This window comes from Hordeum vulgare, chromosome 4H, assembly GCF_904849725.1.
Source record: "Hordeum vulgare subsp. vulgare chromosome 4H, MorexV3_pseudomolecules_assembly, whole genome shotgun sequence".
NCBI classification, from domain to species: domain Eukaryota; kingdom Viridiplantae; phylum Streptophyta; class Magnoliopsida; order Poales; family Poaceae; genus Hordeum; species Hordeum vulgare.
Genome location: NC_058521.1, coordinates 98,781,084 through 98,925,262, shown reverse-complemented (window position 1 = coordinate 98,925,262; position 144,179 = coordinate 98,781,084).

Genomic DNA, 144,179 nt, shown 5'->3' with positions numbered 1-144,179 from the left:
CTGATGATGCTATGCTTGATACTATGCCTGATGATGCTATGCCTGATACTGCTTTCCCACTTGGTGCATTCCTTGATGCACATATTGCTAGAGTTGCTGCTAGATGTGATGATACTTTTGAAACTGCTGATACTATTGAAGTAGAACCTGCTACTATGCCTGTTATGCCCGATACATGCTATGTAATGGAGGGAGAGATAGCTGAGGACTTTCTTGCGTGTAAGGATAGTTATGATGTTGAGAAACTTATGCGCAAGTGGAAAGAAAAATCTCTGAACGCTAGGATGAAATATGACCCGAAGTTTGCCACTTCACGTATCTTTGTGACCGATAAGGACTATGAATTCTCTGTCGACCCTAAGTTAATCACTCTGGTCGAATGTGATCCTTTTCACGGTTATGAGTTTGAAACGGTTGTATCCCATCTTACCAATCTGCACGATATAGCCACCCTATTCACTAGTGAGGAAAAGATCCGCCACTACTATATGCTCAAGCTGTTTCCTTTCTCGCTAAAGGATGATGCTAAGACCTGGTTCACTTCTCTTGCTCCTGGTTGTGTGCGTAGCCCCCAGGATATGGTCTACTACTTCTCGGAAAAATATTTCCCAGCCCATAAGAAGCAAGCTGCCTTGCAGGAAATATACAACTTTGCTCAAGTTGAAGAAGAGAGTCTCCCACAAGCTTGGGGGAGGCTCATCCAGCTACTGAATGCTTTGCCGGATCACCCTCTTGAGAAGAATGAAATACTTGATATCTTCTATAATGGACTTATCGATGCTTCCAAAGACCACTTAGATAGTTGTGCCGGTAGTGTTTTTAGGGAATGAACCGTAGAACAAGTTGAGATTCTGTTGAACAACATCTTGTGCAATGAGAATGCTTGGACTATTCCCGAACCACCTCCTAAGCCAACTCCGAAGAAAAGAGGTATTCTATTCCTCAGTCCTGAAGATATGCAAGAAGCCAAGAAATCTATCCGAGAGAAAGGCATTAAATCTGAAGATGTCAAAAATCTACCACCTATCGAAGAGATCCATGGTCTCGATAACCCAATACAGGTAGTAGAAGTAAATTCTCTGCGTAGATTTGATGAGAGTGATATTCCTTTTGATAAACCGCTAGCTTATGCCTGGATGAATTTGATAACTTCGTTGCCAAACAACAGAGTTTCAATGATTATGTTAGCAGACAATTGGAAAAGAATGCTCGTACGCTTAGTCATTAAAGTGGTTGTGTGGACTGAAATGTCAATGATCTTAAGCTTCTGAGTAAACATGCCTCTATGGTTACTACTCAGGTAGAACAAGTACTTAAAGCTCAGAATGACTTGCTCAATGAGTTGAATGACAATTCCGCCAGAGTTATTACAAGAGGCGGTAGAATGACCCAGGAACCTCTGTATCCTAAGGGTCATTCGAAGATAATTGAACAAGATTATTAAGGAGTTAGCACTGATGCACCTAGTCATCCTAGAAAGAAGAAGAAAGATGATAGGAACCTGCACGCTAGCAACCCTGTTGCTGCTACCCCTGAGAGTCTTAACGACGTCTCTGTCTCTGATGCTGAAACACAATCTGGTGATGAACATGAGCCTAATGATAATATCAATAGTGATGTTCATGAAGATGCTCAACCTAGCAATGAAAAGGATGTGGAGATTGAACCTAGTGTTGATCTTGATAACTCACAACCTAAGAATAAGAGATACGATAAGAATGACTTTGATGCTAGGAAGCACGATAAAGAAAGGGAGCCATGGGTTCAGAAACCTATGCCCTTTCCTCCCAAACCATCCAAGAAAAAGGATGATGAGGATCTTGAGCGCTGCGTTGAAATGATCAGACCCGTCTTTCTGTAGATGCTTTTGACATATATGCTCAAGATCTCCCTGTATGCTAAGTACATGAAAGATATTGTGACTAATAAGAGGAAGATACGTGAGATTGAGATTTCCACCATGCTCGCCAATTACACTTTCAAGGGTGGAACTCCGAAGAAACTAGGTGATCCCGGTGTGCCCACTATACCTTGCTCCATTAAAGGCAACTATGTTAGAACTGCATTATGCGACCTTGGAGCTGGTGTTAGTGTTATGCCTCTCTCTCTTTATCGTAGACTTGAACTGGATAAGTTGACACCCACTGAAATCTCTCTGGAAATGGCCGAAAAATCAACTGCTTTCCCTATCGGCATTTGCGAGGATGTGCCTGTTGTAGTTGCTAACACCACTATCTTAACAGACTTTGTTATCTTGGATATTCCCGAGGACGATGCCATGGCTGTCATCCTCGGAAGACCCTTTTTGAACACTGCAGGGGCTGTTATAGATTGCAATAAAGGCAATGTCACTTTCCATGTCAACAGTAATGAGCATACGGTGCACTTTCTGAAGAAATAATATCGAGTACATTGCATCAATGCTATTGAAAAAACTTCATCGATTCTTATTGGGAGCTTTGAATGCCCTATTCCTCGTGTCAAGATGAAGTATGATTTTATTGTTGGGGAGATACACATCCCCATTGAGGTGACCTAGTGACTATTCGAAAATTCTCCGTCTTCTTTTGCGATTCGAAAAGTTTTGTCGAGGGGATTTGATCAACCCCATTGACGGATTTCTTTCGATGACCATGAGATGGATGAATCAAGGAGTCACAAACCTCTGTTCCAAGCTTTCACTTTAGGTTGCTTAGAAGAAAAATGATAGATTTAGTTTAGTTTTCCCTGTTTTCTGTTTTAGCGTCCGGTAGAAATGTACCCTAGAGCTGGTTATTTCCCTCCTTGCGAGTAGACTAACTTAGGCCAAAAGCCTAAGCTTGGGGGAGTACGTGTTCTCACCGACTTTACATTCTTGCTTATACTTTCACTTTGTTAGCCGGTGTTCACACTTTGCCACTGTATCATCCATGCTAGTTTTATTTTCTTTTTCTCATTTTGTTTTCGTGTGTATGTCTAGTTTGAAAAAACCCAAAAAGATTTTCTTTTCTTCTTTTGCTTGTTGGGAGCTTTCCCGTGTAGATAGTTTTCTTTTTCTTTGGGTCAAGGTAGAAGATATTGGTTACAATGTTTAGTGGCTTTTGCATGCATACCTGTTTAGCTTTCAAAGAGCCATATTACTTTGTCTTCTCCTTTGTGTTTGCCTGCAGATTCCAGCTTTAGTCCAATGCACGAGCACTCTTATTATTGTTCACATCGTTCGGTCGTGCAAGTGAAAGGCAATAATGACGATATATGATGAAGTGACTGAGCCTGGAAAAGCTGGTATGAACTCGATCTATTTTGTTTTTGTAAATATGACTAGCTCATCATGCCTGATTCAACTTTATTGTGAGAGAAACATGTTTGCAATGACAACTTAGAGATCATAGTTGCGTATGCCATGCTTATTTAACTAGGAGCTTATAATGGTTTGTCTTGGTTGTCCACATGAATGTTGAGATGACTATGATGTAGTATGATAGGATGGTATCCTCCTTTGAATGTTTCAAGTGGCTTGACTTGGCGCATGTTCACGCATGTAGTTGAAACAAAATCAACATAGCCTCTATGATGTTCATGTTCATGGTGATTTGTGTCCTACTCATGCTTGCACTCAATGTTAGTTACTCTCAATGCATTTTGATGACTGTTGTCGCTCTCTAGTTGGTCGCTTCCCAGTCTTTTGCTAGCCATCACTTGTACTAAGCGAGAATATTGCTTGTGCATCCACTTCCATAAACCAAGAGTTGTGCCATATGAGTCCACCATACCTACCTATGTGCGGTATCTACCTGCCGTTCCAAGTAAATTTGCATGTGCCACTCTCTAAATCTTCAAGAAATAATCTGTTCTGCATGCCTGAACAGTTCATGTGGTGACAGGGGGCTATTGGTATCTTCCATGCTAGGCGTGTTATCCTCGATATGTGTTTATTCACTATCATTCACGAGAAAGGGGCCGGTAATTGGAATTCCCAGTTCCATGTTCAAATCGAAAAGATAACTGCAAACAAAACTCCCCCAGGATTGTTGTTGGTATGGACGGTACCCGAGGATTCGGCTAGCCGTGGAGTGTGATTGATTGGTGGTGGGGGAGTCAAAACTTTACTTTTCTATTTGGGAACCACCTATAGCATGTGTAGCGTGGAAGATGTTGAGAACTCCTAGTCATTGCGTTGACAATGAAAGCATGCCACCCAAAATTATTATCTCTGTTTTCAAAGCTTGAGCCCTGACACCTCTGCAAATCAATGCTTCCCTCTGCGAAGGGCCTGTCTATTTATGTTCCTATTGAGTCAACCTCTTCTTACACAAGCACCAATTAGAGAGCACCTCTGTCATTTTTATGCTTTGCTTTTAACTGTGTTGAGTATGACTATGACTGAATCTTCTTTGCCATGAATTACAATGTTTAGTCAGCCCTTGGTCTTTGAAGGTGCTCTGCATTTATGTTTTGCGGTCTCAGAAAGAGCTAGCGAGATACCATCTATTCGTACTGCTTAATGTTGTTTTGATTGAAGTGTTGACACTTGAGGCTTATTATTATTTGCTCGCTAGTTGATTATGCCATTGATATGAGTTTACCGTGAGACCTAGATGTCATTTGCTTTTGTGGTTTGCTTGTGATCTTGCTGAAATTCTGGTTGTGAGTTAGACATAGTTGCAACAACAAGATCAAACAGAGTTCGTCAAAGTTTTTCTTTTGTCTCTCTCAGTTTGTCAACTGAGTTTCTTGAGGACAAGCAAGGCTTTAAGCTTGGGGGAGTTGATACGTCTCCGTCGTATCTACTTTTCCGAACTCTTTTGCCCTTGTATTGGACTCTAATTTGCATGATTTGAATGGAACTAACCCGGACAGACGCCGTTTTCAGCAGAATTGCCATGGTGTTATTTTTGTGCAGAAATAAAAGTTCTCGGAACGTCCTGAAAATTTATGGAGATTTTTTCTGGAATAAAAGAAAAATACCTGCGCAAAGATCCACGTGAGGGGGCGTGCCAGTGGGCCACAAGCCCACAGGCCGCGGCCACCCCCTACGGCTGCGCCGTGCAGGCTTGTGGGGCCCACGTGGCACCACCGCCCCCAATATCAGTTCTATATCTTTCGTTTCGCCTGGAAAAAAAATCAGAGAGAAGGTTTCATCGCGTTTTGCGATATGAAGGCGCCGCCACATCCTGTTCTTCATCTGGAGGGCAGATCTGGAGTCCGTTTCGGGCTCCGGAGAGGGGAAATCGTCGCCATCGTCATCATCAACCTTTCTCCATCGACAATTCCATGATGCTCTTCATCGTTCGTGAGTAATCTCATCGTAGGCTTGCTATACGGTCATGAGTTGGATGAGATCTATCATCTAATCGAGTTAGTTCTTGACGGGGATTAATTCCTAGTATCCACTATGTTCTAGATTGATGTTGGTACTACTTGGCTATGCTTAATGCTTATCACTAGGGCCCGAGTGCCATGATTTCAGATCTGAACCTATTATGTTGTCGCCAATATATGTGTGTTTTAGATCCTATCTTGCAAGTTGTAGTCGCCTAGTATGTGTTATGACCCGGCAACCCCGGAGTGAGAATAGCCGGAACCACTCCCGGAGTTGACCATAGTATGAGGAGTTCATGTATTCACCGCGTGTTAATGCGTTGGTCCAGTTCTTTATTAAAAGGAGAACCTTAATATCCCGTAGTTTCCATTAGGACCCCGCTGCCACGAGAGGGATGGACAATAGATGTCATGCAAGTTCTTTTCCCTAAGCACGTATGACTACATACGAAATACATGCCTACATTAGATTGCTGAATGGGAGCTAGCCACTTATCTCTCCGTGTTATAGCTGTTACATGATGAATCACATCCGTCACACTCATCCATCACCGATCCACTGCCTACGAATCTTTTACTACTGGTCCTCACTATGTTACTTTGCCTAGGCTTGTCCCTTGCTACAAGAGGGATTGGGCCACTTTGCTGCTGCTGTCACTTTGCTACTGGTGCTACTGCTGTTACTTGTTACTTTGTTGCTGTTGCTACTACTGTTTCTTGCTACTCCGCTGTTACTTGTTGCAAGACTTTGTTGGCGCTAACATCCCGTCAACAAGGCTTTTTCTAGCGCCGTCGCCGGGGATTGCCAACGCTTTTTCTGGTGCCGTTGCTATCATACCACCTTGCTACTCATACTTTGCTTGCAGACACTAATCTTTCAGGTGTGGTTGAATTTACAACTCAGCTGCTAATACTTGAGAATATTATTTAGCTTCCCCTTGTGAGAGAATCAATAAAGTTGGGTTGAATACTCTACCCTCGAAAATTGCTGCGATCCCATACGCTTGTGGGACATCACCGGCTGGGTGAGAAGGCACTGCCACTCTACCAGCAGATGAAGAAGACCACCAAATTCGAGTGGAACGATCAAGTGGATGAAGCATTTCGCAAACTCAAGCACGTCATCTCCGGCACGCCCGTCTTGGTCGCGCCGGCTGAGAGGGAACCCATACTTATCTACATCATGACAACCATGCACGTGGTCAGTGTCGTCTTGGTGGTGGAGTGAAAGGAGGAGGGCAGGGTGCTGCCGGTTCAGCGCCATGTCTTCTATCTGAGCGAAGTCTTGTCCGCCTCCAAGCAAAACTACTGCCACTACCAGAAGATGTGCTATGGTGCGTACTTTGCCATAAGAAGTTGAAGGAATACTTCCAGGAGCACACCATTACGGTGGTGAGCACGACTCCACTTTCAGAAATCATGGGCAACCGTAATTCCACTGGCCGGATCACCGAGTGGTCCATCATCATGGCCAACCATGACATCCGCTACGAGCCGCGCACCACCATCAAGTCTCAGGTAGTGGCCGATTTCCTCGTCGACTGGGCCGGGAACCAGTTCCTGCGGCTGCCTCCTAACTCCATGCACTGTTGGATGCACTTCGAGAGTTCCAAGATGCGGACCGGTTTGGGAGCCGACATCATCCTGTCTTCCCCAAAAGGGGACCAGCTCGAATATGCTTTCCAAATCAACTTCACCACCACCAACAACGTTGCCGAGTACGAGGCGCTCGCACACGGCCTCCAGCTTGCCAGAGAGATCGGCATCTGGCAGATTCTTTGCTTCGGCGACTCCGACCTCATGGTGCAGCGCATCTCGGGCGAATGGGACGCGCGGGACGCCAACATGGCAGCTACCGCTTCCTCATCCAGCAACTCAGTGGCCCTTTTGAGGGTTGCAAATTCCATCATCTCCCCAAGCGTACAACGAGGCAGCGGATACGCTGGCAAAAATCGGCTCCACCAGACAAGCAATCCCAGCCGGTGTTTCCCTCGAGCAGTTGCACAAGCCTTCCATCCAGCCGTCCCCGGATTCGTCATCGCTCTTCGTGCCTGTGAACCCATCTGACCCGACAACTTTGGGTCCGGGGGCCCCACCGGCTTCATCAACTCCTCCGGCTCCGCCCGCTTTGCCGGCTCCTGCCGCCTTCCCGGCTCCGCCCACGCCGCCGGATACGACGAACCTCGAACCCAGTCGGCCCAACTTCGAGCCGGTGGCCGTCATCGAGGTTGATGGCATGGCGGCTGCCGCATCGATATCAAGGACTACAACGACAAAACCAGGGGCTACGGCTGCCCTGGTCCTCAGGCCTTGCCGGTGCCGGCTCGTGTGTCGGCTCCCACATGGGCCCAGCCCATCCTAGCTTTCCTCCTTCATGGCGAGCTCCCACCCGTCGAGGCAGAAGCGATGCAGATTCAACGCCGATCTCCCGCCTATGCCATCATCGACTGCGAGCTGGTTCGATGCAGTGCCACTGACGTATTTCAACGCTGCGTCGAATCATGGAAAGGGCAAGAAATTCACATGGACATACATCAGGGCGTGTGCGGGCATCATGCCGCCTCCCGAACCCTAGTGGCCAAGGCGTTCCGCCATGGATCCTACTAGCACACAGCCTTGGAGGAGGTCACAACCCTGGTCAACAAGTGTGAAGGATGCCAACACTTTAGCATGCAAAGCCACTTGACGGCTACGGCTCTCAAGACCATCTCCCTCTCATGGCCCTTTGTCGTCTGGGGGCTCGACATGGTGGGACCATTCAAGACTGCCCGAGGCGGCATGATGCATCTCCTGGTAGCCGTTGATAAGTTCACAAAATGGATCAAGGCCAGGCCTATCAAGAAGCTTGATGGCCCCATAGCGGCTAGGTTCATCAAGGACATCACCGTCTGCTATGACGTCCCACATAGCATCATCACCGACAACGTCACCAACTTAGCCAAAGGTACAATGGCGCTCTTTGGCGGCAAGGAGAGCATCCGACTTGACCCGGACTCGGTCGCGCACCCAGAGTCAAACGGCCAGACGGAAAGGGAAAACGTCCCGATCTTGGCCGGCATCAAGACAAGAGTCATGGCGCCACTCATCAGGTCAGCCGGCTGCTGGATCGAAGTGTTGCCGGCTGTGCTGTGGAGCCTTCCCACCATGCCAAACCGGTCAACCGGGTTCACGCCATTCTTTGTCGTCTACGGGTCCGAGGCGGTCATCCCCACGGATATCGAGTTCGACTCGCCTCGCGTCACCCTGTACACGGAGGTGGATGCAAGAGAGGCAAGAGAAGACGATGTCGATCTACTCGAGGAGGCACGGGAGCTGGCCCTGAACCGATCGGCTATCTACCACCAGAAGCTAAGGCACTACCACAGAAAAAGGATCAGGACCCTCTCTTTTCGCGAGGGGGGCTGTTACTTAGGAGAATCCAACAAATGGTCGGCCAACACAAGCTCTCTTCCCCATGGGAGGGCTCCTTCATCATCAGGAAGGCGTTGCACAACAACGCGTACTATCTAATAGACACCCAGAAGCTGCAGAAGCACAAGAGAGATGCATTCGGCGAAGAAACGGAGCGTCCTTGGAACGCGGCACTGCTTCGCCCGTTCTAATGCTAGAACAAGAGAGAAAAATGTGTATGTATGTATCCTTTACCCTTTTGGTATTAAATGAATGTAGCGGGTGCCTCAAGCCAACACTTGGGGCATCCCTTTTTGATTTCCTAAAGAGTTGTCACTCTAAGAGTAAGCTCCTCGATCCGACTCCTTGGACTCGGGGACTCGCTAGCCGGCCCGAACTAACCTCCTATTTGTAGTCGGACACATGGTGCGTGTCGAGCCAAAACCCTTACCACCCCACGCAAGCTACAGACCGGCCCTCGGCTGTCCGGCTAGCGGGTCTTTGGGACGGGAAGCCAGCTACCCACAAAGTTCGACTACGAAGGGGTTGCCGGCTCGGGCTGGTCTGATCGTTTCCGATCCCCTTTTTTTTAGCCCGCCTCTGCCGACTCGTTCCAAGTCCAAGTATCCTCGCGGCCTCGAGAAATCCAAGGCTGATACCTCAGAAGGCAGAAGCCCTGTCCCAGTCAGAGACCGGCTCCCGGCTATCGGACTGGCGGGGCAGAAGCTGGAAGGGGTAGGCTTTCGGGAAGATGGAAGCCAAGGGGAACAAAAGACAGAAAAGCGAGTCGGCAAGCACAACCTTCGCAGGCACAATTAAGACAAACAAGCATATATTACACAAAATATGCAAAGGCCCATGGTCAAGGTTCATTACATTACACCCCGAGTGGGTGGAACTGCAGAATTAACAAGAAATGCAGGAAGTAGGAAACGATTCAGCCAGTGGTGGCTCCACCCTTGGCTCCGCCATCGCTCGCGACCGTTGAGGTAGACGCTCCGTTGTTCGCTTAGGCACCTTCGGTATCGGTCTTCGCGGCCGAGCTACCACCCACGACAGAGTCGGCATAGGCTTCATCACTGGAGTCGGCGTCCTCTAAAGCCGTCTCGCCAGAGCTACCATCGGGATCGCTAAGGGCTAGCCTGTACCGATCTTCCGAGGTTGGACCTTCGTCGGCCCTCCGTTCCACGTGGCGAACGACACAATGTCACTATCTCGCACCTGCAGCTCGTCATCGACGGTGGCCAACTACGTGTCCATGCCGACGCGCTGTGTCGTGAGCACGCCCAAGTCAAGGTTGTAGTACCATGACTTGGAGAGCTAAAGCGCCATATACTCTCCGGCTCGTGCCGCTCACGCGCGCTAGGCGTACAGCTGGGCGCTCCCCGCTTTGATCCATCGAGACAGCCAGCTCATCGATGTCGGCTCCACCGCGTTTGGCCAGAGGGCGTTGACCATTGCTAGTCCAGCGTCGTGGAGCCACGCCAGGGATCATGCCAACTCCTGCACACGAGCCTTGGCGGCGATCACCACCTCGTCCACGATCCAGCCGGCGTCGGCCCTCACTTCGACGCCTGCGGCTCGTCGTTCCTCATGATGAGCCTCCACGGCTGGATCTGCCGCCGCCCTCATACCTGGAAAGAGGTCTGGGGAGCAATGGCGGGTGCACGGTGTGAGGAAAATGAAAGAGGATATAGAGTCAACAACAGAAAGACAAACTAAGCCAGGGATGACTTACTGGTGAGAAGGATGTCGACCTCGCCCGCTTCTTCTTCAAGCTCACGGTCCCGGGCCGTGTACTCCTGGGCCCGGCGGGCAAGATCGTCCCGCGCGGCCTGTGCCGCCTTGAGCTCCTTCACCAGTTGGGCGTCCTTGTCCTTCTGGGATGCGTCCTGCTGCACCTTCTCGTCGCGGCACAACTTCTCCAACCGCTCCAGTTCGGCGGTATTGGACATCTCCTTCTGCGATAGGGCATCGCGGTGGGATGCCCTCATCTGCTCCAGGGCATCGCGATGGGCGGCGTGCAACTTCTCCAACTACGCCTGATGGGCCGCCTTGCGGTCCTTCTTCTCCGCCTGGAGAAGCTCTATCTCCTGGTGCAGCTGGGCGCCTTCATCGTGCAAGACGTCACGCTCTCGTCCGGCTCGGTCCAGCCGGCCGTGCAGGTTGGTCAGTTATTGATACGTCTCCAACGTATCTATAATTTTTGATTGTTCCATGCTACTATATTATCAACTTGGGATGTTTTATATGCATTTATATGCTATTTTATATCATTTTTGGGACTAACCTATTAACTCAGTGCCCAGTGCCAGTTTCTATTTTTTCCGTGTTTTTGACCTTTTTCAGATAAGAATATTAAACGGAGTCCAAACGGAATAAAACCTTCGGGATGATTTTTTCCATAACAGAAGGGATCCAAAAGACTTGAGAACCAAGGCAGAGGGCAACGGAGGAGGCCACGAGCCCCTAGGCGCGCTCCAGGGGGGCGCCTAGCAGGCTTGTGGGCCCCCCGTGCATCCTTTGCCTTACCTCTTTCGCCTATAAATTCCCTAAAATCCCCAAGCCAACAAAGAGAGCCACGAAAATACTTTTCCGCCGCCGCAAGCTTCTGTTTCCATGAGATCCCATTAGGGAACCGTTCTGGTGCCCTACCGGAGGGGGATTCTGACACGAAGGGCTTCTTCATCAACACCATTGCCTCTTCTTCATCAACACCACCGCAAGTTTTGTGTTGTGAAGTTTTCAAGTATTGGGTGATGTTCTTATGGACAATGGAATAAAGAGTGGAAAGAGCCTAAGCTTGGGGATGCCCAAGTTATCCCAAGCCAAATTCAAGGACACCAAAAAGCCTAAGCTTGGGGATGCCACGGGAAGGCATCCCCTCTTTCGTCTTCAATCCATCGGTAACGTTACTTGGAGCTATATTTTTATTTACCACATGATATGTGTTTTGCTTGGAGCGTCGTGTATTATAGGAGTCTTTTCTTTTTTTTATCACAATCATCCTTGCTACACACCTTTTGAGAGGGACATGCACTCATCGTGAATTTGTTAGAATACTCAATGAGCTTCACTTATATCTTTTGAGTTAGGCAATTTACTCGCATGTGCTTCACTTATATCTTTTGAGCTAGATGATTTTGCTCCCATGAGCTTCACTTATATCTTTTGAGCTAGATAATTTTGCTCGAGTGCTTCACTTAAATCTTTGTAGAGCACGGCGGTGTCATATTTTGTAGAAATAAAAACTCTCGATCTTCACTTATATCATTTTGAGAGCGCTCTCTCTAAGTAACTTGGTAATTGGCGTGTGTTATGAAATTAGTCCTAAATATGATAGGCATCCAAAGAGGATATAATAAAAACTTTCATATTCAAGTGCATTGGTTAGTAAGAGAAGTTTGATTCCTCACAATTAGTTTTGAGATATGGATATGGTAATATTAGAGTCATGTTAGTAGGGTGTTGTGAATCTAGAAATACTTGTGTTGAGGTTAGTGATTACCGTAGCATGCACAGATGGTGAACCGCTATGTTAGGAAGTCGGGGCATAATTGATTTATTAATTGTCATCCTTTGTGTGGTGGTCAGGATCGCACGCTGGTTAACTCCTACAAACCCTTCCCCTAGGAGTATGCGTTTAGCACTTTGTTTCGATTACTAATAAAACTTTCGCAATAACTATATGAGTTCTTCATGACTAATGTGAGTCCATGGTATATATGCACTCTCACCCTTCGAGCATTGCTAGCCTCTCTAGTGCCGCAACTTTTGTCGGTGCACAAATCCACCATATACCTTCCTCAAAACAGCAACCATACCTACCTATTATGGCATTTTCATAGCCATTCCGAGATATATTGCCATGCAACTTCCACCGTTCCGTCTCATGACATGTGCCATCACTTTCATAATGCCATTGCATGATCGTAAGATAGTTAGCGAGATGTTTCAACGTCATATGCTAAGCTAGATCGTTGTACATCCCGGTACACTGCCGGAGGCATTTCATATAGAGTCATTATTGTTCTAAGTATCGAGTTGTAAGTAAATAAAAGTGTGATGATCATCATTATTAGAGCATTATCCCATGTGATGAAATAATAAAAGAGGCCAGCGAAGCCCAAATAAAAAAAGAGCCAAAGATGCCCAACAAAAAAAAGAAATGAAAAAAATGAGACAAAAAGAGAGAAGGGACAATGCTAATATCCTTTTCCACACTTGTGCTTCAAAATATCACCATGTTCTTCATGATAGAGAGTCTCTTGTTTTGTCACTTTCATATACTAGTGGGATTTTTCATTATATAACTTGGCTTGTATATTCCAATGATGGGCTTCCTCAAAATTGCCCTAGGTCTTCGTGAGCAAGCAAGTTGGGTGCACACCCACTAGTTCTTATTTTTGAGCTTTCATACACTTATAGCTCTAGTGCATCCGTTGTATGGCAATCCCTACTCATTAACATTGATATCTATTGATGGGCAGCTCCATAGCCCGTTGATACGCCGAGTCGATGTGACCATCTCCTCATTTTTGCCTTACAACCTCCACCACACTCTATTCCACCTATAGTGCTATACCCATGGCTCACGCTCATGTTTTGCGTGAGAGTTGAAAAAGTTTGAGAAAGTAACAGTGTGAAAAAAATTACTTGGCCAATACCGGGGTTGTGCATGATTTAAATTCGTTGTGTGGGGATGATGGAGCATAGCCAGACTATATGATTTTGTAGGGATAACTTTCTTTGGCCTTGTTATTTCAAAAGTTCATGATTACTTTGCTAGTATGCTTGAAGTATTATTGTTTTCATGTCAATATTAAACTATTGCTTTGAATCTTATGGATCTGAACATTCATGCCACAATAAAGAAGTTACAAAGAACAAATATGTCAGGTAGCATTCCACATCAAAAATTCGGTCTTTATCACTTCCCTACTCGAGGACGAGCAGGAGTTAAGCTTGGGGATGTTTGATACGTCTTCAACGTATCTATAATTTTTGATTGTTCCATGCTACTATATTATCAACTTGGGATGTTTTATATGCATTTATATGCTATTTTATATCATTTTTGGGACTAATCTATTAACTCAGTGCCTAGTGGCAGTTTCTATTTTTCGGAGTTTTTGACCTTTTTCAGATAAGAATATTAAACTGAGTCCAAACGGAATAAAACCTTTGGGATGATTTTTTTCCATAACAGAAGGGATCCAGAAGACTTGACAACCAAGGCAGAGGGCCACGGAGGAGGCCACGAGCCCCCTAGGCGCGCCGGGGGGGGGGGCGCCTAGCAGGCTCGTGGGCCCCCTGTGCCTCCTTTGCCTACCTCTTTCGCCTATGAATTCCCTAAAATCCCCAAACCAACAGAGAGAGCCACGAAAATACTTTTCTGCTGCCGCAAGCTTTTGTTTCCGCGAGATCCCATCTGGGGACCGTTCTGGTGCCCTTCCGGAGGGGGATTCGGACACGGAGGGCTTCTTCATCAACACCATTGCCTCTCCCATGATGCGCGAGTAGTTCACCATAGACCTTCAGGTCCATAGCTAGTAGCTAGATGGCTTCTTCTCTCTCTTGGATCTTCAATACAAAGTTCTGCATGATCTTCATGGAGATCTATCCGATGTAACTTTCTTTTGCGGTGTGTTTGTCGAGATCCGATGAATTGTGGATTTATTATCAGATTATCTATGAATATTATTTGAGTCTCCTATGATTTCTTATATTTATGATTTCATATTCTTGTAATTCTCTTCGAGTTATGGGTTTCGTTTGGCCAACTTGATCTATAATTCTTGCAATGGGAGAAGTGCTTGGTTTTGGGTTCATATCGTGCGGTGTCCTAACCTAGTGACAGAAGGGGTAGCGAGGCACACATCATGTTGTTGCCATCAAGGGTAAAAAGATGGGGATTTTATCATATTGCATGAATTTATCCCTCTACATCATGTCATCTTGCTTAAGGCGTTACTCTGTTTGTTATGAACTTAATACACTAGATGCATGCTGGATAGCGGTCGATGTGTGGAGTAATAGTAGTAGATGCAGAAAGTATCGATCTACTTGTCTCAGACGTGGTGCCTATATGTATGATCATTGCCTTAGATATCGTCATGACTTTGCGCGATTCTATCAATTGCTCGACAATAATTCGTTCACCCACCGTAATACTTGCTATCATGAGAGAAGCCTCTAGTGAACACTATGGCCTCTGGGTCTATTTTACACATTATATATTCAGATCCGCATAAAAAAATACCAAAAATACCTTGCTGCACTTTTATTTATTTATTTATATTTACCTATTATCACTATGAGATCTCACCTTGCAAGTGATCGTAAAGGGATTGACAACCCCTTTATCGCGTTGGGTGCAAGTTTGTTTGTTTTTGCGCAGGTGCCTTGGTGCCTGATCTTGATACTCCTACTGGATTGATACCTTGGTTCTCAAACTGAGGGAAATACTTATCTCTACTTTGCTGCATCACCCGTTCCTCTTCAAGGGAAAAACCAACGGAAGCTCAAGAAGTAGCAGGAATAATTTCTGGCACCGTTGCCGGGGAGTATTCAAGTGAAGCATATCTACCAAGTAACTATCGCAAACTCATCTCTTGCATTTACATTATTTTCCATTTGCCTCTCGTTTTCCTCTCCCCCACTTATAATTTTTTTTACAAAAATAATTGCCTTTCTTTATTTGCCTTTTTCATTCGCCCTTTCTTTCGCTTACTTTCTATTTGCTTGTGTGGTTAGTCTACTTATCCTTATGGCTAGTCCTATCGCAATGATCATTACTCCCGAGAGCGATGTTCTTAACTTTAAACAAAATGAGGGAGAAAACTTAAAAGATGCTTGGTATATAATTTTCAATGCTCAGAATAGATCTACTCGTAAGCAATCTACTATCGTTCTACTTCGCAATTTTTATGTGGCTATTTCCCCTTGGAATAGGTATGTTCTTGACACCATCGTAGGCGGAAATTTCTTGGGTAGCCATACTGCTGATTCTTATGGTGCTGTTATTGATATGAAGAAAGGGAATATTAAATTTCAATTTTCATAAAAAAGGGCATGGAACACTTTCCTAGAAAGAAAATAAAATTGCCTTATGAATCCATTATGAAAGCTACTTACGGTTTGAGCACTAAAGATGACAACACTTGAATCTATTGCCTTACGCCTAGCTAAGGACGTTAAACAATAGCGCTTGTTGGGAGGCAACCCAATGAATAAATTTATTTTTGCTTTTTACTTTCTGTTTTGTTGAGTCCACACCATCATGATTCTGTTCATAATCCTTATCGGTCACAAAGATAGGCGAAGTAGCAAACTTCGGGTCATATTTCATGCTAGCGTTCAGAGATTTTCGTTTCCACTTGCGCAGTAAATTCTCAACATCATAGCTATCCTTACACAAAAGAAAATCCTCAGCTATGTCTCCCTCCATAACATAACGCCCAGGCATATCAGGCAATTCAGGCATAATAGCAGGTTCTACTTCAATAGTATCAGTAGTTTCAGAAGTATCATCACATCTAGCAGCAACTCTAGCAATTTGTGCATCAAGGAATGCACCAAGTGGTAAAGCAGTATCAAGCATAGCATCATCAGGCAAAGCAGTATCAAGCATAGCATCATCATAAGCATCATGGATAGCAGAAGTAGCATCATCAAACACATGCGGCACATCAAGATTTCTAGCAGGAGGTGATGTCGCAAACTTACTCATAACTAAAGGTGAATCAAGTGCAGAGCTAGATGGCAGTTCCTTACCTGTCCTCATAGTTGAGGGCAAAACTTTAGTTCTTGGATCTCTCAGATTCTTCATAGTGACCAGCAGACGTAAATCCCAAGTGACTCAGAGAATATAGCTGTGCTTCCCCGGCAACGGCGCCAGAAAAAGGTCTTGATAACCCACAAGTATAGGGGATCGCAATAGTTTTCGAGGGTAGAGTATTCAAGCCAAATTTATTGATTCGACTCAAGGGGAAGCCAAAAAATATTCTCAAGTATTAGCAGTTGAGTTTTCAATTCAACCTCACCTGAAAGATTTAGTATCTGTAGCAAAGTATCAGTAGCAAGGAAGTATGATAGCAGCAGTAGCAACAGAGTAACAGTAGCAGCAAAGTAACGTAGCAAGGACCAATAGGAAAAGACTCGGAGGCATGGGATCGGTGATGGATGATTATGCCGGATGTTATTCATCATGCAACAGTTATAACACGGAGAGATAAGTAACTAGCTCCAGTTCGTCAATCTAATGTAGGCATGTATTCCGTATGTAGTCATACGTGCTTAGGGAAAAGAACTTGCATGGCATCTATTGTCCATCCTCCCGTGGCAGCGGGGTCCTAATGGAAACTACATGATATTAAGGTTCTCCTTTTAATAAAGAACCGGACCAACGCATTAACACTTGGTGGATACATGAACTCCTCATACTATGGTCATCTCCGGGAGTGGTTCCGGCTACTGTCACTCCGGGGTTGCCGGGTCATAACACATAGTAGGTGACTACAACTTGCAAGATAGGATCTAAAACACACATATATTGGCGACAACATAATAGGTTCAGATCTGAAATCATGGCACTCGGGCCCTAGTGTCAAGCATTAAGCATGGCAAAGTAGTAGCAACATCAATGTCAGAACATAGTGGATACTAGGGATCAATCCCCGTCAAAACTAACTTGATTACATGATAGATCTCATCCAACCCATCACCGTCCAGCAAGCCTACAATGAGATTACTCACGAACGGTGAAGAGCTTCATGGAATTGGCGATGAAGGAAGGTTGATGATGACGATGGCGACGATCTCCCCTCTCCGGATCCCAGAACGGACTCCAGATCTGCCCTCCAGATGAAGAACAGGAGGTGGCGGCGCCTCCGTATCGTTAAACGCGATGAACTCTTCTCCTGGAATTTTTTCCGGGCGAGACGGACTAAATAGAGCTGGATTTGGAGGCAGTGGAGCGTCGTGGGCTCCACAAGCCTGCCAGGCGCGACCAGGGGGAGCCCGCGCCTGTTGGGCTTGTGGGCTCACGGCTCCACTTCCTCCGCTGATTATTGCGCCAGTATTTTTCATAAATTCCAGAAAAATTCTCCGTAAATTTTCAGGTCATTTTGAGAACTTTGTTTTCTACGCAAAAACAACACCATAGCAATTCTGCTGAAAACAACGTTAGTCCGGGTTAGTTCCATTCAAATAATGCAAATTAGAGTCCAAAACAAGGGCAAAAGAGTGTGAAAAAGTAGATACGACGGAGACGTATCAGTCAACAATAGTGGCGTGGATGGTTTGTCATGAGCCCTACCACAGACACTCTTTCGGCCGTCACGTCCTATCAACCCAACTGGCTTGACGATGACGCCGATAGTTAGACAAACAACCTGCACGCGTAATGCCTCTTGGAGCAACTCGCCATTCGTGATGATCCAAAAGGATGATTCCAACTCCAACATGGTATCCTTCGCTTCAGGGGCAGAATCTAGTTAGATGGCTACACACATATTCAGTAGAGAATCATCCAAGCCTTCCATGACAACCCGGTAGGAGGATATTTGGGCTTCCTAGTCACCTTTCGATGCATCAGGCACCTGTTCGCATGGCTGAAGATGAAATAATAGATTCAACACTTTGGTAGTTGATCTCAAGTATGTCAACAAGACAAGCCTGACCGGGCTGCCTCTCCATGTTTTCTTCTTCCCCTGTTAGTACATGCCCAACCTTAGGAGATGATTTCCATGGATTTTGTTGACGTCCTCCAACAATCGAGCAAGTTCAACTGTGTGCTCATGATCGTAGAAAAACGTACCAAGTTCATCTACTTCCTTCCTCTGGCTCACCCATAGATAGCGAAAAAAGTTTCTGGGTTATACATGCAACAGATTTAGAAGATCCACCGGCTACCGGGATCCATCGTGTTAGACATGGATCCACTCTTCACAACTCACTTCTGGCAAGAGTTGTTCCGATCTACACGCATGGAGCCATGGCTCAGTACAACCAACCATCCGTAGACTAACAAGCAAACCAAATGAGTAAATCAGTGTCTGGAAACCTTTCTTTGTTGTTTCATTCACGCATGCACACAATGTTGGAGCTTGTGGATACCTTTGGCCATGTTTTGGTTCAACAATGCACACCACTCGGCGATTGGAATGACTCCCTTCAAGGCCATGTTTGGGTACGAATGCAAGCACTAGGGAATCACCACACACAACTCTTGCTCTGTCCCTGCTCTACAGTCCTCGATCGAAGAGCACTACACGGTCGAAGAACTCCTCCAATAGCACCTAAACCATGCGCGACATTTGATGAAAGTGCAAGCGGACAAGAGGTGATCATTCAGATCGTTTGAAGTGGGCGAGCACGTCTTCCTGAAATTACAACCCTACATCCAGACCTCGATTGCGCCAAGAGCTAGCCACAAGTTGGCATGCAAGTTCTATGTGTCTTTTCTATCATCGTCAAGATCAATGACGTCACCCATAAGATCCAGCTGCCACCACAAGCAACAGTTCAACATGTGTTTCACATCTCGCTATTCGGACACACACTAACCCCGGTTGTTGGAGATACACATAACAGGTAGGCCCATGAAGGGCTGAAATATCATAAAAGCATGGGTTCCACACATCAGGTGGGTCCATATGAACAGAGACATACTATCCACTCAGACAAGTTTGTCCCATCCACTCGGATGACAGTTAACCACTCGGCCGTATGACTTACTCGGATATGTGAAGACCAAAAGTCCACAAGGCAGTCGAAGCATCATCCTCATAGTAAAGGTTTCACTGTGGGTGACATTATGGCATTAACGCCACACTTTGTAACACAAGAGGTGAGGGGATGGTGCACTCTATATAGGCGACCAAATACATAGCTCAAGTCTAGGTCTTTCTTCCCCTAGGGATCTGGCTGTCGCTACTCTTAGGACTTAGCTTGGAGATCTGTTCTCCCCGCTCGCTCTCTCGAAAACATCATGTAACTATGTGTTCATGTGAGATCATAGAAATCCTCTACGGAGCGTGAGACGTAGGACTGTTATCTCCACCGTGAGAGGTTCGAACTCGCTAAAAACACTCGTGTCAGCCGTTTGCATTTCGACATATCATGCTCCTGACACTACCCCTTTCTATTGTTGGAATTGTTCCCATGAAAGTTGGAGCCTACCGTGGGGCGTGACATCTAGCCAGCCATGGTGCAAATGGTTTTTTCTTCAATCTTCGACAGCGGATCAAGAACCATCGCTACATAAATTGACCATTGGAGTTCCAACCATCGTGTCATTCATACAAAGAAGATGATCAGGGAAGTATCCATTCCATCTAGTCCTTTTACAATAAATTATTTAACCATGAGTTTGTCTTTTCCTCCCGTAGGATTAGACACACCCATGCATGATTGATCATGAAGCAGAGAAAAGGACATGTCATTCCCCATATTTCTTGCCTTCTCACATGATCATCTCGGATGGCGACCAAAAAAAATGGCCAATGGCACGGTCTGTCCCTCATTTCTGGCCTCATGTATGACGTTGTCGAGCTCCTACACACACACACACACACCGGCGCGGTCTGATCAGTCATCTCCGACCTCGAGTATGATGCCGCCGCCGAGCTCCTGCACACGACCACCGGTGCGGTATGTCCCATCATCTCCGGCCTCGTGTATGACGCCGTCGTCGAGTTCCTGCACACGACCATCAGCGTGGTCCGTCTCGTCGTCTCGGGCCTCCTGTATGGCGCCACTGTCAAGCTCCCTTACACGGTCACCGGCGCAATCTGGCCTGTCGTCTCCGACCTAGTTTGTAACACAGTAGTTGAGCATGCGGACGTGATCACCGATGTGGTATGCCCCATCATCGCCTATGACTTCGTCTACAACGTAGTCGTCGAGCTCCCATGCTGGGCAAGTTCCTCCCGCCGGTGTCGATCGCTTGGCGACTGGTCTCGCGTTTGTCACGCGTGCACACATGTTCCTCGTCTCGCATAGGCACCAATGCATTGGGGAGTTTAGTTGCTAAGCCTTTTAATGCGCTTAGCACCTCATCTAAGCACCCACGCACTGTAAGAGGTCTTATCACCGGTACGGGGGGAGTAGTATCATGCATATGATACTACATCCAAAATGCATAGTATCATATGGAGTAGTACTATAGAGTAGTTCTTTTATTGTCATGCATGACACATAGTAGCACATCATTTAATATGATATGGTATCATGATATGATACTAAAACCTCTCATTCTTCATTTAATTCGATGCCACCTCATTAAAATTGTCTAGTTGGCATGCATGATACTACATAAGACACTCCCATTACGACCAGCCTCGGACAAGTTGTTCATACTGACAGCCAATCTGCCCACTTAGACGAACCCAGGTTCACTCAAGACGGGACATGCGCACTCGGAGCGCACCTAGCATGGTGCAAGAACTAAAGACGTACACGCCGCCACACACAGGTTTCCCGAACCTCAGGAGCATCCATCATGCCAGATTTGCTCTACTGGTGGTTCTCTGCTACTACAGTCGTCACCCAAGGTGGAGAGATGTCGCGTACGCACAATAGATCATTCACTCAGTCGTCCCGTGCGACACCTTTCCACGAGGCACGTCTTCATCAACTTGCTCACTCGGTCGCCCAGAGCGTCGCCACTCAGTAAGACACATCTTCATCACTCGGCAGTGTTGGGGAACGTTGCATGGGAAACAAAAATTTCGTACGCACACGAAGACCTATCATGATGATGTCCATCTATGAGAGGAGATTTGGATCTACGTACCCTTGTAGATCGCACAACAAGAACCGTTAAGAAATGCGGTTGATGTAGTGGAACGTCTTCAGGTCCCTCGAACAGTCCCACGAACCGTCCCGAGATCCGTCCCACAATCCGTTCTGGTCTAGTGCCGAACGGACGGCACCTCCGTGTTCAGCACACGTACAGCTTGACGATGATCTCGGCCTTCTTGATCCAGCAAGCACGACACAGAAGTAGATGAGTTCTCCGGCAGCGTGATGACACTCCGGTGGTGGTCATGATCTACTCGTGCAAGGCTCCGCCCGAGCTCCGCCGAAATCCGATCTAGAGGAAAAACTATGTGGTATAGGTTTGAGTTGCACGTGGCAAAGTTGTGTCTCAAATCAGCCCTAAACCACCAATATATATAGGAGGGAGGGGGAGGGCTAGCCTTGAGGCAAAAGTCCTCAAGGGTGCACCGGCCAAGGGAGGAGGAGGACTCCTCCTCCAATTCGGTTTGGGAAGGAGGAGTCCTCCTCTTCCTTCCCACCTCCCTCTTTCCCCTTTTTCTTTTATTTTCCTTCGGTATTTTCTTATGTGGCGCCATGGGCCCCTTGGGCTGACTCCACCAGCCCACTAAGGACTTGTGGTGCCACCCTAGTGCCTTGGGCTCACTCCCGGGTGGGTGGGCCCCTCCCGGTGAACTCCCGGAACCCATTCGTCACTCCCGGTACACTGCCGGAATTGCCCGAAACTTTCCGGTGACCAAATGAAACCATCGTATATATCAATCTTCATTTCCAGACCATTCCGGAAACCCTCGTGACGTTCGTGATCTCATCCGGGACTCTGAACAACATTCGGTAACCACACATGTAACTCAACTATACTAAAACATCATCGAACCTTAAGTGTGCAGACCCTGCGGGTTCAAGAACTATGTAAACATGCCCCGAGGCACTCCTCGATCAATATCCAATAGCGGGACCTAGATTCCCATATTGGATCCTACATGTTCTCTGAAGATCTTATCGGTTGAACGTTAGTGTCAAGGATTCTTATAATCCCGTATGTCCTTCCCTTTGTCCTTCGGTATGTTACTTGCCCGAGATTTGATCGTTGGTATCCTCATACCTATTTTAATCTCGTTACCGGCAAGTCTCTTTACTCGTTCCATAATACAAGATCCCGTGACTTACACTTAGTCACATTGCTTGCAAGGCTTGTGTGTGATGTTGTATTACCGAGTGGGCCCTGAGATACCTTTCCGTCACACGGAGTGACAAATCCCACTCTTGATCCATACTAACTCAACGGACACCTTCAGAGATACCTGTAGAGCACCTTTATTATCACCCAGTTACGTTGCGACATTTGATACACACAAGGTATTCCTCCGGTGCCAGTGAGTTATATGATCTCATGGTCATAGGAACAAATACTTGACACACAGAAAACAATAGCAATAAAACGACATGATCAATATGCTACCTTCATAGTTTGGGTCTAGGCCATCACATGATTCTCCTAATGATGTGATCCAGTTATCAAGTGACAACACTTGCATATAGTCAGAAAACCTTGACTATCATTGAACAACAGGCTAGCCAATTAGAGGCTTGTTAGGGACATTGTTTTGTCTATGTATCCACACTTGTATCTATGTTTTCATGCAATACAATTATGGCATCTACAATAAACGATTATCACGAACAAACAAATATAACAATAACTAATTTATTATTGCCTCTAGGGCATATTTCCAACAGTCTCCCACTTGCACTAGAGTCAATAATCTAGTTCACATCACCATGTGATTTTAACAAATCCAACACCCATATAGTTCTGGGGTCTGGTCACGTCTTGCTCGTGAGAGAGGTTTTAGTCAACGGTTCTGAAACTTTCAGATCCGTGTGTGCTTTAAAAATCTTTATGTCATCTTATAGATGCTGCTACTACGTGCTATTCGGAAATACTCCAAATATCAACTCTACTATACGAATCCATTTTACTACTCATACTTATTCGGATTAGTGTCAAATCTTGCAACAACGTAACCCTTTACGACGAACTCTTTAATCACCTCCATAATCGAGAAAAATTCCTTAGTCCATTAGTTACTAAGGATAACTTTGACCAATGTTCAGTGATTGAATCCTGTATCACTTTCTATGCCTCTTAACAGACTTGTAGCAAGGCACACATCAGGTGCGATACACAGCATGGCATACTCAAGAGTCTATGGCTAAGGCATAGGGGACGACCTTCGTCCTTTCTCTTTCTTATGCCGTGGTCGGGCTTTGGAGTCTTACTCAAATTCACACCTTACAACACAGCCAAGAACTCCTTCTTTGCTGATTTATTTTGAACTCCTTCATAAAATTGTCAAGGCATGCATTTCATTTGGAAGTTCTATTAAGCTTTTTGATCTATCTCTATAGATCTTGATGCTCAATGTTCAAATAGCTCTATCCAGGTCTTCCTTTGAAAAACTCCTTTCAAACAACCTTTTATGCTTCACAGAAATTCTACATTACTTCCGATCAGCAATATGTCAACCACATATACTTATCAGAAATTCTATAATGCTCCCACTTACTTCTTTGGAAATACAAGTTTCTCATAAACCTTGTACAAACCCAAAAGCTTTGATCATCTCATCAAAGCGTATATTCCAACTCCAAGATGCTTGCACCAGTCCATAGAATGATCGCTGGAGCTTGCATACTTGTTAGCATCCTTAGGATCGACAAAACCTTCTGGTTGTATCACATACAACCTTTCCTCAAGGAAACCGTCGACGAAACAATGTTTTGACATCCTATGTGCAATATTTCATAAATAATGCATCAACTGCTAACATAATTCCAACAGACTTTTAGCATCGTTACAAGTAAGAAAGTCTCATCATAGTCAACTCTTTGAACTTTGTCGAAAACATCTTTGCGACAAGTCGAGCTTTTCTTAATGGTGACTTTTTACCATCATCGTCTGTCTTCTTTTAAAGATCCACCTTTACTTAATAGTGCTACGACCATCAAGTAGTTCTTCCAAAGTCTACACCTTGTTTTCATACATCGATCCTCTCTCGGATTTCATGGCCTCCAGCCATTTGTTGGAATCCGGGCCCACCATCGCTTCTCCATAGCTCGTAGGTTCATTGTTGCTCAACAACATGACCCCCAAGACAGGGTTACCGTACCACTCTGTAGTAGTACACGACCTCGTTGACCTACGAGGTTTGTAGTAACTTGATCCGAAGCTCAATGATCACCATCACCAGTTTCCATTTCAATTGGTGTAGGCGCCACAGGAACAACTTCCCGCGCCCTGCTACACACTGGTTGAAGTGACGGTTCACTAACCTCATCAAGTTCCACCACCCTCCCACTCAATTCTTTCGAGAGAAACCTTTCCTCGAGAAAGGACCCGTTTCTAGAAAAAACACTTTGCTTCCGATCTGAGATAGGAGATGTAGCTAACTGTTTTGGATATCCTATGAAGATGCAATTATCCGCTTTGGGTTCGAGCTTATCAGACTGAAACTTTATTACGTAAGCATCGCAGCCCCAAAATTTCAAGAAATGACAACTCAGGTTTCTCCAAACCATAGTTCATACTGTGTCATTTCAACGGAAATGCGCGGTGCCCTATTTAAAGTGAATGCGGTTGTCTCTAATGCATAACCCATGAATGATAGTGGTAATTCGATAAGAGACATCATAGTATGCACCATATCAAATAGGGCGCGGCTATGACGTTAGGACAAACCATCACACTATGGTGTTCTAGGTGGCATGAATTGCGAAACAATTTCCACATTATTTTAACTGTGTACCAAAAAACTCCCAACTCAGATATTCATCTCATCGATCATATCATAGACAGTTTATCCTCTTGTTACGACGATCTTCACTTTGAAATAGCTTTGAAATTTTCAATATTTCAGACTTGTGATTCATCAAGTAAATAGTCCTGTATCTACTCAAATCGTCAGCGAATTAAGATCATAACGGTATCCACTGCGTGCCTCAGCACTCATTGGACTGCACACATCAAAATGCATTGCTCCCAACAAGTTACTATCTTGTTCCATGTGGCATGATTTTGCATGTCTCAAGTGATTCAAAATCAAGTGAATCCAAATGACCCATCTGCATGGAGTTTCTTCATGCGTTTAAACCAACAGGTATGGTTTGCATGTCTCAAACGTTTGAAAAATGAGTGAGTACAAAGATCCATTAGCATGGAGCTTCTTCATGCACTTTATACCAACATGACTCAAGCGGCAGTGCCACAAGTAAGCGGTGCTATCATTATTACTTTGTATCTTTTGGCACCAGTATTATGAACATGTGTAACACTACGATCGAGATTCAATAAACCATTGAAGGTAATTATTCAAGCAAATAGAATAACTATTATTCTCTTTAAATGAGTAATCGTATTGCAATAAAGATGATCCAATCATGTTCATGCTCAACGCAAACACCAAATAACAATTATTTAGGTTTAACACCAATCCCGATGGTACATGGAGCGTGCGATGTTTGATCACATCAACCTTGGAGACATTCCAACACATATCGTCACCTTGTCTTTAGCTAGTCTCCGTTTATTCCGTAGCTTTCATTTCGAGTTACTAATCACTTAGCAACCGAACCGGTATCCAATACCCTCGTACTACTAGGAGTACTAATAAAGTACACATCAATATCATGTATATCAAATATACTTCTGTCGACTTTGCCAGCCTTCTTATCTACCTAGTATCTAGGGTAGCTTCGCCTCAGTGACCGTTCGCCTCATAACAGAAGCACTTAGTCTCGGGTTTGGGTTCAATCTTGGGTTTCTTCATTAGAGCAGAAACTGGTTTGCCGTTTCATGAAGTATCTCTTCTACCCCTTGCCCTTCTTGAAACTAGTGGTTTTACTAACCATCAAAAATTGATGCTCCTTCTTGATTTCTAGTTTCACAGTGTCAAACATTGCGATTCGCTCAAGGATCATCATATCTATCCTTGATATGTTATAGTTCATCACGAAGCTCTAGCAGCTTGGCGGGAGTGACTTTGGACAACCATCACTATCTCATCTCGAAGATTCACTCCCACTTGATTTAAGCGATTGTTGTACTCAGACAATCTGAGCACACGCTCAACGATTGAGCTTTTCTCTTTTACTTTGTAGACAAAGAATCTTGTCTGAGGTCTCATACCTCTCAACAAGGACACGAGCATGAAATCTCAATTTCATCTTGATACGTCTCCAATGTATCTATAATTTTTGATGGTTCCATGCTATTATCGTGTCAAACTTTGGATGTTTTGTATGCCTTTTACATATTTTTTGGGACTAACTTATTAACTCAGTGCCAAGTGCCAGTTCCTGTTTTTTCCGTGTTTTTGACTCTTTTCAGAGGAGGATTTTAAAGGTGTCCAAACAGAATAAAACTTTCGAAACGATTTTTTCCGGAACAGAAGATACGCACCAGACTTGAGAACCAAGGCACGGGCCAGCAGGGGACCCCACAAGCCCCCTAGGCGCGGCCACGGGGCCCCATGCCTAGGAGGCTTGTGGGCCCCCTGTGGCTCGTCTGCCCTATCTGTTCCGCCTATAAATTCAGAAAAATTCCAAAACTCACGAGGAGATCCAGGAAAATACTTTTCCGCCGCCGCAAGCTTCTGTCTCCGCAAGATCCCATCCGGGGCACGTTCTGGTGCCCTGCGGAGGGGGATTCGGATACAGAGGGCTTCTTCATCAACACCATGACCTCTCCGATGATGCGTGAGTAGTTCACCATAGACCTTCGGGTCAATAGCTAGTAGCTAGATGGCTTCTTCTCTCTCTTGGATCTTCAATACAAAGTTCTCCGTGATCTTCTTGGAGATCAATCCGATGTAATCTTCTTTTGTGGTGTGTTTGTCGAGATCCGATGAATTGTGGATTTATGATCAGATTATCTATGAATCTTATTTGCGTTTCTTTTGATCTATCTTATGCATGATTTCATATCCTTGTAATTCTCTTCGAGTTGTGGGTTTTGTTTGGCCAACTTGATCTATAATTCTTGCAATGGGAGAAGTGCTTGGTTTTGGGTTCATACCACGCGGTGACCTCACCCAGTGACAGAAGGGTAGCGAGGCACGCATCGTGTTGTTGCCATCAAGTGTAAAAAGATGGGGTTTAAATCATATTGCATGAATTTATCACTCTACATCATGTCATCTTGCTTAAGGTGTTACTCTGTTGTTATGAACTTAATACACTAGATGCATGGTGGATAGCGGTCGATGTGTGGAGTAATAGTAGTAGATGCAGAAAGTATCAGTCTACTTGTCTCAGACGTGATGCCTATATGTATGATCATTGCCTTAGATATCGTCATGACCTTGCGCGATTCTATCAATTGCTCGACAGTAATTCGTTCACCCACAGTAATACTTGCTATCATGAGAGAAGCCTCTAGTGAACACTATGGCCCCCGAGTCTATTTTACACATTATATATTCAGATATACATACAAAAATACCCAAAATACCTTGCTGCACTTTTATTTATTTATTTGTATTTACCTATTATCACTATGAGATCTCACTTTGCAAGTAATCGTAAAGGGATTGACAACCCCTTTATCGCGTTGGGTGCAAGTTTGTTTGTCTTTGCGCAGGTGCCTTGGTGCCTCATCTTGATACTCCTACTGGATTGATACCTTGGTTCTCAAACTGAGGGAAATACTTATCTCTACTTTGCTGCATCACCCTTTCCTCTTCAAGGGAAAAACCAACGCAATCTCAAGAAGTAGCACGCCACCAAGTGTACCTCTGCGCTTGGATGCTTATTTTCATGTCGGAACATTACACTTCCGCTTCATCTGGGTCTAGCACTCAAACGAGTTCAGTTGGATCCTTCACTTCGACAAGTTCAGTTGGATCCTTCACTCTTTTAGACTCTTGCTGGTTCCGAACCAGCAAGCACCCGGCACACCCAACGGGTGTCTATGGGTGTTATTTACTCAAATCATTTCAGCAAACATGAAATTACTTCAAGAATTTTTTTTGTTGGCTTGTGCTATTTTTCATACACAGGATACACGATCACTCCGCGCATGTGTACGCCATCTTCCTTGCTACTCAGAATCATTCACCCTGTGAGTCTTGACGCATGGAAACTGGCATTGTCCACCTCATCGTCGTCTCCTACCTCGTCCACGATGTAGCTAGCCACACTTTCATGCACTATCAGCGGCTTAGTCGTCCCGCACGTCACCACTCCATTGGATGTGTCTACATCATTTGGCCACCCCGTGTGTCGCTACACTGTGAGGCGTGTCTACATCACTCGGCCGCCCCGCGCGGCACCCCACGCTGGACGCGTCTACACCACTTGGTCGCCCCATGCGTCACCACTTAGCTTGACGCGTCTACATTACTTGGCCACCCTGCGCGTCACCACTCAGCTGGACGCGCCTACATCACTTGGCCATCTCGCATGTCGCCACTCTCCAGATGCGTCTACATCACTTGGCCGCCCCGCGCGTCGCCACTCCGCGGGATGTGTCTACATCACTTGGCCGCCCACACGTCGCCACTCTATCAGATACATCTACATCACTTGGCCGCCCCGCGCGTCGCTACTCCACTAGATGCATCTACATCACTTGGCCGCCCAGCGCATCACCACTCACCTGGATCCGTTTACAATAATTTGCCGCCCTGCGTATCGCCACTCCACGGGATACGAATACATCACTTGGCCGCCCTGCGGGTCACCACTCTATGAGATGCGTCTACATCACTTGGTTGCCCCGTGCGCCGCAACTCCGTGGGATGCATCTACATCACTCAGCTGCCCCGCGCATCGCCACTCCGCGGGATGCCTCTATATCACTTGTCCGCCCCGCGAGTTGCCCCTTTGCCGGATTCATCTACATCACTTAGTCGCCCCGCGCGTCGCCGCTCTACTGGATGCGGCTACATCACTTGGCTGCCCCACGCGTCGCCACTCCGCGTGATGCGTCTACATCAGTTGGCCACCCCGCGGGTCGCCACTCCACGGGAGACATCTACATCACTCGGCCTCCCCGCACACCGCCACTCTTCCGGACGCGTCTACATCACTCGACCACCCCGCGCATCGCCACTCGCGGGATGTGTCTATATCACTTGGCTGCCTCGCGAGTCACCACTCTGCCGGATGCGTCTACATCACTTGGCCGCCCCTAAAAGTACATCATTGCCCTTAATTATTTTTAACATCTATGAAAATTTCATTTGTATTTCTAACCACATGCTCTAGTGTAAACAACTCTGACAAAAGTAAAGAGAAGCATGGATGGTTATTTCCCCTCTACTCGGAAAAAGGAAAAATACGGAGTGCCATGAAAGTTTTTCTTTGTTTCTTGAGTCCTTAGGGCAACCACACTATTAATAGGGGATGCATCATGAAAATTATCTGGGAATCAACCCTTCATGAAAATAAGTTCTGGAAAACCAACTCTGAGATCTATCAAAATTGACAGTGCAAACTCTCTGTCTAGGCCGGAAATTCCGGGACGGCCGGAACTTCTGATGACCAGAAGGTCCGGGGAGCTTCTGGGCCAACCAGAAAAGCTGTCAGCCTCTATGCAAAGTTTCTATTTTGGCCGGACCCTGGCCGGAAATTCCGGGCAGCTGGAACTTCCGGGCTCTGGATCTTCTGTGCCCATCATGATTGCTTCCGAGGGACTCCAACCGGCTGCAAACATTCTGTACAAGCCAGAACCTGGCCGAAACTTCTGGGGTCCGGAACCTCCAGACCACCCGGAACTTACGGGGTTGGTAGAAATCTGGCCTCCAATGGCTGGATTTCTTCCCCTCCTATAAATAGCCTTCTTCTTCCTCTGGCACGACAACAACTCCATTTTTTCTCTCCACCATTTTCAGGCCTCTATTTCTTGGAGTTCTCCCTCCTTAGCCAACCAAAGCTCTTGATATTTTGACGAGTGAAGGCGGAGTGCCTGATCTACATATTCACCAAAGAAAATTTTGATTCTCCCTTGTTTTCGCGGTGCATCTTCTTACTCTTGGAGGTTGGAGACTCCTAGGCGGTAGGAGTACTCCAGCGAGGAATCGTTCATTGTGATTACCCATGGAAAGTTTGTGAGGGTTTGGAGACCACCCCAAGGTCTACCACTAGTGGTTGAGAATCGCCTTCGTGGTGTTGTCTCAAAGAGAGAATAGGGTGAGCCTTCGTGGTGTTTGTGTGCCTTCGTGGTAACATCCACCTTCCTAAATGGTGACATAGCTTCCCTCCAAGGAAGTGAACATCGGCATACATGCTCGTCTATCAGAGTTGCCGTTATCCCTAACCCTAACTCTCTATTGCTTGTTATTTTTCTTTGTGTTATTTCCTATATTACTTGTATTACTTCTGCTTAACTCTTTAATTAATTGTTGTTTTGCTCAGTACACGTAGCACGACTACCATCCTTGCAATTGTTGGGCTCATCTTCATATTCCGCATTATTGCCTAAAATTACTAAGAAACAATTAAAATTTGTAATTGTACCTATTCACCCCCTAGGTCCATCTCGATCCTTTCAATTAGTTTCAGAGCCTCGTGCTCTAATTTATTGGCTTAACTATCGTAGAGCGAGACGGATAATGATGGGAACCCGCTGCATCCTCCTCCTCTTGAAGGAGGAGCTTCATCCACGGATGAAGGGAGATCCTTCTCTTCTGAAGATCTCGAACAGACCCTCGCTAAGCAGAAAGAGGAGCATGATGCTTCTATTGAGGCTTTGGTCAAAATGAGGTTTGAAGCACTTGGTGTGAAAATTACACCACCGGAAAACCCAACTGGTGTGTTAAAACAATCAACTGCATACATTCCTAATTCTGGCCAACAACCTCCATCTCACAACAACACCGGTGTTCCATGGCTATATGCTAAACCTAGAGTGGAGAAACCTAAGTATAATGCTGGGGGGGGGGGGAATCCTTCTCTACTTGATGACACTGACGATTTTTCTTTGTGGAGAGTTGGTATGCGGGATCATCTTAGGTTTGCCAATGATGAGATCCTGAAGATCTTAGAGAATGGTTACAATCCTGTGATCCCCAAGGATCTCACACCGGGTGAAGTATAAGACAAACACCTCAATGACACCCTGATCATGCTCATAAGGAAAGGCATGTATGACAAGCAGAAAAGGCCTTACATTCACTTATCAAATGCAAAAGAATTCTGGGATAGCATTGTGATGTCCAAGACGGGAACATTCTCTCTTCATCTTGCACAATATGAGATTGCAAAATGAGCATTGCATTACTTCTGCATGATGAAAGGAGAGAACCCCAAGCATCTTCTTGGAAGATTGATGACACTTGCTGCCGACATAGAGTCATATGATTGTGACAAGAGTCAAGATGGATTCAATCTGACGAAATGGTTTCTCGTGGATAAACTTCTAAATGCTCTTGCCCCAAACCACCATCAAATGGTATGGGACATAAGGATAGAACATGGTTTTAAGGACATGTATCCTGATGATGGCATTCTACCTTCCAACTATTCGAAGAATCAAAGGCAAATGCTACAACGCATCTTGCCATGCATGGCTCCTCATCACCCATTAAACTCCAAGTTCAGAAAAAGAGATGGGAAGGCATTGTCGCTCAAGATGAATTCGACCCTGATGATGTTGGGGGTGTTGTAGGCGTAGCACAAGACACCCAAAACACATTAAGACTGGTAAACAAAGTTGGTGATGTTGTCACATACAACTACATGCAACACTACAAAGGTAATGCACACAAATGCCTCATGGCTCAAGATGTGATGGAAGATGATGAGGGGCAGATGTCTTCAGACAAGGTGAAGGTAACTCCACGTCCAAACCCTTCTATATTTTCCTCCAACACATCTAGTGATGAATATCTTGATGCCGAGGATCATGATCATGAAACTAAAATCAGTGATGCTATGTTTGCTAAAATGAAGAAAGTCATGTGCTCCCTCAAAGGAAAGAAGCTCATTATGTTTTGTATGCTTATGGAGATGGTGAGTAAGCACACCAGCTCCATTAAGGATCTCGAAACCCTCGTTATCGAGGAAAAGGAAAAATGTGAAATCCTTGGGCAGAAATTCCTATATGAGGAAGCACGTAATGACGAATTGTGCCAAAAAATAGGTGCAAACATTGATATGAACACTAAATGTAGTGACCAGACCTCAATCAGTCCAGTCTGTATGCATCTGTGTCATCCCTGGATCGGTATGCTGACACGCATAGTACTTTGATGGGTATTATAACAGAGTAGAAATCACATACATATTACAACGAATGTCTCAAAGAGAACTTATTACAATAATATGGCCTAAGGCCATCTAAATATGATAACAGCGGAAGGCTTGGAAGATAAAGTAGGTCCATCAACTCCAACGGCATAGCTGAGTGCAAAACAACGACCTATGGCGCTTACTCGATATTTGAAAAGTCTGCAACATGAACGTTGCAGCCCAAAACGGGTCAGCACATGGAATATGCTGGCAAGGTAACACATAGAGAGTGAACAGAAATAAAAGCTATATCTACATGCATATTTGGCTGGTGGAGAGCTCTATGGTTAACAGTTTTGCTTAAAGCCAAATTTCTTCCTATAGTAGTGGAACAAAGTTTATTTAACTACGTTGTTAGTTATTAAACAATGAGAAGGTTCCTCCAACTCAAACCCAAAAATAATCATCATTAACCCGCAAATTAATTTAGAGTGTTGAGATACACATGAAAATCCAAGAACCAGATACTCAAGATGTCCATAACCGGGGACACGGCTAATCATGATTAGTTTGTACACTCTGCGGAGGTTGTGCACTTTTCCCACAAGACTCAAAATACATCCATGGTCGAAGATTCGAGACACAGTCTTTCTGAAGCATTAACTGTCTACTTCTAGGTAGACCGTACCACCTATATATACCCTCTACATCTGCTAATGTACCACTTCGAGAGCTTCACACAACTTACTCAACTATGCTAGAGCCCATAATAGCTCGCGGCTGCACATGTAAGTTTCAGGTATGAATAGTCTTATGATCCCTTTGAACCTGGGTGGCGGACCTTAGGATGATCACACGGTTCCCACGGGATATTCTGCCAGCCACTCGGGATTCCAGGGTGCCTCAACCATCCACCCAGATGTTTAGTTAAGTAGTCACCTTAAGTTAACCTTTAATTACCAATACCCACATCTGTCATGGAAATCACTCACCCAAATTATCGTCTACGTGCATAGCATAGCAATAATAGCATAACATAGAAGTAACTCCCAAAAGTTTGATGGCAAACAGGTAATAGGTTCTACCTCTTTATCTAATTCCCAATACCCACATGTTAATTAGATCCTAACCATGCAATGTGTGAGGCTGGATCTAATGCAATAAAACTGGGTAATAAGGGAAATGATCAAAGTGTTACTTGCCTTGCTGATGATCCGCAAAACCTAGGGACTCGTAGTATCACGCTTCACAATCCGGGTATTCTGTCGCAACAATAAAATAGCACACATAAGCAACAATATATATGCACGGGTAAAATCGAATAAGATCTAACCAGAAAGTTTAAGTAAAGAACTCCGGTTTGCAAAAAGAATCAAATCAAACAGATCAACGAAACTCAAACTGTGAAAGAAACGAGATTCGTTTACTAATCTAGACTAAAGTCAAAATTTTATTTATAAAAATCTTGTGCAAGTGGATTAATCGGAAAGAGATTTTCGTGACGATAATCTGGGCGTTTGAATCACCTAATTCCGATAAACGAGCGAAAAGTTATACTAAAAGAAATTCGGATGAGGAATCGCGATCGAAATTAATCGCGGAAAAATCCCCGAAAATAAATCTGATGAACAGACGGATGAACGAACGTTCGTCGTCTGAAATTAATTAATGAACAATGTTCATTAAAACAAACGTACGGACGAACGCCCGTTAATTAAATAAACCAAAAAAAATCTGAAAAATTATTTTTTTCTACCTCGGGCGGCGTGCTCCGGCGAGTGGCGGCGACCGGCGGCGGCGGCGGTGGGCGGGCGCTAGGGTTTGTGCGCAGGGGGGCGGCTTATATAGGCCTCCGGGGTCGGTTCGTTTTTTTTAAATCGGACGAGATAGAAAATTAAAACGGAAGTCCATACGAACTCCGATTTCGATGAAACAAATTTTGCCGGACTCCTAAAAATGAGCTCTACAACGTGGACATTTTTAAAAGGCCGAAATTATATTTTGAAAAACGCGTATTTTCGTAAATCCAATAAAATAGGAAATAAAATCCAAATAAAAATTATTATTTGGCTTTAATATTTCCTTTCAAATATTTCTAAATTTTGGGAAAGTCATTTTATCCCCTCTCTGATATTTTTATATATGAAATATTTGAAGAGAAATATAATTAAAAACCAATGATCCTATTTTCATTATTTGAGAAAATTCCAATATGAAAATGAATAAATTCCCAACTCTCTCCAATGGTCCTTGAGTTGCTTAGAATTTTTAGGATCAGCAATTATGCAAATAAAATATGATATGCAAGATGCTCTAATGCAATAACATTCCAAATTGGAAATTGGGATGTTACAAACCTACCCCCTTAAGATGAATCTCGCCCTCGAGCTTCGGGTTGGCTAGAAAATAGGTGCGGGTGATCTTTCCATAGATCCTCCTCTCGTTCCGAGGTGGCGTCTTCCTCGGTATGGTGGATCCATTGAACTTTGCAGAACTTGATAACCTTGCTGCGTGTGACTCGGCTGGCATACTCGAGAATCTTCTCTGGTTTCTCCTCGTAGGTCAAATCACTATCCAACTGAATTGCTTCCAGTGGTACTGTATCTCTTAGAGGAATATCGGCCATCTCTGCGTGGCACTTTTTCAACTAGGAAACATGGAAGACATCGTGAACTCCCGACAATCCTTCCGGCAATTCCAACTTGTAAGCAACTTCTCCCATACGTTCCAGAACTTTGTATGGTCCCACAAAATTTAGTGCTAATTTTCCTTTAACTCCATAACACTTAACTCCTCGAAGTGGGGACACGCGAAGATAAACTCTGTCTCCGACTTTTTGAAATGTCTCCTTGCATTTTGAATCTGCATAGCTCTTCTGTCTGGACTGGGCTACCTTCAGTCTATCACGAATCAACTTAACCTTTTCTTCAGATTCCTTAATCAAATATGGTCCGAACAGCTGACGGTCTCCAACTTCGTCCCCTAACAACGGTGTCCTACACCTTCTCCCATACAAAGCTTCGAAAGGGCCATCTTTAAACTGGCTTGATAGCTGTTGTTGTAGGAGAACTCTGCGTACCGCAAATTGTCGTCCCAACTAGATCCATAATCTAGTGCACAAGCTCTCAGCATGTCCTCCAGAATCTGGTTGACTCTCTCGGTCTGTCCATCTGTCTGTGGATGAAAGGTTGTACTGAACTCTAGCCTGGTTCCCAAGGTTTCGTGCAACTGATTCCAGAACTTTGAGGTAAACTGAGTTCCTCTATCTGATACAATGGCTCTCAGAACTCCATAAATACCTTGTTCATCATGTTCATGAAATAGGCAGGTGCATTGGTCAGACCAAATGACATAACAGTATCCTCATATAGCCCATACCTCGTGGTAAAAGCTCTTTTAGGTATATCCTGCTCTCGAATCTTCAGCTGGTGGTATCCTGATCGCAGATCGATCTTGGAAAATACCTTAGCTCCTTGCAAACGATCAAACAAATCATTGATCATCGGGAGTGGATACTTGTTCTTAATTGTCACTTCATTCAGCCCTCGATAATCAACAACCATCCTCAACGATCCATCCTTCTTCTCCATTAGAAGTATTGGTGATCCCCAAGGTGACGAACTTGGGAGAATATAGCCTTTATCCAGTAACTCCTTAATCTGCTTCTTAATTTCTTGCAAATCCTTTGCAGGCATACGATATGGTCTCTTGGATATTGGTCCCGTGCCTCGCAAAAGCTCAATCAAAAAGTCAATGTCTCTGTCCGGTGGCATGCCTGGCAACTCCTCTAGAAATACATCAGGAAACCTTCACCACTGGTACTTCCTCCTGTACAACTCCTGATAAGGAATTTACTCGAGTCCTCTTCGGTATATGCTGGGATACATATTTAATCCTTCTTCCTTCCGGGGTGGTGAGTAAAATTGACTTACTGGCGCAGTCAATGTGCCCTCCATACTTCGATAACCAATCCATACCTAATATTACATGCAGTCCTTGTGACTCTAATACTATTAGGTCTGAGGGAAACACGTAATTACCCATCCTCAAAGGTATCCGATCACACCTTAGGCTAGCCATATATTCTGCTCCTGGCGAGGTTACTAACATGGGTGACCTAAGTGCTTGGATTGGCCGGTTATACTTATCCACAAATCCCCTTGATATGCATGAATGCGATGCACTAGTATCGAAAAGAACAATTGCAGTAAATGACTTAACCGGAAACTTACCTACTATTGCATCAGGTTGTGCTTCAACCTCCTCCACGCTAACGTGGTTCACTTGTCCCCTGTTGAAAGGGTTGGGCTTCTTCCCAGAGCTGTCATTGCCATTCCCATTCTTTGCTTCGGGACACTCGATGGCGTAATGTCCCTTCTTCCCGCACTTGAAACAAGTAATGTGACTTAGATCCTTCTTGGAGGGCGTTGCTGGGGTGGAATGGTTCTGTCCATTGCTTCCTCCATTACCATTCGCATTCCTGGGGCCACTATGATTATGCGAACCCCCTCCATGGGAATGATTTCCCCCATGGTTGTGGTGAATGTGCCCTCCCGAGTTCGGGGTAAAACGGGGCTTCTGCTGAGCTCCAGAATTGAACCTCCCTTGTCCATACTTTCTCTTGCAATTGTCAATCTGTTGCTACTTCCCTTCAATCATGAGAGCTTTGTCTACCAACTCCTGGTAGTTGTTGAAGGTTGCCACCATCAACTGCATGCTCAGCTCATCATTTAGTCCTTCCAGGAACTTCTCCTGTTTAGCGGCATCTGTAGCAATGTCATCAGGGGCATAACGTGCTAGCTTGTTAAATTCCTCCACATACTGGCCAATTGGGCGCCCTCCTTGGCGTAAGTTGCGAAACTCACGCTTCTTCATGGCCATAGCTCCTGCTGAAACATGGGAGGTGCAAAAAGCTTGCTAAAACTGCTCCCATGTGACAGTGGCAACGGGGTAAGTGGTTGTGAAATTCTCCCACTATGATGCTGCGGGTCCATCTAGCTGATGTGCGGCAAAACGCACTCTTTCCGCATCTGAGCATACTGCAGTGGTTAACTCCCTTCCAATCTTGTGGAGCCAATCATCTGCAACAATCGGCTCGGTGCTACTAGAGAACACCGACGGATTTAGCCTTAAGAAACGGGCTAAGTGATCAACAGGTGGTGGTGGTGGCGGAGGGTTGTTGTTGTTGTTCCCTTGATTCTGATTCTGGACTAGGATCTGCATCAGGGCCTTCTGCTGCTGGATCAATTGGGTGATCTCTGGCGGGAAAGCAAATTCGGGTTCACGTCTCGGAGGTGCCATCTGAGGGGTTTAGAAAAGATGAGAAAATAGAATAGAGTGAGGTCTAAAGAGAAAACACTACCCATATGCTCATGAGACAAACACAATCATATCACTCAATCAATTTCAAACAAGAGCATACAAACGATCTATCTAACGTTCACAAAAGTGCTCAACTAATATTTACATGGGGAAATACTGCTACTGATATGGTGGTCGACTAGAAGTTTTGATCGGCGGAAGACTCCATGATATCTGCTCCAGCTTCATCAACGTAGTCATCATCTTTTTCATCAGGGTCGGAGTCGGTGCCGTCGATGATGATGAAGCTCTTTGGGATAGGGGAACATCTTCATCTCCTCCTATCGTGGGCTCCATCATGAAGACTTCTAGCTTCTTAATCAAATCGTCATTCGTCTCCACAAGTGTCGTCATCTCCTCCTCGTAGCCATCTCATGTAGACTTGAGTTCTTCCTCCAGCTCCTTGATCCTCGTCATTGCCTTCTGTAAAGTATCCATACTCTCATACATCTGATTCTCTTGGAGTCGAATGTGCTGGTTCAATTCCTAGATGTAAGAGGCAATGGATCTGTCCCTCCTGGTGATGACTATCTCACCCTGGTCGTCTCGGTGTCCACAAATTTGGTAGATAGTATCTTTGAGATCTTGGTGATAAACTTCTCCAATACGTCCCATGGTAAATTGGGCCGCCATGCTCTTTCCTATGCCCCAGGTTGGTGCATTAAAGGAAAACTCTACGGGCTTAGTGACTGGCATGAACGTCCTTCCTGGAACTTGAACTCGAATCTTCCAACGCTCCTCTTTTGGTAGGGTGGCGATGAAGGTCCCGGTGAAGCTTGGTAGTCCGATGTTCAGGTACTTAGTGGCTTCCTTCAAGTGTCTTCCAAAAGTTGTATCCTCATCCTGTTGAGTAAACTTGCTCCTTTTATCCACCATCCTATAGACTTGAAAGGGGAGAGGAGTCAGAAAATGAGAAGAGAGGAGTGACCTATGGTTTTAGCTTAGTGGTCGTGTCCTACATTCAACGTGTGCTCTGATACCACCTCTGTAGCGACCAGACCTCAATCAGTCCAGTCTCTATGAATCTGTGTCATCCCTGGATCGGTATGCTGACACGCGCAATACTTCGATGGGTATTATAACAGAGTAGCAATCACACACATATTACAACGAATGCCTCAAAAAGAACTTATTACAATAATATGGCCTAAGGCCATCTAATTATGATAATAGCGGAAGGCTTAGAAGATAAAGTAGGCCCATCAACTCCAACGACATAGCTGAGTGCAAAACAATGACCTATGGCGCTTAATAGATATTTGAAAAGTCTGCAACATGAACGTTGCCGCCCGAAACGGGTCACCACATGGAATATGCTGGCAAGGTAACACGTAGAGAGTGAACAGAAATAAAAGCTATATCTACATGCATATTTGGCTGGTGGAAAGCTCTATGGTTAACAGTTTTGCTTAAAGCCAAATTTCTTCGTATAGTAGTGGAACAAAGTTTATTTAACTACGTTGTCAGTTATTAAACAATGAGAAGGTTCCTCCAACTCAAACCCAAAAATAATCGTCATTAACCCGCAAATTAATTTAGAGTGTTGAGATACACATGAAAATCCAAGAACCAGATACTCAAGATGTCCATAACCGGGGACACGGCTAATCATGATTAGTTTGTACACTCTACAGAGGTGGTGCACTTTTCCCACAAGACTCGAAATACATCCATGGTCGGAGATTCGAGACACGGTCTTTCTGAAGCATTAACTCTCAACTTCTGGGTAGACCGTACCACCTATACCCTCTACATCTGCTAGTCTACCACTTCGAGAGCTTCACACAACTTACTCAACTATGCTAGAGCCCATAATAGCTTGCGGCTGCACACGTAAGTTTCAGGTATGAATAGTCTTATGATCCCTTTGAACCTGGGTGGCGGACCTTAGGATGATCACACGGTTCCCCCGGGATATCCTGACAGCCACTGGGGATTCCAGGGTGCCTCAAGCAATCCACCCAGATGTGTATTTAAGTAGCCACCTTAAGTTAACCTTTAATTAACAATACTCACATCTGTCATGGAAATCACTCACCGAAATAATCGTCTACGAGCATAGCATAGCAATAATAGCAAAACGTAGAAATAACTCCAAAAAGTTTGATGGCAAACAGGTAATAGGTTCTACCTCTGTATCTAATTCCCAATACCCACATATTAATTAGATCCTAACCATGTAATGTCTGAGGGTGGATCTAATGCAATAAAACTGGGTAATAAGGGATATGATCAAAGTGTTACTTGCCTTGCTGATGATCCGCAAAACCAAGGGACTCGTAGTAGCACGCTTCACAATCCGGGTATTCTATCGCAACAAACTATAGCACACATAAGCAGCAATATAGATGCACGGGTAAAATCGAATAAGATCTAACCAAAAAGTTCAAGTAAAGAACTCCAGTTTGCAAAAAGAATCAAATCAAACGGATCAACGAAACTCAAACTGCGAAAGAAACGAGATTCGTTTACTAATCTGGACTAAAGTCAAAATTTTATTTATAAAAATCTTGTGCAAGTGGATTAATCGGAAACAGATTTTCGTGACGAAAATCTGGGCGTTTGAATCACCTGATTCCGATAAACGAGCAAAAAGTTATATTAAAAGAAATTCGGATTAGGAATTGCAATCGAAATTAATCGCGGAAAAATCCCCGAAAATAAATCCGACGAACACACGGACGAACGAACGTTCGTCGTCTGAAATTAATTAACGAATACTGTTCGTTAAAATGAACGTACGGACGAACGTCCGTTAATTAAATAAACCAAAAATAAAATAAAATAAAAAAATAAATCTGATTTTTTTTTTATTTTTTTCTACGTCGGGCGGCGTGCTCCGGCGAGTGGCGGCGACCGGGGGCGGCGGGCGGGGGCTAGGGTTTGTGCGTGGGCGGGGGGGGGGCTTATATAGGCCTCCGGGGTCGGTTCGTTTTTTAAATCGGACGAGATAGCAAATTAAAACGGAAGTCCATACGAACTCCGATTTCGATGAAACAAATTTGGCGGGACTCCTAAAAATGAGCTCTACAACGTGGACATTTTTAAAAGGCCGAAATAATATTTTGAAAAACGTGTATTTTCGTAAATCCAATAAAATAGCAAATAAAATCCAAATAAAAATTATTATTTGGCTTTAATATTTCCTCTCAAATATTTCTAAATTTTGGGAAAGTCATTTTATCCCCTCTCATATTTTCATATATGAAATATTTGAAGAGAAAAATAATTAAAAACCAATGATCCTCTTTTCATTATTTGAGAAAATCCCAATATGAAAATAAATAAATTTCCAACTCTCTCCAAGGGTCCTTGAGTTGCTTAGAATTTTTAGGATCAGCAATTATGCAAATAAAATATGATATGCAAGATGCTCTAATGCAATAACATTCCAAATTGGAAATTTGGGATATTACACTAGAGAACATGCCTCTTTAACAAAGACTGAAAATGCTTATGAAGTGTTAAAAAGAGACAAGTGTGAACTTGACGAGTCCCACTCTGCTCTTTCTAAAGATTGTGAGCTTTTACATTTGTTTGTCAAGACAAAGGAGGTAGAGCTCAACACTCTTACAAAGAAGTTTGACGAACTTAAGCTTACATATCTTAACATTCTAGGGAAAGTTTACTCAACTCCTATTATAAATGTTGATGCTTGTGCTACTAACCCTAGTGGTCACCTAGCTAGTGTTTTTGAGAAGAACCGGTTGCTAAAAGCTCAAATTGAAAAATGGCTCATGTCATGTGCCCAAGGATAAAAGAACCTCAATGAAGCGTTGAGTCAACACATGGAGGTCATGGCTAAAGAAGGGCTTGAATTTGATCCAAGCCTGAACATGAATGCAATAATGATTCATAAGTCCACTGCTCACCTCGAGGAGGTATTTGTGTGGGAAGGGCACAAGGAAGACAGATTGCGAGACGTCGAGAAGGTTGCGAGTAGGAAGGCCACTAGGGTCCAGCTTGCTCCTAACAAGCCAAAAGAATGCATGCCTCCATCATATGTGCTCCGTAAGGCTGAAGATGGAGATGTTTATGCTAAATTTGTTGTCCCACGAAATGCTTTTCGATTCTATGCAATTTGGGTGCCTAAGACCGTGGTTACTAACATGAGGTGTCCCATTGTAAAATGGGTACCTCTAAGCAAGGTTTGAAATGTGTGTAGGTTGCCTTCTCCGGTGGAGTTAAATGGGTGATTTATAGTGGATGCACAAATCATATGACCAGAGATGGCACATTACTTATGGACTTCATGGCAGCAATTCGACCATTTATGAGCATTGTATTTGGCGATGGGACTAATGGACACGTACTTGGGTTGGGCAAGGTAGCCATCACAATTGACATGTCACTTGCAAATGTGATGCTTGTCCAATCCCTTAAATATCACTTACTTTCTATTCGTCAATTGGCCTCGATTGGCTATGATACACTTTTTGGACCGACATATGTGAAAGTCTTTAAGAGAGATACTCTTGAAGTTGCCTTTGTGGGGGAGTTGGATGGCAACCTATATACTATTGATTTCTCGAAAGAGAGCACATTCCATGCAACTTGCCTCATGGCCAAGGCCGACAAGGGATGGCTATGGCATCGCCGGCTAGCCCATGTTGGTATGAGAAATCTTCATGATCTCTTAAAGGGTGAACACATTCTTGGACTAACCAATTTATTTTTTGAGAAAGATTGTGGGTGCAGTGCTTTCATTGCAGGGAAGCAACATCTATCAAAACATCTTGCCAAGAACATTGTATCAACCTGAAGACCCATGGAGCTCCTTCATGTGGATCTCTTTGGGCCTCCTTCATGGGATAGCCTCTGTTGGGGATATTATCCCGCCATATGACCCGCCCTAAGAGACTGGGTCAATATGGTGGCGGCTCTTGTTTAAATTTCAAGATGGGCCCAGACCTACTAAACAGAAGGCACACGACGGTTACCAACAAAAGCCGATGGTGGCCCAAGACACGAAGATGGCATCCCTTGGCCCATCAGGGAGAAAGATCATCAGGAGTTTCCTTGCTTTAGGAGCAAGGCGAGTTAGAGACATACCGGGTCACGGATCATAACGTGACCCGGACTCTTGTAAACCTAGGACCTCGACCTATATATAAAGATGAGTCTATAGGGTAGTAAACATAAGTTACAATCAATCAAGAGCTAGGTCAGGCGAAGCCACAACCTTGTAATCGATTCCATCATCAATACACACAAAGCAGGAAGTAGGCTTTTACCTCCATTGGAGGGGCCAAACCGGGGTAAACTCGTCTCTCGTTCTCAATCAACCCCTTTGAGTCGCCACATAATTGCGATGGCTCCATTACTAAGTCCTTCCACGAGGACATCTGGCGTCATAAAACCACGACAGTTGGCGCCCCCTGTGGGGCCTGCGCGCGGTGGAGGTGAGTTCTCAAAGGGAGCCCTTCCAGGGTTCGGTACCTACGTGGTTGCTCTCATGACTAAGAGCCGCCGCGGATAATTCTACATCAACAATTCAAGCTGGGGCCCCGAGGCCGGTTCAATTGAATCGGGTTATCGGGTCCCCTTCGGCAAGATTCACGTCTTCATCGGCAAGATCGGAACACCCGTCAACGACCCGGACGTCTATACCGACATCATCGAGCCGGCTCGGCTCGTCCAACCCGCCAAGCGTCAGATGGGGCAATGCCACACCTTTGTTGATTTTACACAGGGGGTTAGCCTCCGAGATGAGCCAGCGACCGGTGGAGACACCCGTCTCGTCTCTGATGGCGTGTCATCCATGGGGGACATGCTTTCGATCTTCCCTCTCTACGAGGGAAGGCTTGGGGGTTTTCCTGAGCTGGCGATTTCTGAAGGACCGCAAGAACCACCTCGCCAAGTCACCATTTATATGGCGGGGGCAGGAACGGCCCAGAATCAACCAGGTGCGGCAACTGCCAATGGAGCCATTGGGTCTGGGAAAACGCTGGCCCAGGCCATGACGGATCTGATGGTCGAGATGTCAAAACTCGTGGTAGTCACCGTAACGGCTGAAAATTAGGAGGAGACCAATGCAAAACTAGCAAAACTGTGTGAGGACATGGCTAAGATACATCTTGAGATTGACGATGAGACACCCGGATGGCGGATCAGGAGGTTCGAGTCAACGAAGAGGTAGAGCACTTGAAGCCTGAGGCATGGTGGCTTGAACGTCACCGAGTCGCATCTGATGCAGCGCACCAGAGGAGACATCAGAGTCGTATTCTGGCCAAATTAATCCCACTCGCTTATTCAACAACCCACATACGCCAGGTGTGGAGCATAACCCACCTTGCCAGATGCCGGGGGGATAACCCCGGGGTAGGCTCACCAAGCCTGCTCCTTCATTTCCTGCCCAAAGGGAATGACCAAGTACAGTTTCCCAAGGCCCAAGTCTTCTGGCCGGCTAGGCTGTGCCTGCCGGCTGGAGGGCGAGGTGGCCAACTTTCTGGCCGGCGAAGGCAACCCCTACCGGCTAGAAGCGAGACGGCTACCTCTTCCTGGCCGTCTTGGCCAAGCCAGCCGGCTAGGAACGAGGCGGCCGTTCCCAAGCCGGCTAGTCGTCCGGGGATCTCAAGTCACATCAGATCGTATGTCATGACGAGACCTTACGGTTAAAGGTAGCTACACATCAGCAAAGGTACTGGATCGGAGTGCCCGACAGGTACGAGCGTCGGCGGCCACGCAGCTGACCTACCCCGGCTCTGATCCATCACCTAGCATAGTGTCGGACCGTCAAAATCCCAGTCCATTACTACACTCGGCGTGGGGAACAGTGGAGGCGGTCGTACTACCTGCCCATGACGAATCTCGCTGGACGGCGCTCGACGTACAGCGCGTGCTCAGCGTCAACCTTACATGAGAGCTTCATTGGCCAGCCGGCGGGTCCCACTCCCAGACGAGACCATGCAGCCGGCGGGCCCCTCAAGCGACAAGACAAGACCCTCGCGGGCCCCCTGGCCAGCCGGCGAGGCTGCCAGCTGGGTCCCACTCTTGTACCCTTTATCCATATTGTAGGCCGGTGGGTTCGTCTATAAAACCCCCCGGTCACCCTCCATGCTGAGGGTCGGTCGAACAACACTTCACACCCACCAACCACATAGAGAGAGGCAGAGACGAGCCGGCTGCTCCCCTCGTCCTCCTCCTCCACACAGCTCCAGGAGCAACCTTGTAATCCATCCATATACATCATACACTCCGGCAGGACTAGGGGTCTTATCTCTACGGAGAGCCCTGAACCTGGGTACATCGTGCGTTCCATGCTTGTACCAACCTCGTTCCCAGCGCCCTCCTTTGTCCCATTTGGTTCTCACCGACTTTAGCCTACCTATGGCATATGTTGTGAGTATTCACCGACATTTGGCGCCCACCTTGGGGCCGATCGCGGCATCGACTGGCTTTACGCGCTGGGCGGGGCCCCGCACCTACGCCACCGGATGCGTCGCGTACGGATCAATCTGCATTCCCGTGGAGCCCGCTTCGATGAGGCAACACTCATGATGATCGATGTCCCCGTGTGCCATGCGGATTCGGACGAATATTCCTATGACGAGGCGCTTCCTAGCATCGTCGTCGCTGCTATCGAGAACCTCAGCATTCTCTTTAGCGACCTGCGTCTCAACGAGGGTCCTCGCTACTTCGACGAGGACTTCGACGTGGGGGCGCTATGCGCCAGCTTCAGCAGGCTCTCTATCGCTGAGATGCATGCACATGACGTGTACCCCAACAATGTACTCGTCTTCGACGGTCGTCCGCTGTCGGTGGGGTTCTTCACCCTGTACCATGTCGCCGCCGTCCCCAACATCGTGGAGCTCATGGTTATCGGCGCTGGCACCAGCGCGGCTCATGGCAAGGCGTCGGCACACGCTGGTGAGCCTGTTGCTGCCACCGCTGATACTCTTCAGGACGCTATCGCCAGCCTGAGGACACCCATCGCCGCTTCCGCAAACCCTAACGACGCCCGAGCCTCACTCGAGGAGGCTCGCAAGCATATCTTGGAGGAGGGCATTGCCGTCGCCTTGGCAAAGCGTCGGATGGAGGCCACGCAACGCGAGTATAACTCCGCATACGGCCTCATTCCAATTTCCGAGGCCCCTAGCCGGCTTGCATCGGTCCGCGGCCGCGGCCGGTTCATTGCTGAGATCCTAGGCGGCAACTAGCCCACTTACGAGACCCCTGCGGCCAACTTGCGAGCGGCGCAGGTGGCCATGGAGGAAATGACGAGCTTGGAGGGCGAGGAGCGCGCCTTCCAGGAGAAGCGGGTCAAGGATCTCCTTGACGCTGCCAACAAACAGCAGACTCGGCTTGACCCCGGTCAGGCCGGGTCAGAATCTCCGGGAGCCAACCCCGGAGGACGCCGCAACCCTAGCGGTCAACACCACGCGGAGGGATCTTCCTCACATCGCACCTCCGGCCGGAGAGGCGAGGGAAGTCAAGATCGGCGCTCCCAGCGACAGTGCGAGCACACGTCGAGCAGGCGTCGCGGAGGCGACGAGAGTGATTTGGCATGTGAGGTTCCTTGCCCGGGGAGGACTCATGTCTCCGGTTCGCGAGGTGCCTCTCCTCTCTCTCGGATCGACGCTCGCACTCCCCAGGGTGACCAGGACGCCCGCAGGCGCCTCATCACCCTGGCCCAGTCAGCCCTCCTGGAGGGGGACGGTCCCATCGGTCTGGCCTGCTTAGGCCCCCGGATCCGAGGGGAGCCATTCCCCCAAGTCTTCACCTTGCCTCGGTACACGCCCAAGTACAATGGCACTGCCAAACCAGAGGACTGGCTGATCGACTACACCACAGCCGTCGGCAGTCCCAGGGGCAACAAGCGCGTAGCGGTCTGCTACCTGCCACTCATGTTGGCCGGCTCGGCTCGGACTTGGCTTAACAACCTTCCAACCGGCAGCGTTAGCTCTTGGGTGGACTTCGAGGAGGCGTTCGTCCGCAACTTCACTGGCACCTACAAGCGCCCTGGCCGGCCTCGCAAGCTGGCCATGTGTGTCCAAAGGCCCGACGAACCCCTTCGCGACTACGTCACCCGGTGGACGGAGCTTCGCAACTCCTGTGAGGGGGTGCATGAGGTACAGGACATCCAGTACTTCATCGACGGTTGCCGAGATGGCAGCCTCCTCAAGCACAAGCTCATGTGCTCCGAGCCCACTTCTCTGGCGGTGCTCATGTCCAAGGAGGACAAGTACGCCACGGCCGACTGGGCGATGCGCGTCAAGGTGACCGCCTCGGACAACGCTGTCCCCACGCCGGCTACCCCCAAGCCGGCTAGAGACGGTCGAGGTGGCAAGAACAACAACAAGCGCAAGGCGGATCAGATGGATTCACGCTCGAACAAGAAGTTGGTAGCTAGCGTGGAGGGCGAGACGTCGGCTCCTCAAGCCGGCCCTCAGCGGAAGCATCCCAACAGGAGCAACGCCAACTGGCTTCCCAAGCAGTCCTTCGAGCAACTTCTTGACGCCCCCTGCAAGATACATTCTCAGGCGCAACCGTCTTACCACACCCTTCGACAGTGCAGCTTCGCACGCCGGCTGTCGCAAGGGGATGGCCTGCCGGCTCCCCCAGGTGCGCAGGCTGGGCCTCATGCACCGGCTCCTGGTCCCGCTCCGGCTCCACCGTCGCCGCCTCATGACGATGGCCACGTCCACGACGACTACCCCCATCAAGACGGGGCATTCGTCATCTTCACCAGTGAAGGCGACGACGAGCATAGCTTGCGCCAGAGACGGCGTGAGGTGAATGCTACGGTTCCCCCGGTTCCCGAGTACATGCATTGGTCTGACAAACCAATCACATGGAGCCGGGTAGACCACCCTATGGTGATGCCCAACCCGGGCTCATACGCGCTCGTCCTCGACCCCACCTTTGCCTCCAAGAGGCTCACCTGCCGGTTCTCTCGGGTGCTGGTCGATGGCGGCAGTATCATCAACATCCTCTACCTCGACACTCTCCTCAAGCTCGGGCTCAAAGATACGGACGTCCTGCCGACCAGCACTGTCTTCCATGGCATCGTGTCTGGGCAGTACTGCTTTCCTATCGGCAAAATCCAGCTGGACGTCCTCTTTGGCGACAAGGCTCACTTCCGCCGAGAGTCCATATGGTTCGAGGTAGTGGACCTCAACAGCCCGTATCACGCGCTGCTGGGAAGACCGGCTCTGGCCAAATTCATGGCTATTCCGCACTACGCCTACCTGAAGATCAAGATGCTGGGTCCAAAGGGCATCATCACCATTGTTGGCGACTACAAGAAGTCGCTCGAGTGCCCCCAAGATAGCAGCCGCCTGGCCGACGCCCTGGTGATCGCTGAGGAGAAGCGTCAGATCGACTGGCTCGTGGCCCAGGATACTGAGAAGCCAGCGATTCCTTCTCCTCTGTCCCAGTCAGCCGGCGAGGGCTCCTTCAAGCTGGCCAAAGAGACCAAGCAGGTCCCACTCGACCCTGCCAACCCCAAGCAATGCGTCACCGTCGGGGTTGGCCTCAGCCCCAAATAGGAAGGCGAGCTCGTCAACTTCCTTCGTGAGAACCGGGACATCTTCGCATGGTTCCCCAAGGACATGCCGGGTGTTCCGAGGAAGTACGCCGAGCACAAACTTCACGTGCAACCGAATGCAAAGCCGGTGAAACAACCTTTGCGCCGCTTCGCCGAGGGGAAGCGACGCACAATTGGAGAAGAGATTACCCGACTCCTTGCAGCCGGCTTCATCATGGAGGTTTTCCATCGGGACTGGTTAGCCAATCCAGTCCTGGTGCTAAAAAAGAACAACACCCGACGAATGTGTATCGACTACACTAGCCTGAATAAGGCTTGTCCGAAAGACCCTTTCACATTGCCTAGGATAGATCAAGTGATCGACTCCACTGCAAGCTGTGAGCTGCTGTCATTTCTGGATGCTTATTCAGGCTACCATCAATTCAATCTGGATCCAACTGATCGCCTGAAGACCTCCTTCATCACGCCCTTTGGGGCCTACTGCTACACCACCATGACGTTCGGTCTGAAGAACGTTGGTGCGACATTCCAACACTGCATGCAGCAGTGCCTACTGCCATAGATCGGTAGAAACATGCACGTCTATGTGGATGACATCATCGTCAAGACGAAGCAGCACTTCAGCCTCCTCGACGATCTGCAGGAGACGTTCGCCAACTTGCGTGAGTACAAGATCCGGCTCAACCCGGAGAAATGCGCCTTTGGGGTTCCAGACGGAAAATTCTTGGGGTTCTTCGTGTCCGCTCGTAGCATCGAGGCGAACCCCGAGAAGATCGGCACCATCGAGTGGATGGTACGGTCGGCTCGGATCCTAGACGTCCAGAAGTTCGCCGACTGCCCGGCGTCCCTTAGCCGGTTCATCAGCCGGCTCGGTGAGAAGGTCCTTCCACTCTACCCGCTCATGAAGAAGATGACGAAATTCGAATGGAACGACCAGGTGGACGAAGCCTTCCGCGACCTCAAGCGGGTCATCTCGAGCCTTCCTATCTTGGCAGCGCCGGCTGAAAGGGAACCCATACTCATATACATTGCCGCGACCACTCGCGTGGTTAGTGTAGTGTTGGTAGTTCAACACAAGGAGGAGGGCAAGGTACTGTTAGTACAACGCCGTGTCTCCTACCTCAGTGAGGACTTGTCCGCCTCCAAGCAGAACTATCCCCACTACCAAAAAATGTGTTATGGTGTTTACCTTGCTGCGAAGAAGGTGAAGCAATACTTCCAAGAGCATGCTATCACTGTGGTGAGCACTGCCCCACTTTCAGAAATCATGGGTAACCATGATGCAATAGGCAGGATCGCCAAGTGTTCCATCGCCATGGTGGATCACGATATCCTCTACGAGCCTCGCACCGCCATCAAATCTCAGGTGGTGGCCGACTTCTTAGTCGACTCGGCCAAAACCCAGTTCGAGCCGCCGCCTCCAGACTCTACGCATTGGTGGATGCACTTCGACGGCTCAGAGATGCGGACCGGTCTGGGAGCCGGCATTGTCTTGATGTCTCCAAAAGGAGACCAGCTCAAGTATGCTCACCAGATCCACTTCGCCGTCTCCAACAACGTTGCCGAGTACGAGGCACTGGCTCATGGCCTCTAGCTCGCCAAGGAGATTGGCATCCGGCGGCTCATATGCTTCGGCGACTCAGACTTGGTGGTGCAGAAAGTTTCTGGTGAATGGGACGGCAGGGACGCCAACATGGCAAGCTACCGCTTCCTCATCCAGCAGCTCAGCGGCCCCTTCGAGGGCTGCGAGTTCCACCATGTTCCTTGAGCAGACAACGAGGCGGATGATACACTGGCCAAAATTGGCTCCATGAGACAGGCTATCCTAGCCGGCGTCTCCCTCGAGCAACTCCACAAGCCGTCTATCAGGCGGTCTCCAGAGTCGGCATCGATCTTCATGCCGGCTGATTCTACGGTGCAAGCGCCGTCGGCTCCACCAGCTACGCCGGCTACAACTCCTGTGTCGGCTACGCTGGCCATGCCGACTCCAATAGCGGCACCGGCTGAATCTTCGGTCCAAGCGTCGTCGGCTCCACCAGCTATGCCGGCTACAGCTCCTGTGCCGGCTATGCTGGCCATGCCGACTCCAATAGCAGCACCGGCTACAACAACAACTCTGGCTCCGCCGTGCCTCGAATCGTGTCGTCTCGACACCCAGTGGGTGGACGTCGTGGCGGTAGACGGCGAGCCAGCTGCTGCAGCAGCACCAGAGACACCTCGTCTCGAGCCCACGACCGATGCTTCATCAAGCGTGGGGGCTGCAGAAGCCCCTAACAATCATGTCGAGGCGGAGCCAGCCCTTGTGTCGGCTCCGTCATGGGATCAACCTATCCTGGCCTTCCTCCTTCATGGCGAGATTCCTCAAGACGAGGCGGAGGAGAGGCAGATCCAGCGCCGATCTGCAGCCTACGCCATCATCAATCGCGAGCTGGTGCGGCACAGCGTGACTGGCATGTTCCAGCACTGCGTCAAATCAAAAAGGGATAGGAGATGCTCAGAGACATTCACCAGGGGGAGTGCGGGCATCATGCTGCCTCTAGAACCCTAGTGGCCAAGGCGTTCCGCCACGGATTCTACTGGCCCAGGGCCCTCGAGGAGGCCGTGGATCTAGTCAATAAATGCGAAGGCTGCCAGTTCTTCAACTCAAAGAGCCACATGCCGCCTTCGGCCCTCAAAACCATCCCCCTGTCATGGCCATTCGCCGTCTGGGGGCTGGACATGGTGGGGCCCTTCAAGACGGCTCGTGGTGGCATGACCCACCTCTTGGTAGCCGTCAACAAATTCACCAAGTGGATTGAGGCCAGACCTATCAAGAAGCTTGATGGCCCCACGGCTGTCAAGTTCATCATGGACATCTCTGTTCGATATGGCGTCCCCTACAGCATCATCACCGACAATGGCACCAACTTCACCAAGGGCGCTCTACTGCTCCAAGGTAGGCATCCGGCTCGATTTGGTATCAGTGGCATATCCCCAGTCGAATGGCCAAGCGGAGAGGGCCAACGGCCTGATCCTGGCCGGCATCAAGCCAAGAGTGGTGGCACTACTTGTCAGGTCGGCCGACTGCTGGATCGAAGAACTGTCGGCTGTACTATGGAGCCTCCACACCACGCCCAACCGGTCGACCGGCTTCACTCCGTTCTTCCTTGTATACGGGTCCGAGGCTATTATCCCCGGATATCGAGTTCGACTTGCCTCGGGTCACCCTGTACACGGAAATGGAGGCGAAGGAGGCAAGAGAAGATGGTGTGGATCTCCTCGAAGAAGCAAGGGACTTGGCCTTGAGCCGGACGGCCATCTATCAACAGAAGCAGAGATAGTACCACAACAAGAAGATCAAGCCCCTCTCTTTCAGAGAGGGAGACTTGGTCCTCAGAAGAATCCAACGCACTACCGGCCAGCACAAGCTCTCATCCCCATGGGAGGGACCCTTCATCATCAGTAGAGCGTTGCACAACAACGCATACTACTTGATCGATGCCCAAAAGCCAAGGAAGTGCAAGATGAACGACTCCGGCCAGGAGACGGAACGTCCATGGAATGCGGCGTTGCTTCGCCCGTTTTACTGCTAGAAGGCAAGTATCAAGCATGGAAAGAGCGTGCACATATGTATCTTTCTCCCTCTTCAGGGATCCCCAATGAATGCAATGAAAAGTGCATGCCTCATGCTTCTTTTTAAATTCATATCTAGAGTGCTCACTCCGCGACACCCCTTGCTGGCTCTGATAAGCTCGGGGGCTCTCTAGACGCCCGGACGCCTTCCTTATGTTGTAGAAGAACACATAGTGTACGCCGAACCGATCCCTGGTCACCTCGTAACAGCTTGCAGACCGGCTCCGGCCGTCTGGCTAGCGAGGCGATGCCAGGTAAGGCCGGATGCATGCAAAGTTCGACTACAAAAAGGTTGCCGGCTCGGGTTGGCTCGATCTATTTTACGATCTCATTCAAGCCGGCCTCTGCTGGTTTATGTATGAATCTTTAAGTCTTGATGGCTTCGAAAATCTAAGTCTTGTGTTCTAAGGCCAGAAACCTCGACCCAGTCACAGACCGGCTCCCAGCTGTCGGGCTGGCGAGGTTGAAACTTGGGGATACAGGGATTGGAGAAAAAAGAAGTCAACCAAGAATCAAAAGATAAAGATACAAATATAATGTTGAATACATACATTCAAAATGCATTGGCCCACGACTGAGGTTCATTACACCCCCAGTGAGTGGAACTGTTGGACTGACAAGAAGATTGCAGACAACAAAACAGGACACCGGCTACGGGGCTGCGGCCTCATCGGTCGCCCCAGCTGCCGCTCCTGAAGTGGTGGCTTCACCATCGCCGGCTGCTCCCGAGGCAGTTGCGTCGTCTCCTCCGCGAGGGCTCCCGGCTCCGTCCGCACCGGAGTCGGCATACGCCGCACCGCTGGAGGCGACATCAATATCCACATCGTGGGTCGTCTCGTCGGAGCTGCCATCAACGTCATAAGGCTGAAGGCCGTGTAGATCTTCAGGGATAACATTGCCGCCTTCACCCCGCTCCAAGTTGAGCTCGTCCCAAGCGGCGTACTTGGCGATGTCGCTGGCCCTCACGCGTAGTGCCTCCTCCACATCCTGCAGCTCCGCCTCCGAGCCGTCACGCTGAGCGACGAGCTTGCCCAAGTCCTGGTTTCGATACCAGCACTTGGCCAATCACAGTGCCATATAGGCTCCAGCGCGCGCAGCCAAGGCGCGCCAGGCATCAAGACGATCATCGCCAACCGCAAGCCAGCGGGCGAGCCGCCTCATCGATGCCGTCTCCACGCCATCTGGCCACAGGTCCGACACCATCGACGAGCTTGTGACCTGGAGCCAAGACACACACTCGCCCAGGACGCGCAGGAGGGCCATGAGGCCCACTCCAATCTCCTCCACGCTCCAGCTGGAGGTAGCATCTACCTCCTGCCCAGCCGTGCAGCGCTCCTCGCGGCTCACCTCGACGGCCGTGTCGGCTGCCCCGTGTGTCTCATGGAAGAGGCCTGAGATGGCAAAAGGGGTGCAAAAACGAGTAAGAAGAGGAGACGGCCAAGAAAGTTCAAGACACAATAAAAAGAAGACTCACGATGGAAGGCGCCATCGGTCTCATGAACGCTCTCCAGGACCTCGAGCTCCCGCACCTTGCTCGTTTGAGTAAGGCGGGCAACTTCCTCCTGGAGGGTCACTACATATGCTAGGGCCTTGGCCAGCTGCGTCTTCTTCTAGACAAGGGCCTCCGCCTTCTCCGTCAAGGCGACGTCCTTGAGCTTCATCTCCTCGAGATGAGCCGACGCGAGGCGTTCCACGTCGGCAGAGTGGGAGGCGTCCTTCTCCTGCAGCAAGACACACAGCTCCTCCAGCTCGACCCGGCTTGCCGCCTCGAGCTCCTTCTTCTCCGTCTGGAGAATTGCCAGTTGCTCCTAGAGCCGGTCGCCTGCGTCACGCAGGGCGTCCCGCTCCACGACAACTTCACCCAGCCGGGCTTGGATCCCGGCAACCTGGCCATCGGCCGCCTGGTGTTGAGCCCGCAGCTCTTTATAAGCCTACACCTGGGCGTCATAAATATCCTGCAAAAGCAGCGAAGAAGCAGAAGTAAGATTCGGCCTGGTTAAGTCATAACCAGCCCGATTCTCGGGGCTACACCCAGTGGGTGCGCTAGCGCGCCCCCACTAAAGAACCAAAACAAGAAGAGAGGGTCAAAGAGATTCGGCCCGGCCGATGCTCGGCCGGCCGATTCTTGGGGGCTACACCCAGTGGGTGCGCTGTCGCGCCCCCACTAACGTAAAAAGAAGAAAAGGAAAAAATTCAAGACCAAGATGAGGCACTTACCCTGGTGCGCTCCTCCAGGCGCTCCAAATCGCTCGCCACCATGTGGGCCGACTGCTCCACCTTGGACCGGCTACTGGAAAACGGCGACACCAGCTTCGGAACACCAGTGAGCGCGATGCCGGCGGGCAGTCGTGCGCACGCCGAATTGGCCGCTCGCCACGACTTCATGGGCCGGCTCCCGACCCCGCCACCAGCTCCCGACGCAGCTGGACCATGGTGGGGGACGACAATGGCGCCGGCTCCAGGTGCCGGCACGGCGGCCGGCTCCGCCGGTGTGACGGCCGATGCTGCCTCCTCGACGTGAGGTGGATGGGCCGCGTCTGGCGCATCCATGGTCACCCCTGGCGCATCAGGGGCCGCGTTTGGCGCGTCCAGGATCAGTTCCTGCGCGTCAGGCGCCGCCTCGGCCTTGGGGGAGTTAGGGATCGTCTCCAGGTCCACCGGTGCAGAAGCGTCCGGGTCGGAGGGCTGGGCCCCCTCAGCCCTCGGGGCGTGCCTCGGACCCGCCTCGCTAGGTGGCTCCTCCATGCGAGCATGCGCGGAGGGGTCATGTCTAGCCTTCGTATGCTTCTCCACCGGCTTCTTGGCTCGGCTGGGGCGAGACTGGCCCTCGGCCGTCTTCCCCGCGGCCGCGTCCCACCGGCGCTTGGATTGCTCCTCAAGCTCCTGCTGGGCAACATTGGCTGCTATCCAGCCGGCCCGTTCGGCTGTGGAGGCGGTGTCTTCCTCCACATCCTACGCCTCCCTATCTAGCGACATTCTTAAGGAACAAGGCTTCCTACAAGACAAATGAACAAAAGAGGGAGGAAACCTTACCCCGCGACCATGGGCACCTGCCTCCTGCCAGCACCACGACGCTTCTTGGCACCGCCTGCCCGTGCCCCGCTGGAGGACCCGACGCCGGGCCCTTAGGAGCCGGCCTGGATGCTGTGGCACCCTTGCCCTTCTTCCCAGCCGCCTCGTCAGCAACGGTTGCCTCTGTCCTTTGACGCCGACCGTGCGTCAGCGGTGAGCTGGTGACCTTCTCCACCCCGTCAGAGTCTTCCTCGAAGGCTGCATCAGAGGGGAATGAGGAAATCTCGTCGTCATCCATCCAATCTACGATGGAGGGCCGCGGATACTCACCCGACGGCTCCGTCCCTTCCGACTCCAGCGCGTTAACCGAGCCTGCGGAGGAGCCCGAGCGGGATTCGACCATGCCCTCGTCCTCGATCTCCCAGGCGTCGGATGTTGCCACGTCGGGAGCAGGCGGGCGGAGGGCTGCCTGCAGCTTCTCGAACATCTGCGCGAAAGATTCGACAGCCGACTCAGCAAGACGACATGTCGCGAGACAAACATCAAAGAACCAAAAAGAACACTTACCATCGGAGGCGGCCGGGACCGGTTGTAGGGGATCATCCCCCATGTCCAGCTCCTGCTGTCGTCGATGCGGGCGGTGGAGATCAGGTTCACCCCTCGCGCCACCGCGCTGGGGGTGAATCTCTTGGTGGATGTCGTGCAGGGGTCATGTCGGACGCTCATCTGGTAGACCAGGTGTGGCCGCCTCCGCGGCGGCAGGATCCTGCGGGTCACCATGGTGGTGAGAAGGTCGCGGCCAAGAAGGCCGCCCTTCTCCAAAATCTCGAGGTGGGCGCCGATCTGCGCCACCTCAGAAATCGGCTTGGGGGACTCCGTCGCCCAGTTCAACTTCGTCAGAGGATTGATGTTGAACGGGGGCATGTTGAGGGCGTCATCGGCGGGGTCGGCGTTCTTCACGTAGAAGAAGCCCCTCTGCCACTGCTTGATGGACTCTTGCAGTGGCAGCTGGGGGAAGCCGGACTTTGAACGATTATGCACCAGTGCGGATTTGCATGGTGTCATCGGGCGCAGTCCAGCGAGCTTCTCCACCTCGGCCTTCTCCATAGCGATGGACTGCTGTTTGAACAAGAAGAAGCTCCGCCAGAGATCGAGGCGGGGCTCGATCCCCAGGAAACCCTCACACAAGACCACGAAGGCCAACAACTCCAATATGGCGTTCGGGGCTAGGTGATGCGGTTGCAAGCTGAAGAAGTGGAGCCACTCGGAGAAGAAGGTGCTCCCCGGGCGCCTGAAGCCCCGGTAGAAATGCTCATTAAAGATGACGACCTCCCCCGCGGCAGGTGTTGGGGCGGTCTCGGCGCCAGGGATTCGCACCAGCACCTGGGAAACCGGGGGCAGCAACCGGTGATGGCGGAGCGCATCGATATGGCCCTGGCATATCTCGTTGCCCAGCCAGGCTCCTTGCGACAAAGACTTCTTCGAGGAAGAGCCGCCGGCCATGGCTGCGGATGGCTGGAGCTCGAAAGGGCTGGTGGCTGGACGGGAATGAAGGCAACGAAGACGAAGAGGACGGGCTCTTTCTGTCTGGGCTCAGGGAGGGAGAGGGCATCGATGCGGGGCGAGAAGGGGGGCGAATGGCCTCCTCGAAACCCCCGCATCCTATTTAAACCCCACGAAGCGTCGTGGGGAGGGGATCCGGTGCGCGCGGAACCCCACTAACCCCGTGTATTACGGACGGTAGCGCTTCCCTAAGCCCAACCATCGCGGAGTAAATCCGCAGAGGATCTCTCACGCGGAGGCCGAGGGGGCGTCGTGGCGGGACCCAGGGCCCAGGCCCGGTCCTGTCACGAGTAATCACCATCATTACGTCAGGCAGGGCCTGTCACGCGGCGCGTCCTAAGCGATCTACGACGAAGCCGAGGCGTCGCTTCTAAGCCAACCGGCTTCGGAGCCGGCGTCCCTTGCCGCTGATGGCGGCAGAAATACCAAGACCAAATATTAAGCCGGTGAGGCCGCGAGTCCGCATACAGCGGGCCTCTCCAGCTTCGGGGACTACTATCGGGGGGATAACCCCGGGGTAGGCTCACCAAGCCTGCTCCTTCATTTCCTGCCCAAAGGGAATGACCAAGTACAGTTTCCAAGGCCCACGTCTTCTGGCCGGCTAGGCTGCGCCTGCCGGCTGGAGGACGAGGTGGCCAACTTTCTGGCTGGCTAAGGCAACCCCTACCGACTAGAAGCGAGACGGCTACCTCTTCCTAGCCCTCTTGGCCAAGCCAGCCGGCTAGGAATGAGGCGGCCGTGCCCAAGCCGGCTAGCCAAGCAGGCTAGTCGGCCGGGGATCTCAAGTCACATTAGATCGTAGGTCATGACAAGACCTTACGATTAAAGGTAGCTACGCATCAGCAAAGGTACTGGATTGGAGTGCCCGACAGGTATGAGCGTCGGCGGCCACGCCGCTGACCTACCACGGCTCTGATCCATCACCTAGCATAGTGTCGGACCGTCAAACTCCCACTCCATTACTGCACTCGGCGTGGGGAACAGTGGAGGCTGTCGTACTACCTGCCCATGACGAATGTCGCTGAACGATGCTTGACGTACAACGCGTGCTCGGCCTCAACCTTACGCGGGAGCTGCATTGGCCAACCGGCGGGTCCCACTGCCAGACGAGACCATGCAGCCGGCGGGCCCCTCAAGCGACAAGACAAGACCCTAGTGGGCACCTGGCCAGCCGGCGAGGTTGCCAGCCTGGTCCCACTCTTGTACCCTTTATCCATGTTGTAGGCTGGTGGGTTCGTCTATAAAATCCCCCGGTCACCCTCCATGATGAGGGTCGGTCGAACAACACTTCACACCCACCAACCACATAGAGAGAGGCAGAGACGAGCCGGCTGCTCCCCTCTTCCTCCTCCTCCACACAGCTTCAGGAGCAACCTTGTAATCCATGCATATACATCATACACTCTGGCAGGACTAGGGGTCTTATCTCTATGGAGAGCCCTGAACATGGGTACATCGTGCGTTCCATGCTTGTACCAACCTCGTTCCCAGCGCCCTCCTTTGTCCCTTCGGTTCTCACCGACTCTAGCCTACCTATGGCATATGTTGTGAGTATTCACCGACACCAGACTAATCCACAGGTCGAGTTCGTTCAATAACTGACTCGACCTCCGCCGGCCCAACAGGCGACTTAGCACTTTCAAACGCCACAAGGCCACTTCTCCAACCCTATAGAGAACGTGTTGGGTGCTAATCGCCACTTGGAGTCTCTCCCTATTCATGGGAACACCCTACTTGAGGTGGAAGCAAGGAACGCCATCGAGATGCTGAAGACGACGGTTTTTCAGCACGCGCAATTCTCCTACAGTCGTGATCGACCGCACTCCACACCTCATGCCAGTCACACCAACAGCCGTCATGATGATCCCCCGGCGGTTTCCAACAACACTCTCCAACAAAAACTTCAGGACAACCCGCCAGAGCTGCCGATTTCAAACGCATAGGTGCTTGTGAACGCTGCTCAAGCCGCCCGACAGGCACAAGCAGAGGCGGCGGTAGCAATGGCGGGTCAGGTAGTTCCAATTTATGCTCAGCCGGCGCCCGCGTATAGTGGATCTGGAGGAAGGAATGTAGGCATCCCCTGCTTATCGTTTGCTCTTTGCAACGAGCGCATGCCTAGAGACTTCAAAGGCCCTCACAAGGTGCCCAATTACAAACCCGATCTTGAGCCAGGTGCATGGGTTGAGAGTTACGAGTTGGATATGGACATGCTTGATGCCAGTGATGCATTCTGCGCCAAGTATTTCACCATGATTTTAGAGGGGCCAGCTCGCACATGGTTGAAAAATTTACTACCCAACTCCATCAACACCTGTGCAAAATTGAAGCAGCGATTCATTAAGAACTGCTATGGAATTTCCAAGCTCCCAATGACGATTTTTGATCTGCAACATTGCGTTCAGTGGGCACATGAGTGGGCCCACCATTGGACAAGGCGGGTTCTGGAAATTATCCATTCATCGGATGACATCACGGTGGCTCAGGCCGTGTTGATCTTGGAGAAGAACTGCCATTTTCAACCTCTTCTATTGAAGCTCGGTCTTCTTAAACGAAAGGTGCAGGATATGGGCAGTTGATGGACACCCTCACCAGGTACGCCGAGTCAGATGACATGAAGGATGCAGGCTCTGATGATGATAAAGCCAGTGAAGTCAAAAAGGGAGACGGGGCCAAGAGTCACTTCCACGCTCATGAGCGCAACGACAACTAGTGAGGTCAATGAAAGAGAAGGCAGCAAACAACGCGTCTGATTTCGTTGCTAACGCTAGCACTAGGCTAAGAAAATATCGCGAGAACACTGGTCAAGATCGGGGCTTTAGGGGGAGAAAACCGTGAAATTACGTAGAGTTTCTCAACGGACCTTGTCCTAAGCACATTACCCCGGATGCCCCGTCCAACCATTCTTGGGAAAACTGCTTTGGAATGCAGGAATTCCGTCTTCAAGCGTCCAGAGATCACCAAGGGGGAAATAGTGGTGGCCATCCGGGTCAATTCGGTCCTGGCGGGTCACGACGCGGCTTGTCTGGCGGTTTCCAAAGTTCGGGTCCTCAGGGGCAAGGCGGTTCGAATAATAACGATGGAGAACCGTCTGGCGAGGGTAATCAGCAGTATAACGACCGGGGCGGTTTTCAGGAGCAAAAAAACCAAGGCGGTTTTCAGCAGCCTAACAATCAGGGTGGCTTTCAGAGCAATCCTAAGCAGTTGAACAATGGTCAGTACCATGTTTTCCCCACTAACACCTATAAAAGGGACAAGAAAGTCAAACAGAGGGCGAACAACATGGCTGAGCCAACGGTTCCTAGATGCCTCAATTGGTGTGAACAGCCTGTCACGTGGAGTAGAGCTGATCACCCGCCCCAGGTTGATAACCCTGGCGACTTAGCGTTGGTGGTGGCACCTCAGGTTGGGGGATACACCCTGTCTAAGGTCCTCATGAATGGAGGTAGAAACATCAACATACTGTACTGCGATACCTTTCGGCAGATGAATTTTTTTGAGAAGGACTTGATGCTTTCAACCACGGTTTTTCATGGCATTGTACTGGGTAAGTCGGCATATCCAGTTGGGCTGATCAAGTTGAATGCGGCTTTTGGTGATGAAACCAATTACAGGAGTGAGGCTCTAATGTTGAGGTGGTCAAAATTAAGAGCCCTTATCATTTTTTGTTTCGGCGACCGGTTTATGTCCGCTTCATGGCTAGGCGTTGCTACGTGTACCTCAAGCTTAAGATTCCCGGTCTTAAAAATACCATCACAGTCAATGGGGACCGAAAGATAGCACATGAATGTGAGGTAGGAGACGCTGCATATGTTGAGTCAGCATGCGCTGCTGAGGAGTTGAAGTTCCATAAGGCCAGTGTGGACCCGGTCGACATGAGCCCACTCAAAAAACCAACAGTTGATGTTGAGCCACCCATTAAGTTCAAGCCGACAGATGATACCAAACAAGTTGATTTCACCCCAGGGGACTCTTTTAAGCAGTTTACTATTGGGACCAGGTTGGATCCCAAATAGGAAGGCGCGCTCATCGAGTTCATCCGTGAGAATTGGGACATCTTTACATGGAACCTTCTGACATGCCAGGAGTACCAAGAGAATTCGTTGAGCACCACCTCAATGTAGATCCCAAGATGAAGCCGGTTCGACAGTACCTCCGTCGTTTCAACGAGGAGATGCGTAAAGCAATTGGGGAAGAAGTCACCCGACTCTTGGCCGCTGGGTTCATCGTCGATTGTTTTCATCCTAAATGGCTGGCTAACCCGGTCTTAGTTCTCAAGAAAAATGGCACTTTTCGTATGTGCATCGATTATACAAACCTCAACAAAGCTTTCCCGAAGGATCCCTTTGCCCTTCCCCGTATCGATCAAATCATTGACTCTACAGTGGGTTCCGAGCGTTTGTGCTTTCTGGATGCATACTCTGGTTATCACCAGATCAAGATGGCTAAGGAGGATCGGGAGAAAACATCCTTCATAACTCCCTTTGGCACTTTCTGCTATGTCTCTATGCCCTTTGGGCTTAAGAGTGCGGGGGCGAGTTATCAACGTTGTATTCAGAACTGTTTGCACAGTCAGACTGGGTGTAATGTTCATGCTTACGTCGATGATATCATGGTGAAATCACAGAAGAAGGAGACACTTTTAGGTGATCTCAGGGACACGTTTGACAACCTTCGATTGTACCAGATGAAGCTTAACCTAACCAAGTGTGTCTTTGGGGTTCCTGCAAGAAAGTTGTGGGTTTCCTGGTGTCAGAGTGTGCCATCGAAGCTAACCGGACAAAATCAATGCGATAACCTCGCTTGGTAAGACGGCCAACATCAACCAGGTCCAGCGCATGGCGGGTCGAATTGCGGCATTGTGTTGTTTCATAAGTCACCTTGGTGAGAAGGCCATCCCCTGTATTAGTTGCTCAAGAAAATGGATCATTTTGTTTGGACCGATGCAACCAACAAAGCTTTTGAAGCCCTTCAGAATCAACTTGCTGAGCTGCCTGTGTTAACCGCCCGGACTGATAAGGAACCAACGCTCATGTACATTGCTGGTAATTCGAAAGCAGTAAGTGTGGTGGTGGTAGTAGAGCGCAAGGAAGAGGGCAAAGAGTATCCCGTTCAACGGCCGATGTACTTTGTCAGTGAGGTACTACCTTTGTCTAAACAGCGATACCCACATTGGCAGAAGCTGGTCTTCGGGATTTTTATGGAAAGCCTGAAGCTGAAGCATTATTTCCAGGAGCACCCAATTACTGTGGTCAGTTCAGTGCCGATTGGGGATATAATATCGAACCGCGAAGCTACTGGGCGGATCGCTAAGTGTGCAATCGAACTTGGCCCTCGCCATGTGAAATATATGCCTTGCTCGACTATGAAGCCTCAAGCTATGGTAGATTTCATCAGCGATTGGACTGAGTTACAAATTCCAGAAGATAGACGTGATAACAACTATTGGACTATTCATTTTGATGGTTCTAGACGGTTGGAAGGCTCAGGAGGTGGCATGGTGTTATCTTCCCCACGGGGCGACAAATTCTGCTATGTCTTGTGTCTCATGTTTCCTTGCACAAACAACGCGGCTGAGTATGAGGCACTGCTCCATGGGCTCGGGATAGCTAAGGAGATGAACCTCAGTCGGGTTAGATGTTTGGGCGATTCAGATTTGGTGGCTCAACAAGCATCTGTACCTGGGTTTCCAAAGATCCCTTGATGGTGGCTTATAAGCATGCGGTAACCGAGGTGGCGGGTCATTTTCACGGCTACCAGGTTGATCACATGGATCGCCGACAAAACGAGGCGGCTGATGCTTTATCTCGACTTGGATCCCAATGCAAGCCTGGTCCCCCCAGGGTCCCTAGTGGGAGACTATTGAAAATATGCCCTAGAGGCAATAATAAATTAGTTATTATTATATTCCTTTGTTCATGATAATCGTTTATTATCCATGCTATAATTGTATTGATTGGAAACACAATGCATGTGTGGATACATAGATAAAACACTGTCCCTAGTAAGCCTCTAGTTGACTAGCTCGTTGATCAAAGATGGTCAAGGTTTCCTGACCATAGGCAAGTGTTGTCACTTGATAACGGGATCACATCATTAGGAGAATCATGTGATGGACTAGACCCAAACTAATAGACGTAGCATGTTGATCGTGTCATTTTGTTGCTACTGTTTTCTGTGTGTCAAGTATTTGTTCCTATGACCATGAGATCATATAACTCACTGACACCGGAGGAATGCTTTGTGTGTATCAAACGTCGCAACGTAACTGGGTGACTATAAAGATGCTCTACATGTATCTCCAAAGGTGTTCGTTGAGTTACTATGGATCGAGACTGGGATTTGTCACTCCGTGTGACGGAGAGGTATCTCGGGGCCCACTTTGTAATACAACATCACACACAGGCCTTGCAAGCAATGTGACTTAGTGTATTTCACGGGATCTTGTATTATGGAAATGAGTAAATAGACTTGCCGGTAAACGAGATTGAAATAGGTATGCGGATACTGAGGATCAAATCTCGGGCAAGTAACATATCGAAGGACAAAGGGAATGACATACGGGATTATATGAATCCGTGGCGCTGAGGTTCAAATGATAAGATCTTCATAGAATATGTAGGATCCAATATGGGCATCTAGGTCCCGCTATTGGATATTGACCGTGGAGTCACTCAGGTCATGTCTACATAGTTCTCGAACCCGCAGGGTCTGCACACTTAAGGTTCGACATTGTTTTATGCGTATTTGAGTTATATGGTTGGTTACCGAATGTTGTTCGGAGTCCCGGATGAGATCACGGACGTCACGAGGGTTTCCGGAATTGTCCGGAAACGAAGAATGAAATATAGGATGACCTCATTTGATTACCGGAAGGTTTTCGGAGTTACCAGGAATGTACCGGGAATGACGAATGGGTTCCGCATGTTCACCGGGGGGCAGCCCACCCCGGGGAAGCCCATAGGCCATGGGGGTGGCGCACCAGCCCTTGGTGGGCTGGTGGGACAGCCCAAGAAGGCCCTATGCGCCATAGATAGAAAATCAAAGAGAAAAGAAAAAAAAGGAGGTGGGAAGGAAGAGAAGGACTCCACCTTCCAATCCTAGTTGGACTAGGATTGGAGGAGGACTCCTCCTCCCCTTGGTGGCGCAGCCCTTGGGGCTCCTTGAGCCTTAAGGCAAGCCTCCCCTCCCCTCCTCCTATATATATGGAGCTATTAGGGCTGATTTGAGACAACTTTTGCCATGACAGCCCGACCACATACCTCCACGGTTTTTCCTCTAGATCGCGTTTTTGCGGAGCTCGGGCGGAGCCCTGCTGAGATAAGATCACCACCAACCTCCGGAGCGTCGTCACGCTGCCGGAGAACTCATCTACCTCTCCGTCTCTCTTGCTGGATCAAGAAGGCCGAGATCATCATCGAGATATACGTGTGCTGAACGCGGAGGTGCCGTCCGTTCGGCACTAAATTGGAGCGGATCGTGGGACGGATCGCGGGACGGTTCGTGGGACGGTTCGCGGGGCGGATCGAGGAACGCGAGGACGTTCCACTACATCAACCGCGTTCACTAACGCTTCTTCTGTGCGATCTACAAGGGTACGTAGATCGGAAATCCCCTCTCGTAGAGGGACATCACCATGATAGGTCTTCGTGCGCGTAGGAAATTTTTTGTTTCCCATGCGACGTTACCCAACAGTGGCATCATGAGCTAGGTTCATGCGTAGATGTCTTCTCGAGTAGAACACAAAAGTTTTTGTGGGCGGTGATGTGTGTTTTTCTGCCCTCCTTAGTCTTTTCTTGATTCCGCGGTATTGTTGGATCGAATCGGCTCGGATCGACATTACTCGTACGCTTACGAGAGACTGGTTTTATCGCTACGAGTAACTACGTTGCTCAAAGATGACCGGCTAGTGTCGGTTTCTCCAACTTTAGTTGAATCGGATTTGACCGAGGAGGTCCTTGGATGAGGTTAAATAGCAATTCATATATCTCTGTTGTGGTGTTTGCGTAAGTAAGATGCGATCCTACTAGATACCCATGGTCACCACGTAAAACATGCAACAACAATTAGAGGACGTCTAACTTGTTTTTGCAGGGTATGCTTGTGATGTGATATGGCCAACGATGTGATGTGATATATTGTATGTATGAGATGATCATGTTGTAATAGTTAATATCGACTTGCACGTTGATGGTACGGCAACCGGCAGGAGCCATAGGGTTGTCTTTAAACTAACGTTTGTGCTTGCAGATGTGTTTACTATATTGCTAGGACGTAGCTTTAGTAGTAATAGCATGAGTAGCACCACAACCCCGATGGCGACACGTTGATGGAGATCATGATGATGGAGATCATGGTGTGACGCCGGTGACAAGAAGATCGTGCCGGTGCTTTGGTGATGGAGATCAAGAAGCACATGATGATGGCCATATCATGTCACTTATGAATTGCATGTGATGTTAATCCTTTATGCACCTGTAACATCCCAAATTTTGGAATGTTAAAATAATTATTAGATTGTTTGTTTGTTTGCTTGAGTGATTGAAACTTGTGTGAAATTTGAAACTTTTCGAAAACTTTTGAATGAGAGGGAATAAAATGACTTTCCGCATCTCCGATGAATTCAAATTCAATCTTTTAAAAGAAAAGAGAGAAGTGACATGACTTCTTCAACTATAAAGAATTTGAACAGAGTTTGCATTTGAATCGTTTCAAAATATTTGCCCTTGCTTCTATATTTTTCTTCCCCGAGAAAATGCCCCCACAATATTCTTGCACGCAAGAAAGAGCGGAGGAAAATGACCCTCCAAAAACCAGGGCCATTCATTGAAATATTTTGAGCCAAGAAAAAACCAAAATTTAATTTGAGAAAATAATTGCAAAAAGAAATAAAGCATTTAGGGGATTTTCTGGAAAAACTTTTTTTTGAAGTATTTTGGCCGTGGAAAAATGTCCATCTTTTTGAATTTATTTTTCTGAAAATTTTAATATATTATACCCCTATATTCCAAGGATATTCTATTTACTTTTAATCGTATTAATTCCTGTTTTAATAAAAAGGGAAAGAGATCTCTTATTTTCGGAATGTACTTGGGCCACGTTAGGAAACCAATCTCGCCCAATCCCACCTTCTTCCTCCTCACGAGCTTCCTTCTGTGGCCATGGCAGAAGCTTCCCAGGAAGCTTCCCTCCCCCGATTTGCGGGCTACACTTCCTTCCCGAGCCTCCCACCACCCCTATAAGAACGCCCCTCCTCTCCTCGTTCCATTTTCCCCATCAGCTCGTCCTCTCCCTGCCCGTAGCCACGACGCCCCCACCATTGTTGTTCGTGCAAGGAGCCGAACAGAAGAACGCCCAGGAGCACCTGACGCCCCCTTCCTCGCCTCCGGGACCCCCTCCGCTGTTACCCCTCCCCGCCGGCGACCTCCCCACCTTGCCGGAGCAGCTACCTCGCCGGAATTCTTCCTCTCTGTCACCCATGGTGAGATTCATGAAATCCCGTATTGCAGTTTTTTCAGAAAATTGCAATCTTAGAAAATTCATATCTATTAGTCTATAACTCCGAATTCGGTGCTTCTTTTTGCGTTGGATCACAAATTTCATATAGTTTCTGTAGATATATAATTTGTCTATGTTTGGCTTTATAGAAATTGAGTTAGATCAGATTTGAATTAAAGCTTGTTTTGCTTATTCCGGGAGTTTAAAAATAGCTTTTAATTTGATTCTTTTTAGTGCTACTTCGTATTGATCATATCATTCAGTAGTTTAAGTTAAATTTTTTTGAAATATTTTTACTTAGGGTTTTAGGCAAAAACAGATTCTGTTTTAGCCTTTTTTGTTTTCTTGCTATTTCTTTTGTATTAATTGTTCTTAATTTGTTTTTTTTGTAATTGTGACAAGTTATATTTTGTTTTTTGATATTTACCAGTAACTTTTCAACAACAACAAAATTTTATTTTATTTATTCTTATTTGTTTGCATGGAATCAATTCTAGTTTTATACTAACTTGCGAATTGATTGCATTGCTAGTTTGATTTCCTATTTTGAAAATACTTATAAAAAATATTGTTTTGTAAATTTTACTTCTGTTATCTTAGTTATTTTATATTTTGTTTTCTGTTATTTTTTCTATTTTAGTGTTTTATTTTTAGTTAGAACAAAAACTATATAGTGTTTGATGTAGTAGAAGGCTTCCTAGCTTCTTTGAAGTTTCCTTTGGATTTTTATCCGCTCTCTCTTATTGATTTTTGATTGCATCAACTTTTATTTCTGTTTGTTAATTGATTGCTAGAATGATTGCTAGTGTGAGTGCTTATGTGAATACTATGTTTGATTATATAGATTTCATCGGAGAGTGACGAGTAGTCTATCCAGTTATTTCTCGAGAAATTCTTCTTCGTCAACATCACCAGGCAAGTCACTTTCATCATACTATCGCCTATGTTTTATGCATCGTAGTTCTACCATCCTATGCCCAAATTGCATGCTGCTTAGGTACTTGGAAATTTTAGTATAGATTGTAGTATCATGTGGTAGGCACACAACAACCCCGATACTTGGCCCCGGGACGACACATTTCATATTGCTATGCTTGAGTAGACGGGAATTCGGTTGAGTGCATAACACGAGTGATGCGAGGTTGATTAAATAATCAAGACCGGTTAAGACAAGATTTTCAAGACCTCGGACGCAATGCAACTCTGGGTGAAGGACGGTTGATCGGCTCCCTGGAGAACCCAGTGGATGACCCGGGATGCTGGGGACGGCCATGACATCCTGCGGAAAGCTTCACCCAGTCTCAAAGAGACGGACGGATATTTTCAAGACCCAAGGCTTACCTGCACAGCCACAAGTCATTATGGGCTCTGGCTTGGTTGGACAACGCGACGACGCTCGAGAGGCGGTGCTAGCAGATGTAGAAGAACGGTAGGATTGGATGGGCACCGACAGGGATTCAGAGGGACCCGTTGAAAGACCATGTTTTGATCATCCGGTCTTCAAACACCCTGAAGTGCGAGGACATACACGGAGGCGATCAAATCTTGTGGGGAACGTGTGCAAAACTCTGCAGAGTACTCAAACCTAATCGATTAGTCGTGTCCACGGTCATGGACAACTTGAGCCAAAGGAACTGAAGTTATCTGGATTTCTCAACACCATTATATATATATTTGATGAGGGTAATATTGATAACTCGGGTATGAGAACTGGTTTGCGGAACCATCTCATTAACAACCAACTACGTAGTAACATTTTGCTTTTAGCCCTCTCTTGATGTAGGATTAAACTTGCTTTTCGCTAAAAACTTATAGCCCCACCTGCCATATATGCATATAGTATAGATGATTACTTTTCACCCCTCTCTTATGTGACTTGCCGGCATATTCAATATGCTGACCTACACGGCTGCAACGTCTTATGTTGCAGATATTTTTCTTCGACGAGTAAGAGTACGATTCAGGGTTATGGTCTACACTCAACTTGTCGTTGGTGTTTATTGGGACTCCACTCCCTTGACTGCTTCCGCTGAGATATTTAAGGTATATATCAGTTTCACGCTATTTACATGTGATTGCACTTTGATATATACATTGATGTACTGTGTGTGCTAGCATACTGATCCAGGGATGGCACAGAAACACAGAGGCTTGACTCGTTTTGAGTCGGGTCGCTACAGCACCTTATCTTGCTTAGAACGACGGTATCATTATGAGGTGATCTCTCACTAAAATTTCAAGACGAAATTGTGTTCTCCCCGACTGTGCACCGTTGCGACAGTTCTTCATTTCGAGACACCACGTGATGATCGGGTGTGATAGACTCAACGTTCACATACAACGGGTGCAAAACAGTTGCACACGCGGAACACTCGGGTTAAGCTTGACGAGCCTAGCATGTGCAGACATGGCCTCGGAACACATGAGACCAAAAGGTCGAGCATGAATCGTATAGTTGATATGATTAGCATAGAGATGCTTACCACTGAAACTATTCTCGACTCACGTGATGACCGGACTTGAGATAGTGGATTTGAATCATGTACCAGTCAAATGACTAGAGAGATGTACTTTTTGAGTGGGAGTTCTTGAGTAATATGATTAATTGAACTAATTGTCATGAATATAGTCTAATGGTCTTTGCGAATTACGATGTAGCTTGCGCTATAGCTCTACTGTTTTTATATGTTCCTAGAGAAAATTTAGTTGAAAGTTGATAGTAGCAAACTTTGCAGACTGAGTCTGTAAAGCCGAGGATTGTCCTCGTTGCTACGCAGAAGGCTTATGTCCTTAATGCACCACTCGGTGTGCTGCACCTCGAGCGTCGTCTGTAGATGTTGTGAATATCCGACATACACGTTTCTGATGACTACACGATAGTTCAGTACAAAATACATAATGGCTTAGAAGCAAGGCGCCGAAGACGTTTTTGAAACGTCACGGAACATAAGAGATGTTCTAAAGAGATGAAATTGTGATTTCATGCTTGTGCCCTTGTTAAGAGGTATGAGACCTCCGACAAGATTCTTTGTCCACAAAGTAGAGGAGAAAAGCTCAATCATTGAGCGTGTGCCCAGATTATCTGAGTACGACAATCGCTTGAATCAAGTGGGCGTTGATCTTCCAGATAAGATAGTGATGGTTCTCCAAAGTCACTGCCACCAAGCTGTGAGGGGCTTCGTGATGAACTATGACATATCAAGAATAGATACAATGATCCTTGAGCGATTCGCGATGTTTGACACTGCGAAAGTAGAAATCAAGAAGGAGCATCAATAGTTGATGCTTAGTAAAACCACTAAGTTTCGATAAAGGCAAGGGCTGGAAGGGATACTTCGTGAAACGGCAAAGCAGTTGCTGCACTAATGAAGAGACCCCGGATGAAACTCAAGCCTGGGACTAAGTGCTTCTGTTATGAGGGGAACGGTCACTGAGGCGGAGCAACTCTAGATACTTGGTAGATAAGAAGACTGGCAAAAGTCGAAAGAACTATATTTGATATACATGATGTTGATGTGTACTTTACTAGTACTCCTAGTAGCACGAGGGTATTGGATACCGGTTCGGTTGCTAAGTGATTAGTGACACGAAATGAAAGCTACGGCATAAATGGAGACTAGCTAAAGGCGAGGTGACGATACGTGTTGGAAGTGTTTCCAAGGTTGATATGATCAAACGTCGCACACTCCCTCTACCATCGGGATTGGTGTTAAAATAATTGTTATTTGGTGCTTGCGTTAAACATGAACATGATTGGATCGTGTTTTTTGCAATACGATTATTCATTTAAAGAGAATAATGGTTACTCTATTTTCTTGAATAATCACCTTCAATGGTTTATTGAATCTCGATCATAGTGTTACACATGTTCATGATATTGGTGCCAAAAGATACGAGGTAATGATGATAGTACCACTTACTTGTGGCACTGCCGCTTGAGTCATGTTGGTATAAATTGGATGAAGAGGCTCCATGCTGATGGATCTTTATACTCACTTGATTTTGAATCACTAGTGACATGCAAATCATACCACATGAGCAAGTTTTTTTTTCATTGAGATGAAACAAGATAGTAACTTGTTGGAAGTGACACATTTTGATGTATGCAGTCCAATGGGTACTGAGGCACGCAACGGATATCATTATGTTCTTACTTCAATGACGATCTGAGCAGATACAAGAGTATTTACTTAATGAATCACAAGTCTGAAATATTGAAAGGTTCAATTCTGTTTCAGGAGTGAAGTTCGTCGTAACAAGAGGATAGACTGTCTACGATATGATCATAGAAATGAATATCTGAGTTACGAGTTTTGGTACACAGTTAAGACAATGTGGAAATTGTTTCGCAGTTCATGCCACCTGGAACATCATAGTGTGATGATATGTCTGAACGTCATAGCCACGCACTATTTGGTATGGTGCATGCTATGATGGCTCTTATCGAATTACCACTGTCGTTTATGGGTTATGCATTAGAGACAATCACATTCACTTTAAATAGGGCACCGCGTATTTCCGTTGAGATGACATAGTATAGACTAAGGTTTAGAGAAATCTAAACTGTCGTTTCTTGAAAGTTTGGGGCTTCGACACTTATGTGAAAAAGTTTCAGTCTGATAAGCTCGAACCCAAAGCGGATAAATGCATCTTCATAGGATATCCAAAACAGTTGGGTACATCTCTTATCTCAGATCCTTTCTCGAGGAAAGGTTTCTCTCGAAAGAATTGATTGGGAGGGTGGTATAACTTGATGAGGTTATTGAACCATCACTTCAACCAGTGTGTAGCAGGGCACAGGAAGTTGTTCCTGTAGCGCCTACACCAATTGAAGTGAAAGCTGATGATGGTGATCATCGAGCATCGGATCAAGTTACTACAAGCCTTGTAGGTTGACAAGGTCGCGTAGTACTGCAGAGTGGTACGGTAACCGTGTCTTGGAGGTCATGTTGTTGAGCAACAGTGAACCTACGAGTTATGGAGAAAGCAATGGTGGGCCTAGATTCCGACAAATGGCTGGAAGCCATGAAATCCGAGAGAGGATCCATGTATGAAAACAAAGTGTAGACTTTGGAAGAACTACTTGATCGTCATAGGACTATTGAGTAAAGATGGATTTTTAGAAGGAAGACAGACGATGATGGTGATATGTCACTATTAAGAAAAGCTCGAATTGTCGCAAAGATGTTTCCGACAAGATCAAACAGTTGACTATGATGAGACTTCCTCACTCGTAGCGATGCTAAAAGTCTGTTAGAATTATGTTAGTAGTTGCTGCATTATTTATGAAATATTGCACATAGGATGTCAAAACATTGTTTCCTCGACGGTTTCCTTGAGCAAACATTGTATGTGATACAACCAGGAGGTTTTGTCGATCCTAAAGATACTAGCAAGTATGCAAGCTCCAGCGATCCTTCTATGGAATGGTGCAAGCATCTCGGAGTTGGAATATACACTTTGATGAGATGATCAAAGATTTTGGGTTTGTACAAGGTTTATTTGAAACTTGTATTTCCAAAGAAGTGAGTGGGAGCACTATAGAATTTCTGATAAGTATATGTGGTTGACATATTGTGGATCAGAAGTAATGTAGAATTTCTGTAAAGCATACAAGGTTGTTTGAAAGGAGTTTTCAAAGGAATACCTGGATTGCGCTACTTGAACATTGAGCATCAAAGATCTATGGAGATAGATCGAAAGCGCTTAATAAGAAGTTTCAACAAGATGCATGCCTTGAAAAGTTTTTGAAGGAGTTCAAAATAGATCAGCAAAGAAGGAGTTCTTGGTTGCGTTGTGAGGTGTGAATTTGAGTAAGACTCAAAACCCGACCCCGGCAGAATAAAGAGAATAGACGAAGGTCGTCTTCTATGCCTTGGCCGTAGAATCTGAAGTATGCCATGCTGGGTACCGCACCTGATGTGTGCCTTGAGTCAAAGTCTGTTGAGAGGTATAGAGAGTGATCCATGATTGAATCACTAGCAGCGGTCAAAATTTATCCTTAGTAAATGATGGACTAAGGAATTTTTCTCGATTATGGAGGTGGTTAAAAAGTTCATCGGAAAGGGTTACGTCGATGCAAGCTTTGGCACTAATCCGAATAACTATGAGTAGTGAAACGGATTCGTATAGTAGAGTAGATATTTGGAGTATTTCCGAATAGCACATAGTAGCAGCATCTATAAGATAACATAAAGATTTGTAAAGAACACACGGATCTGAAAGTTTCAGAACCGATGACTAAAACCTCTCTCACGAGCAAGACGTGATTAGACCCCATAACTATATGGGTGTTGGATTCGTTGGAATCACATGGTGATGTGAACTAGATTATTGACTCTAGTGCAAGTGGGAGACTGTTGGAAATAAGCCCTAGAGGCAATAATACATTAGTTATTATTATATTTCTTTGTTCATGATAATCGTTTATTATCCATGCTATAATTGTATTGATTAGAAACACAGTGCATGTGTGGATACATAGACAAAACACTGTCCCTAGTAAGCCTCTAGTGGACTAGCTCGTTGATCAAAGATGGTCAAGGTTTCCTGACCATAGGCAAGTGTTGTCACTTGATAACAGGATCACATCATTAGGAGAATCATGTAATGGACTTGACCCAAACTAATAGACATAGCATGTTGATCGTGTCATTTTGTTTCTACTGTTTTCTGTGTGTCAAGTATTTGTTCCTATGACCATGAGATCATATAACTCACTCACACCGGAGGAATGCTTTGTGTGTATCAAACGTCGCAACGTAACTGGGTGACTATAAAGATGCTCTACAGGTATCTCCGAAGGTGTTCGTTGAGTTAGTATGGATCGAGACTGGGATTTGTCACTCCGTGTGACGGAGAGGTATCTCGGGGCCCACTCGGTAATACAACATCACATACAAGCCTTGCAAGCAATGTGACTTAGTGTATGTCACGGGATCTTGTATTACGGAAACGAGTAAATAGACTTGCCGGTAAACGAGATTGAAATAGGTATGCGGATACTGACGATCAAATCTCGGGCAAGTAACATACCGAAGGACAAAGGGAATGACATACGGGATTATATGAATCCTTGGCACTGAGGTTCAAACGATAAGATCTTCGTAGAATATGTAGGATCCAATATGGGCATCCAGGTCCCGCTATTGGATATTGACCGAGGAGTCACTCGGGTCATGTCTACATAGTTCTCGAACCCGCAGGGTCTGCACACTTAAGGTTCGACGTTGTTTTATGCGTATTTGAGTTATATGGTTGGTTACCGAATGTTGTTCAGAGTCCCGGATGAGATCACGGACGTCACGAGGGTTTCTGGAATGGTCCGGAAACGAAGATTGATATATAGGATGACCTCATTTGATTACCGGAAGGTTTTCGGAGTTACCGAGAATGTACCGGGAATGACGAATGGGTTCCGGATGCTCACCGGGGGGCAGCCCACACCGGGGAAGCCCATAGGCCTTGGGGGTGGCGCACCAGCCCTTCGTGGGCTGGTGGGATAGCCCAAGAAGGCCCTATGCGCCATAGATAGAAAATCAAAGAGAAAAGAAAAAAAGGAGGTGGGAAGGAAGAGAAGGACTCCACCTTCCAATCCTAGTTGGACTAGGATTGGAGGAGGACTCCTCCTCCCCTTGGTGGTGCAGCCCTTGGGGCTCCTTGAGCCTCAAGGCAAGCCTCCCCTCCCCTCCTCCTATATGTATGGAGCTATTAGGGTTGATTTGAGACTACTTTTGCCACGGCAACCCGACCACATACCTCCACGCTTTTTCCTCTAGATCGCGTTTCTGCGGAGCTCGGGCGGAGCCCTGCTGAGATTAGATCACCACCAACCTCCGGAGCACCGTCATGCTGCCGGAGAACTCATCTACCTCTCCGTCTCTCTTGCTGGATCAAGAAGGCCGAGATCATCATCGAGTTGTACGTGTGCTGAACGCGGAGGTGCCGTCCGTTCGTGACTAGATCGGAGCGGATCGTGGGACGGATCGCGGGACGGTTCGTGGGACGGTTCGCGGGGCAGATCGAGGGACGTGAGGACGTTCCACTACATCAACCGCGTTCACTAACGCTTCTGCTGTGTGATCTACAAGGGTACATAGATCGGAAATCCCCTCTCGTAGATGGACATCACCATGATAGGTCTTCGTGCGCGTAGGATTTTTTTTGTTTCCCATGCGAGGTTCCCCAACAATTGTGGGCATCACGCCGGGTCACGATCTTTAGTGTCAAAGGCTCTTCGCCATGGTTTCTACTGGTTGACGGGTCTTGTTGATGCAGAGGATATATTACGATGTTGTGATGAGTGTTAGAAATTTGGCTGCCAAGTGCATGTGTCGGCTCAAGAATTGCATATCATCCCAATCACGTGGCCTTTTGCGGCCTGGGGGCTTGATATGGTTGGTCCGTTCAAGATGTCTTCCGATAAAATGACTCATCTGTTTGTGGCGGTTGACAAATTTGCCAAGTGGGTTGAAGCAGACCTGGTCATCAATTGTGAGGCAAAGACAACAGTCAAGTTCCTCAAAAAGCTGATTTTTCCGTTTTGGTTATCCCCACAACATCATTACTGATAATGGTACCAATATGTCTAAAGGCCCCATGAAGGAGTTTTGTCAGCGGGAGCACATCCAACTTGATGTATGTGCGGTAGCTCATCCACGGTCCAATGTCCAAGTTGAGTGGGCCAACGAGGAGGTTTTGCATGGGATCAAGCCCCGGCTCATGGTTCCTTTGCAGTGCACTCTGGGTTGTTGGGTCTAAGAACTTCCTTTGGTACTTTGGAGCATCAGGACCACACCTAACAGATCCACTGGTTACACTCCCTCTTTCCTCATTTATGGGGTCGAGGCTTCTTCCAAGCGATATAAGGCATGATTCCCCCAGAGTCGTCGTTTACGTGGAAGCAGATAATGAGTAGGCGCGTCAGAATTCCTTGAACGCTTTAAAGGAAGCACGTGATTTGGCTTCAGCACGATCAACTATCTATCAACAAGACATGCGTCGTTATTACAGTCGATGGGTTAAGAGCCGAATTTTCCACGAAGGTGATTTAGTGCTTCGACTGATTCAAGATCACACATGCATCCATAAGCTATCACCTCCATGGGAAGGACCTTTCGTCATTAGCAAAAGTCTTCATAATTGCTCCTACTATTTGATCGACCTTCGTCCAGATAAGTCAACCTCGGAGGAATAGACGACTCGCCCATGGAACATTGCCCACTTTCAGCCTTACTACACTTAGAGCTATTGGCTCCTTATCTATGTACATAGTTTAAAATCTTGTACCATTTTTATTAAAACCATAAGCTGCCGTTTTAGCCTATATGTTGAGCATGAGTCTTTATTGTTTACATAAGCTGCCCATGGGGATGAGCCGCCGCCAAGGATGTAATTCAAACATGGGTGTTATTAGTATCAAACAGGATGGGCCGCCTTGTTGCGATCGTTCAAACATGGATACTAGTAAGCCAAAGAGGACCACTTGCCATGATGCACGGTTCAAACATAGGCGCCAATTTATGATCATGAAGAATAAAGCCAGCTTACTTGGGGGCTACTAGTCCCCAGGATGTTTAGCAGTAATAGCATTGTCTTCTACAATCCTATGCTCGGCTTTTCCTTGATTATAGGTCAATTGGGGGCTTCCAACTAATTGAGTTCAGCCTGAATATCCTCTTGGCTTGCGAAAAAATAATGCATTACAATGGTTATACCGGACTGTATGTTCAAAGCGACTCGCCTTATTGACACCGTGTACTCTTAGCAAGTCAATCCATCCTGGACCCTGAACTTACTAAGGTTAAAACATTGAGGTCTCAGGGAGAGCCGACATATGTAAAATAGACAAACCATTGGTTCATTGAACCTGCTTCACTCAAGCTTGACTTGAGCCTCATCCGCTAGTCTAAAACATAAAGGTTTTTGCAAAAATCTCTTAGGGTACGACTAGAGCCTTGCAAGCCCATCTACCCGTGGTGACTCACTGAGCCGGCTTATATGTAACCCTGTATGGTGTTATCTTTTTCAGGCAGAGATTCAATAGTCTTACCGACTCATCAAATCCTGGTGACTCTAAAGTCCTTTTTCTCAAAAAGGGGAAAAAACAAATCTGCAAGACAATGACAGCTCAAAAAGGTGACTTATGTTAAAAGGTAATGCCAAAAAGTTTCAACATCCATACAAGGTTTTGTGCAATTATAGCATTTTTTACACCTAAAAATATTACATGGCTGAAGAAGGCCAAAGTTTTCTTTCCCCATTAACCCGGTGGGAAGTTCCTCTGGGTTCAGTTTTCTCCAGGTTGAATCTTCGGAAGCCGCCTTGGTTAAGCCACCTCCGGGTTACCCAGTGCCGAGCTTTCGGGGTCTTGGATATGGAAGTTGTCCATAGCCTAGTTGCAATTGATTAAAGCATAGAATTCAACTTGCTCTGTCAAGATGGTCGATGGATCAGCATCAGAGGCAAAAAGGTGCTTACAACACTGATGAGTAAGGTCCACTGGTGCAAAAGTGGGAGGTAGCACACGCTTATGGTTGTCATCATAAACCACCTGGTATTTGGTCAGGTCAAGACCCTCAACAAGCTGGCTCGCTGCTGGACGAACCTCCCTCACGCACTAGGTGTAGTCTTCATGTGTGAACTCTGATCCATCACCTTTATACTCACGAAACCCACGTGCTATTTCTTCCGGCTTGAGTTCTGGAGCAGAAGCTAAAGACCGGCTCATAGGAGTGATTAGCCCTTTCCGTGCAGCTGATTTCTTCATTTCTTCTATAAGCTTGGCTATGGACAAGAGCCGTTTCAGCATATCACTGATGAACTTTAACGGCTCTCTGTCACCCCACACAACGTTGATGGTGAATAAGCCGCCATTATAGAGTTGCCCCGTCAGGGTATATAACGCTTTCAGGTTTAGCACACAGTCATCTTGAAGATTGGCGGATCGAGGGCCTGCAACGAAAAATATGGAATATAAGTCGCTTGGCAGTTTGTGTTCTTTACAATGGTTGCAATGGACAATGTACAAAATACTGACCAAAGACAACACTGGTCATCTTCGAGATATGTCGCCGTAGACCAGTCAATTCTTCCGTAACCAGCTTCAGCTGACCCTCGGTGTTTTTAGCATGTTTCAACACGGAGGCTTTGTCAGCTTCGACCAACTCCCTAGACAATATTTTCTCAGCCTTGATCTTTTCAAGTTCTACCAAAGAAACCCGAAGTTTTTCCTCAGCTATAGCCCTGGCGTCTTGTTGCAGTGCCAGATTTTTCTTCATGGCACTCAAGTATGAGTCAGCTTGGCCTACAGATTCCTATACAATCAAATAATATGGATAAATTATCTCAAAAATGTGCCACCCATGTGGACTAATCATTTGGTATCAAGTCTCAAGCAGATTGCAAGCAATATACTTGACACTTCGGGGCTAATGCACGTTAGTTTTCTTTCAAGTTGTCTACAAGACCTGACTCATCTTCAAGAAGATGACCCGGCCCTTTGGGGCTACAGGTTGAAGTTTCAAGTTATTTACAAGACCCGGCTCATCTTCAAGAAGATGACCCGGCCCTTGGGGGATACATGTAGAAGTTTCAAGTTATTTACAAGACCCGGCTCATCTTCAAGAAGATGACCCGGACCTTGGGGGCTACAGGTTGAAGTTTCAAGTTATTTACAAGACCTAGCTCATCTTCAAGAAGATGACCCGACCCTTGGGGGCTACATGTTGAAGTGTCGAGTTATTTACAAGACCCAACTCATCTTCAAGAAGATGACCCGGCCCTTGGGTGTTACAAGAGGATATAAGGGATGACTTATTACACAACAACATATCTCGTATCTCTTCTTCATCATATTTACCAAACTGGCTTCCATGCCCGGCTCATGGAGATGCAGTTCAAATATCCAGCATGTGGCTCTTCAAAGTTTAGTTTCTCAATATTGGGAAGCTCAAGTTTAGCTTTCCCTTTTGTGACGCCCCGGTAATTTAAGCTACAACAAACCTATGCTAATGGTGACACGTCACCGGGATTACTATTGTTAATCTCGCATAGTTTCAAACAATTCGAGTTTTAAGTTTGAAAAATAAAAATCAAACGGGGAAAGTTTTGAATGCAATACAGTTGGATGAAAAATCCCCTAATTAATTATAAAAATATAAATCGGGCATTTTTAGAATTTATTATAAGCCCTATATATTTAAAAGTGGAGCTATAAAAGAAATGAATAAGAGAAAGTATTAAAAAAAGAAAAATAAATAGTAAAATAAATAATAAAAGAATAAAAAGAAACAGAAAAAGTAAAAGGAAAAAAAAGAAGAAGAAAACAAACCCCGTGGCCAAGTGGGCCAAGTGGCCCAACTGGCCACAATCGCCCCGGCCCATAACCACCCTCGTGTATAAAGCCCCCAAGGGGGCAACCCTAATTCGCCCGCTCCCCTCCCAGTCCCCCTGGCCGCCGCCACCACCCAGAGCCCTCACCTCCTCCGCTCGCCCCACCTACCACGACCCACCCCACCAACCGCACCAGAACCCTCCCCACGAGAGCCTCCTCTCTCGGTCTCACCCACCACCGAGACCGAGCCCCCTTCTCTCGGTCTCCCTCCCCCTCCCCATCAAGCGCCCCAGATTCCCCATCGAGCTTGCCCCCCCCCCCCCCCCGAGCGCTCCCCATATTCCACCTCGGCCCTGCCTCTCCACCCCTCCCTCGCGAGCCCTTCTCCCCCACGGCGGCCCCCACCTCACCTCCCCGCCGGCCGTCACCCACACCCGGCCGAAGCCCCTCGCCAGAGAGCCCCTACCTCACCGGATCTACACCGGCAGCCGGCCTACCTCACCCCCACCCCGCTCCCTACCTCCCTCACCGACCACCTCCTCTGACCCCACCTCCGGTATCCACCGACACCAGCCCGAGGCCAGCGTCATCCAGCGCCACCGTCCGCCCCTGCTGGCCTCCACCGGCCTCTCCCCAATGCCCCTCCTCACCCGGACTGCACCGCACCGCCGCGACGACCCTACACCACGTCGCCGCCGCCAGGAGCTCCTCCGGTGCCTCGTCCTTGCCGGCCGCCGCCGTCAAGCTCCCCCTGCCGGAACACCTCGACCATCGCGCCGGCTCCTCCGTCACACCGGGCTTCTTACTGCACCACCGCACCTCTGTTCGTCGTCGATGTGTCGCTCCACCGAGCCCCCCTCGAGCCCACGTTGCACACCTACATGGCTCGGTGAGCTACCCCGTTTCCTTCTTCCCCCGTTCCGGTTTCGTTCCGGCACCCTGCACCACGGTCTCTCGCGACCTCCAACTCGCCCCTGCGTCGTTTCCCTCCTGCTGGTCAAGAGGAGGAGGGGAGTAGCCGTGTGAGTTGTTAGAAGAAAGAAAATAATATGTAGTATGCATATGAGATGTATGTATTTGTGTATATAATGGTGTATGTGAATGCATGTACAAATGTATGTATGTATGTAGGAATGTATGGATATATGAATATATGTATGAATAAATATGTGTGTGCACATAGTGTATGTGTGTGCTCACTCTCCCAATGACACGCGGAGCCACACCCTTAAAAATAATAATAAATATAATAATAAAAATAAAAGGAAAAGTAAAATTAGTTTTTATAAATATTTCATATTAATAAATTAATTAATTGGATTGATCTGTTAGTTAAGAGGTAAATATTGCTTTGGAATAATAGGATTTACTATAATAAAAATAGATAAATAAGTATTAATTAATGTAATAATTACGATTACGTAAGTTAATCAAATAATCTATTAATTATAATAAATAAAATATCCTAGTGAGTGTATGATAGTTGGGTCCCACCCACTAATTAATTTTATAAAAAAATAATTAACCCTAATTAAAAAAAATCTATGACACATAGGACCCACTAGTTAGTTTGACCAGTCAACTGGTGATGTAAGCATGACATCATGCTGACGTCATAATTGCTTTTAATCAATTTATTAAGTCTGTTTGTAATTCCTAATTATAGATTAAAACTTTAAAAATTAACATAAAATAAAATAATATTTATTAAAAATTGATCAAAATACTTTCAACATGAAAGTTGATCTGCAGAACGAGACGAACCCGGATACACGGTCCATTCGTTTGTCACTCGTCCCTAGCATAGCAAACGTGAAACTTTTCCATCGTTTTCCCGTCCGACCGGTAGTAGCCCGATACCCGGAAAATATCGTCAGATATTCTTCCGACACGTCTATGACGGATGTTGCTGCGTTGGATCGTGCCTAACCTGCATCTTTCCATGTCATGCTTTGTGTTCTACCGTTGCTATTATTTATTGTTTCTTTCCCCTCTTCTTACCGGTAGACCCCGAGACTGACGTTGCTGCCGGGTACATCTACGGCCCTACTGACCAGCCTTTGCCGCAGAGCAACAAGGCAAGCAAACCCCCTTGATCATCCCTATATCGCCTATGTCTTTCTCCCTCATGCTTGCATTAGTATTTTGCTACTTTTGTAGATAGCTCCTATATCTGATGCATAGCCTATTTATGATGAACTGCTACTTTCAATACTGTACCTCTAAACTGCTTAGTATAGGTGGAGCAGTCTTCCCCTCTGACCCCATAGCCTAGTTGCCCCGCTTTGCTTTCAATCTCGATCCCTGATCGACGAGCCAGACCCGACACAGCACATACACACACCCCTTAGTTGTACGACGCTACAGAGATACTATCGGGTACCGAGGGTGACACCTCGCTAAGTACTCCTGATGATATCTTTCTAGTATAGCTAGTCGGTGGTGGTTATCGAGGGTGATTCCTCTTTCACCATTCCCGACGATGCCTTTGTCGTGCAACCCCTCAAGTGTGGGACCCCCGAGGGTGATTCCTCTAAGCCCACCTTGATGGATACATCATTCGGAATCCAACGAGGGTGATACATCCGATTCCCCCCGATGTTACAACCACACAGTTACTCGACCATGTTACTGGGATCATTGGTGATTAGATGTTAGACGGGGGATTCCCGCGAGATTGTGTTGATGGCCTAATGAAAATGATAATGGATTTGGGTATTTGATCTGGGTTGGTTGGAGAACTTTTTGCACTAACCGGCTACGCGGGGAGAATTATTGGTACTCGGCGTCGCGGTAACAGCCGGAGCTTTTCAGATGTCAGCAATGTAGCTGCGCGCGCCCTAGTGGTCCCGAGATGCATCGCGCTTGTGATTAAGGGATGCTAGGACTCACGTCGGCCGCCCACACATCGTGCAGGAGCGCGAAGGGGAACTGGGCCCATGAACCCTTTGTGCTTAGGAGTTAGACCGGCGGGCTGGCCTCTCTATTGAGTCGTAGGTGGGGCTGCGACGTGTCGATATTCCGAGGTCGGGCATGACCCAGAAAAGTGTGTCCGGCCAGAGTGTTATCGAGCGTGACGGGACATGTGGTGCACCCCTGCAGGGATGAAAATTAACTATTGGAATAGTCGTGTCCACGGTTACAGGACAACTTGGAGTTGTGCCCTGATCTTATACAACTACAATTGTTACTTAATTGGAATTAGTTGCCTCGGGATTGCTTCCTCGTAGGGAGTCGAGGGAGAATCTCTGGGCGTGACCTCACTTTAATACTACTGCAACAATATGACTATTAATTGTGTTACCTTAATCTATTCTCGTCTATTGCTGCAAGACCCTGAAGATGCTAGTCTTTGATAGGACTAGGCCGTCTCTATCTTTCTCACATTGCTGCAGTCAGTCCACATATAACCAACCCCCCTTCTTTGATATTGATGCATACTTAGAATAGTTTTGATGTAAGTCTTGCGAGTACTTTGGATGAGTACTCACCGTTGCTTTGCTCCCCCTTTGTTCCCTTGATCCATTGCTGCGACCAGATGGTGGAGCCCAGGAGATGGAGTTTCCTGCCGACGTCTGCCCCCCGATGGTGTCTTCTACGTGGAGGCTGCTGAAGAATAGGAGTAGTTAGGAGGTTCCCAAGCAAGAGGCCTCGCCTCGCTTGATCGTGTTTTCTTTTGTGCTAGCCTTCTCTAAGGCATCCCTTGTTTTATGTGTGTACTCAGATATTGTTGCTTGCGCTGAATCGTGTGTTTATCGAGCTTTTGTATTCTAGCACTCGAGGGCCCTGGCTTGTAATATGAAGCTTGTATTATTTTATTTGTGTCTAGAGTTGTGTTCTGATATCTTCCCGTGAGTCCTTGGGTTTGATCGTACGCATTTGCGTGTATGATTAGCGTACGATTAAATCGAGGGCATCACAAGTTGGTATCAGAGCCGACTACCTTTAGGTATCCCCCTTTCCAACTCCTTGGCCGAAGTTGAGTCTAGTGTTTGAAAACCTTTACTAACACTAATGTTGTGGCTTACGGGCCCACATCTCAATTGGGTGGTATTAGTATCTTTTACTCCTTTCCTATACTCTGGGTTCTACTCTCTCTTATATCTCGGGTGGAAGATTTTGCTAACTCTAACATTAGGTTTTCGTAAATATTTCCTCCCCGAGAGCCTCATATTCCAGGAGATGGCTTGATCCATCAGAATACTCCGAAGTTACTCTCCGATGTTTTCTCGAGAACTTGTGCTTATCGCTTTTGCGATTTCCCTTCCTCTGTCAACCCTTATGGATGACTGCATACAAATGGCGTTCATACTTTCTTTTCCAATTGCTCTTGTTTTACAAGATGCAACAAATTGTCTTATCGGGGATTCGTCCATCATCACTTGTCATAGGTTTCAGAAGTTCTTTGAATTGTTATTCAATCTTTCAGAATCCCAAGTAGCTTATTGCTCCTGACCTTTTTCACCTGCTGACATTATGGTTAGTCCCATATGCCTAGTAACGTCCATTAAAATCCTGTGATTGTCCTTTGACGTTATTGTGTGAATGCACACAATCATCTGTTGATACTCATAAATTATCTTTTCAGCTCAGACGACTTTCTGAACATGAGCTGGTTCTCGACAAATCATCTTTGGTTGATTGTCCATCTAAATCCTTTCAACTTGCTTGTATTTGATCGGAGCATCTGATTCTGATACACGACCGGGAAATCACTAATTGCTATGGTATCTAAGTATCGGTATTTTTCAGATGTTCTATAACCCGATACCTTGCATTCTATCTTTCTCTGATTGAGTCCCGATACTCACATCGGAACCTTTATGGACTGCCAGACCCATTGCTAGGTTATTATCCGACGACATCCTTCACATTCAAAAAATTCTTGAGATATTGTTCCCCTGATACATAATGCCATTGGTAAAAATTGTGTCTTCTCCCTCTGATAAGTTGTATCTCATGCCATTGTCAGCCATGCTCTTCAAGCATGTGTTCATTACTCTTCAAGTTTGCGGTATATGTTCCTAAGATGCCCCGACGGGTTGAACCTATGCCTTCCTAAATCAGTATGACCCGAAGATTGTTTCACGATGTCTTGCTCTTCTGGTGTTTTGCCAGATAATCTTTCCAAGCTACAACCTGATCAAAGGCGAGGAGTAAATGGCAGGTGATGCATTGATGAAGTGGGAGTCGACCTTGAACTTTCTGTTCATGCCCATTGAAACGACGTTGATCTTATCAAACTTCTCGTATCGATAATCATTCATTCTGTGGTTTAAATCTGGTATTCGTGATCTTGTCCTTTACAATCGCGGTTCCGACCATGTTGTCCTACCTTGATTTCATTCTCAGACGAGTTAAAGTACTTGTCTTCTTCAGATCAATACATCGGTCCAAACCTTAATGTTGATCTACCACCGAGTATTATTCCTTGTAGCTCGACGATATCACCTAGCTATATAACTTCTTGTGAGCTCCTCATCAACTATGGTATTTTCAATTATTCCAGTTTCCTCGTGTTTGAATTGTTGGACACGCGAGTACATTGATAACTGAATCGAGTACGCATTGCGATTCAACAACTTTTAGTAACCTTCCTTGTTTATGAGTTTGTACTCGATCATGTCATTCCAAGCTGTTAAGCTACATCATCATCATAAGGTTGGAGCTCGACCATGCTACCTATACCCTTCATCCTTGGAACACAATTCCAACTGTGCCTTAAGCTTGCATTGAGTTTTCCACATCATGTTGGTTGTCTTGAAAGGCAATCTCAATTCTAAGCTAACGGTCTTATTTGTGATTCCGACAACCTCTTGCTTCATCATTCCCTTGCTTGATGTCATCGCTAAACGATTACATCTTCATGAAGCTTTGCTTTCCCACAAACAATAGTGCCAGAAATTGACACGTTGACAGAGGCTGGGCTTGCGTTGGTTTTTCCCTTGAAAAGGAAAGGGTGATGCATCACAGGAGCACTAAGTATTTCCCTCAGTTTGAGAACCAAGGTATTGATCCAGAAGGAGGGTCTCATCAAGTCCAGAGTACCTGCACAAACACAAACAAGCTTGCACCCAACGCTTCAAAGGGGTTGTCAATCCCTTCAAGATTGTTTGCAAAGTGAGATCTGAAGGCGGAAAGTGCAACGAAGTAAAAAAGTGTAAGGCTGAAAATATGGTGTGGAGTAGACCCTGGGGGCCATAGTGTTCACTAGAGACTTCTCTCAAAATAGCAAGTATCACAGTGGGTGAACAAATTACTACCGAGCAATTGATAGAACCGCGCAAAGTCATGACGATATCTAAGGCAATGATCATACATATAGGCATCACGTCCGAGACAAGTGACCAATACTTTCAGCATCTACTACTATTACTCCACACATCGACCGCTATCCAGCATGCATCTAGTGTATTGAGTTCATGACGAACAGAGTAACGCTTTAAGCAAGATGGCATGATGTAGAGGGATAATCTCAAACCAATGATGAATACCCCATCTTTTTACCCTTGATGGCAACAACACGATGCGTGCCTCGCTACCCCTTCTGTCACTATGTGAGGTCACCGCACGGTATGAACCCAAAACCAAGCACTTCTCCCGTTGCAAGAATCATAGATCTAGTTGGCCAGACAAAACCCACAACTCGAAGAGAATTACAAGGATATGAAATCATGCATAAGAGAGATCAGAAGAAACTCAAATAAGATTCATAGATAAACTGATCATAAATCCACGATTCATTTGATCTCGACCAACACACCGCAAAATAAGATTACATCGGATAGATCTCCATGAAGATCATGGAGAACTTTGTGTTGAAGATCCAATAGAGAGAAGAAGCCATCTAGTTACTAACTATGGACCCGTAGGTCTATGGTGAACTAGTCACGCATCATCGGAGAGGTCATGGTGTTGATGGAGAAGTCCTCCGTGTCCGAATCCCCCCTCCAGCAGGGCACCAGAACGTGCCCCAGATGGGATCTTGCGGAGACAGAAGCTTGCGGCAGCGGAAAAGTACTTTCGATGATCTCCTGATTTTTTTTCTAGAATCTATGGGAATATATAGGCGAAAGACCTAGGGCAAAGGGCGTCCAGGGGGCCCACAAGCCTGGATGGCGCGGCCTCTCCCCCTGGCGGCGGGGTGGGGGCTTGTGGGGCCCCTGAGGCTCCCCTGCCTTGGCTCCCAAGCTTCCCGATCTTCTTCCGTTCCAGAAAAAATCTTTTTGGGGATTTTCTTCCGTTTGGACTCCGTTTCAAAATCTCCTCTGAAAGGGGTCAAAAACATGGAAAAAACAGGAATTGGCACTTGGCACTAAGTTAATAAGTTAGTCCCAAAAAAATATAAAAGGCATGCAAAACATCCAAAGTTTGACAAGATAATAGCATGAAACCATAAAAAATTATAGATACTTTGGAGACATATCAAGCATTCCCAAGCTTAACTCCTGCTCGTCCTCGAGTAGGGAAGTGAAAAAGAATGAATTTTTGATGTGGAATGCTACCTAGCATAGTTGTCCTTTGCAACTTCTTTCACGTGACATGAATGTTCAGATCCGTAAGATTCAAAACAATAGTTTGCTATTGACATGAAAACAGTAATATTTCAAGCAAACTAGCAAAGTAATCATGAACTTTCAAAATAACAAGGCCAAAGAAAGTTATCCCTACAAAATCATAGTCTGTCTATGCTCCATCATCCTCACACAACTAATGTAAATCATGCACAACCCCGGAATTGGCCAAGTAATTGTTTTCACACTCTTACTTTCAAAAACTTTTTATAACTATCACGCAATACATGAGCGCGAGCCATGGATATAGCACTATAGGTGGAATAGAGTGTGGTGGTGGTTCTGAGACAAAAAGGAGGAGATTGTCACACTGACTCGGCGTATCAATTGGCTATGGAGATGCGCATTAATAGATATCAATGTGAATGAGTAGGGATTGCCATACAAAGGATGCACTAGAGCTATAAGTATGTGAAAGCTCAAAAGGAAAACTAGTGGGTGTGCATCCAACTTGCTTGCTCACGAAGACCTAGGGCAATTTTGAGGAAGCCCATCATTGGAATATACAAGCCAAGTTATAAAATGAAGATTCCCACTAGCATATGGTAGTGACAAAGCAAGAAGCTATCAATCATGAAGAACATGGTGCTAACATGAAGCACAAGTGTGGAAAAAGATAGTAGCATTGTCCCTTCTCTGTTTTTCTCTCTTTTCTTTTTTTTCATTTGGGCTCTTAGGCCTCTCTCTTTTTTATTTATTTTTCTCTTTTTTTGTTTTTGGGCTCTTTGGCCTCTTTTTTTTATTTCCTCACATGGGACAATGCTCTAATAATGATGATCATCACACTTTTATTTACTCATAGCTCAAAGATCACAATGATGATGACTCCATAGGAAATGCTTCCGGCAGTGTACCGGGATGTGCAACGATCTAGCATGGCGTATGACGTTGAAACATCTCGCTAGCTATCTTACGATCATGCAAGGGCAATATGAGAGTGACGACACAAGTCATGAGACCGAACGGTGGGAGTTTCATGGCAATATATCTCGGAATGGCTATGAAAATGCCATAGTAGGTAGATATGGTGGTTGTTTTGAGGAAGGAATTTGGTGGGTTTGTGCACCGGCGAGAATTGCGCGGCACTAGAGAGGCTAGGAATGATGAAAGGTGAAAGTGCATCTATACCATGCGCTCACATTAGTTATGAAGAACTCACATACTTATTGCAAAAGTTTTTATTAGTAATCGAAACAAAGTGCTAAACGCATACTCCGAGGGGAAGGGTTGGTAGGTGTAAACCATCGCGCGATCCCGACCTCAACACAAAGGATGACAATCAATAGATCAATTATGCTCCGACTTCCTAAGATAGCGGTTCACCATACGTGCATGCTACGGGAATCACTAACTCCAACACCAGTATCTCTAGATTCACAACACCCTACTAACATAACTCTCAATATTACCGAATCCACGTCTCAAAACTAATTGAGAGGAATCGAAACTTCTCTTTCTACTCAATGCACATGAAGATGGAGGTTTTTGCATCCTCTTTGGGTACCTAGCACATTTGGGAGTACTTTCATAGCATAAGCCAACTACCAAATCACGCACCGCCGTGCTCTAAAGATATAAGTGAAGCACAAGAGCAAAAGTATCTAGCTCAAAAGATATAGGTGAAGCACTATGAGCATTCTAGCAAAATCACGATGAGTGCATGTCTCTCTCTCTCAAAAAGGTGTGCAGCAAGGATGATTGTGACCAAACAAAAAAAGAAAAGACTCCTCTGGTACAAGACACTCCAAGAAAAACACATATCATGTGGTGAATAAAAATATAGCTCAAAGTAATGTTACTGATGGATTGAAGACGAAAGAGGGGATGCCTTCCCAGGGCATCCCCAAGATTAGGGTTTTTGGTGTCCTTGAATTTGGCTTGGGATACCTTGGGCATCCCCAAGCTTGAGGTCTTTCCACTCCTTATCTCTTTGTCCATGAGAACATCACCCAAAACTTGAAAACTTCACAACAAAAAACTTAAACAGAAACTTGTGATAACATTAGTACAAGAAAACAAACTACCACTTATTTTGGTACTGTAGCAAACCTGAATTCCATCTATATTGATGATGGGCTACTGTATTCTCACTTTTCCATGGCTAGTACCCCCCAATACTAACCATAGTTTCATGAAAACAAGCAACCAACTCAACAAAAACAGAATCTGTCAAAAACAGACCAGTCTATAGAATTCTGTATACTTCGTATACTTCTGGTACCTCAAAAAATCTTAAAAATTACAACGGCCTGGGAAAAAAGCATATCAATGAGAAGAAAAAAATAATCAACTCAAAAGCTATTTATGACTAAAAATGAAAAATCATCTCGTGAGCGAAACGTTTCTGTCTTTTTCCAGCAGGATCAAACAACCATTACCAAGACTAGTCATAAAGGCTTTGCTGGGCTCAAACAAAAAAGAAACACAAAAAACACAGTCACAACAGAATTATGAAAGTGTGGACACAACAAAACAGAAAGAAAAAGATAAATTCATTGGGTTGCCTCCCAACAAGTGCTATTGTTTAACACCCTTAGCTAGGCATAGAAGCGATAGAATCACGTATCGTCGTCTTTGGTGCTCAAACCATAATTGGCCCTCATCATGGATTCATAAGGCAATCTTAATTTATTTCTAGGAAAGTGTTCCATGCCCTTCCTTAAAGGAAATTGAAATCTAATATTCCCTTCCTTCATATCGATGATAGCACCGATAGTCCTTAGGAAAGGTCTACCAAGAATAATGGGGCATGTAGGATTGCAATCAATGTCAAGCACAATGAAATCCATGGGTACATAGTTCCTATTTGCAATAATAAGAACATCATTGATCCTTCCCATGGGTTTCTTGACAGTAGAATCAGCAAGATGCAAATTAAGAGAACACTCTTCAATCTGATTAAAACCCAGAACATCACATAAAGACTTTGGAACGCAGAAACACTATCACCCAAGTCACACAAAGAATTGCACTCATAGTTTCTGATTTTGATTTTGATGGTAGGTTCCCACTCATCATGAAGCTTTCTAGGGATAGAGACTTCCAATTCAAGTTTCTCTTCAAGAGATTTTATCATAGCTTCGACGATATTATCTGTAAAGGCTTTGTTTTGGCTATAAGCGTGTGGAGAGTTCAACATGGATTGCATCAAAGAAATGCATTCAATCAAGGAGCAACTATCATAATTGAATTCCGTGAAATACACGGTGGTAATTTCATTACTACTCAAAGTTTTAACGTCTTCTAGTCCACTTTTAATGCTTTTAGCGTCAAGATAGATGGACTCCGAATCATTGGGGCACTTTACAACCGAAGTGGATTCATATCCAACCCCATAATCATTAGGTTTGACATAAGAAAACAAAGATTCAATGGGAGTCACACCAAGCACTTTAAGATCTTTGTGATTCTCATCACGAGAACAGGCCTTTTTAAGCCATTCATGTCTAGCACGAATTTGGGTGGTTCTTTCTTGGCTCTCAATCATGGAAACATGCATAGCTTTCAAAGTTTCATCCATTTTGATTTTGGGAGGAGCACATCTAACTTTCAAAGCATCAACATCACAAGAAATTCTATCTGCGCTCTTAGCCAAATCGTCAATTTTGAGTCGTTTTTCCTCTATGGACGCATTGAAAATCTTTTGAGAGTTGATGAACTCTTTGATATTACTATCTAGATTAGAGGGTAATCTATTGTAATTTCCATGAGTATTGTTGTAGGAGTTGCCAAAGTTATTAGAGGAGTTACTAGGAAAAGGCCTAGGAACATAGTTTCCTCTAAAGGCATTGTTGTTGCCAAAGTTATTCCTAGCAACAAAATTAACGTCCAAGCTAGCGTTGCTACTCTTAATCAAAGAATACAAAGGCATATCATTAGGATCCAAAGGAGCACTTCTACTAGCAACCAAATTCATTAACTCATCCATCTTAGCACTCAACGAGTTAATTTCTTCTATAGCGTGTACCTTCTTACTAGTAGGTGACCTTTCAGTGTGCCATTGAGAGTAGTTTGTCATGATGTTGTCTAAGAGCTTTGTGGCTTCCCCTAACGTGATTTCCATGAACGTTCCACCTGAGGCGGAGTCCAACATATTTCTAGAAGCGAAATTCAAGCCAACATAAAGATTTGAATAAACATCCAAAGGCTCAAGCCATGAGCGGGACAATTTCTAATCATTAATTTCATTCTCTCCCAAGCTTGTGAAACATGTTAATGATTAAGTTGCTTGAAATTCATGATATCGTTACGGAGAGAGATGATCTTAGCTGGCGGAAAATACTTGGATATATAAGCATCTTTGCACTTATCCCAAGAATCGATACTATTTTTGGGCAAAGAAGAAAACCAAGTTTTTGCGCGATCTCGCAACGAGAAAGGAAAAAGCTTCAATTTAATCACGTCATTATCCACATATTTTTATTTTGCATATCACAAAGCTCAATGAAGGCATTGAGATGGGATGTGGCATCTTCACTAGGAAGGCCTGAGAATTGCTCTTTCATAACAAGATTCAGCAAAGCGGCATTGGTTTCGTATGACTCCGCACTAGTGGCGGGAGCAATCGGAGTACTAATAATATCATTATTATTAGTATTCGAGAAGTCACAAAGTTTGGTGTTTTCATTCATGGTGACTTCAGCAAGCAAGCAAGCACACAAGCAAACAAAGAGCAGGCGAGAAAAAGGGCGAACGAAAAAGGCAAATTGGTGAAGTGGGGGAGAGGAAAATGAGATGCAACTGGCAAACAAAGTAAATGCAAGAGATGAGTTTGCGACACCTACTTGGATGAGTTCTATACTTGATCTTCCTCCCCGACAACGGCGCCAGAAATTCTTCTGCTTTCCCACAAACAACTGCGCCAGAAATCGACACGTTGACGAGGCTGGGCTTGCGTTGGTTTTTCCCTTGAAGACGAAAGGGTGATGCAGCACAGGGGCAGTAAGTATTTCCCTCAGTTTGAGAACCAAGGTATCGATCCAGAAGGAGGGCCTCGTGAAGTCCAGAGTACCTGCGCAAACACAAACAAGCTTGCACCCAACGCTTCAAATGGGTTGTCAATCCCTTCAAGATTGTTTGCAAAGTGAGATATGAAGGCGGAAAGTGCAACGAAGTAAAAAAGTGTAAGGCTGAAAATATGGTGTGGAGTAGACCCTGGGAGCCATAGTGTTCACTAGAGGCTTCTCTCAAAATAGCAAGTATCACGGTGGGTGAACAAATTACTCCCGAGCAATTGATAGAACCTCACAAAGTCATGACGATATCTAAGGCAATGATCATACATATAGGCATCATGTCCGAGACAAGTACACCGATACTTTCTGCATCTACTACTATTACTCCACACATTGACCGCTATCCAGCATGCATCTAGTGTATTGAGTTCATGACGAACAGAGTAATGCTTTAAGCAAGATGACATGATCTAGAGGGATAATCTCAAACCAATGATGAAAATCCCATCTTTTTACCCTTGATGGAAACAACACGATGCGTGCCTCGCTACCCCTTCTGTCACTGGGTGAGGTCACCGCATGGTATGAACCCAAAACCAAGCACTTCTCCCATTGCAATAATCATAGATATAGTTGGCCAGACAAAACCCACAACTCCAAGAGAATTACAAGGATATGAAATCTTGCATAAGAGAGATCAGAAGAAACTCAAATAATATTCATAGATAATCTGATCATAAATCCACGATTCATCGGATCTCGACAAACACACCGCAAAAGAAGATTACATCAGATAGATCTCCATGAAGATCATGGAGAACTTTGTATTGAAGATCCATGAGAGAGAAGAAGCCTTCTAGTTACTAACTATGGACCCGTAGGTCTATGGTGAACTACTCACGCATCATCGGAGAGGTCATGGTGTTGATGGAGAAGCCCTCGGTGTCCGAATACCCCCTCCGGCAGGGAACCAGAACGTGCCCCAGATGGGATGTTGCGGAGACAGAAGCTTGCGGCGGCGGAAAAGTACTTTCGATGAGCTCGTGATTTTTTCTAGAATTTATGGGAATATATAGGCGAAAGACCTAGGGCAAAGGGCGTCCAGGGGACCACAAGCCTGGATGGCATGACCTCCCCCGTGGCCACGGGGTGGGGGCTTGTGGGGCCCCTGAGGCTCCCCTGCCTTGGCTCCCAAGCTCCCCAATCTTCTTCCGTTCCAGAAAAATCTTTTCGGGGATTTTCTTCCGTTTGGACTCCGTTTAAAAATCTCCTCTGAAAGGGGTCAAAACATGGAAAAAACAGGAACTGACACTTGGCACTGAGTTAATAAGTTAGTCCAAAAAAACATCCTGAGCTCTTATAGGGTATCAATCGAATGCATGATGAGAAATGCCATCCTTGCCCCCTTGTTGATTTGTATTATCATCGACATCCTTGTTTGCCTTCCCTCCAACACAAACGTGTTCATGTTTTGTGTTGTTCCTTGTGTTCCTCACTATCCAGCTTATGTTATCTTCTACCTAGGAGTATTACTATCTTTTCTGTCAAGAATGTTGTGGGCATCATTGCACCTCTTAAGAATTCTTGATATAGTGATACTTCTCGACATCACCATTCATTTCTTGGTCCCGTGTTGTTTCAAACCAGAATACCAACAAGTGAACTCTGATTTTGTGATCCCGATACTTCTGGCAACCCTATTGCCTTGAGGTTAACAACGGATTGATTCATTCTTAGTGAGTTGGGTTTTGACTCAGCATTTTTGACATTGGTGGTGCTACTCCGTCTGTATTTATGAGTGCACCCTTCGACCAATGTTTAATTGTTGTTGTTCCCTCGAGCATATGACATTATACCATTTGTTTTGAAAAATGCTATCTCCTTGATATTATAATTTTGGAAATTCATCCCTGTCTAAATCTTGAGGGATTGTTGTTGAGCCCATCAACCACACCCTCAACTTCTCCATGTCCCACAATGAAGCTCTTGAAAGCATTATCCTTGTGCCTAGCTCATGAAGGATATAGTTAATAAGAAGAAGTGTTTTTCCAAAGTTCACGTGCACTCTTGCCACCCTGAATATGTGAAAGTTTTGTTTCGCTTCCTCTCGGGAAATACCAATCATTCACGCATGTGCGAAGTGCTATATGTTTTGAAGATTGTTATCTTCACTTCATATAACTTCTCTTAGCACGCGAAGCCACTGGCTGATTTGATCAGGGAAAAGAAGTTCCTTCATAAGAGCTAATCTAGAGTTACACATGGAGCCTTGTTGTCCTCGATGATGGTTTCCAAATGAGAACTCAGATGCATTTTGACGTAAGAATTCTATGTGGGCACGAATGTCTTGACATTGTGTTCATATGTCTTAAAGTCGAACTCATGATTCAAGGATTGCTTGTGTAGTTCATATCCTAAGACTCCTGCATCATCATCTTCTCTTCTCAGGTATCTTGAGCCTAAGGTATCCTAACACCAATTAGATCTGAATCTCGCGCGGATATGATAGCTGGAACATTTCCCTATAATTATAATTTTGGTCTTTATACATGGTACGGTGATGTCTTGTTTGGCACACCGGGCCAAAGGACCTATTGTTATATTATCCTCTTTGGTAAGGTTAACCGTTCTTCCATGGGGAAATCGTATGATTTATTTTATAAGTTATTTCTAATGGATCCTTTGTGTAACCAAATCCAACCTTTATCTGATGACCATGTCGATGCTATCCCGAAGCACGGATGTGGTACTTCAATGTCAACAGGAACATTGGCAGCGCAATGCTAAATTGTTCCCGATCAATTATCCAAACCGCATGGTACGGGTAAACATCATGATTCTTCTTGCCTCTTTATCTAAAAGGTTATATACTTGATGACCTATCATGTATACCATACTCTAATTTTCCCTCGGGAATGGTATACTTTAATTCTTGTGTGTGTGAACACGTTTTCCTTCCTATTGGTCTGTTTGACCTTTCTTGTGGCATAACTTATCTAAGCAGTGTTAATCCCCTTCTTAGGTATAATTCTTGGTATACAACTCTGTCAGTAAGACCCTATTACTATTGTGGATAACATTCCGTTAGCCGCCGGTGGATGAGAACCTTGCCTATTGGCCAGCCTCGTTTCAACGAGCGGGAAAATGGTTCTAGTCGTCCCCCGCCCTTGGTACCGACGTGGTTGCCAACATAACTGACAGTTTATCCTCTAACATGTCTTGCTACCAAGACCGTATAATATGTCACCCCTCTGTCTACTCTCGGCCCACATGGTGGACCCATAACCCAAAGTTCCACACGATTGAAATCTGACTCTCCTGTACATCTTTTGACTCCAAAGTATCCTTTGCACTTGGCTTCATATGGCATTCCAGGGCCACCGTTCAATGTAGTGATCACTCTTCGGTCCAGATGTTGTCCAACATGCTGAAGATCAAGTCTACATTATCCATAAGAATCTGAAGGCTACTCAGTCTCGTACCTCGCAGGTCGACGAGATCGCGTATTGCTCCAGAGTGGTATGGTAATCCCGTCTTATCAATTATGTTGTTAGACAACAATGAGCCTGCGAATTATGAAGAAGCAATGGTGGGCCCGGATTCCAAAAAAAGGCTGGAGGCCATGAAGTCCGAGATAGGATCTATGTATGAAAACCAAGTGTGGACTTTGGAAGTATTACCTGAAGGCCGCAGGGCTATTCAGAACAAATGGATCTTTAAGAAGAAGATGAACGCTGACAGTAATGTGACCATTTATAAAGCTCGACTTGTGGCAAAGGGTTTTTCACAAGTTCAAGGAATTGACTACGATGAGACTTTCTCACCCGTAGCGATGCTTAAGTCCGTCCGAATCATGTTAGCAATAGCTGCATTTTTCGATTATGAAATCTGGCAGATGGATGTCAAAACGGCGTTCCTTAACGGTTTCCTGAAGGAAGAGTTGTATATGATGCAACCAGAAGGTTTTGTCGATCCTAAAAATGCTGACAAAGTGTGCAAGCTCCAGCGATCCATTTATGGACTGGTGCAAGCATCTCGGAGTTGGAATAAACGCTTTGATGAGGTGATAAAAGCATTTGGGTTTATACAAGTGGTTGGAGAATCTTGTATTTACAAGAAAGTGAGTGGGAGCTCTATGGCGTTTCTAATATTATATGTCGATGACATATTGCTGATTGGAAACAACATGGAGTTTTTGGAGAGCATAAAGGATTACTTGAATAAAAGTTTCTCTATGAAGGACCTAGGAGAAGCTGCTTACATTCTAGGCATTAAGATCTATAAGGATAGATCAAAACGCCTTATAGGACTTTCACAAAGCACGTACCCTGATAAAGTTTTGAAGAGGTTCAAAATGGAACAGTCCAAGAAGGGGTTCTTGCCAGTTTTACAAGGTACGAGATTGAGTAAGACTTAGTGCCCAGCAACTAATAAAGATAGAGAGCATATGAGAGTCGTCCCCTATGCTTCAGCCATAGGTTCTATCATGTATGCAATGTTGTGCACTAGACCGGACGTTAGCGTGGCCATAAGTTTGGCAGGCAGGTTCCAGAGTTATCCAGGAGAGGATCACTGGACGGCGGTCAAGAATATCCTAAAGTACCTGAAAAGGACTAAGGAGATGTTTCTCATGTATGGAGGTGACGAAGAGCTGTCCGTAAAAGGTTACGTCGATGCAAGCTTTGACACAGATCCGGACGACTCTAAGTCGCAGACCGAATACATATTTATTTTTAATGGGGGTGCAGTAAGCTGGTGCAGTTCCAAGCAAAGTGTCGTAGCTGATTCTACATGTGAAGCGGAGTACAAGGCTGCCTTGGAGGCAGCTAAGGAGGGTGTCTGGATGAAGTAGTTCATGACAGATCTTGGAGTGGTGCCGAGCGCACTGAATCCAATAACCTTGTTTTGTGACAACACAGGTGCCATTGCCTTAGCAAAGGAACCATGGTTTCACAAGAAGACCGTACACATCAAACGACGCTTCAACCTCATCCGCGACTACGCCGAGGAGGAGGACGTGAATATATGCAAAGTGCACACGGATCTGAATGTGGCAGACCCGCTGACTAAACATCTTCCACGGGCAAAGCATGATCAACACCAGGACTATATGGGTGTTAGATTTATTACAATGTAATTCGCATGGTGATGTGAGGGCTAGATTATTGACTCTAGTGCAAGTGGGAGACTATTGGAATTATGCCCTAGAGGCAATGATAAATAAGTTATTATTATAATTCATATATCAAGATAATCGTTTATTATCCATGCTATAATTGTATTGAATGAAGACTTAGATACATGTGTGGATACATAGACAAAACATTGTCCCTAGCAAGCCTCTAGTTGGCTAGCCAGTTGATCAAGGATAGTCAGGGTCTTCTGGCTATGTACAAGGTGTTGTTTCTTGATAACTGGATCACATCATTGGGTGAATCATGTGATGGACTAGACCCAAACTAATAGACGTAGCATGTTGATCGTGTCATTTTGTTGCTACTGTTTTCTGCATGTCAAGTATTTATTCCTATGACCATGAGATCATATAACTCACTGGTACCGGAGGAATGCCTTGTGTGTATTAAAGGTCACACCGTAACTGGGTGACTATAAAGATGCTCTACAGGTATCTCCGAAGGTGCCTGTTGAGTTAGTATGGATCATTACTGGGATTTGTCTCTCTGTGTGATGGAGAGGTATCTCGTGGCCCACTCGGTAATAAAACATCACACACAAGCCATGCAAGCAATGTGACTTAGTGTAAGCCACGGGATCTTGTATTACAAAACGAGTAAAGAGACTTGCCAGTAAAGAGACTTGCCGGTAAACGGGATTATATGAATCCTTGGAACTAAGTTTCAAACGATAAGATCTTCGTAGAATATGTAGGATCCAATATGGGCATCCAGTTCCCGCTATTGGATATTGACCGAGGAGTCCCTCGGGTCATGTCTACATAGTTCTCGAACCCGCAGGGTCTGCACACTTAAGGTTCGGCGTTCTTTTATGCGTATTTGAGTTATATGGTTGGTTACCGAATGTTGTTCGGAGTCCTGGATGAGATCACGGACGTCACGAGGGTTTCCGGAATGGTCCGGAGATGAAGATTGATATATAGGATGACCTCATTTGATTACTGGAAAGTTTTCGGCATTACGGGGAATGTGCCGGGAGTGACGAATTGGTTCTGGATGTTCACCGGGGGGGCAGCCCACCCCGGGGAAGCCCATAGGCCTTATGGGTGCCACACCATCCCTTAGTGGGCTTGTGGGCAAGCCCAAGAAGGACCCTGCACAGGAGATAAGAAAAATCAAAGAGAAAGAAAAAAAGGGGGAAGTGGGAAAATAGAGAAGCATCACCCCCCCCCCCCCCCTTCAGCCGACCCCTTGGGGCTCTCCTGAGCCTCAAGGCAGGTCCCTCCCCCTCCCTCCTATATATACTGAGGTATTAGGGCTGATTTGAGACAACTTTTGCCACGGCAGCCCGACCACATACCTCCACGGTTTTTCCTCTAGATCGTGTTTCTGCGGAGCTCGGGCGGAGCCCTGCTGAGATAAGATCACCACCAACCTACGGAGTGTCGTCACGCTGCCGGAGAACTCATCTACCTCTCCGTCTCTCTTGCTGGATCAAGAAGGCCGAGATCATCGTCGAGCTGTACGTGTGCTGAACGCGGAGGTGCCGTTCGTTCGGCACTAGATCGGAGCGGATCGTGGGACGGATCGCGGGATGGTTCGTGGGACGGTTCGCAGGGCAGATCGAGGTACGTGAGGACGTTCCACTACATCAACCGCGTTTATTAACGCTTCCTGTTGTGCGATCTACAAGGGTACGTAGATCTGAAATCCCCCTCGTAGATGGACATCACCATGATTGGTCTTCGTGCGCGTACGAAATTTTTTGTTTCCCATGCGACGTTCCCCAAGAGTGGTACTAGAGCTAGGTTCATGCATAGATGTCATCTCGGGTATAACACAAAAGTTTTTGTGGGCGGTGATGTGCGATTTGCTGCCCTCCTTAGTCTTTTATTGATTTCGCGATATTGTTGGATCGAAGCGGCTCGGACCAACATTACTCGTACGCTTACGAGAGATTGGTTTCATCGCTACGAGCAACCCCGTTGCTCAAAGATGACTGGCGAGTGTCGGTTTCTCCAACTTTAGTTGAATCGGATTTGACCGAGGAGGTCCTTGGATGAGGTTAAATAGCAATTCATACATCTCCGTTGTGGTGTTTGCGTAAGTAAGATGCGATCCTACTAGATACCCATGGTCACCACGTAAAACATGCAACAACAATTAGAGGACGTCTAACTTGTTTTTGCAGGGTATGCTTGTGATGTGATATGGCCGACGATGTGATGTGATATATTGGATGTATGAGATGATCATGTTGTAATAGTTAATATCGACTTGCACGTCGATGGTACGGCAACCGGTAGGAGCCATATGGTTGTCTTTAAACTAATGTTTGTTCTTGCAGATGCATTTACTATATTGCTAGGATGTAGCTTTAGTAGTAATAGCATGAGTAGCACGACAACCCCGACAGCGACACGTTGATGGAGATCATGGTGTGGCGCCGGTGACAAGAAGATCGTGCCGGTGCTTTGGTGAAGGAGATCAAGAAGCACGTGATGATGGCCATATCATGTCACTTATGAATTGCATGTGAAGTTAATCCTTTTATGCACCTTATTTTGCTTAGTACGACAGTAGCATTATGAGGTGATCTCTCACTAAAATTTCAAGATGAAATTGTGTTCTCCCCGACTATGCACCCTTGGTACAGTTCGTCGTTTCGAGACACCACGTGATGATCGGGTGTGATATAGTCAACGTTCACATACAACTGGTGCAAAACAGTTGCACACGCGGAACACTTGGGTTAAGCTTGATGATCCTAGCATGTGCATACATGGCTTCGGAACACATGAGACCGAAAGGTCGATCATGAATCATATAGTTGATATGATTAGCATAGGGATGCTTACCACTGAAACTATCCTCAACTCACGTGATGATCGGACTTGAGCTAGTGGAATTGGATCGTGAACCACTCAAATGACTACAGAGATGTACTTTTTGAGTGGGAGTTTAGCAAGTAATTTGATTAAGTTAAACTCTAATTATCTTGAACATAGTCTAAGTCCACTTTGAATATATTTGTGTTGTAGATCAATGGCTCATGCGACAATCACCCTGAATTTTAATATGTTCCTAGAGAAAGCTAAGTTGAAAGATGATGGAAGCAACTTTGTAGACTGGGCTCATAATCTTAAGTTGCTCCTGCAGCTGGGAAGAAGGATTATGTCCTTAATGTTGCGCTAGGAGATGAACCACCCGCTATGGCTGACCAAGATGTTAAGAACACTTGGTTAACACGTAAGGAGGACTACTCAGTAGTTCAATGTGCAGTGTTGTATGACTTAGAGCCGGGACTTCAGCGTCGCTTTGAGCGTCATGGAGCATATGAGATGTTCCAGGAGTTGAAGTTTATCTTTCAGAAGAACGCCCGGAACGAGAGGTATGAGACCTCCGATAAATTCTATTCTTGCAAGATGGAGGAGAATTCGTCTATCAGTGAACATGTGCTCAAAATGTCTGGGTACTCAAACCGTCTAGCTGAGCTGGGGATTGAACTCCCGCAAGAGGCTATCACTGACAGAATTCTTCAATCACTGCCACCAAGCTATAAGGGCTTCGTGTTGAACTATAGCATGCAAGGGATGAACAAGTCACCCGACGAGTTATTCGCGATGCTGAAAGTCGCAGAGTCAGAACTCCGTAAAGAGCATCAAGTGTGGATGGTGAATATGACCACTAGTTTCAAGAGAAACGGCAAAGGAAAGAAGGGTAATTCGAAGAAGAGCGGCAAGCCTGTTGCCAATCCGACGAAGAAACCCAAAGCTGGACCTAAGCCTGAAACGACGTGCTATTATTGCAAGGTTATGGGTCACTGGAAGCGCAACTGCCCCAAGTATCTGGCTGATAAGAAGGCAGCCTAAGAAAAATCAGGTATATTCGATATACATGTTATTGATGTGTACTTAACCAGCTCTCGTAGTAGTGCCTGGGTATTCGATACCGGTTTTGTTGCTCATATTTGCAACTCGAAACAGGAACTGTGGAATAAGCGAAGGCTGGCAAAGGATGAACTGATGATGCGCGTGGGAAATGGTTCCAAGGTTGATGCAATCGTTGACGGCACAGTTTCACTTCAGTTACCATCAGGATTAATTATGAACTTAAATAATTGTTATTTAGTGCCTGCGTTAAGCATGAACATTATATCTGGATCTTGTTTATTGTGAGACGGTTACTCGTTTAAGTTAGATAATAATGGTTGTTCTATTTCTATGAGTAATATCTTTTATGGTCATGTACCCAATGTGAGAGGATTGTTCATACTGAATCTTGATAGTGATAATACACATATACATAACATTGAGACCAAAAGAGTTAGAGTTAACAATGATAGCGCCATGTTTTTATGGCTCTGCTGCTTAGGTCATATTGGTGTAAAGCGCATGAAGAAACTCCATACCGATGGACTTTTGGAGTCACTTGACTTTGATTCACTTGACACGTGCGAACCATGCCTCATGGGCAAGATGAGTAAAACTCTGTTCTCCGGAACAATGGAGCATGAAAGTGGCTTGTTGGAAATCATACATACCGATGTGTGTGGTCTGATGAGTGTGTAGGCACGCGGCTGATATCGTTATTTTCTCACCTTCGCTGACGATTTGAGTAGATATGGTTATGTCTACTTCATGAAGCGCAAGTCTGAAACATTTGAAAAGTTCAAGCAATTTCACAGTGAAGTTGAAAATCATCGTAACAAGAAGATCAAGTTCCTACAGTCTGATCGTGGGGGTGAATATCTGAGTTTCGAGTTTGGTCCTCACTTAAGACAATGTGGAATTGTTTCACAGTTGACACCGCATGGAACACCACAGGGTAATAGTGTGTCCGAATGTTGTAATCGTACTTTATTAGAGATGGTGCGATCTATGATGTCTCTTACCGATTTGCCGTTATCGTTTTGGGGTTATGCATTAGAAACAGGTGCATTCACTTTAAATAGGGCACCATCAAAATCCGTTGAGACGACACCATACGAACTGTGGTATGGCAAAATACCAAAGTTGTCGTTTCTTAAAGTTTGGGGATGTGATGCTTATGTCAAAAAGCTTCAACCTGAAAAGCTGGAACCCAAAGAGGAAAAGTGTGTCTTCATAGGTTACCCAAAAGAGACAGTTGGGTATACCTTCTATCTCAAATTCACGGGAAAGTGTTTGTTGCTAAGAACGGAGCTTTTCTCGAGAAGGAGTTTCTCTCGAGAGAATTGAGTGGGAGGAAGATAGAACTTGATGAGGTTGTCGAACCTCTCATCCCTCTGGATGGTGGCGCAAGGCAAGGGAAACCCCTGCCGTTGCGACGCCGGTTGAGGAGGAAATTAATGATGATGATCATGAAACTCCGGATCAAGTTTCTATCGGACCTCGCAGGTCGACGAGATCGCGTACTGCTCGAGAGTGGTACGGTAATCCCGTCTTATCAATTATGTTGTTAGATAACAATGAGCCTGCGAATTATGAAGAAGCAATCGTGGGCCCGGATTCCAACAAATGGTTGGAGGCCATGAAGTCCGAGATAGGATCTACATATGAAAATAAAGTGTGGACTTTGGAAGTATTACCTGAAGGCCGCAAGGCTATTCAGAACAAATGGATCTTTAAGAAGAACACGGACGCTGGCGGTAATGTGACCGTTTATAAAGCTCGACTTGTGGCAAAGGGTTTTTCACAAGTTCAAGGAATTGACTACGATGAGACTTTCTCACCCCTAGCGATGCTTAAGTCCGTCCGAATCATGTTAGCAATAGCTGCATTTTTCGATTATGAAATCTGACAGATGGATGTCAAAACGGCATTCCTTAACGGTTTCCTTAAGGAAGAGTTGTATATGATGCAACCAGAAGGTTTTGTCAATCCTAAAAATGCTGACAAAGTGTGCAAGCTCCAGTGATCCATTTATGGACTGGTGCAAGCATCTCCGAGTTAGAATAGACGCTTTGATGAGGTGATCAAAGCATTTGGGTTTATACAAGTGGTTGGAGAATCTTGTATTTACAAGAAAGTGAGTGGGAGCTCTATGGCGTTTCTAATATTTTATTTGTATGACATATTGCTTATTGGAAACAACGTGGAGTTTTTGGAGAGCATAAAGGATTACTTGAATAAAAGTTTCTCTAGGAAGGACCTAGGAGAAGCTGCTTACATTCTAGGCATTAAGATCTATAGGGATAGATCAAAATGCCTGATAGGACTTTCACAAAGCACATACCCTGATAAAGTTTTGAAGATGTTCAAAATGGAACAGTCCAAGAAGGGGTTCTTGCCAGTCTTACAAGGTACGAGATGGAGTAAGACTCAGTGCCCAGCAACTGATAAAGATAGAGAGCATATGAGAGCCGTCCCCTATGCTTCAGCCATAGGTTCTATCATGTACGCAATGTTGTGCACTAGACCGGACGTTAGCCTGGCCATAAGTATGGCAGGCAGGTTCCAGAGTAATCCAGGAGTGGATCACTGGACGGCGGTCAAGAATATCCTGAAGTACCTGAAAAGGACTAAGGAGATGTTTCTCGTGTATGGAGGAGACGAAGAGCTCGCCGTAAAAGGTTACGTCGATGCAAGCTTTGACACAGATCCGGACGACTCTAAGTCGCATACCGGATACGTATTTATTCTTAATGGGGGTGCGGTAAGCTGGTGCAGTTCCAAGCAAAGCGTGGTAGCTGATTCTACATGTGAAGCGGAGTACATGGCTGCTTCGGAGGCAGCTAAGGAGGGTGTCTGGATGAAGCAGTTCATGACGGATCTTGGAGTGGTGCCGAGCGCACTGAATCCAATAACCTTGTTTTGTGCCAACACGGGTGCCATTGCCTTAGCAAATGAACCACGGTTTCACAAGAAGACCAGACACATCAAACGACGCTTCGACCTCATCCGCCACTACGTCGAGGAGGAGGACGTGAATATATGCAAAGTGCACACGGATCTGAATGTGGCAGACCCACTGACTAAACCTCTTCCACGGGCAAAGCATGATCAACACCAGAACTGTATGGGTGTTAGATTTATTACAATTTAATTCGCATGGTGATGTGAGGGCTATATTATTGACTCTAGTGCAAGTGGGAGACTGTTGGAATTATGCCCTAGAGGCAATGATAAATAAGTTATTATTATAATTCATGTGTCAAGATAATCGTTTATTATCCATGGTATAATTGTATTGAATGAAGACTTAGATACATGTGTGGATACATAGACAGAACACTGTCCCTAGCAAGCCTCTAGTTGGCTAGCCAGTTGATCAAGGATAGTCAGGGTCTTCTGGCTATCTACAAGGTGTTGTTGCTTGATAACTGGATAACATCATTGGGTGAATCATGTGATGGACTAGACCCAAACTAATAGACGTAGCATGTTGATCGTGTCATTTTGTTGCTACTGTTTTCTGCATGTCAAGTATTTATTCCTATGACCATGAGATCATATAACTCAATGGCACCGGAGGAATGCCTTGTGTATATCAAACGTCACAACATAACTGGGTGACTATAAAGATGCTCTATAGGTATCTCCAAAGGTGCCTGTTGAGTTAGTATGGCTCAAGACTGGGATTTGTCACTCTGTGTGACGGAGAGGTATCTCGAGGCCCACTCGGTAATACAACATCACACACAAGCCTTGCAAGCAATGTGACTTAGTGTAAGCCACGGGATCTTGTATTACGGAACGAGTAAAGAGGCTTGCCGGTAAACGAGATTGAAATAGGTAGGCGGATACTGACGATCGAATCTCGGGCAATTAACATACCGAAGGACAAAGGGCATGACATACGGGATTATATGAACCCTTGGCACTGAGGTTCAAACAATAAGATCTTCGTAGAATATGTAGGCTCCAATATGGGCATCCAGGTCCCGCTATTGGATATTGACCGAGGAGTCACTCGGGTCATGTCTACATAGTTCTTGAACCTACAGGGTCTGCACACTTAAGGTTCGGCATTGTTTTATGCATATTTGAGTTATATGGTTGGTTAACGAATGTTGCTCGAAGTCCCGGATGAGATCACGGACATCACGAGGGTTTCCGGAATGGTTCGGAGACGAAGATTGATATATAGGATGACCTCATTTGATTACCGGAAAGTTTTCGGCATTACCGGGAATGTGTCGGGAGTGAGAACGGGTTCCGGATGTTCACCGGGGGGCAGCCCACCCCGGGGAAGCCCATAGGCCTTAGGGGTGCTGCACCATCCCTTAGTGGTCTGGTGGGCAAGCCCAAGAAGGCCCCTGCGCAGGAGATAAGAAAAATCAAAGAGAAAGAAAAAAGGGGGAAGTCGGAAAATAGAGAAGGACTCCACCTTCCAATCCTAGTTGGATTAGGATCGGAGGAGGAATCCTCCTCCCCCCCTTCGGCCGACGCCTTGGGGCTCTCTTCAGCCTCAAGGCAGGTCCCGCCCCTCCCTCCTATATATAATGAGGTATTAGGGCTGATTTGAGACAACTTTTGCCACGGTAGCCCGACCACATACCTCCAAGGTTTTTCCTCTAGACCGCGTTTCTGCGGAGCTCGGGCAGAGCCCTGATGAGATAAGATCACCACCAACCTCCGGAGCGCTGTCATGCTGCCGGAGAAATCATCTACCTCTCCGTATCTCTTGCTAGATCAAGAAGGCTGAGATCATCGTCGAGTTGTACATGTGCTGAACGCGGAGGTGTCGTCCGTTCGGCACTAGATCGGAGCGGATCGTGGGACGGATCGCGGGACGGTTCATGGGAGGGTTCGCGGGGCGGATCGAGCGACGTGAGGACGTTCCACTACATCAACCACATTTATTAATGTTTCCTGCTGTGCGATCTACAAGGCTACGTTGATCTGAAATCCCCCTCGTAGATGGACATCACCATAATAGGTCTTCGTGCGCGTAGGAAAATTTTTGTTTCCCATGCGACGTTCCCCAACACAACCCTAATTCGCCCGCTCCCCTCCTAGTCCCCGTGGCCGCCTCCGCCCACCTAGAGCCCTCACCTCCCCCGCTCACCCAACCTACAACGACCCACCCCACCAACCGCACCAGAACCCTCCCCACGAGAGCCTCCTCTCTCGGTCTCACCCACAACCGAGATCGAGCCCCTTTCTATCGGACTCCCTCCCCCTCCCCACCGAGCGCCCCAGATCACCCATTGAGCTCGCCCCCTCCCCAGCGCTCCCCATCTTCCACCTTGGCCCTGCCTCTCCACCCCTCCCTGGCGAGCCCTTCTCCCCCACGGCGGCCCCACCTCATCTCCCCGCCGACCGTCACCCACATCCGGCCGAAGCCCCGCGCCAGCGAGCCCCTACCTCGCCGGATCTACACCGGCAGCCGGCCTACCTCGCTCCCACCCTGCTCCGTGCCTCCCTGACCGGCCACCTCCTCCGACCCCGCCTCCGGCGTCCATCGACACCAGCCCGAGGCCAGCGTCATCGATCGACACCAGCCCGAGGCCAGCGTCATCCATCGCCACCGGCCTCTCCCCGATGCCTCTCCTCACCAGGACTGCACCGTGCCGCCACGACGACCCTACACCACGTCGCCACCGCCAGGAGCTCCTCCGGTGCCTCCTCCTTGCCGGCCGCCACCGTCAAGCTCCTCCTGTCGGAACACCTCGACCACCGTGTCGGCTCCTCCGTCGCCCCGGGCTTCTTACTGCACCACCGCACCTCCGTTCGTCCTCGATGTGTCGCTCCACCCAGCCCCCCTCGAGCCCACGTTGCACACCTACGAGGCTCTGTGAGCTACCCCATTTCCTTCTTCCCCCGTTTCGGTTTCGTTCCGGCGCCCCGCACAACGGTCTCTCGCGACCTCCAACTCGCCCCTGCGTCGTTTCCCTCCTGCTGGTGAGGAGGAGGAGGGGAGTAGCCTTGTGAGTTGCTAGAAGAAAGAAAATAATATGTAGTATGCATATGAGATGTATGTATTTGTGTATATAATGGTGTATGTGAATGCATGTACAGATGTATGTATGTATGTATTTAGGAATGTATGGATATATGAAAATATGTATGAATAGATATGTGTGTGCACATAGTGTATGTGTGTGCTCGCTGTCCCAATGACACACCGAGCCACACCCTTAAAAATATTAATAAATATATCAATAATAATAAAAGGAAAAGTAAAATTAGTTTTTATAAATATTTCATATTAATTAATTAATTAATTGGATTAATCTTTAAGTTAAGAGGTAAATATTGCTTTGGAATAATAGGATTTACTATAATAAAAATAGATAAATAAGTATTAGTTAATGTAATAATTACGATTAGGTAAGTTAATCAAATAATCTATTAATTAGAATAAATAAAATATCCTAGTGAGTGTATGATAGTTGGGTCCCACTCACTAATTAATTTGATTAAATAATAATTAACCCTAATTAAAAATTGTGTCTATGACACATAGGACCCACTGGTCAGTTTGACTAGTCAACTGCTGATGTAAGCATGACATCATGCTGACGCCATAATTGATTTTAATCAATTAATTAAGTATGTTTGTAATTCCTAATTATTGATTAAAACTTTAAAAATAATATAAAATAATTTGTAAGTCAGATCAAAATACTTTCAACATGAAAGTTGATCACGAGAACGAGACGAACCCGGATACACGGTCCATTCGTTTGTCATGCGTCCCTAGCATATCAAACGTGGAACTTTTCCATCGTTTTCCCGTCCGACCGGTAGTAGCCCGAGACCCGGAAAATATCGTCAGATATTCTTCCGACCCGTCTACGATGGATGTTGCTGCATTGGCTCATGCCTAACCTGCATCTTGCCATGTCATGCTTTGTGTTGCACCGTTGCTATTATTTATTGTTTCTTCCCCCTCTTCTTACCGGTAGACCCCGAGACTGACGCTGCTGCCGGATACATCTACAACCCTACCGACCAACCTTCGCCGCAGAGCAACAAGGCAAGCAAACCCCCTTGATCATCCCTATATCGCCTATGTCTTTCTCCCTCATGCTTGCATTAGTATTTTGCTATTGTTGTAGATAGCTCCTATATCTGATGCATGGCCTATTTTGAATGAACTGCTACTTTCAATATTGTACCTTTAAACTGCTTAGTATAGGTGGAGCAGTCTTCCCCTCTGACCCCGTAGCTTAGTTGCCCCGCTTTGCTTTCAATCTCGATCACTGATCGACGAGCCAGACCCGACACAACACATACACACCCCCCCTTAGTTGTACGATGCTACATAGATACTATCGGGTACCGAGGGTGACACCTTGCTAAGTACTCTTGATGATATCGCTGTAGTATAGCTAGTCGGTCGTGGTTATCGAGGGTGATTCCTCTTTTACCATTCTTGACGATGCCTCTATCGTGCAACCCCTCAAGTGTGGGACCCCCGAGGGTGATTCCTCTAAGCCCACCTTGACGGATACATCGTTCGGAATCCAACGAGGGTGATACCTCGAATTCCCCCCGATGTTACAACCACACAGTTACTTGACCATGTTACTGGGATCATTGGTGATTAGATGTTAGACGGGTGGATTCCCGTGAGATTGTGTTGATGGCCTAATTAAAATGATAATGGATTTGAGTATTTGATCTGGGTTGGTTGGAGACCTTTTTGCACTAACCGGCTACGCGGGAAGAATTATGGGTACTCGGCGTCGCGATATCAGCCGAAGCTTTTTAGATGTCAGCAATGTAGCGGCGCGCGCCCGATTGGTCCCGAGATGCATCGCCCTTGTGATTAAGGGATGCTAGGACTGATGTCCGCCGCCCACGCATCGTGCAGCAGCGCGAAGGGGAACTGGGCCCATGAACCCTTTGTGCTCAGGAGTTAGACCGGCGGGCTGGCCTCTCTGTTGAGTCTTAGGTGGGGCTGCGACGTGTCGATATTTCGAGGCCGGGCATGACCCAGAAAAGTGTGTCCGACCAGAGTGTTATTGAGCGTGACGGGACATGTGGTGCACCCCTGCAGGGATGAAAATTAACTATTCGAATAGCCGTGTCCATGGTTACAGGATGACTTGGAGTTGTGCCCTGATCTTATACAACTACAATTGTTACTTAATTGGAATTAGTTGCCTCGGGATTGCTTCCTCGCACGGAGTCTAGGAAGAATCTCTGGGCGTGACCTCACTTTAATACTGCTGCAACAATATGACTATTAATTGTGTTACCTTGCTCTATTCTCGTCTATTGCTGCAAGACCCAGAAGATGCTAGTCTTCGATAGGACTAGGCCTTCTCTCTCTTTCTCACATTGCTGCAGTCACTCCACATATAACCAACCCCCTTCTTTGATACTGATGCATACTTTGGATGTGTACTCACCATTGCTTTGCTCCCACTTTGTTCCCTTGATCCGTTGCTGCGACCAGATGGTGGAGCCCAAGAGATGGAGTTTCATGCCCACGTCTGCCCCCCGATGGTGTCTTCTTCGTGGAGGCCCCTAAACAATAGGAGTAGTTAGGAGGTTCCCAGGCAGGAGGCCTCACCTCGCTCGATCGTGTTTTATTTTGTGCTAGCCTTCTCTAAGGCATCCCTTGTTTTATGCATGTCCTCGTATATTGTTGCTTCCGCTGACTCGTGTGTTTATCGAGCTTTTGTATTCTAGCCCTCGAGGCCCATGGCTTGTAATATGAAGCTTGTATCATTTTATTTGTGTTTAGAGTTGTGTTGTGATATCTTTCCGTGAGTCCTTGGGTTTGATCGTACTCATTTGCGTGTATGATTAGTGTACGATTAAATCGAGGGCGTCACACCTTTTTCCATTTCGGTTGGGGCACCTTTGGCAGTATGTTTAGCCAGCACGTTGAGGACGGGAGTGGTGTGACCCGTCCCAGTAATGACAACGGTTTCTTCTTCAAGCACAGCATCTTTGGTTGTCTTCGGAGGAATCGGCGGGTTGAAATCATTCTTCTGACTCGCCTCCATGGTCGTATCGCCAACTTGTGTTGGATTAACTTGCACGTCAGGAAGATCGTCCATAACGTTCCCTTCAAGAAACTTGGTATGAGTGTCAACGCGTTCAACTAGAGCTTCGGGGATAGAAACATCGACTTCCTCCACTTCAGGCGCTTCACTATTGGGTAGTGACCCGTCAGTTCTCCTTTTCTTCGCTTGAGCATTGAAAGACGAAAGGTTAAGCCATATATAATGAAGTATAAAGTACTAAAACAAGTGTTGGATATACAAATAAGTACATACCCTCGGAGACGAACAAGAGGTGGCACTTTTGAAGATGCCGAGTCACTCGATGAAGGAGGGGACACTTGTTAAGGTGAAAACTTTGTAAAGTTTGAGTAACCAACAAAAAAAATTCATTTGACACGGAAAGAAGAGTTAGGATGAAAGGCACCTCAGTGCGGCATTTAAGGCGTTCTGGAGTATATAGAGCCTTCTTAAAAAGGAAGTTATAGAGCCTTCTTAAAAAGGAGTATATAGAGCCTTCTTAAAAAGGAGTATATAGAGCCTTCTTAAAAAGGAAGTTAGGATGCAAATAAGCATCCAGATGAGTCATAGTCACCTTCCTACAACCCCGCCTTGGAGGTCTTTCCAAGGAAATATTTGAGTCAGAAAAGATTGAAATTACCTCGGCATCCTCAGCATCACTCTAAACGTCATCTTCCTGAGATTGAACTGAATGGTTAGAAGAGCAAGCGTCAAAATAAGGGGATAGACTCGACATTTACCTTATATAGTTCTTCAACATTCTGAGACTCGCCCACAACAGATGACTCGCCCATGGTTGGTTTGTTCTTTTTTTCTTCTTCTCGGTGGTTTTTAACCTTTTTGACGGGCGGCTTCGCTGGTCTCCGCTTCTAGAAGGGCGATTTTTCCACGGAAGTATATAAAAAAGTAAGTTTTTCAAAGAATAAAGGAAATAAAAAAGCAAGGCGAGTTATGGCTAAAGGTATCTTCTTGAGGAGCCGGATTCTCGATGCAGAATGGCTTTAGACCAGTTTTTGGACATACTTCTTTGGGCTCGTGATACGTCTTCGTCGTATCTACTTTTCCGAACTCTTTTGCCCTTGTTTTTGACTCTAATTTGCATGATTTGAATGGAACTAATCCGGACTGACGCTGTTTTCAGCAGAATTGCCATGGTGTTGTTTTTGTGCAAAAATAAAAGTTCTCGGAATGTCCTGAAAATTTACGGAGATTTCTTCTGGAATAAAAGAAAAATACCCGCGCAAAGATCCACCGAAAGAGGTGGACCAGTGGGCCACAAGCCCACAGGCCGCGGCCACCCCCCCTGGTCGCGCCGTGAGGGCTTGTGGGGCCCACGTGGCTCCACCGCCCCCAAACTCAGCTCTATATCTTCCGTCTCGCCCGAAAAAAATCAGAGAGAAGATTTCATCGTGTTTTGCAATACGGAGGCGCCGCCACATCCTGTTCTTCATGTGGAGGGCAGATGTGGAGTCCGTTTCGGGCTCCGGTGAGGGGAAATCGTCGCCATCGTCATCATCAACCTTTCTCCATCGACAATTCCATGATGCTCTTCATCGTTCGTGAGTAATCTCATCGTAGGCTTGATGGACGGTGATGAGTTGGATGAGATCTATCATGTAATCGAGTTAGTTCTTGATGGGGATTGATCCCTAGTATCCACTATGTTCTAGATTGATGTTGCTACTACTTGGCTATGCTTAATGCTTGTCACTAGGGCCCGAGTGCCATGATTTCAGATCTGAACCTATTATGTTGTCGCCAATATATGTGTGTTTTAGATCCTATCTTGCAAGTTATAGTCACCTACTATGTGTTATGACCCGGCAACCCCGGAGTGACAATAGCCGGAACCACTCCCGGAGATGACCATAGTATGAGGAGTTCATGTATTCACCGTGTGTTAATGCGTTGGTCCGGTTCTTCATTAAAAGGAGAACCTTAATATCCCGTAGTTTCCATTAGGACCCCGCTGCCACGGGAGGGATGGACAATAGATGTCATGCAAGTTCTTTTCCATAAGCACATATGACTACATACGGAATACATGCCTACATTAGATTGATGAACAGAAGCTAGTTACATATCTCTCCGTGTTATAGAAGTTACATGATGAATCACATCTGTCACACTCATCCTTCACCGATCCACTGCCTACGAGTCTTTTACTACTGGTCCTCGCTACGTTACTTTGCCTAGGCTTGTCCCTTGCTACAAAAGGGATTGGGCCACTTTGCTACTACTGTTGCTACTGCTGTTACTCTGCTGCTGCTGCTGCTGCTGTTCCTTGCTACTTGTTGTTACTTGCTGCAAGATCTTTTCCGACACTGTTGTCGGGGAAGAATAGTTACTAGCCCACGTGCAACCTACTGGCGCCATTGATACAACAGTTAGGAATAGTCTGCCGTCAACAGATCGTTTCTGGCACCGTTGCTATCAATACTACTTTGCTACTGATACTTTGCTTGCAGACACTAATCTTTCAGGTGTGGTTGAATCTGATAAACTCAGCTGCTAATACTTGAGAATATTCTTTCGCTTACGTTTGGTGAACCAACAAATTTGGGTTGAATACTCTACCCTCGAAAACTACTGTGATCCCCTACACGTGTGGGTTATCAAGGCTTTTTCTGGCGCCGTTGCCGGGGAAGCACATCTATATTCTCTGAGTCACTTGGGATTGACGTCTGCTATTCACTAGTGAGGAAAAGATCCGCCACTACTACATGCTCAAGCTATTTCCTTTCTCGCTAAAGGATGATGCTAAGACCTGGTTCACTTCTCTTGCTCCTAGTTGTGTGCGTAGCCCCCAGGACATGGTCTACTACTTCTCTGAAAAATATTTCCCTGTCCATAAGAAGCAAGTTGCCTTGCAGGAAATATACAACTTTGCTCAAGCTGAAGAAGAGTGTCTCCCACAAGCTTGGGGGAGGCTTATCCAGCTACTGAATGCTTTGCATGATCACCCTCTTCAGAAGAACGAAATACTTGATATCTTCTATAATGGACTTACCGATGCTTCTAAAGACCACCTAGATAGTTGTGCTGGTTGTGTTTTTAGGGAACGAATTGTAGAACAAGCTGAGATTCTGTTGAACAACATCTTGTGCAATGAGAATGCTTGGACTATTTCCGAACCACCTCCTAAGCCAATTCCAAAGGAAAGAGGTATTCTATTCCTCAGTCCTGAAGATATGCAAGAAGCCAAGAAATCTATGCGAGAGAAGGACATTAAATCTGAAGATGTCAAAAATCTACCACCTATCGAAGAGATCCATGGTCTCGATAACCCGATACAGGTAGCAGAAGTAAATTCTATGCGTAGGTTTGATGAGAGTGATACACCTTTTGATAAACCTCCTAGCTTATGCATGGATGAATTTGATAACTTCTTGTGAAACAACAGAGTTTAAATGATTATGTTAGCAGACAATTGGAACAGAATGCTCGTATGCTTAGTCATTTAAGTGCTTGTGTGGACAGAAATGTCAATGATCTTAAGCTTCTGAGTAAACATGTCTCTATGGTTACTACTTAGGTAGAACAAGTACTTAAAGCTCAGAATGACTTGCTCAATGAGTTGAATGACAAATCCGTTAGAGTCGTCACTAGAGGCAGTAGAATGACCCAGGAACCTCTGTATCCTGAGGGTCATCCAAAGAGAATTGAACAAGATTCTCAAAGAGTTAGCACTAATGCACCTAGTCATCCTAGAAAGAAGAAGAAAGATGATAGGAACCTGCACGCTAGCAACCCTATTGCTGCTACACCTGAGAGTCCAAACGATGCCTCTGTCTCTGATGCTAAAACACAATCTAGTGATGAACATGATCCTAATGATGATATCAATAGTGATGTTCATGTTGATGCTCAACCTAGCAATGAAAAGGATGTGGAGATTGAACATGTTGATCTTGATAACCCACAGCCTAAGAATAGAAGATACAATAAGAATGATTTCTCTGTTAGGAAGCATGGTAAAGAAAGGGAACCGTGGGTTTAGAAACCTATGCCCTTTCCTCCCAAACCATCCAAGAAAAAGGATGATGAGGATTTTGAGCACTTTGTTGAAATGATCAGACCTGTCTTTCTGCAAATGCGTTTGACGGATATGCTCAAGATGTCTCTGTATGCTAAGTACATGAAAGATATTGTGACTAATAAGAGGAGGATACCTGAGGTTGAGATTTCCACCATGCTTGCTAATTATACCTTCAAGGGTGGAACTCCTAAGAAACTAGGTGATCCCGGTGTGCCCACTATACCTTGCTCCATTAAAGGCAACTACGTTAGAACTGTGTTATGCGACCTTGGAGCCGGTGTTAATGTTATGCCTCTCTCTCTTTATTGTAGATTTGAACTGGATAAGTTGACACCCACTGAAATCTCTCTGCAAATGGCCGACAAATCAACTGCTTTCCCTATCGGCATTTGCGAGGATGTGCCTGTTGTGTTTGCTAACGTCACTATCTTAACATACTTTTTTATCTTGGATATTCCCCAGGACAATGTCATGGCTGTCATCCTCGGAAGACCCTTTTTAAACACTGCAGGGGCTGTTATAGATTGCAACAAAGGCAATGTCACTTTCCATGTCAACGGTAATGAGCATTTGGTGCATTTTCCAAAGAAACAATATCGAGTACATTGCATCAATGCTATCGGAAAAACTTCATCGATTCTTATTGGTAGCTTTGAATGCCCTATTCCTCGTGTCAAGATGAAGTATGATTTGCTTGTTGGGGAGATACACATCCCCATTCAGGTGACTTAGTGACTGTTCAAAGATTCTCCGTTCTCTTTTGCGATTCGAAAAGGTTTGTCGAGGAGTCTTGATCAACCTCATTGGCGGATTTTCTTTCGATGACCATGAGATGTATGAATCGAGGAGTCACAAACCTCTGTTCCAAGCTTTCACTTTAGGTTGCTTAGAAGAAAAATGATAGATTTAGTTTAGGTTTCCCTGTTTTATGTTTTAGCGTCTCGTAGAAAAGTACCCCGAAAATAAAAGTTCTCCGAACGCTGTGAAAATCAAGTATGATTTTTTCTAGATTTTTTGAAAAATACTGGGACAAAGAGTCTGTCTGGGGGGCACACCCGTGGGCCACAAGCCCTAGGGGTGTGGGCACCACCTTGGTCGCACCACCCAGGCTTGTGAGGGCCCACGGGCACCCCTCCACTCATCTTGCTCTCATCCACTTCTCCTACCTCCAGAAAAAAATTGTTTCGCAGCTCAAACCCTTGTTCTTGCTCGTCTTGCTGGGATTTTCGAACTCTTTGCTCAAATCACCGTTCTCCGAACTGAAAGGAAGATGTTCAGGAGAAACTTTCATGGTGCTTCCTCAAGCAATAGAGGTCCCCGTCTTGCGATTCGGGAGCCTGATCCTTACCAACCTAGGGACGCGCAGGTACAACCATGTGAATGACCTTCTGATGAATTTATGATTGAGACAGGTTTCAAAGATGAGTTTGATGCACTTGTTCACAACGTCGGACTCGAATAAGTCATCTCCGATAAATGTGAACAATATGTTGCTCTCACTGCCTCTTTTGTTCGTAGATTCAAATTTTCAGCTGGCCGTGAGGCATCGGTACTGTTTGATCTCTATGATAAATCGTATACCATGGATTTTGAGGATTTCAATAGAATTTGCAAGATACCTACGTGGGGTAGCCTCAATGATCCTCCTAAATCTTCGGTTAGAGATTTTTGCTCTAGTATTACAGTTGGAGAAATTAGAGACATTACGCAAGCTACCATGGGGAGTATTCATTTTCCTGCCTTGCATTACTTTTCCCTCTTCATAGGCAGATGCATTAATAGCAAGATTGAGCATTGTCACCTCTGCACACCCGACCTTAGTATCCTTAAGAGCACAGTGACAGGTGACAAAAGCTTCAACGTGGCAGCTATTATAGCAAGGAGGCTGAATAAGAATGCTAATGAAGGGGATTTCTTTGGTGGGATCTATGCCACTCGCATAGAAAATTTTCTTGGAGTACCCATCCGCGAAGGAGATCCCCCGCTCCATACATCTTTCCTTGACCGCGTCGCTTTGACACGGTACCAGTTCCTTGAGAGGGATGATGAATCCCTCCTATACCGTCTGATATTTAATCGGGAGCGTGTTTTCCATATTACCCTTCCAGCTCGTGCCTTCTTTGACTTTCAGGTAAAACGGAGATATTACATAACCAGAGGAGAGGCGGAGGAGTATGGGAGGGAGGCAAAGGCTGCTCGTCTCCATGAGGCAGCTATTCAGGCAGTGGCTGCAGCGCTCCCGTATAACCCCCATTATGATTTTGGGTTTCGCCAGGACCATCCATGGGAGTAGACCAACTTAGGCAAATATCCTAAGCTTGGGGAAGTACGTGTTCTCACCGACTTTACATTCTTGCTTATGCTTTCACTTTGTTCGTCGGTGTTCACACTTTGCCACTGTATCATCCATGCTAGTTTATTTTCTTTTTCTCGGTTTCTTTTCGTGTGTCTGTCTAGTTTGAGAAAAACCATTTACTTTTCTTCTTTTGCTTGTTGGGAGCTTTCCCGTGTAGATAGTTTTCTTTTTCTTTGGGTCAAGGTAGAAGATATTGGTTACAATGTTTAGTGGCTCTTGCATGCATACCTATTTAGGTTTCAAAGAGCCATATTACTTTGTCTTCTCCATTGTGTTTGCCTGCAGATTCCAGCGTAGTCCAAAGCACGAGCACTCTTATTATAGTTCACATCGTTCGGTCATGCAAATGAAAGGCAATAATGACGATATATGATGAAGTGACTGAGCCAGGAAAAGCTGATATGAACTCGATCTATTTTGTTATTGTAAATATGACTAGCTCATCATGCCTGATTTAGCTTTGTTGTGAGATAAACATGTTTGCAATGACAACTTAGAGATCATAGTTGCTTATGCCATGCTTATTTAACTAGGAGCTTATAATGGTTTGTCTTGGTTGCCAACATGAATGTTGAGATAACTATTATGTAGTATGATAGGGTGGTATCCTCCTTTGAATGTTTCAAGTGGCTTGACTTGGCGCATGTTCATGCATGTAGTTGAAACAAAATCAACATAGACTCTATGATGTTCATGTTCATGGTGATTTATGTCCTACTCATGCTTTCACTCAATGTTAGTTAATCTCAACGCATTTTGATGACTGTTGTCGCTCTCTAGTTGGTCGCTTCCCAGTCTTTTGCTAGCCTTCACTTGTACTAAGCAGGAATACTGCTTGTGCATCCACTTCCATAAACCCAAAGTTGTGCCATATGAGTCCACCATACCTACCTATTTGCGGTATCTACCTGCCATTCCAAGTAAATGTGCACGTGCCATTCTCTAAATCTTCAAGAAATAATCTGTTTTGCGTGCCCGAACCGCTCATGTGGTGACAGGGGGCTATTGGTATCTTCCAAGCTAGGCGTGTTATCCTCGATATGTTTTTATTCACTATCATTCGCGAGAAAGGGGCCGGTAATTGGAATTCCGAGTTCCATGCTCAAATCAAAAATATAATTGCAAACAAAACTCCCCCAGGATTGATGTTCGTATGGATAGTACCCAAGGATTCAGCTAGCCGTGGAGTGTGATTGATTGGTGGTGGGGGAGTCAAAACTTTACTTTTCTGTTTGGGAACCGCCTATAGCATGTGTAGCGTGGAAGATGTTGAGAACTCTTAGTCATTGCATTGACAATGAAAGCATGCCACCCAAAATTATTATCTTTGTTTTCAAAGGTTGAGCTCTGGCACCTCTGCAAATCAATGCTTCCTTGTGCGAAGGGCATGTCTATTTATGTTCCTGCTGAGTCATCCTCCTCCGACAAAAGCACCAATTAGAGAGCACCTCTGTCATTTTTATTCTTTTATTTTAACTGTGTTGAGTATGACTGTGAATGGATCTTCATTGGCGTGAATTACAATGCTTAGTCAGCCCTTGGTCTTTTAAGGTGCTCTGCATTTATGTTTTGCGGTCTGAGAAAGAGCTAGCGAGATACCATCTATTCGTACTGCTTCATGTTGTTTTGATTGAAGTGTTGACATTTGAGGCTTATTATTATTTGCTCGCTAGTTGATTATGCCATTGATATGAGTTTACCCTGAGACCTAGATGTGATTTGCTTATGTGGTTTGCTTGTGATCTTGCTGAAATTCTGGTTATGAGTTAGACATAGTTGCAACAACAAGATCAAACAGAGTTCGTCAAAGTTTTTCTTTTGTCTCTTTCAGTTTGTCAACTGAATTGCTTGAGGACAAGCAAGGCTTTAAGCTTGGGGAAGTTGATACGTCTCCGTCGTATCTACTTTTCCGAACTCTTTTGCCCTTGTTTTGAACTCTAATTTGCATGATTTGAATGGAACTAATCCGAGCTAACGCTGTTTTCAGCAGAATTGCCATGGCGTTGTTTTTGTGCAGAAATAAAAGTTCTCAGAATGTCCTGAAAATTTACGGAGATTTTTTCTGGAATAAAAGAAAAATACCTGCGCAAAGATCCACCGGAGGAGGTGGACCAGTGGGCCACAAGCCCACAGGCCGCGGCCACCACCCTAGCCGCGCCATGAGGGCTTGTGGGGCCCACGTGGCTCCACCGCCCCCAAAGTCAGCTCTATATTTTCCGTCTCACCCAAAAAAAATCAGAGAGAAGGTTTCATCGCATTCTACGATACGGAGGCGCCGCCACATCCTGTTCTTCATCTCGATGGCAGATCTTGAGTCCGTTTCGGGCTCCGGAGAGGGTAAATCGTCGCCATTGTCATCATCAATCTTTCTCCATCGACAATTCCATGATGCTCTTCATCGTTCATGAGTAATCTCATCGTAGGCTTGCTGGACGGTGATGAGTTGGATGAGATCTATCATGTAATCGGGTTAGTGCTTGACGAGGATTGATCCCTAGTATCCACTAGGTTCTAGATTGATGTTGCTACTACTTGGCTATGCTTAATGCTTGTCACTAGGACCCGAGTGCCATGATTTTACATCTGAACCTATTATGTTGTCGCCAATATATGTGTGTTTTAGATCCTATCTTGCAAGTTGTAGTCACCTACTATGTGTTATGACCCTGCAACCCCGGAGTGGCAATAGCCGGAACCACTCCCGGAGATGACCATAGTATGAGGAGTTCATGTATTCGCCGCGTGTTAATGCGTTGGTCCGGTTCTTTATTAAAAGGAGAACCTTAATACCCCGTAGTTTCCATTAGGACCCCGCTGCCACGGGAGGGATGGACAATAGACGTCATGCAAGTTCTTTTCCCTAAGCACGTATGACTACATACGGAATACATGCCTACATTAGATTGATGTACGGGAGCTAGTTACATATATCTTCGTGTTATAGCTATTACATGACGAATCACATCCGTCACACTCATCCATCACGATCCACTGTCTACGAGTCTTTTACTACTGGTCCTCGCTATATTACTTTGCCTAGGCTTGTCCCTTGCTACAAAAGGGATTGGGCAACTTTGCTACTACTGCTGCTACTGTTGTTACTCTCCTGCTGCTACTACTACTGCTGTTCCTTGCTACTTCATTGTTACTTGTTGCAAGATCTTTTCCGACACTGTTGTCGGGGAAGAATAGTTACTCGCCCATGTGCAACCTGCTGGCGCCATTGATACAACAGTTAGGAATAGTCTGCCGTCAACAGATTGTTTCTCGCACCGTTGCTATCATACTACTTTGCTACTGATACTTTGCTTGCAGACACTAATCTTTCAGGTGTGGTTGAATCTGATAAACTCAGCTACTAATACTAGAGAATATTCTTTCGCTTCCCTTTGGTGAACCAACAAATTTGTGTTGAATACTCTACCCTCGAAAACTGCTGCGATCCCCTACACCTGTGGGTTATCAGCTCGCCACATATCTTCTTCACAATGCTATTGACTTCCTCAGAGTCAAGCATTACATTTGTAAAGCATTGTGCATTGTTTAAGTTTCCATCATAATTGCACATTAATCCATCCCGTTGGCTTAAAGGCATAATGCGCCATTCCACCCAGCATCTCATCAAGTCAATTCCGGTCAAGTCGTTGGCGTTCAACGCTCTAAATTTCGACCAGACAAAATTATGGGGGCTTGTTCTTTCAAGTTCAGTGAGCCGGGAAGTTGGAAATCCATTGGAAGGCGTTCTTATCTAAACCCTGGCAGAGGATTTTCATCAGCAGGTGTTGTATTCTTATAATAGAACGAAGTTTTTCCCCAGCCTTTGGGGTGACTGGGTAGGGTGACGGTAGGAAAATCACACTCGTGCCGCCTTTGGATTGTAACTCGGCCGAGTTCTAAGCTGGGACCATCGACCCATTCCATCTGGCAGTTCAAGTGGAAGAATTCACTAAATAAGGGAACAATGGGTTCTATCTCCAAGTATGTTTCGCAGAAAACTTGAAACTGACATAAATTGCTAACTGAGTTGGGGCCCAGATCTTGAGGGTGAAGGTTGTAGAAGTGCAGGGCGTCTTGAAAGAATTTTGATCCAGGGGAAAAAAAGCCTCGTTCAAGATGATCGGTGAAGACCACAACCTCTCATTGGGCGGGTTGAGGTCGTACTTCTCTAGCGGCGGCTCTCCATATGATCGCTTCCTTAGGAGACAAGATTCCTACTGATATGCATCACTAGAGGGCAGTGCAAGCAATTTGTGATTGCAGCCAATCACATTTCGATGGTTTCGACATACTGACAGATTCAGGAAGGAAACGAGCTGCATGAATACGTTGGCGGGTTATCTCGATGAACGGACTTGTTTGAAGAATCAAGGGGTTCGAGAAATAAATAATAAGGTAGTTTTCAATGTTTGTGTCTCCTTAACGCAAAAGCGGTTCACCGAGATGGCGAGATACAAATATATGAAAGAAACTGGTACGAAGGTGAAAACGACTTACGGAGGAACCATGATTTCAGATTCCACTAAGTATTGGACAAACAGCTTTCTACTGAAGTGTGCGGAAATACAGATCTACCAATGGTTCAAGAAAAAGAAATTTAATAGTCCTAGATGACAGTAAAATATGGAGCAGCAAAAGCTAGTTATCACATGGGTCTCACGAAGCATATAGGAAAGGTTAAATGGGAATCGGATCCCTACATCTACCGCAACCTATCACTGGAGACAATTTTGTCAAAGAACTAAGCAGATCTATATTGGCAACGAACACAAGATGAACCCCATGAACTCTATTGAGCTACAACGCATGACCTAAACAGATCTAGGACAAGACAAAGAACTTACCTGATGACGTCGATGGCGGCGAAGAAGGCTCGTGGTTCGGAGGAGAGGTCGCGCGGCAAGGAGCTCTTGGATCGGATCGCTTGATGATGGGATGCACGGCGGCATCGCGATGAAGGTTCGGGTTCTGTAACACCCTGATTTTTCAAACATTTTCTTTTCAAAATATTTTGAAGTTTCACTTGCAAATTGATGGATTTTCAAATTTTCTCGAGCAAGTTGGATTGTGAGTCTCTGATTTCTTGTCACAAGCAACCCAAACCTTTTGCCTCTTGCCAAAACCTTTCTTGAAATAATTTGCAATAGTTAAATCCTTCAAATAATTATTTTTCTATTTTGGGAAAAATATGGCATTACCATGGGTTGTGAAGCAACCTATAGTTGGGACAAGCTATTGACCCCAAAACTTTTTCCACATGTTCTCAGTATCATATGATTTGAAAATATTCAAAAACATTTCATTGCCCAATGTAAAATTTTGGCTAGAAAAATTATTCTTTTCTGACCAGAATTGTCACTTTGTCAAGCAACCCTATTTTTCCTGTTTTAGAAAATTCCCAATAAATTCCCTTAGCTCCAAGGGATCATATTTAGTTCAAATATGTAAAAACATCTTATTGTCTAGTACAAGTTTTGAGCTAGAAAACTCTCCTAAGTTTGTGTTAAAACAGAACCTTTGTGAAGGAAGTGCTAGCTAGGGGTGCACCAATGATCTGACATTTTTTGGACATGTGTGCACAACTAAATAACACTCCTCCACCAAGTTTCACCATTAGCAGGGCTTGCATGTGAGTGTCATGACCTCATTTACATTTTGGACCAGAAAAATGATTTACAAAGGAACTATATTCATTTGATCTTCAAATCCTTTCAAACTTTGCCAGTTTGTAGTCTTTCCTATGCTGATTAACACAGACATGCTAGCTTGCCCTAACCCTAACCCATTTGAGCTCTAGATCCTCCCCAAGTTTGTAGGTAGAAGTTGTAGATGATGCTACATTTCGCAGGAGCAAATGACTGGCCGAACTAACGATGAATAGTGACTGGTAAGAGTGTGGTCGACACAATGGACAAGGTCCCCGGTCTTGTGTGGCCTTGTGGCAGCCGTAACTGTGGTGGCCACGGTACTGGTATGCCACAGCGCGCGCGCTGTGCAGCTCCTTGTGACAGTCGAGCCGCTCGTGTCGTCAATCGCTGCCCCTCCTTGTCCGTTGTGTCGAGGGAGTCCCTGGCAGCCGCATAGCACCTCCGGAAGGCCCTCGGTCACCGGAGAAGGTCGCCACCGCTCCCTGCCAAGCTCCTACACGGACCGAACAGTCGGCTCCGGCCATCGTGGGCATCCGCGAGCCATTAATGGCATAGGAGACGTCATGTCGACCCTCTGCCCGCCTTCGTCACCTCAGGTCACTCCGCGACGGCCAGCTCACCCCCTGCTCTAGTGGCCGAGCTTATCCTCGCCGCTTTGGGAGAGATCGGCCGCGCTCGTTGCCGGCCTATTTAAAGGTCGCCCGGACACCTTCAAGCTCTCCATCCCCCTCCTGTAGCCACTAATTGCCCCCCCCCAAAGAGTGAGCCGAGGCCAAGAGGCCCTCCGGCCTCGAACCATCATCGGAGCTCCTCCTCTTGCAGCCCCACCGTCGCCAGCTCCAACCATCCTCCCCAGAGCCCTCTGCACCTCTCCATCGAGCTCAGGGTTTCCCCTGGTGCTCCTCGACCCCTCGCCCAAGCCTATTAACGTCGGAACCACCGTCTCCGGCAACCACCCGAAGCCGCCGCCACCGGAGAAGAAGGGGACGATGTCATTTGTCCACCTCTCGTCGATCTGCGGGTACATGTGTGTTCGTGTAGACCAACCGTTCCATTCCCCCTAGTCCTAGGCCTCGCCGTCATCTCTAGCGCCCGCGACCGTTGCCGGAGAGCCGCCGCATCCCTGTCCCCTTCCCCCTCTCTTTGTTTAAAAGAGGCAGGCCCCACCTGCGAGTGGCTGAGGCCCGCGCCCAAAGCGGTACGTGGAGGCGCCCCCTCCACTTTACGCCATTGACGTGGCCCCTGTCAGGTTCTTTTTCTTTTTCTTTTTATTTCAGATTTGACCAGCAACTTTGACCATTTGTATCTTTTTATTCTTAAGTCCAAATCACTTGATTTTTTTGCATTGAGTTGGTACTGATCCCCTTTATTTTCTGGTAAAGTTTGGTATTTTTCTTACACTCATAGAATTTATGATTAATAAAAAGGTGTTATATGACTTTTTCCTTTCTTTTTCTATTTCAAATATATTTCAGAAGGAAACTTTGAAGACCAGGAGTGTTTGAACAACCCCACTAATCAAGGCAAGCCATTATATCCATGTGGTGTAGTATTGCATAGCATAACATACATTTTCATGCATTATGCTCACTTATTTTGCTATAAGATAAATGTCTAATAAATCATAAAATAAAATATGTACTTATTGTTATAAATCACCATGTTCATAATAACCTGGTGGTTGATCTTGGGTCACCTGTCCGGGCATAACCGTACAACCGCATCATGTCGATATGGGACGGCCGTGACTTGAGTTGATCGCGTGATCTTTCACTAGTACCTCCAAAGAGGGAGGGTTATGCACGCCTGCTACCTTGGCCTGGTAGGCGGTGATAACCCTGTGAGCCCAGTTGAGATGAGTTGGGCCCGTCCCTAGTTGGGAAAGTTTAGTTTGGCCACGACGGTGGCAGGTGTCATGAGGATACAGAGCCACCCAGGGCAAGACTCCAAGGGAGAGTGATTACCGGTGGTACGATGAGAGAGTCAAGGGTCAGGAAAGTCCCTTGGAGTAATGTTGGTCCACCTGAATGGGATCACGAGGTCAGTGCTCCATAATGTGGGTAAGTGTGCAACCTCTGGAGAGTGTCAAACCTATTCGAATAGCCGTGTCCACGGTAATGGACAGCCCGACCAGACCTCAGTAGATGGTCAACCATATTGATGTTAGTAATGATGGAAGAACTCTTCAACTGAGTGGAGATGCTTGATGAGTATCTTGGTGGTTGTGAGACAACCCCGGGCATGAGTAAGTTGATAATTAGTATAACCAGTGGTATTATTTATGATTTGTTGCCATGCTATTGTTTGCTGCATTACTTGGTTATTGTGAGCTTGCGAGTACATTCCAAGTACTCACCTCGCATATCATGCCAGATGTAGGAGAAGCCGAGGACGGAGGTCCTGATGGTCCGTACTAGAAAGTGTCCACAGCAGTGTCCCTGTGTATGGAGTTGCCGCTATGTTCCGCTACGCCGTAGAAGCACTTAGTAGTTTCGAGGCCCCACGATGTTTCATAAATAATGTAGAAACTGTTGCAGCACCAAGGGTGCCTTTGCCCTCGCTATCATTGTAAGATATGTACTTGTAACCTTATGGTATCAATAAAGTCAGCTCAGTTCTGTTCCAAGTTGTTGAGTGTTTCCAGAAGACATGATCTCTGGGTTGGAAACACTGGTTATCCGGTTCGTTGAATCAGGGCGTCACAACACTTGGTATCAGAGCCACGCTGACTGTAGGTGTCACATCCCTGGTATTCCCTATTAGGGTTTAGTAACTTGTGATCATATCTTCTTTCATTGCATTCAAGAAAGGAAAAGAAATCCAAACCAAAGTAAAGAAAACCAAAGCAAAACCCTAGTCACTCCTTATTCAAAAGAATTCCAACAAGTGCCAAATCAGTGAACCCAAAATGGCCTTCATAAAAGTTCAATATTTCTGATAAATGTTGAAAACAAAATATCAGAGATGAAACTTATTTTCAAACTACTTTTGGCATTTTAAATTTAAGTTAAAAGCTACTGAAATCAATTATATATTTGATTTCTAATAATTCAAAGTTTCCAAAAATGTTGAAAACTTTATGAGTGGTTGGAAATATTCCAACTAACACTCTAGTATTTTTCAAACTATTCTAGGAATAGTTTGGAGCCAAAATTAAAACAAAACAAATGTCAGAAAGAATAGATAGAAAACAGAAAAGAAGGAAAATGGGAAGAAGCTTACCTGTCGTTCACCTGAAGCCCAGCCCACCTAGCGCCGTCGTCTTCCTTTGCCAGTCGGAGCAGCAGGTGGCCGACGCGTTCCCCGGCGCGCCCACGTAGCTGCGTGCCTGCCTGGCCACCGCGTCGCGCTGGTGCGAACGGGGATAAGCTCCTCGAGGCCTCCCCGTGCTCATCCCCTCCTCATTCGCCCCTGTTCTCTCTCTCTCTCGGCCGCCATGACCGAAGCTTGAGCTCGAGCTCGCCGTCGCTCCTGCCCCTCTCCCCCTCATCTGAGCCGCGCAACAGCTTCGCCGTGATCCCCTGAAGCTCTCCAGCGAGTCGCTCGACACCGAGAATCTCTGAAACACCGTGACGCCATCATCTTCCTCCTCAGGTCACCGGAGCTCGCCGCCATCGTTCTCCCTCCTCAGGCCATCCCCCAGCCCACTCTCGACGCCTCTGCACTCCCCGTGAGCTCAGGGTTCTTTCCCCTAAGTTTTCCCCCTCGATCCCTTCCTCTAGACCCCGATTCCACCGGAGCCCGACGAGATCCGCCGCAGGACCTCATCGTCGTTAGCTCTTCGGTGAACGGCTGGTCCATCTAAGGCCATCAATGGCTTCAGTGCGACGCGTAGGTGCTCTAGGAGCTAAGCCCCATTCGTTTTGCCTTCGGTTTCGTCGATCCCGACATAGCCCGAGCTTCGGCCACCGCCAAGCTCGTCGCCGGCGTCATCTCCGGCCATCTTAGCCTCGGGTCTTTGCAAAAATGGAACTGTGGTTGTACACTTGTTCGTTTGGTGCCCTCTGTCGTGCATTTGGTCGTCGGAGATGGATTTCCGAGCCCCTCTGCCGTTCTGGTGGTCGTCAGATGCTCACCGCCGGCGAGATCGACCTCGCCGCCGGTGGAACTAACCCCCCTGAGCCTATGACAGGTGGGGCCAGCCCCTGGCTAATTATGTTTAGTAAAAATAAAAATAACTTATTTAATTAACTTAATGAGACACTGACAGGTGGGTCCTACTCTGTTAATTAACTAATTAGTTAAATCTAAATTAAAACTGGCGAGAGACACTGACCAGTGGGTCCCACTGGTCAGGTTTGACTTTCAACGGCCAGTTCGACGTGCTGATGTCATGCTGATGCAATAAAGACTTTTCTGTTTAAAAATAAATCCAGAATAAGTTCAAAACTTTGGAAATTCATAGAAAATTTAATATACCTCCAAATTTGACAAATAATATATGTAAATGGATTAGAAAAATTCAAGGAATCCAATGGTGCTATTTTCATGCATGAAAAACAAGGTTATGAAACAACATCAGGTCAAATCAATTAAAAGAATTTGATAAATTATAAATCAAATGATAATTGAATTATGATTTCAAAACAAGATCACCCCAAAGGGTTCTACAAGTCATTTCAAACCATGCTACATTGCATTTCATGCATCATTTTTTGCATATGTTTGATATTGATTGATTGTTGTTATTCCGGTAGGCTCCGCCCCTCCGGATACGTCTGATTATCCGACTGACTAATATCACCCCTCTGCTGAGCAACAAGGCAAGCAACCATTTTGATCATCCCGATAAATCCCATGTTCTCGCTCCTGCTCTTATTTATTGCATTAGGATCAAATGCTTTAAATGCTTTTGCCACGTTAGTTGAACCCACTTCCTTTGCATGACATGTCCTTGTCATAGTAAATAGATGAACCTTGCAACCTAGCCTACCTGGTAGATGCTTGAGCCATGATGTGCCTTATCCTGCTATGCATGCTATGCTTAGAGTTGTGTATGGTCTGTCATCTGTGTGATGAACAGGATCGTGAGAATGTGTTCAGTTGGTAAAGGTCGTGTGTTGAATCTGATTTGGTAAAGGTACCGGTGAAAGGCTATGTAGGAGTACATGGCGGGTTATTTCATTGGAACCGTCCTTAGGAACTGAGTTCCATGCATGTAATCCAAGACTAGATACTACCACACGTTGGGATACTTAATTGACCCTCTTGACTTATTAATCGCTTAGTACTCGGTCCAGGAGTTGCAAGTAGTTTCTGGTGTTTATAGTCATGCTAGAGGCCATGCGTAGTGCTGACCTTAGAGGTGGGCTATGATGCGGTAGGCAGTGGCACGGTGTACCAAGTGGCACCCGGATGGTGGGCTTGGGAACCCTGCGCACATCGTTTGGGGCCGTGGCGGAAACCTCGGCTGGACTTCCGTGCGGGTTACCCTCAGATAGGCGACAAACCTGGACTAAGTATTAGCGGGGTTAATGGTCGTGGCCGACTCCCTCGCTGGGCTTCTGCTTGAAGGTTACCGAGGTGCATGACGTGCACATGGCGATAAGTGGCGAGAGCGTGTGTGAAGAAGTACACCCCCGCAGGGTTATGATCTATTCGAATAGTCGCGTCCGCAGATATGGACTACTTGGAAACATATGTTGTTCATAGACAACTATAATGGCTACTCATAAAATGCTCAAGACAAGCGTCAGTGTCATGGACGGCATTTCTGTAGGGAGACGGAATGATTCAACGATGGAGTATTGTTGTGGTGTTAGTGGACTCGTGTGCGAGAAACATAGTTGTCAAAACTATTTAAAAATGCAAGTTAACTAGCCAAGAGTCAAATGCTGGCTTTCTGCATGAAACCCCACATCTCCTTGTTGATACATTGCATGAGTAGATAGTTTATCCTAAAGTCTTGCTGAGTACTTTTGTACTCACGTTTTCTTAATAAATTATTGCAGAAGTCATTAATGACCCTAATGGAGGGTTCTTCCTAGACATCGACGACGACGAGTAGCTGATATCCCACCTACGATCAGGCCGTAGGATGGGCCTGTAGATAGTCAGGCCATGTGCCTTTGTCTTTCCATCTATCTGTACTCAGACAGTTTTACTCTTCCGCTGGCTTGTAAGACTTGTGTGTATGAATCATGATGATGGGTTGTGAGACCCCTATCTGTGTAATATTATGTGTGAGGCTCTTCCGAGCCTTCTAAATAAAGTTTGTATGTTTATGGTTATGTTGTGATGCCATCGATGTATCTATACATATCGGTATACCATGTTGTTGGGTAACGTAGCATAAATTCAAAATTTTCCTACGCATGTTCAGATCTTCCTATGGAGAGACCAGCAACGAGAGAGGGGTAAGAGCATATTCATACCTTTGAAGATCGCTAAGCGGAAGCGTTGCTAGAACGCGGTTGATGGAGTCGTACTCGCAGCGATTCCGAACTAGTGCAGAACAACGGCACCTCCGCGTTCAACACACGTGCAGCCCGGTGACGTCTCCCGTACCTTGATCCAGCAAGGAGGAGGGAGAGGTTGGGGAAGAAGTCCAGCAACACGATGGCGTGGTGTCGATGGAGAGACGAGGTCTCCCGGCAGGGCTTCGCCAAGCGCCGGCAGAGAGGAGGAGGGAGAGGAACAGGGCTGCGCCGAGGGAGAGATAAAACCGGTGTCAAACAGCCCCGAATCCTCAACTATATATAGGGGAAGAGGGAGGGGGTGCAGCCCTTAGGGTTGCCACCCCCAAGGGGTGCGGCAGCCCCAGATGGGAGAGGGGGCGGCGGCCAGGGTAGGGAGGAGGGGTGGAGCACCCCTCTGGTGGGCCTTAGGCCCACCTATGCTAGGGTTCCCCCCCCCCTTCCCCCCTTCTCTGATGCGCATGGGCTGGGTGGGGGGCACACCAGCCCACCTAGGGGCTGGTTCCCTTCCCCACTTAGCCCATCTAGCCTCCCGGGGTCGTTGCCCCCCTTCGGTGGTCCCCCGGGACCACCTCAAGTGGTCCCGGTGGTCCCAGTACGTTACCGGTGACGCCCGAAACACTTCCGGTGTCCAAAACCACCCGTCCTATATATCAATCTTTACCTCCGGACCATTCCGAAGCTCCTCGTGACATCCGGGATCTCATCCGGGACTCCGATCAACTTTCGGTAACCTCGTACAACAATTCCCAATAACCCTAGCATCATCGAACCTTAAGTGTGTAGACCCTGCGGGTTCGGGAGACAGGCAGACATGACCGAGACACCTCTCTGGCCAATAACCATCAGCGGGGTCTGGATACCCATGGTGGCTCCCACTTGCTCCACGATGATCTCATCGGATGAACCAGGATGTCAAGGATTCAATCAATCCCGTATACGATTCCCTTTGTCTGTCGGTATAGAACTTGCCCGAGATTCGATCGTCGGTATACCTATACCTTGTTCAATCTCGTTACCGGTAAGTCTCTTTACTCGTTCCGTAGCACGTCATTGTGTGACTAACTCCTTAGTCACATCGAGCTCATGATGATGTTCTACCGAGTGGGCCCAGAGATACCTCTCCGTCACACAGAGTGACAAATCCCGATCTCGATTCGTACCAACCCAACAGACACTTTCGGAGGTACCCGTATTGCACCTTTATAGTCACCCAGTTACGTTGTGACGTTTGATACACCCAAAGCACTCCTACGGTATCCGGGAGTTGCACAATCTCACGGTCGAAGGAAAAGATACTTGACATTAGAAAAGCTTTAGCATACGAACAATACGATCTAGTGCTAGGCTTAGGATTGGGTCTTGTCCACCACATCATTCTCCCAATGATGTGATCCCGTTATCAATGACATCCAATGTCCATGATCAGGAAACCATGATCATCTATTGACTACCGAGCTAGCCAACTAGAGGCTTGCTAGGGACACATTGTGATCTATTTATCCACACATGTATTACTGTTTCCTGTTAACACAATTATAGCATGAACAATAGACGATTATCATGAACAAGGAAATATGATAATAACCATTTTATTATTGCCTCTAGGGCATATTTCCAACAGTCTCCCACTTGCACTAGAGTCAATAATCTAGTTACATTGTGATGTATCGAACACCCATAGCATTATGGTGTTGATCATGTTTTGCTCGTGGAAGAAGTTTAGTCAACGGGTCTGCAATATTCAGATCCGTGTGTACTTTACAAATATCTATCACTCCACTCTCGACATGGTCTTGGATGGAGTTGTAGCGGCGCATGATGTGCTTCGTCTTCCGGTGAAACCTGGGCTCCTTGGCTATGGCAATGGCTCCAGTGTTATCACAGAAGAGTGTCATAGGACCTGACGCGCTTGGAACCACTCCAAGGTCGGTGATGAGCTCCTTCATCCAAATTCCTTCATGAGCCGCTTCTGAAGCAGCTATGTACTCCGCTTCACATGTAGATGCTGCAACGACTTCTTGCTTGCTGATGCACCAGCTCACTGCCCCACCATTCAACACATATACGTATCCGTTCTGTGACTTAGAGTCATCCGGATCTGCGTCGAAGCTAGCGTCGACGTAACCTTTTATGACGAGCTCTTCGTCACCTCCATAAACGAGAAACATTTCCTTAGTCCTTTTCAGGTACTTAAGGATATTCTTGACAGCTGTCCAGTGTTCCGTACCGGGATCACTTTGGTACCTCCCTACCAAACTTATGGCAAGGTTTATATGAGGTCTGGTACACAGCATGGCATACATTAGAGAGCCCACGGCTGAAGCGTAGGGAACAGAACTCATCTTCTCTCTATCTGCTGCCGTGGTCGGCGACTGAGTCTTACTCAATCTCATACCTTGCAAAACTTGCAAGAACCCTTTCTTTGAGTTTTCCATATTGAACTTCTTCAATATCTTGTCAAGGTATGTACTTTGCGAAAGACCTATGAGGCGTCTCGATCTATCTCTATAGATCTTGATGCCTAATATGTATGCAGCTTCTCCAAGGTCTTTCATTGAAAAACTCTTGTTCAAATAGGCCTTTATGCTCTCCAACATCTCTATATTATTCCCCATCAATAATATGTCATTCACATACAGTATGAGGAACGCTACAGAGCTCCCACTCACTTTCTTGTACAGACAGGCTTCTCCGTAAACCTGTATGAACCCAAACGCTTTAATCACTTCATTAAAGCGAATGTTCCAACTGCGAGATGCTTGCACCAGTCCATAGATGGTGCGCTGGAGCTTGCACACTTTGTTAGCACCCTTAGGATCGACAAAACCTTCTGGTTGCATCATATACAACTCTTCTTTAAGGTTCCCGTTAAGGAACGCTTTTTTGACGTCCATTTGCCAAATTTCATAATCATAAAAGGCGGCAATTGCTAACATGATTCGGACTGATTTCAGCTTCGCTACGGGAGAGAAAGTCTCTTCGTAGTCAACTCCTTGAATTTGTCGAAAACCCTTTGCGACAAGTCGAGCTTTGTAAACGGTTACATTACCGTGTGCATCAGAATTCTTCTGGAAGATCCATTTATTTTTTATGGCTCGCCGGTCATCAGGCAAGTCCACCAAAGTCCATACTTTGTTCTCATACATGGATCCTATCTCGGATTTCATAGCCTCAAGCCATTTGTTGGAATCCGGGCCCGCCATTGCTTCTTCATAGTTCGAAGGTTCACCGTTGTCTAACAACATGATTTCCATCACAGGGTTGTCGTACCACTCTGGTGCGTAGCGTGCCCTTGTGGACCTTCGCGGTTCAGTAGTAACTTGATCCGAAGCTTCATGATCATCATCATTAACTTCCTCTGCAGTCGGTGTAGGTGCCACAGGAACAACATCCCGCGCTGCGCTACTATCCTGTTCGAGAGGGGGTGTGATTACCTCATCAAGTTCTACCTTCCTCCCACTTACTTCTTTCGAGAGAAACTCTTTCTCTAGAAAGGATCCGTTCTTGGCAACAAAGGTTTTACCTTCGGATCTAAGATATAAGGTATACCCAATAGTTTCCTTAGGGTATCCTATGAATACGCATTTCTCCGCTTTTGGTTCGAGCTTTTCTGGTTGAAGTTTCTTCACATAAGCATCGCAGCCCCAAACTTTAAGAAACGACAACTTAGGTTTCTTGCCAAACCATAGTTCATACGGTGTCGTCTCAACGGATTTAGACGGTGCCCTATTTAAAGTGAATGCTGCAGTTTCTAATGCGTATCCCCAAAATGATAGCGGTAAGTCGGTGAGAGACATCATAGATCGTACCATATCTAATAAAGTGTGATTACGACGTTCAGACACTCCGTTGCGCTGCGGTGTGCCAGGCGGCATCAGTTGTGAAACGATTCCACACTTCCTGAGGTGTGTGCCAAACTCGTGACTCAAATATTCACCTCCACGATCGGATCGTAGACATTTAATTTTTCTGTCACGTTGATTCTCAACCTCACTCTGAAATTCCTTGAACTTTTCAAACGTCTGAGATTTGTGCTTCATCAAGTAGATATACCCATACCTACTCAAATCATCGGTGAGGGTGAGAACATAACGATAACCACCGCGAGCTTCAACGTTCATTGGACCACACACATCAGTATGTATTATTTCCAATAAGTCGGTTGCTCTCTCCATTATTCCTGAGAATGGAGTCTTAGTCATCTTCCCCATGAGGCACGGTTCGCATGTGTCAAATGATTCAAAGTCAAGAGACTCTAATAGTCCATCAGTATGGAGCTTCTTCATGCGCTTAACACCGATATGACCAAGGCGGCAGTGCCACAAGTATGTGGGACTATCATTATCAACTTTGCATCTTTTGGTACTCACACTATGAATATGTGTAACATCACGATCGAGATTCATCAAGAATAAACCATTCACCAGCGGAGCATGACCATAAAACATATCACTCATATAAATAGAACAACCATTATTCTATGACTTAAATGAGTAGCCGTCTCGCATTAAGCAAGACCCTGATACAATGTTCATGCTTAAAGCTGGTACTAAATAACAATTATTAAGGTTTAAAACTAATCCCGACGGTAGATGTAGTAGCGTGCCGACGGCGATCACATCGACCTTTGAACCATTCCCGACGCGCATCGTCACCTCGTCCTTGGCCAGTCTCCGCTTATTCCGTAGTTCCTGCTTTGAGTTGCAAATGTGAGCAACAGCACCGGTATCAAATACCCAGGAGCTACTACGAGCGCTGGTAAGGTACACATCAATAACATGTATATCAAATATACCTTTAACGTTGCCGGCCTTCTTGTCCGCTAAGTATTTGGGGCAGTTCCGCTTCCAGTGACCCTTTCCCTTGCAATAGAAGCACTCAGTCTCAGGCTTGGGTCCGTTCCTTTTCTTCTTCCCGGCATCTGGCTTACCGGGCGCGGCAACAGCTTTGCTGTCTTTCTTGAAGTTCTTCTTACCCTTGCCTTTCTTGAAACTAGTGGTCTTGTTCACCATCAACACTTGATGCTCTTTCTTGATTTCTACTTCTGCAGACTTGAGCATCGAGTACAACTCGGGAATGGTCTTCTCCATCCCTTGCATGTTGTAGTTAAGCACAAAGCCTTTGTAGCTTGGTGGGAGAGACTGGAGGATTCTGTCAATTATAGCATCATCCGGAAGTTCGACTCCAAGTGAAGTCAGACGACCGTGTAACCCAGACATTTTGAGTATGTGCTCACTGACAGAACTATTCTCCTCCATCTTATAGCTGAAGAACTTTTCGGAGACTTCATATCTCTCGACACGGGCATGATCTTGAAAAACTAGCTTCAGCTCCTGGAACATCTCATATGCCCCGTGTTGCTCAAAACGCCTTTGGAGCCCCGTTTCTAAACTGTATAACATGCCAATCTAACCAGAGAGTAGTCATCACTCCGCGCTTGCCAGACGTTCAGAATGTCCTGGGCTGCTGCGGGAGCGGGAGGGTCACCTAGCGGCGCATTAAGGACATAAGCCTTTTTTGCTGCTTCAAGGATGAGCTTCAGGTTGCGAACCCAGTCCGCATAGTTGCTACCATCATCTTTCAGCTTGTTTTTCTCTAGGAATGCGTTGAAGTTGAGGTTGACGTTGGACATCTACAATATTTATAAAGACAACTTTTAGACTAAGTTCATGACAATTAAGTTCATTTAATCAAATTAAGTATGAACTCCCACTTAAATCGACATCCCTCTAGTCATCTAAGTGATACATGATCCATGTTGACTAACCCGTGTCTGATCATCACGTGAGACGGACTAGTCACCATGGTGAGCAACTTCATGCTGATCGTATTCAACCATATGACTCATGTTCGACCTTTCGGTCTCTTTTATTCGAGGTCATGTCTGTACATGCTAAGCTCGTCGAGTCAACCTAGGTGTTTCGCGTGTGTAAATCTGGCTTACACCCGTTGTATGCGAACGTTAGAATCTATCACACCCGATCATCATGTGGTGCTTCGAGACAACGAACCTTCGCAACGGTGCACACTTAGGGGAATACCTTCTCAAAATTTTAAGAGGGATCATCTTATTATGCTACCGCCGTTCTAAGCAATAAGATGTAAAACATGATAAACATCACAATGCAATCATATAGTGACATGATATGGCCATTATCATCTTTGCTCTTTCGATCTCCATCTTTGGGCATCGCATGATCATCATCGTCACCGGCGTGACACCATGATCTCCATCATCGTGTCTCCGTGAAGTCGTCACGCCAACTACTACTATCACTACTACTATAGCTAACCGTTAGCAATGAAGTAAAAGTAGTAAGCACATGGCGTTGCATCTCATACAATAAATTAAGACAACTCCTATGGCTCCTGCCGGTTGTCATACTCATCGACATGCAAGTCGTGAAACCTATTACAATAACATGATCATCTCATACATCATACATGCAACATCACAACTTTGGCCATATCACATCACATGTCAAACCCTGCAAAAACAAGTTAGACGTCCTCTAATTGTTGTTGCAAGTTTTACGTGGCTGTTTTGGGTTTCTAGCAAGAACGCCTTCTTACCGACGTGACAGCCACAACGATGATATGCCAAAGCTATTTACCCTTCATAAGGACCCTTTTCATCAAATCCAATCCGACTAGAGTAGGAGAGACAGACACCCGCTAGCCACCTTTATGCACGATGTGCATGTCTGTCGGTGGAACCAGTCTCACGTAAGTGTACGTGTAAAGTCGGTCCGGGCCGCTTCATCCCACAATACCGCCGGAAAAGAATAATACTAGTAGCGGCAAGCAAATTCACAAATCATCGCCCACAACTTTTGTGTTCTACTCGTGCATAGAATCTACGCACAGAAAACCTGGCTCGGATGCCACTGTTGGGTAACGTAGCATAAATTCAAAATTTTCCTACGCATGTTCAGATCTTCCTATGGAGAGACCAGCAACGAGAGAGGGGTAAGAGCATCTTCATACCTTTGAAGATTGCTAAGCGGAAGCGTTGCTAGAACGCGGTTGATGGAGTCGTACTCGCAGCGATTCCGATCTAGTGCCGAACAACGGCACCTCACCGTTCAACACACGTGCAGCCCGGTGACGTCTCCCGTACCTTGATCCAGCAAGGAGGAGGGAGAGGTTGGGGAAGAAGTCCAGCAACACGACGGTGTGGTGTCGATGGAGAGATGAGGTCTCCCGGCAGGGCTTCGCCAAGCGCCGGCAGAGAGGAGGAGGGCGAGGAGCAGGGCTGCGCCGAGGGAGAGATAAAACCGGTGTCAAACAGCCCCGAATCCTCAACTATATATAGGGGAAGAGGGAGGGGGCGCAGCCCTTAGGGTTCCCACCCCCAAGGGGTGCGGCAGCCCCATATGGGAGAGGGGGCGGCAGCCAGGGCAGGGAGGAGGGGTGGCGCACCCCTCTGGTGGGCCTTAGGCCCACCTATGCTAGGGTTCCCCCCCTTCCCCCCTTCTCTCATGCGCATGGGCTGGGTGGGGGGCGCACCAGCCCACCTAGGGGCTGGTTCCCTTCCCCACTTAGCCCATCTAGCCTCCCGGGGTCGTTGCCCCCCTTCGGTGGTCCCCCGGGACCACCTCCGGTGGTCCTGGTGGTCCCGGTACGTTACCGGTGACGCCCAAAACACTTCCGGTGTCCAAAACCACCCGTCCTATATATCAATCTTTACCTCCGGACCATTCCGGAGCTCCTCGTGACATCCGGGATCTCATCCGGGACTCAGAACAACTTTCGCTAACCTCTTACAACAATTCCCTATAACCCTAGCGTCATCGAACCTTAAGTGTGTAGACCCTACGGGTTCGGGAGACAGGCAGACATGACCGAGACACCTCTCTGGCCAATAACCATCAGCGGGGTCTGGATACCCATGGTGGCTCCCACTTGCTCCACTGTAACATCCCAATTTTCTTAAATTCGGATGTTAATAGATCATTCATATGCATCTCATATTTCTATGCATTATTGTGTCCTTCTGAAAATTCTAATCGTTATGTGACTGCGGGCAATTTATTGGAGTGGAGATAATATGACTTCTCCCCCCCCCCCCCGTCGAATTAAAGTGCATAACGTTTCGAATTTTATTTTGAAGTCACCAATTTGGTTTTGCAAATTTTCTAAACTCCGAATTATTTCAGTTGAGTTTTTCAATCTCGTTGTGTGACCTATTGCATAAAACTCATTTTCGAAAGTTTGCATTAGGTGGAACTAGGGTTCCCATAGATATTGTATGTATATGTGTCTATATATATATATATATATATATATATATATATATATATATATATATATATATATATATATATTATATATATATATATATTAGTTGTATATATTATTCTATTTTTTTCCCTAAGTATTCTAGTGTACATATATTAGTACCTATTTTCTAGTATTTGTTAGCTAGGAAATATATTTTACTTTTTTTTTGCTGTTGTTTGTTCTTTTTCAAAAACAAATACGGGAACCGGCCAGGCCGAGCCAAAGGGCTCAGCCCAGCCATGCACCACGAGCAGCCATGCACCACGAGCCCCATGCACGCACCGTACCCAGCATGCTCCACCAGGCCACGGGGCCACATGCCCCGCTGCCCGAGTTTTCTCTCTCTCCCCCGTTTCCTTTCTTCTTCCTCCTCCTTTCTTTCCTTCTCTACTCCAGTATCAGGGACCGAACCGACCTCTCCTCCCTTATCTCTCCTACTCCCTCTCCTGCCTTGCCTCCCCCTCTCCTGCCCAAGCCCCCGCGACCGAAGCTTCCTCCTCTCCTCTCTTTCCTTCTCTACAGAGACCGAAACCGAGTAGCTCCTCTCCCTCGCGATTCCCTCCCCAAAGCTCTCTCCTCCTTCCTTATGCCCACCCCCTCCTAGGCCTATATAAACCCCAACCTCCCCGAGCCCCCGTTCCCAACCCTAGCGCCGCACCTCCACGAGCCGCCGCCGCCGCCCTAGCCGCCGCCACGAGTAGTAGCCCGAATCTGCTGCACTTCGGCTCGCCCCTAGGAAGCATACCCCGAGCTCTCCCTCTCCACCGCCGCCTCCCCCCGCGGAGGAGGAACCTCACCTCCGCCGCCCGACGTCCCCACCTCCCCCCGCAGCTCCCTCCTCGCCGGCCATCTCCATTCTCGCCGGTGCAAGCTACAGCCAGCAGGTAGCTATCCCTATCTCTCTATATATATATTGCATGCACTCCTTTTAGCCCTTAGATCCCATGCAACGGTGTGTATTAAAACACTGGTACCCCTTCGGTTTATTCCAGAAAACCAGTAGGTTTATTTGTCACTTAAGTTTTAACCGGTGATTTTTCTTAGCCGTAGGCCATTTGCCCGAAGCCATTCAACAAACAGCCCCGCAGCCACTAATAGCCTGACATGTGTGCCTCTCTTTTAGCACTAGCAGTTTTGTAACTTTCTGTCCAGATTACAAAAACAGAAACTTTCAATTTTGTTTTGGCCACAACTTTTTATAGCTAAGTCCAAAGACATTTATTATTTTTCCAGTAGCTCACAAATTTCTTGTAGTTTTTAAAAACATATAATTTGTCTATATTTGAAATTTTTAAATATGAGTTAGAGCAGATTTAGTTCAAACACTGTTTTGCCTATTCCAGGAGTTTGACAAATGATATTGAGTTGCTTCTTTTTGCTACTGTTTTCTAGTGATAAAATCTTACTGTGGTAGAAGTTTCAGAATTTTTAAAGTATTTTTACTGGTGTTTTCAATAGAAACAAGTTTCTGCCATACCGGCGCGCGATAAACTCTTTCGCGTAGTCTTTTGCAGATCATTGCATGTGATGTTATTTTTACTTGTTGCATGATTGAATTGCTTATGGTGTGCTTTGTGTTTGTACCGGTAGATCATCCGGAGTGCGAAGCGTGTTACTTAGAGACGCTCGAGCAGGACAACTATCGTCAAGGCAAGTCATCTTTGATCATGTTATTTTACCTATGTTTTCGACGCATAGTAGATCACCTTCTTTGCCCAATTTGCATGCTGCCTAGGTACTTGGAAACTTTAGCATAAGATGTAGTATCATGTGGTAGGAACACAACAACCCCGACACTTGGCCCCAGGGACGACAATGTTATATTTGCTATGCTTGAGTAGACGGGTTATTGGTTGAGTGTATACCACGAGTGATGCAAGGTTGATATAATAATCAAGACCGGACTAAGACAAGATTTTCAAGACCTCGCACGAAATGCAACTCTGGGTGAAGGACGGTTGATCGGCTCCCTGGAAAACCCAGTGGATGCCCGGGATGCTGGAGAGGCCATGTCATCCTGCGGAAAGCTTCACCCAGGCTCAAAGGGACGGACGGAGACTTCAAGACTCAAGGCTTACCTGCACGACCACAAGTCATTATGGGCTCTGGCTTGGTTGGACAACGCGGCGACTCTGGACAGGCGGTGCTAGAAGATGTAGACGAACGGTAGGAATGGATGGGCACCGACAGGGATTCAGAGGGACCCGTTGAAAGACCATGTTTTGATCATCTGGTCTTCAAACACCCGGAAGTGCGAGGACAAACACGGAGGCGATCAAATCTTGTGGGGAACGTGTGCAAAACTCTGCAGAGTACCCAACCTAATCGATTAGCCGTGTCCACGGTCATGGACAACTTGAGCCGAAGGCTTTGAATTTCCCCTGAACTCTCAACACAACTTAATAATGATGTGGGTGTTAACAACTATTCGGGTACGAGAACTGGTTGGCGGAACCATCTCGTTAACAACAAACATTGTAGTAAATTTTGCTTTCAACCCCTTTTGTTGTAGGATAAAACTGGCTTTATGCAAAACTTAGCTCCACCGGCCAAATATGCATGTAGAGATAGTTGATTATTATTTTACCCCTCTCTTATGTGACTTGCCGGCATATTCAATATGCTGACCTACACGGCTGCAACGTCTTATGTTGCAGATATTTTTCTTCGACGAGTAAGAGTACGATTCAGGGTTATGGTCTACACTCAACTTGTCATTGGTGTTTATTGGGACTCCACTCCCTTGACCGCTTCCGCTGAGATATTTAAGGTATATATCAGTTTTACGCTATTTTACATGTGATTGCACTTTGATATATACATTGATGTACTGTGTGTGCCAGCATACTGATCCAGGGATGGCACAGAAACACAGAGGCTTGACTCATTTTGAGTCGGGTCGCTACATCCACGATGATCTCATTGGATGAACCACGATGTCAAGGATTCAATCAATCCCGTATACGATTCCCTTTGTCTGTCGGTATAGAACTTGCCCGAGATTCGATCGTCGGTATACCTATACCTTGTTCAATCTCGTTACCGGTAAGTCTCTTTACTCGTTCCATAGCACGTCATCGTGTGACTAACTCCTTAGTCACATCGAGCTCATTATGATGTTCTACCGAGTGGGCCCAGAGATACCTCTCCGTCACACGGAGTGACAAATCCCGATCTCAATTCGTACCAACCCAACAGACCTTTCGGAGGTACCCGTAGTGCACCTTTATAGTCACCCAGTTACGTTGTGACGTTTGATACACCCAAAGCACTCCTACGGTATCCGGGAGTTGCACAATCTCACGGTTGAAGGAAAATATACTTGACATTAGAAAAGCTTTAGCATACGAACAATACTATCTAGTCCTAGGCTTAGGATTGGGTCTTGTCCACCACATCATTCTCCCAATGATGTGATCCCGTTATCAATGACATCCAATGTCCATGATCAGGAAACCATGATCATCTATTGACTAACGAGCTAGCCAACTAGAGGCTTGCTAGGGACACATTGTGATCTATTTATCCACACATGTATTACTGTTTCCTGTTAACACAATTATAGCATGAACAATAGACGATTATCATGAACAAGGAAATATGATAATAACCATTTTATTATTGCCTCTAGGGCATATTTCCAACACATGTGTACGTGTGTTGTACTTGATATGTATGGGGTTCGAATACCTAGTCGTATGCCTTAGTAGCACTCCTTACAGGGAAATGCCCCTTTGTGATTCCATCGAGCCATGGTAGTTCGCTATTGCTCCGGACACATTGGTTGACCGGCATGTGTCCTTCTTAGCTGATGTGTCTGTCCCTCTGGGAAATGTCACGCATTGTAATGGAATCCTTGTAGCTTGCTACGACTCGTCTACATTCGTTGATGATTGACACCTGCTTTGCTGGGTCATGTATGTCTGTCCCTGTACGGAACTGCCGCTTTAGCTTATGACTAGACATGTCGATCCGGGTTCTTTGACATTGGATTGCTAGTGACACAATTGCATACGCGAGTCAAAAGGCGCAAACGGTCCCGGCTAAGGTAAGGTTGCAGTCGTGGGAATAACCGTGCGTGAGACCGCAAAGAGATGTCATGTGTTATAGGCTGGATTCCTATGGCTTAGGATCGGGGTCCCGACAGCGTTGGTATCAGAGCCTGAGTGACTTTAGGATTACTAAGCCAAACTGGTCAAAGTTGAGTCTAGAATTGCTTTAGTTATACATAAGGGAATTGTTTGTGGAAGGGAACGTAAGATTCTTGCTTCTCTTCTTTAATTATTCTATTATGGTCATCCTCGTCTTTTCTGCGGGGATTAAGGACTAGGTTACTTATCTTCCTCTTAGGCTCTTGTTTCTGATCGGTAGATTATAGGACAACGAGTCGAGAGTTACTTCGGGTTTATTTTATTCCAAGGAAAAGGAAGTAATTTTTTATGACCATGGAATTGAACTTGATAATTGAGTGGTTATGCTATCCTATTTTTATGGGTTGTCTCAAAAATTGTTTTGAGCATTTACAGCCGTTATGCTGCCCAATTTTGTCTTGAAAGCTCTAATGCTTTTGCATTGCTCTCTATGTTCAGATGCTTGGTCGTCCTTCTCGTCAGGTGGTCCGTCTCACTAGGTGCATTGATGTACCGGGTCACACGGCCATGCTAGTCAGGATGATGTCAGTATTCGGTTACCGCTGGTACCTAGAGTACACAGTGGAGGAGGAATACCGGGATTTTAATCAGAGTCAGTACCTCTGCACTGTTAGGGTATTCCCAGATTACCCTGGAGCTGAGGAGCTGATCCATTGATCTTATGGATTGGGGGTCACTCTTCACATGGTAGTACAAGATGTTGCCTATTCAATGCTGACCATCATGAGGGCCAGACATGCACTGCTGCAGAATGCAAAGTTCTGCTATGTTCCTGCCTCTCACCCAGGTGAAGAAAGATACCTCAGTGGGTCTACTTTGATTCCTCTATGGAGGATCCGCTATTGCAGTCCACTGCTGAGATGCTAGAGAATAGAGACAGGGATGCTCGTGCCCTTCGTATGGAGCTTTAGGCTAGATGTGCCCGTCTGTGGTCGGCTTTGACACAGCCGGCACCTGTAGTGCAGACAGGGTATGGAGATATGGAGATGCTGAACCCTGTTAGGACCCATCTTCCGGCTCATGTTGACTGGCCTGCTATAGGAGGAGTCACCCCTCTTCGGGGACCTCTACTACCACCAGTCACGGGACCAAGGCCACACCCGTGTCCTTACGGATCCCAGGGGTCTCAGGCTCGAGTATTTCCTGATCCGGAGGTTGAGCTCCCAGGCCATGGAGGCAATCTTTATGAGATGTTCTATGCGGATGCCTGAAACCGTGAGTGTAAGGATAGTATGGTAGTAGTTATACTTCCACAGTCCTGTGTGTCTTGTGGAGTATGCTAGTGTCGTGAGGTGAATTCTGTAGGCATAGATAAATAATGTATAGGAAGCCTGGAAAGACTCCGATGAGTAGTTTCATGTTTTCAGTAGTTTGCTCTTCGGTTAACGTTGTACTGAACTATGTAATGGTGTGTATGAACCATGGTGTATACATAGCAGTTTCTTGTTACCATGTTGTTCGGATGTTCATTTCCGCATTCCATGTGTTTAGTGCATTCTTAATCCATAGTTAGTGTTGATGTTGATATTGGTCTAAGCTATGAGTTTGTTTGTCAGGATGGTGTTCACCAGGTTGAACTGTGCCCCTGCTCATGAGCAAGGAGAGGGTAGTCAAGCATCGCACGAGGAACTGCCTCACCCTCCCTCTGTGGTGGAAGTTATGCTAGAGGCAGAGAGAAACAAAAGGGAGACCAACCGTCTGTTAGAGCGTATTGAGCAAAATACGGCTTGTCAGCCTAGGAATGATGCAGTGTCCCTCAATGACTTTGTGAAGCTGAATCCTCCAAAGTTCCATCACTCCGTCGATCCCCTCGACGTTGATGATTGGTTGTGCAGTATATCGCACAAGATTTGCTCTGCAAATGTTTCCGAGGCCGACAAGGTAACCTTTGCGGCGTACTTTCTGGAAGGACCCGTCAATCTGTGGTGGGAGAACTTTGAAGCTATGCGTCCTGCTGAACCAGCAGCCACATGGGCAGACTTTAGTGCAGCCTTCCGTCTGCACCATATTCCAAAGGTCCTGATGGACATAAAGAGAGAGGAGTTATGTGCATTCACCCAGGAAAAATTGACCGTGGATGCCTATAGCCGCGAGTTCGGTAACCTCGCACGCTATGCAACTGAAGATGTGTCAACTGACGCCAAGAAGCAAAATGGAGATATGGAGATGCTGAACCCTGTTAGGACCCATCTTCCGGCTCATGTTGACTGGCCTGCTATAGGAGGAGTCACCCCTCTTCGGGGACCTCTACTACCACCAGTCACGGGACCAAGGCCACACCCGTGTCCTTACGGATCCCAGGGGTCTCAGGCTCGAGTATTTCCTGATCCGGAGGTTGAGCTCCCAGGCCATGGAGGCAATCTTTATGAGATGTTCTATGCGGATGCCTGAAACCGTGAGTGTAAGGATAGTATGGTAGTAGTTATACTTCCACAGTCCTGTGTGTCTTGTGGAGTATGCTAGTGTCGTGAGGTGAATTCTGTAGGCATAGATAAATAATGTATAGGAAGCCTGGAAAGACTCCGATGAGTAGTTTCATGTTTTCAGTAGTTTGCTCTTCGGTTAACGTTGTACTGAACTATGTAATGGTGTGTATGAACCATGGTGTATACATAGCAGTTTCTTGTTACCATGTTGTTCGGATGTTCATTTCCGCATTCCATGTGTTTAGTGCATTCTTAATCCATAGTTAGTGTTGATGTTGATATTGGTCTAAGCTATGAGTTTGTTTGTCAGGATGGTGTTCACCAGGTTGAACTGTGCCCCTTCTCATGAGCAAGGAGAGGGTAGTCAAGCATCGCACGAGGAACTGCCTCACCCTCCCTCTGTGGTGGAAGTTATGCTAGAGGCAGAGAGAAACAAAAGGGAGACCAACCGTCTCTTAGAGCGTATTGAGCAAAATACGGCTTGTCAGCCTAGGAATGATGCAGTGTCCCTCAATGACTTTGTGAAGCTGAATCCTCCAAAGTTCCATCACTTCGTTGATCCCCTCGACGCTGATGATTGGTTGTGCAGTATATCGCACAAGATTCGCTCTGCAAATGTTTCCGAGGCCGACAAGGTAACCTTTGCGGCGTACTTTCTGGAAGGACCCGTCAATCTGTGGTGGGAGAACTTTGAAGCTATGCATCCTGCTGAACCAGCAACCACATGGGAAGACTTTAGTGCAGCCTTCCGTCTGCACCATATACCAAAGGGCCTGATGGACAGAAAGAGAGAGGAGTTATGTGCATTCACCCAGGAAAAATTGACCGTGGATGCCTATAGCCGCGAGTTCGGTAACCTCGCACGCTATGCAACTGAAGATGTGTCAACTGACGCCAAGAAGCAAGCAAGATTCCGTAAGTGTCTGAGCCCTGAGCTTCGTCGTGATTTGCGCCTCCATGAATGTACAAGCTTTCAAGCTCTTGTCAACAAGGCAAACAGTGCTGAGACTGGTCATACGACTATGAAGCCACAAAGAAGCACTCCCGTGACTCTGGCTCGTCATCTGGTTCCGCGTTTCCAAAACGCGGGCTGTGGGTTCCAAAAAGTTCTCTGCCGCCAAGATACACTCAGAGGCCATCCTATGGGGCGCCTCAGACGAATCAGACCAACCCTCCAGCAAAAACCTATGGTGGCCCAGCTAGCAATGCTGCACCACGTGCCAATCAGGTGATCTATTACAAGTGTGGAGAACCAGGGCACTATTCCCGATAGTGTCCTCAGAATATGGGTGCCAAGCAACCCGGAAAGTCCGTTGGGCAAGGCAAGTCGGGCAAAGCTTACTACGTGAAGCCAACTCGTGCATGTGGCCGTGTGAACTATGTTTCAGCAGAAGAAGCTGCAGAGGATCCCGATGTCATACTGGGTACGCTCCTTATTAATCAACACCCAGCGTTTGTTCTTTTTGACACTGGGTCATCTCATTCCTTCATTTCAGAAACTTATGCACAGTTGCATAACATGTCTTTCTGTGATATGCCAATCCCATTGGTTGTCCAAACCCCTGGTAGTAAGTGGCAAACCTCCAGGATAACCTATGACAATGAAATTCTAGTAGACATGCTAGTTTTTCTAGCATCTTTGATAGCCCTGAAATCTTCGGATATCAATATCATCTTGGGTATGGACTGGATGTCAGCTCATTATGCCAAGATTGAT